We start from the raw sequence: 124,707 nt of genomic DNA, 5'->3' as shown, positions 1-124,707 counted from the left end.
CAATGAAAGCTCCATATCTAAGAGCAACAAACCACAGGTGAGAATCAGCAGAGACACAACTCCCAAGGACTTCAAAGAATAGAACTATCAAATAGAGAATAATGATAAACTAAAGGATTAAAAAATAGAATCACAAAAATAAGTAAGAAATAAGGCACAATGAAAGGACTTGATATGACGAAAAACGAAAATTCAGGAACGAAAGATCGTTGGAAACAAACCTAATTTGATGGATTTAACTGCAGGTTGAAGAAAATTAGTGAATTCTAAATTGGAGCTAAAGAAATTACCCAGAATGGAAAAAAAAAAAAAAAAAAAAAAAGAGACAGATAAAAAATACAAAAGAGAGGTTCAAATGAAAAAGTCTAACATACAAATAAATGGAGCCCCAGGATGAAAGAATGGTAGAGAGGCGAATTTTAAAGAGATAAGGGCTGAGGATTTTCCAAAAGCAATGAAAGACTGAAATCTAAAAAAAGCAGAAAGAATAATGCATGCCATCGAGCAGGAAAATAAATTTGGAAAATGAAACCACACCCAGACACACTAAGAAGCTCAAAAAGCAGCTGGAGAAAAGTGACAGATTATTTGCAGTTATGAAATTATAACAAACTTAACCAATGGAAATCAGAAAATAGTGATCTAGTATCTTGAAAGTGCAGAGAAGAGATGTCAACTTAGAGCAAAACTAATCTTTAAGAAAGAAGGCAAAATAAGGACATTTCAGATATATAAAAATTAGAGAGTTTACCAATAGTTCTGATCTCAAGAACTACTAAAAAGTACACTTCAGATAGAAGGAAAATGATCCCAAACGGGGAACCAAAAAAACAAGAAGGAATGATAAGCAAAGAAATAGTGACCATACAGGTACATCTAAACAAGCCATGTCTATATGAAATAATAATCATGTCCACTTACATGGGTGCTTTTTTAAAAGGCACACTAAAAGACTAGACAACAATGACATGTAAGGTGACTGAGTAAATGATTGAGTTAAAATGTTCTGAGACTCTTGTATCTGTTTGAGAGTGGGAGAAATTACGGACTAATTCAGATTTTGTTAACTAAGCTTGGAAAAATGCCAAAGGTAACCACTAAAAACCTTAAAATATAACATCCAAATCCTAAGGGGAGGAAAAAATGAAAACAAAAATTTCAATTCTTAAAAAAAGCAAGAAAAGAAAAATAGCGTAGAAAAAGCAGCAGATATCAAAAACAAAAAGCAGATGTTAGAAACAAATCCATCTATATCAATAATCACAATAAATACAAATGCATTAAACTCTTGAGTTAAAAGATAGAGACTGCCAGATCGGATTTTTCAATATAGTTATATGCTATCTACAAGTGGCATACCTAAAAACTAAAGATAAAGCTATAGTAAAAAATGTGTTAGGCAAAAACAAACCAAATGAAAGTTGAGGTGGCTAGATTATTATACAAAGTACACTTTATGTCAAAGAACATTATTAGGGATAGAGATAGTCACTGTATAATGATTAAGATTTAAATATTTTAGAATTGTATGTATTTAATAATGCAGCTTCAAAATACATAAAGCAAAAAAAGGGAGGAAATATAGGGAAATTTATCATTACTGGGAGACTGCAACAAACAAAAAGTTGTCTGTGTGTGGGTTTAATTTTTTTTTTTAATCTCTCAGCAAAATAGGAATAGAAGGGAATTTCCTTAATCCGACAAAGGTAATCTATTAAAACTTTACAGCAAATATTATTCTTAATGGTGAAATGTTAGCAGCAGTTCACTTACAATCAAGAACAAAAATGCTCACAATCACCACTCCTACTTAAGATTGTACCAGAGGAAGGGCTGCCTGGGTGGCTCAGTCGGTTGAGCGTCCGACTTCGGCTCAGGTCATGATCTCATGGTTCGTGGGCTCAAGTCCCATGTTGGGCTCTGTGCTGACAGCTCAGAGCCTGGAGCCTGCTTAGGATTCTGTGTCTCCCTCTCTCTCTGCCCCTCCCCCACTTGTGCTCTGTCTCTCAAAAATAAATAAAACATTAAAAAAAAAAAAAAGGATTGTGCCAGAGGTACTAGCCAATGCGAAAGAAGAAAATAGTAGGTGAAACAAATGGTGTATATAGAACAAGAGAAAAAGACACAAAACTCATTATTTACAAGTAATAATAATTTACCTGAAAGAATCTACAAATCTTTATAGGTAATAAGAGAGTTTAGCTATTCTTCTTCTTCTTCTTCTTTTTTTTTTTTTTTTTTTTTTTTTGAGAGAGAAAGAGCAAGTTGGGGGGGCGGGGGCAGGGGCAGAGGGAGAGGGAGAATGTTAAGCAGGCTCCAAGCCCAGCTTGGAGCTGACTGGGAGCAGGGAGAGGGTGGGGGAGGGCACCTTGATTTTAGACCATGGTGAGATGATTTGAGCTGAAATCAAGAGTCAGATGCTTAACCGACTGAGCCACTCAGGTGCCCTGAGAGTTTAGCTATTCTTTTTATTTAAAGATTTTTTTTTTTAATATTTTTTTTACTGATTTTGAGAGAGATGGAGGGAAGGGCAGAGAGAGGGAGAGAGAGAATCCCAAGCGGGCTCCATGCTGTCAACACAGAGCCCGACACAGGGCTCGACCCCACAAACCTCGAGATCACGACCCAAGGTGAAATCAAGAGTCAGACACTTAACCAACTGAGCCACCCAGGTACCCTGAGCTATTCTTAAATACGTTTGAATAACTAAAGGAAATCATGTCTAAATAACTATGGAGAAGCATGAGAATGATCCCTCACCAAACAGTATAGACAAAGAGACAGGAACTGACCATGGATCCTGGACTTTCCAGGGTCCAGAACTATGAGGAAATTAATTTGTTTATGCCACCCAGTCTATGGTATTTGTTATGGAAGCCTGAGGGAGGCCAGAAGGCAGAAAGATGACATATTTAAACTGCTGAAAGACAAAGAGAGTCAACCAAGAATTCTAAATCCAGCAAAACCATACTTGCCATATGAGGGACAAGGAGATTCACTTCAACATGACAGTGTGAGGAGCTCCACTGACCACTCCCTAATGAAACTGGTGAAAATTAGTTTTTAAACCAAGCATTTAAGGCGTCTGGAAATGGTCTTTAGCAAATCACAAATGACAAAACATAGAAGAAAATCTACCCCCCAAAATTGGTAAGAAAAGCAAGAGTGTGTGGTGTCTGAACCAAGACCTCTCCCTCTCTCCCTCTTCCAGCTCGGTAAGGTGAACACTCCAGAATGGTGCAGCCAAGAACCTCAGGCCACCAGCTGAAGCAGGTAAAGAGCTCTCTTCCCAGGAGAAACAGAACTTCAGGGCTTCCCATTGTATCCCCAGCTTCCTATTGCTGAGGCTAATTCCAAGCAAGTACTGTTGAGAGGTGCAGCCTCCTTTCTTCTCAGCCCCCACTCGTAGAACAGAGGCCCCTACCTTGGGTGTGGCATGCTGAGAATACTGGGCCCCCAATTACCCTTGTTCCAGCTCATGAGGTAGTGGCTCCATGCCAGGAGAGGCAAACCAAAGGGACTTCAGGCTGCTGCCACCACCCTACAGTCATCACTCAGCTCCTAGAGCTGGACTCAGAAGCTTGCCATTGTTCCCACCCATAGCTCTAGAGCCCTGGCTCAGCGATTTGTCTAAGCCAGAGAAGCAGGCTATAAAATGGGAGAGCTCCTAATCTTTTCCCAAAGGAACTGACTTCATTTTCAACAGAGCATGGAGAAGTTCAAACCTAAGGGCGCTGTCAAGAACACTGGAGGTTTTGAAAAAAGGCAACGGGGAGATTTCATGGATTTTTAAGAAAATACAGCCTAGCTGTCAGCTGGCTAGTTTACAAGAGAACCATGGAGAGAGATGGCGGGAAGGAACCCTCCTGGGGTCAGAACAAATATCAAGCACAGAGCTTAGAAGCTACTCCTAAGGAGCCACACTTTGATTGGATTAGTCTGTAGAACAATTTGTGCCCCAGGGCATTACTGGAAACAATAGAGCAATCATCTAGCAGTTAGTGGAGTTTAACAGCTAGACTGTGGTCTGGGAAAGAAGGAGAACCCTACCAACACCACTGTCATCCCAAGGGAACTGTGGGTATTTCCAAGTTGGAAATACACTGTACAGCAGGGAGGAAATAGATGTCATTAAAATAATCCACTCACTAAAAAACAAACAAGCAAATAAAAATAAAATAAAAATAAAAAGCCCTGGGTGTGTGTGTGTGTGTGTGTGTGTGTGTGTGGCGGGGGAGGGGAGGAGTTATACACTACATTATCTAAAATGTCTAAGTTTCCAACAGAAAATTAGGAGGCATGCAAGAAACAGGAAAATACAACCCATACATTGTGAAAAAATAATAATAAGGCAACAAAAACTGCCTGTGAAAATGACCAGATACCAGATTTCACAGAAAAAAACTTCCAAATACCCATTAGAAATATGTTCAAATATGAAAGAGAAATGAACATATTCACAGGTAAACAAAAACTAATATTATTAGTATATATATAATTTATATAATAAATATAATTAATATAATATAATATAATATAATATAATATAATTAGAGATAATTCATCACTAGCATATCTGCTATTACAAGACATACGAAAGGGAGTCCTTCAGGCCAAATTAATAGGACACTAGGTAATAACTCAAATCCACATGAAGAAATAAAGAACACTGGTAAAGGTAACTACAGAGATAAATACACAAACACACCTTTTTTATTTGTAACTCTCTCTTGTCACCGAGACCCCAAGACCTGGCCTGCGTACCTGCTTGTACCCACTGACCTTTGACCCACATTTTTCCTCAAGCCCTTCTTTCTAGCTTATCTCTGAATTCAGGCAAAAGACCCTACAGGTGTAACATCCCAGTGATGGGAACCAAAACTATCCCTCAAGCAATAATGACTGATTGCAAATAAAGTTTCCTTTTGTTCAACAACTCACCTGGTGTAGTTTCTGTGATTCACCAAGGAGTGAATACATATTAGTTTGTTTGCAATCTGAAAGACAACACAAAGCAATAATTACATATATGTGTTGATGGGCACACAGTGTATAATGATGTAATTTGTCAAACAGCACAAAGGAGGGAGGACAGAATAAACAGGAGCAAAGTTACTGAAATGAAGTTACTACTGAAACCAAGTTGGTTATTAACCCAAACTAAATGGTTATAAGGTAATATATCAATTAGAAGTCCCAACACAACCAATAAGAAAATAAGTTAAAATATATAGTAAAAGAAATGACAAGGGAATTGAAATTGCACACTAGAAAATGTCTATTTAACACAAGAGAAAGAAAGAATGGAGAAACCAAGGAATAAAAAAGAAGACAGAAAACAAATAGCAAGATGGCAGTCATTAATCCTACCTTATCAGTAATTACATTAAATGTAAAAAGATTTAAAATTCCAATTAAAAGGCAGAGATTGGCAGAGCGAATTTGGTTTTATATGACCCAACTATCTGTTGGCTGCAGAGGCACACAGTAGACTCAAAGTCACAAATAGGTGGAAGTAAAAGGATGGAAAAAGATACACTGGGCAAACAGTACAAAAAAACAGAACTATATCATGAAAGACTATACAATAAAAGACTACTAGACTTTAAGACAATATTTGTTACTGGAGACAACACTTCATAGTAATAAGCAACCTATCAAGAATTTATAACAGTTATAAGCATATATGCACCTAACAATAAAAATGCATGAAGTAAAAACTGTCAGAATTGAAGAGAGAAACAGACCACTCAACAATAATAGTTGGAGACTTCAAGAGCCCATTTTCAGTGATGGGTAGAAAATCTTGAAAAAAGATCAATAAAGAAATCAAAGAATTGAACAATATTATAAACCAACAAAACTTAACACACATCTATAGGACACTCCATCCAACAACAGCAGAATATACATTCTCAAGTACACATGGAACATTTTCCAGGACAGACTATGCAGTAGGCTATAAAACCAGTCTCAATACATTTTAAAAGACTGAAATACAAAGTATGTTCTCCAGCCACAGTGGAATAAAACTGGAAAACAACAGAAAAACACTTTGGGAATTCACAAATATGTGGAAATTAAGCAACATACCAGCTGGGCAAAGAACAAATAACAAGTAGAAATTAGAAAATAATTTGAGATGAATGAAAACAAAACCACAATATACCAAAGCTTATAGGATACAGCTAAAGCAGTGCTTAGAGAAAAATTATAGGTATAAATACTTATATTTAAAAAGAAGAAATAGGGGTATCTGGGTGGCTCTGCCAGTTAAGTGTCCGATTCTTGATTTTGGTTCAGGTCATGATCACACAGTAATGAGATCAAGCCCCACATCGGGCTCTACACTGCCAACAGCACGAAGCCTGCTTGGGATACTCTCTCTCCCTGTCTCTCTGCCCCTCCCCTGCTCTCTTTCTCTCTCACTCACACATTCTCCCTCAAATTAAACTTAAATAAATACACACATACATACATACGTACAAACATCTCAAATCAGTAACCTAAGAAACTAAAAAAGCAAAAGCAAAGGAAACCCATAAAAAGTAGAAGAAAGGAAAATAAGAAAAGAAAGTGGAAATAAGGAAAACAGAAAAGAGAAAAACAATAGAGAAAAACAATTCACACACACAAAAAAATCGATTCTTTAAAAAGATCAGCAAAATGGACAAACCTAGACTGAGCAAGAAAAACAGAAAGAAACCTTAAATTACTAAAATCAGAAATGAAAGTGGATACATTACTACCAACCTTCCAGAAATAAAATAGATTATAAGAGAATACTATGAGCAATTGTCTGCCAACAAATTAGATAGATTTCTAGGACAAATTCCTAGAAAGTCACAAACTACTGACACCAAGTCAAGAAGAAAATCTGAACAACCTATAACAGGTAAAAAGATTGAATTAGTGATCAAAAAAACTTCCTACAAAGAAAAGACCTAGAGAAGGAGGCTCCACCAGTAAATTCTAACTAATTTTAAAGAAAAATTAATCATAATCCTTCACAAATACTTTCAAGGCATAGAAAATATGAGACATTTCCTGTTATGGGTTGAACTGTGTTCCCCCCAAATTCACATGTTGAAGTTCTAATCCCCCGTACCTCGGAATGTGACCTCATGTGAAGATGGGGTCTTCATGTTTTCTTTTTAATATTTACTTATTTTTAAGAGAGACCAAGCGCAAGCAGGGTAGGGACAGAAAGAGAGGGAGACAGAGAATCCGAAGCAGGCTCCAGGCTCTGAGCTGTCGGCACAGAGCCCGATGCGGGCCTCAAACTCACGAACCGCAAGATCATGACCTGAGCCAAAGTTGGAAGCTCAACCAACTGAGCAACCTAGGCACCGGAGATGGGATCTTTATAGAGGAAGTAAGTTAAAGTAAGGTCATTAGGGTGGGCCCTAATCTGACTTATGTCCTTATAAAAAGGGGAAATTTGGATAGATGTACACATAGAAGGAAGATGATATGAAGGCTCACAGGAAGAAGATGGCCATCGACAAGCCAAGGAGACAGGCCTGAATAGATCCTTCCCTGGCCATCTCAGAAGGATACAATCCTGCTGCCACCTTGATTTTAGATTTCTAGACCTAGGAGAACTATGAGACTATATGAGTCAAGAACTATAAGACAATGAATTTTTATTGGTTAAGCCGCCCAGGTTGTAGTCCTTTGTTACTACAGCAGCCCATCTAATACACTAATACACTTACTTCCCAGCTCCACCTAGGTAGCCATTATCACCCTGACAATGAAACCAGACAAAGGCATCACAAGAAAACTACAGATCAATACCCTTTATAGATATAGACACTCAAAACAAATCCTTAATAAAATACTAGAAAAATGAACCCAGTAACATATTAAAAAATGTTACAAATCATGGCCAAGTAGAAAAATCAATGCCATATGCCATATTAATGGAATTAAGAACAAAAATCACATAACCATCTCAATAGATGTGTAAAAAAGCATGTGAAAAACCCAACATTTTTTCATGGTAAAGATACAGGATAAATTAAGTATAGAAGGAAACTTCTTCAGCCTGATAAAGGGCTTGTATGAAATATCCCTACCTAACATCATAGTTGATGGCGAAAGACTGGATGCCTTTTTCCTAAGATGAAGAGGAAGACAAGGATGACCTTGTCTTGTCTTACAAGTCTCACCAAATTGTACTGGAGCCCTAGCCTGGACAACTGGGTAAGAAAAGACATAAAAGGCATCCAGATTGGAAAGGAAGAAGTAAATTATCTCTATTTACAGACGACATGATCTGTATATAGAAAATTCTAAGGAATCTACTAAAAGATTAGAGCTAATAAATGAATTCAGCAAGGCTTCAGGATAGAAGATCAATACATAAAAATTAGTTGTACTTCTTATCTGAGCAATGAACAATACAAAAATGCAATTAAGTAAACAATTCCAGTAATAATATCATCAAAAATACTAGAATACTTAAGAATAAATTTAACTCAAGAAACAAGAAAAATCTCAAATTAGCAATCTAACATTGCACCTAGAGGAACTAGAAGAAGAACAAAGATAGCCCAAAGTGATCAGAACAGAAGCAAAAGAAATACATAGAGGCCAAACAAAAAATAGGAAAAAAAAAAAGTTAAAAAAAATCAGTGAAACCAGGAAACCAGGATATGGTTATTTTAAAAGATAAATAGAATTGATCAGTCCTTAGCCAGACTCATCAAGAAAAAAAGAGAAAGGACCCAAATAAATAAAATCAGAAATGAAAGAGAAGTAACAGTTAACATACAAGGGACTATAAGAAAATACTACTAAAAAATTATCTGCTGACAAATTGGACAACCTAGAAGAAATGGATATATGCCTAGAAACATACAGTCTTTCAAACTGAATTAGGAAGAAACAAAATCTGATTCATTACTGATTACTGCTAATGAAATTCAATTGATAATCAAAAGCTACCAAAAAATAAAGTCCAGGGCCATATGGATTCACAAGTGAATTCTACCAAACATTTAAAGAAGAATTAATACCTTTTCTCCTCAAACTATTCCCATAAAGAGGAAGGAAAGCTTTGAAATACATTCTATGAGACCAGCATTACCCTGATACCAAAACCAAACAAAGACACCACAAAAACAAAAAGAAAGCTACAGGCCAATATCCCTAGTGAACACAGATGCAAATGAGCCTCAACAAAATATTAGCAAGCTGCATTCAACAATACATTCATCACAATCAAGTGGGATTTATTCCAGGATGGCAAAGATGATTCAATATTTGCAGGTCAATCAATGTAATACATCATATCAACAAAATGAAGAATAAAAATCATACGATCATCCCAATAGATACAGAAAAAGCACTTGACAAAATCCAACATCCATTCCTGACAAAAACTCTAAACAAAGTGGGTTTAGAGGGACCATACATAATAAAGGCCATATATGAAAAACTCACAGCTAACATCATATTAAAAAAAATATGATATTAAAAATGGTTAAAAAAGTGAGAGGTTTTCCTCTAAGGTCAGGAACAAGACCAGAATGCCCACTCTCACCACTTTTATTCAACTAGTACTAGGAGTCCTAGCCATGGCAATCAGACAAGAAAAAGGAATTAAAAGCATCAAAATTGGTAAGGAAGAAGTGAAACTGTCACCATTTGGAGATGGCATGACACTATAAATAGAAAATCCTAAAGACTCCACAAAAAAACTACCAGAAGTAACAAACAAATTCAATAAGGTTGCAGGATACAAAATACCCAGAAATCAACAGTGTTTTAATATCCTAATAACAAGGTAGCAGAAACAGAAATTAAGAAAACAGTCCCATTTACAACTGCACCAAAAATAATAAAATACCTAGGAATCAACTTAACCGACTAAGTTAAAGACTAAAACTATAAAATACTGATGGGAAACAATTGAAGACAACACAAATGGAAAGATATTTCATGCTCACGGATTAAAAGCATTAATATTGTTAAAATGCCCGTACTACCCAAAGCAATCTACAGATTCCATGCGATCCCTATCAAAATACTAACGCATGATCTCGCAGTCTGTGGGTTCAAGCCCTGCATTGGACTCTGTGCCAATAGCTCAGAGCCTGGAGCCTGCTTCAGATTCTGTGTCTCCCTCTCTCTCTGCTCCCTCCTCCACTTGCGCTCTCAGTCTCTCTCTCTCTCTCAGGATAAAATAAACATTGAAAAAAAAAAAAAAAAAGAAGTACGAACAAGTTATGCAAGTGGCCAAAACTGCAAGATTTTTTTTTTTAATTTTTTTTTTTCAACGTTTATTTATTTTTGGGACAGAGAGAGACAGAGCATGAACGGGGGAGGGGCAGAGAGAGAGGGAGACACAGAATCGGAAACAGGCTCCAGGCTCTGAGCCATCAGCCCAGAGCCTGACGCGGGGCTCGAACTCACGGACGGCGAGATCGTGACCTGGCTGAAGTCGGTCGCTTAACCGACTGCGCCACCCAGGCGCCCCAAAACTGCAAGATTTTATAAGAAATCTATGTCGACCATTTGCACAATATTAAAGAAGAGAAGAAATAAGGGGCCTAGATACAGCAAAAGGAGTCATGAGAATATCAAAGCAATGGCCACGTGTTCTGGAAGATGTAGCAAAGTTGCTTCTGGTTTGGATAAAGGAGAAGCAACTAGGAGGTGATACTGTGACCGAGAACTTTACTTGCGAGAAGGCAAAGGCCTTGTGTGCTGACCTCGTAAATAAACTACCAGGTGCGTCAACAGAAAACGAAGAAGTCTTCAAGGCAAGCAGGGGATGGTTTGATAACTTTAAGAGAAGTGGCCTCCATAGTGTTGTGAGGCACCGAGAGGGTGCGAGTTTGGACGCTAAGGCAGCTGAGGCATTCGCTATCAAGTTCCAGAAGCTCATAGTTTCTGAATGTTACCTGCAGAAGCAAGTTTTTAACTGCAATTAGATGGGGCTTTTTTGGAAAAAGATGTCAAAGAGGACCTACATTACAGAAGAAGACAATGCAGTGCCCGGTCACAAGCCCGTGAAAGGCCATCTCACCCTCCTGTTTGTGCTAAGGCAAGCAGGGATTTCAAAGTCTAGCCCCTGCTCCTGTATCATTCCAAGAATCCATGAGCCTTCAGGAAATGCAAGGTGCAGAAGAGCCAGTTAAACGGTCTGTGGAGGTCCAACAGCAAGGCTTGGGTCACTTATATCTTGTTCGTTGAGTGGATCAATGAGGTCTTCGGCCCTGCAGTGAAGAAATACCTTTTAGAAAAGAATTTGCCATTCAAAGCCTTGCTGGTTATGGGTAATGCTCCTGTTCATCCTCCAGGCTCTTAAAGCGATTTACTGGAGGAATTTGAGTTCATTAGGGTCAAGTTCCTTCCTCCCAACACGACTCCAATCCTCTAGCCCATGGAACAGCAAGTCATTTAGAACTTTGAAAAGCTTTACACCAAAGTACTATGTCAGTGATGCTTCGAGGTGACCAAAGGAACAAACCTTACCTTCCAAGAGTTTTGGGAAAATCATTTCCACATCACAAACTGCCTCAAGATCATCGATGAAGCCTGGGATGGGGTTACCAAGAAAGAGGATCTTCAACTCTGCTTGGAGAAAACTGTGGCCTGATTGTGTTCTTGCCTTCTTAGAGGGGCTTGCCATGAACACGAGCCACCCGTTGTCAATGAAATTGTGTCTTTGGGGAAGACCATGGGACTGGAGGTGAATGAGGACGACATTCAAGAGCTGGTGGAGGAAGATAGGCAGGAGCTGGCCACCGACAAACCAATGGAGATGTCATCTGCAGAGGAGGAGGAGAAAAAGGTAGAGGAATCCCTCACTTCAAATGAGATCAGGGAGATGTGTGAAATGTGGGAAACAGCGCAAAATCTTGTAGAAAAACACCACCCGTATAAGTCTGTAGCAGTGCGAGCAATGAATCTGTTTAACGACAATGCAACGTCACATTTCTACGAAATCCTCAAGAGGAGGCCAAAGCAAGTGTCATTGGATAGGTTCCCTGGTAAGTTGTACAAAAAGAAAAAGTTGCACAAAAAAGAGAAAGATTCATAGAGAGCAGTGATTCCATTAGTGATAGTGAAAGCTGTCCTACACAATAACCCTCCTCTCTCATCTCCCTCACACCAGTCACAAAGGTTTTCAAAGGCAAGTGCAAGTTAATTTATTTTTCTTACTATTTTCTATTTTCTTTATTTCTATATTACAGTATTGTAATAATTTTATATGAATATTTTTGGGTTGTGGAACGAATCATCTGAGTTTCCATTATTTCTTATTGGGAAATTCGCTTTGATAGACAAGTGCTTGGATTACAAGCATGTTTCCAGAATGAATTATGCTTGCAAACCAAGGTTTTACTGTATTTTTATTTATTATTATTTTTAAAATAGACTCCATGCCCACTGTGGGGCTTGAACTCACAACGCTGAGATCAAGAATCACTTGGGGCGCGTGGGTGGATCAGTCGGTTAAGCCTCCGACTTCAGCTCAGGTCACCATCTCGCGGTCCGTGAGTTCAAGCCCCGTGTTGGGCTCTGGGCTGACAGCTCAGAGCCTGGAGCCTGTTTCCGATTCTGTGTCTCCCTCTCTCTCTGCCCCTCCCCTGTTCATGCTCTGTCTCTCTCTGTCTCAAAAATAAATAAAACGTAAAAAAAAAAAAAAAAAAAAAAGAGTCAGTTGCTCTATTGACTGAGCCATCCAGGCACCCCACTAGGTAAATTTTATGATACGTGAATTATATCCCAGCTAAAAGAAAGAAAATGATTCAGAAGTAAATGGGAAGAAATTTTAAGAATACCTTAACCAATTTAATTAACATTCTCCTTATATGGATTCAGAAGAGTGATTTATGATGAAACTGCTTTTCAAATAAACTGAGAAGAGAGCATTATGTCATTTTTTTAAATCTAAAGTAATTTGCCTTTTATTGCTGTACCAAAATCATGTTACATCTTACATGGCTTCTTAGAGTCGGTGGAATATGGCATGACCAACGTGGCATTGCAGGTTACTGGGGAAAAGGAGGTAATGATAATAAATGGTTCTTGGCAAATTGATTACATACGTGGAGAAAAAATCCTACCTCACACCATTTACTAAAAACAATTCCAGATAAAGACTCAAGCTTCAAAGGTAAAACATTAACACTTAAAGGAGAAAGTACAGGGGCGCCTGGGTGGCGCAGTCGGTTAAGCGTCCGACTTCAGCCAGGTCACGATCTCGCGGTCCGTGAGTTCGAGCCCCGCGTCCGGCTCTGGGCTGATGGCTCAGAGCCTGGAGCCTGTTTCCGATTCTGTGTCTCCCTCTCTCTCTGCCCCTCCCCCGTTCATGCTCTGTCTCTCTCTGTCCCAAAAATAAATAAACGTTGAAAAAAACAAATTAAAAAAAAAAAAAAAAGAATAACTCCCTTTTTTTTTTAACGTTTTATTTATTTTTGAGACAGAGCATGAATGGGGGAGGGGCAGAGAGACAGGGAGACACAGAATCGGAAGCAGGCTCCAGGCTCTGAGCCATCAGCCCAGAGCCCGACACGGGGCTCGAACTCACGGACCGCGAGATCGTGACCCTGAAGTTGGACGCTTAACCGACTGAGCCACCCAGGCGCCCCAGAATAACTCCTTTTTTAAAGTTTATTTTTTTGAGACAGAGCATGTGAGTGCGTGCGCATGCGCGCGCGCGCGCACACACACACACACACACACACACACACACACACACACGAGCAAAGTGGGGGAGGGGCAGAGAGAGGGAGAGAGAATCCCAGGCAGGCTCCCTACTGTCAGTGCAGAGCCAGATACCGGGCTCGAACTCATGAACCATGAGATCATGACCTGAGCCGAAGTCAGAGGCTTAACCGACTGAGCCGCCCAGGCACCCCAGAATAACTCTTATATTATACCTCCTTTCTATAAGTCAGGAAATCTAATATTATGTAAATATAAGTCATAGTTAAAAAATCAAATCCCATACCGTTATTCAAGCAAAAAGGAGCAGAATCACATCCCTGTGGACAATGGAAGCAGTCCAGAGACATGCACAGATGGAAACTGTAGCCTAATATTTCAAAATGGCAAGAAGGAGAGGAGATGGAAAGGGAGCCTACAGATTAAGGGAGATTAAAAAGACACTTTGAGGGGCACCTGAGCGGCTCAGGCAGTTAAGCATTGGACTTCGGCTCAGGTCATGATCTCACGGTTTGGGAGTTCAAGCCCCATGTTGGGCTCTGTGCTAACAGTTTAGAGCCTAGAGCCTGCTTTCAATTCTGTCTCTCTCTCTGCCTCTGCCCTGCTGGTGCTTTCTCTCTCAAAAATAAATAAGCATTAAAAAAAATTTTTTTTTAATAAAAGACACTTTAAAAAGAAAAAAACAGGCAAAGCTAAATTGTAGAATTTAGGAATGGTTGATAATACAGCAAGAACAGAGGTAATCAGCACAAAAATCAGGCTGGAGGAGGGAGAGCACTGTGTTTGGAAAAGGGACCATGTCAGGCTGATGAGGTCAGAGTCAGTCTCCTTGCCACAGGGGTGTTTAAATGCATCCCCTTGTTAATTCATTAACTTTCATTTTGTTTTATGCTACCTATACATGTATATGTGTGTACTCATATAATGTTATTTTAACAAAACTTTTTTTTAAAAAAGAATGTTTACAGAAGTATTATTTATCATTGCTTCAAAATGGAAACAACCCAAATTCCATTGACAGGGGAATGCATGAATAAATTGTACTATTCACATGATGGCTGAATATTCAGCAATGAAAATAAAATATGCCTTGCTCTAGTGAAACTTAGAAACAATATATAGACTGAAAAACACAAATCGCAAAAAAGGAAACAAACAAAAAGGCCATGGGATACCATTTTTAGAAACTTCAGAAACCAAGCAAAAGCTATACAATACGTTGTTTAGAGTATACAGACACATGATTTTAAAAACTCTTTTGGGGGGGGGGCGGGTGGTGCCAGGGTGGCTCAGTTAAGCGTCCGACTTTGGCTCAGGTCACGATCTTGCAGTTTGTGAGTTCGAGCCCCGCGTCAGGCTTTGTGCTGACCACTCGGAGCCTGGAGCCTGCTTCTGATTCTGGGTCTCCCTCTCTCTCTGCCCCTCCCCTGCTCACGCTGTGTCTTTCTCTCAAAACTAAATCAACATGAAAAAAAAATTTAAATAAAAATTCTTTTAGGGAAGCACGGGTGGTAAATACAAAATTTAGGAAGGAATACTCACATACAGTACTTTTTAAACTACATTCTAAAGGGAAGAGAATGAATGAGAAACCCAAAATTCAGTATGCTTTTTATTTCCAGGGAAGCAACGAGGATGAGATAACGTAGGCGCTCACAAACTTTCTTCTTAAGCTGTGTGGTGGGTTAGCAGTGCACCTCCCATTATGGTTTCATAATTTACAGATATGTTTTTTTTGTGAAGAGTTTATCATATCTGCACACGAAGAGGAAAAAAATGAAAATGTAATTCTCCCCTTTATCAGCCATTTGCTCATTCACTCAGCCACTCAACAAATAGTTGTTGTGTGCCTACCATATGCCAGGCACTGGGCGAGGTTCAAGGGCAGGGCAGTGAACAGAAAAGACACCGCTCTACCCTCTTGGGGAGCCCAACCTCCAAGGACTGGAGATGGTGCTGAGGGTGAAGTGGCTTTTCAACATCCGCAGAAGAGCCAGCAGCATCCACAGTCAGCAAATCAGGAGTGTGGGAGGAGTGGGAGATACCTTCCTGGTATCCCTTGACAGAGGTGGCTTTCAAATTAAGGCAATTAAACAGCCAACACGAAAGAGCAGAAAGGTCAGACTGGTGCTCCAAGACAGCGGCTCCCAGACACTGCCGACTTGGTTCCAAGAGGAAATTTTAACTTTCTTAAAAATGGAATATACACAGGGCGCCTGGGTGGCTCCATTGGTTGAGCATCTGGCTGTTGATCTTGGCTCAGGTCATGATCTCACAGTTGGAGAGCTCCAGCCCCGACTTGGGCTCTGTGCTGACAGTGTGGGGCCTGCCTGGGATTCTCTCCGTCTCTCCCTCTCTCTCTGCCCCTCTCTCACTTGCATGCTCTCTCTCTCAAAATAAATTTAAAAACTCAAAGAAAATAGAATACATACACACACACACACACACACACACACACACACAGATTATTCCAAGTTTATGTCTTCCCTCCATTTCTGTGTTAGGATCTCCTTTCATTTATCTATTGACAATGATGATGGACAGTTGCCAGGCTTTGTTATACTTTGGAGAAGTACCGTTTTGTTTAAAAAAATTTTTTATTAGTTTTCTTTATTTTTGAGAGGCAGAGAGAGATAGAGCATGAGGGAGGGAGGGGCAGAGAGAGGGGGAGACACAGAATCCGAAGCAGGCTCCAGGCTCTGAGCGGTCAGCACAGAGCCTGACTCGGGGCTCGAACTCATGGACCACGAGATCATGACCTGAGCCGAAGTCGGACGCCCAACCGACTGAGCCACCCAGCGCCCCACCGTTTTGTTTTAAATGTGCCTTACTTGGTAGAATGAAGACCTGGCGATTCCAAATCAATCTCCAAGATTTAAAGTATTCATTATTTAAATCTCAGAGTCACAGAACTGTTGTCCAGAGTCGTATTTGAACCCAACGCTTACTTTTCTGGAAGAGAATGTAGGGAAAGTGGGCAAGTGGGCTCACTCTGCAATAACAAGGAACCGACAGTGTCACGCGGTGGGAGAGAACTTGCCTGGGGTCAGGGGCGGCCCGGGCTGACCTCCCAGCACGGCTGTCAGGGTGGACAAGTTCAGCAGCTTCTCCTCCTGGGCTTGGCGTCTTCATCCAGCAGTAGGAGGTGAAAGCCACCACACAGGCCGTTGTGACAAGTACAGAGAGAATACGTGGATGGTAAAGGAAAGACTGCCTGTCACGAGAGCACTGCTGGCACCTAAGAGCATCCGTGCGTGTACTTACACGTGGGTGTGTATATACGGGCATCGTGCATATGCTTGCGCATATTATTACAAATACAGCTAGTCCTGCCAGGCGTCTCCATTACAGAGCCAGCCTGCAAGGAGTTTTGTCTGAAGCTCCAGCGATCCTTTGGGTGGAGTGAGCGGTGTCCAAGGTCAGGTGCTTAATTGGCTGGGCTCTTCTTTATCCTGTCGGCCAGGGAGCCAGCACCCGCACTCATTTTATGTAGCCCGCCTTCGCCATCTCTGCCATTCCAGATGGTGCCGGGGCCTTACTGCCTTTATATCAACGTTTTCTGCAAATCGACTCACTTTCTCCCTTGAATACATTAATTTTTAAAGCACTCCTGTGGAGAAGCAGCATAGCACAGAGGTGAAGAACACAGAGTCTAGGGCCAAGCTGTCAGGGTTTCGACACTGCCTCCACCACTTTGGAGCCTTATTTAACCCCTTCGTGCCTCGGTTTCCCCATCTATAAAATGAGGGCAATTGTCGTTCTTATCTCAGAGGTTTATAATTAGGTTATGCGAATCACAGCACTCTCTCTTTAGAAGCCTTTATTTTTTTTTTATTTTTTTTTAACGTTTATTTATTTTTGAGACAGAGACAGAGCATGAACGGGGGAGGGGCAGAGAGAGAGGGAGACACAGAATCGGAAGCAGGCTCCAGGCTCCGAGCCGTCAGCCCAGAGCCCGACGCGGGGCTTGAACTCATCGACCGCGAGATCGTGACCTGAGCCAGAGTCGGACGCTTAACCGCCTGAGCCACCCAGGCGCCCCTCTTTAGAAGCCTTTAAAATGAGACTTCCGGAGAGTAAGTGCCATATAAGTTGGCTACATAAGTACCTCTAGTGTCAGTGGGAAAACCAGCATCACTTGCCGTAAAGGCTTAAATAAAATTTTAAAGATAAAAACGAAATGGTGTTATTAAATTCTAGTTAGATATTTACCTGCTAAAACACTTAGTGGAGTAGCCCTGGTCTTCTTAAAAATGTAAAACAGGGCACCTGGGTGGCTCAATCCATTAAGCATCCGACCTCAGCTCAGGTCGTGATCTCAAGGTTCGTGGGTTCGAGCCTTGCATCGGGCTCTGTGCTGACAGCTGAGAGCCTGGAGCCTGCTTCGGATTCTGTGTTTCCCTCTCTCTCTGCCCCTCCCCTGCTCATGCTCTGTCTCTCTCTCTCTCTCTCTCTCTCTCTCTCTCTCTCTCTCTCAAGAATAAATAAAACGTGGGGCGCCTGGGTGGCTCAGTTGGTTAAGCGCCGACTTCAGCTCAGGTCACGATCTCGCGGTCCGTGAGTTTGAGCCCCGCGTCGGGTTCTGGGCTGATGGCTCAGAGCCCGGAGCCTGCTTCCCATTCTGTGTCTCCCTCTCTCTCTGCTCCTCCCCCGTTCATGCTCTGTCTCTCTCTCTGTCTCAAAAATAAATAAACGTTAAAAAAAATTTTTTTTAAAGAATAAAATGTTTAAAAAAATTGTTTTTAATGTAAAACACAGAGGAGGCCATGAGGCTGAGGAAATCTTCAAGACGTGCCAGCAAACTGAGGCAGAAGACCTGGAGAAGAAGACAAGAATAACTTTCTCAATGTACTACCACCTGAAACCATCCCCTGGGGCACTACGAGTAGGCTCTACCTACTCTGGAAAGTTCTGGAAAGGCCAATTGGACGTAAAAAGTTGGGAAAGTGAGAGGCATGCTGAGGAAGCACATATAAACGGAGACAGGAAGCAGGAACCCCTGTGTTGATCCATTTATCATAACCTCCCCCCCACCCCCGTCCCGAGTTGAGAACGAAATACCTTATACTGATAGGCTGGCTCCCAGGCAGAGAATCTGTTTTCACTTTGAATTGAAGTTGTTGTACAAGGCGCTGCTGGGCGGGGTGGGGGTGGGGGTGGGGGGGTGGCTACCATCACCCACCCATCCTCCTCTCCGTGACTCACCACCTCCCTTCCCAGTAGGTAGGTGATTCCAGATGATACCTCACAGGCAACTTGCCTCCTAGTTTCTTTCACGGGCAGAGCCAGCTCAATTGTCATGTATTTATTCTTTTAACCACCAGTGTCACCTGAGAGGGCAGGCAAGAGCCGGGGACCCTGCCCAACCCCCAACCCGTTCTGTGCAGCGCGGTTACCAGCACCTGCAAAGCGTCAGTCCCCGCGGGGCCCTGATGGACGGGGTGAGTACCCCCGCCACAGTGCCCCCCCACCCCAAGAGGATTAAAGGTGACGTTTAGGAAGCAGAGCTCCATCCCATCCCCAGAGGGAAGGTGCCACAGAGCCATCAACACACAGTTCTGCATAATCAGTTCAACACCAGAACAACGAAAATGGGAAGGGAAGATTAAAAAGTAATCCAAATTTCATAGCCCTGAGGGGTGTGATGGAATGGGAAATCCGGTGAAAGCATAAAGCCCAGAATCATAAAACCCTCTCATCTGAGTCTTTTAAAACCTCGAGGCAGAGGTAGGAAACAACATTCCTGCCCTTAGAAGAATTACCTTAAGTCCTTCTGAAAGAGTGCCCACTTGTGATGTTCTCAGTGGAGAAACTGCGGGGGCTGGCCACTCTAGGCGAGTGTCGGGATAACTCCCTGGGCCAGCTCACAGTGGATTGAGAAGTTGAGAGCCCCCCTCCCAACCCCGGAGCTCTCTCCACAGGGTCCCTGGAAGATGCTGGCAACCATCTCCCTCCTGGCTTCAGGCAGGGTGCCAGCGGTGGTATCCAGGAGCAGCATGGGCAAGTGGGGGGTCGGGGGTGCGCAGGGATTTCACACCTGGCCACCTGCCAGCCCTCCCGTGCCCTGCTTTCTGTAACATGTTCGGCTAACCCCTGCCCTCTCCACCAGCACGCCTGGGTGCGAGCCCAGGGTTTATACCGGTGCTTTTTCCTCCCTCCATCCTTCTTGTGCACCTCCCTCCCACTCCTTTTTCTCCCCTTTCTCTTCTCCGTGCCCCGTTTCTATTTTAGTGCTTAAAGACCGAGATTGGAGGGTTTTCCCACTCTTGGGTACAATAATTGCCAAATCTGGAAAACAGAAATTGGGCTTTGACAATGGCACTGAATCTTGGAAACTGAAACTTCGCAGAAAGTCCAGAATACAAGCTCTATGTGACTGCATGACGAAATGCCCACAGACATTGAGGAGCGCGGCTGAGACAGAGTTGGCTAGCTGGTAGAATCCAGCTTTTCCACCCTGTCACCATGATATGTCACCATGATATGACAACAGCTTCAGACATCGTGCTGATGCCTCCTCTGAGCCACACAGCCTTTTCTCCCCCCAAACACTGGGGTTCCTAGAAGCCCCCCATGATGAAGCAGCACCCAACTTCAATTTCCCCATGCCCTCTCAATCTTCATGACCAGAAGAACTCATCTCGCTAATATCTTATGGCCTTTCCAGAATTTTCCAGAATATGTACAGCCTAGCCCTAGTGCGTGTGCCAGGGGAGGATATCAGGTAAAAAGTGTACATATCCAGCTACCTACCCATCACTGAGCCATACTGCGGGCAGGCCCCTGCCCAGCACCTGACAGACATCCTGTCATTTAATCTGGATGACACCCCAGGCAATGGGTGCTGTTGGCCTAATTTTACACATGAGGAAAATGGGGCTCAAAGTAAACTGTGCAGAGTCATAAAGACCCCAGAGGCTCTGTTCTTTTTTTTTTTTTTTAACGTTTATTTATTTTTGAGAAGAGAGAGACAGAGCATGAGCGGGGGAGGAGAGAGAAAGAGGGAGACACAGAATCTGAAACAGGCTCCAGGCTCTGAGCTGAGCTCCGACGCAGGGCTCGAACTCGCGGACCACGAGATCATGACCTGAGCCGAAGTTGGACGCTTAACCGACTGAGCCACCCAGGCGCCCCACCGGAGGTTCTGTTCTTAACTACCATGTCGCTGTGCCCATAGAATTCCCAAAGAGGGGCAGTCGGTTAAGCGTCCGACTCTAGATTTCTGCTCAGGTCGTGATCTCACTGCACTGACAGTGTGGAGCCTGCTTGGGATTCTCTCTCTCCCTCTCTTTCTGCCCTCCTCCCTCAAAATAAATAAATAAACTTTAAAAAAGGAAAAGAATTCCCAAAGAGATTTCAACGAATCACTGGGTTTGTGTGATACTAATTTAGGTATATTGTCAAATTACCTCCACCCTGAAAATACCGTTCCAGGTTTCCTCCTGCTGTAGTAACAACTACATGGAAACACAGAGGTACATCAGCCTGTGTTCATTTTGTATACTATGCATCATTTTGGGTTTTTTTTTTTTTGGTAATTTAATGGCTAAAATATTTCTCATGTTTAAAACTCAAATACATGTACACAGACAAAAAATACATATACTTCAGGTATTTGCCAACAGAATCTCAGCAGTTAACAATTTTCTAAGGATCCATCCTTTAGATGGAATTTCACATGAATGAATTTAGATTTGAGTACCTATAGGTAGTATAATGTGAAAGCCTCTAAAATTTCGAGCCTACGCTCTGTGACACCGGCCGTAGAGACCTTAGGCAGATTGGTGTATGTGAGCCTCCGTCTTCCCATCTGTAAGGAGGGGATGCGACGTCTATGATCCAGGGTTGTGCGCAACATCACATAAAGGCATTCGTACACAAAAAGCCCACCGCAGCCCTCACGACACATCAGCACCTTGTCGTTTCCTTCCCAGGTTTCCTTAAATAAGGGATACACATTTGTTTGCACAGCCTTACTAAATTCTTAAAAATCAATAGTCATACCCAATTCACGTATATATACCTATATATAATAAAATTATCCGCTGTGCATAAAATCATGTGAAAAGAATGACACAGTAACTATCCACTGACATTTTATTTAACGTGATAGAGTGCCACTGTCTTAGTACAAAGTGACCTTAACCGCTTTGAAAGTCCTTATTTTTCCTGCCACAAATCATACGGTGAAGGAAGACCTTCACCAGGGTCATGTAATTCGTAAGGGCTTCTTTGGGAATATGTACAGGCATCTTTGGGGACTTTGAAGGAAAGTCTCAGTAATTGGTTTTAATGAGGCTTTTTTCCCGCACAGGACCTATCCTGTCTCCCTTTTTATGTGTCAGGCCCATAATGGCAGGGACCACATTTTCTCTTTTGTATCCCCTAGCCAAGCCAACTCAAATCAACAAAAACATTTTAAACAGATAGTGCATATCCAACACTATGTCAGGACACGGAGAGAATATAAAAGACGCAGAAAATTGTGGTCCTAGCTGTGAGGCACAGATAATCTCGTCAGGCAATTTTGGCACAGGCTGAGTTATCTGGATATTATTGCTGGTATGTGACTTCCTTAATGTAAGTTCCAGAAAGCCCAATAGCTTTTAGAAGATTATACGATGCAATAGGGAAAGTGAATCCATTCATTCGTATGCAAATAAATAGACCTATACATTTATTAAGTCCTGATATGTGCCAAGCAGGGGAGCTACAACAATAAGACTTGAGCCCCAAACTTGGGGAGAGCCCCATCTTGTGGGGAAGATCAACATATGGAAAAGCAAGGCAACAGTGTGCTATAAGTGCTGTAGAAGACTGGCCAGGACATGGTGAGGACACAAAGGAGGGCAGAATTGAGTCTACTGACTGTGAAGTGATAGGGCAGGGGGGTCAGAGAAGATCTTGGAGACGAGCGGTCCTTGACTGCCTCCCAAGATGAATGGCAGTCGGGTGGAGAGGGGGTGGAGCATTCCAGAAAGCAGTGTGAGAATCCTGAGGTAGGTGGAAGCATGCTGTGTCCAGAGAGAATAGGTGGTGGGAACAGAGGAGGGCTTTGGGAGAGAGGAAGGGGTCGCCGAATCACTAGCAAGAGAAAAGGCTGGAGATGTGCTTTGCGATTAATCCAAGAAGTCCCCAATGCCATGCTAGAGCATGCACTTTATCCTGAAGGAAATGGGGACCCATCAGGTGGTTTTTTAAATGGGGGAGGGGGTGGAGGGGAGAGGGGACCGGGGTGGCTCAGTTGGTTGAGCGTCTGACTTCGGCTCAGATCACAATCTCATGGTTGGTGGATTTGAGCCCAGCATCGGGGGTCTCACTGCTGTCAGCTCAGAGCCCACTTCGGATCCTCTGTCCCTCTCTCCCTCTCTCTACCCCTCCCCTGCTCTCTCTCTCAAAAATGAATAAACATTAAAAAAAATAAACAGGGAGGGACACAGTCAGACTTGCATTTTTCTAAAACAGAGATCACTCCAGCAGCAAGTGTGAAGGATGGACCCGATGGATGAGAGTCTGTGGGGAAGGACACCAGACAGGAGAGTGTCTCAGTGGTCAAGATGAGAAATGATGAGGGCCCAAATCAGGACAGTGTCAGTAGAAAGAGAAGCGGAGGGCGTTCTTATGCAGTGTTAATTCCAGGAATTCTGAGCTGACTCATCCTGAGGAGGTATCAGAAAATAGTGAGAAGCAAAGAAGATACCACTCATGGTAGTTACAATGAGGAATTTTTTTCCAGCACACCCAGTGAGTATAAGAAGCCTCCCTTTTACGCTTAGAGTCCCTCCTGGCTTCCTTACAAAGACAGTGTGGTAGTTGGCTCTGAGCAGGCTCTAAACGTCCCCTCCATCACTTACTAGCAGGGTAACTGAGTAAATCTATGTAAAGTGCTCTGGTGAGGCCCCACACGGACTACACACTCACTAAATACTAGCTATTAGGTACTAGCTGTGACTACATTAGCTGTTACTACACTATTACATGGTCTCCCTTTTCACGGCTTGGCTTGGCTTGCAGAGGTTGCTGAATCTGGTTGTGGGAAAGATACTCAGACGTGGCATTTTCAAATACGGCTTCTGCCACTCATAGGAGGTCTACATGAAGGGAGCAGCCACCAGCCAGAAGTCAAGCAACTAGCACACCCCAGTTCTTAACACATAGATGCCACAGGTTCCCTCTATGTACATGCCCCCCCGCCCAAGACCCACCCCTCACTGCACCCCTGTGCGCATGAGTGCACACACTTCAGAAGGTACTGGAAGGATGGCTAATCATATATTTTTTTCATAAGAGCTGAGACACACGGTCAAAAACAAGGGAAATTTCATTTTTTGTTCAGAAGAACAAAGAAGATTATGACCTTGAAGATCTGTAAAGGGGACATGATGCTTGTTCAAAGACATTAAGGATCTTTTTGATTACTTGAAGCTTTTCTTTTTTTTTTTTTTAAGTTTATGTATTTATTCTCAGAGAGAGAGTGTGTGCACATGCACATGTCACTCCCAGGCAGGAGACTGGAGGTTTATTCTCTGGGCTCTGGGACCTGGAACATTCTGGAGGAACAAGTCTCACCCAAACACAGAGCACTTGTATGGAGCTTTTAAACACCTCAAGCTTAGGAGCACTGGGGTAGCTCAGTCAGCTAAGCATGCAACTTTGGTTCAGGTCACCATCTCACAGCCTGTGAGTTCGAGCCCCGCGTCAGGCTCTGTGCTGACAACTCGAAGCCTGGAGCCTGCTTCAGATTCTGGGTCTCCCTCTCTCTGCTCCTCCCCCATTTGTGCATGTGCTCTCTCTCAAAAATAAATAAGTGTTTTAAAAAAATTAAAATAAATAAATAAATAAACACCTCAAGGTTAAATATAAGTGGACATTTAGGGAATGCCTCTACGATGGAAGAAAGAACCCAAAGCCAACAACTGGGAAAAGGAATGCAGAGAAAACAGAGACACTATGAGGAGCAGAAAAAACATTTAAATAAAATAGCAATTATTAATATCTTTAGAAGAAAAGAGAAGATATCACACCCATAAAATAAAGAAAGGATACGATAGGAAAGAAATACAGAACAAGAAGGAAATTGAAAATATGATAGCAGAAATATTTAAAAATAGAAAAATAAGGGGGTGGCAGAGTGGCTCAAGTTGGTTAAGCATCCAACTCTTGACTTCAGCTCAGGTCATGATCTCAAGGTTTATGAGTTCAAGCCCCACATTGGGCTCTGTGCTGACAGTGTGGAGGCTGCATGGGACTCTCTCTCTCTCTCTCTTTCTCTCTCTCTCTGCCCCTCCCCTGCTCTCTCTCAAAAATAAATAAATAGGGGCACCTGGGTGGCTCAGTCGGTTAAGCGTCCAACTTCAGCTCACGTCATGATCTCATGATCCATGAGTTCAAGCCCCGTGTTGGGCTTTGTGCTGACAGCTCAGAGCCTGGAGCCTGATTCAAATTCTGTGTCTCCCTCTCTCTCTCTGACCCTCCCCCGTTCATGCTCTGTCTCTATCTCAAAAATAAATAAACGTTAAAAAAACTTTAAATAAATAAACTTTTTTTTTTTTAAATAGTAAGATAAAACTGAGTAAACTTCCCAGGAAGGAAAACCAAAAGACAAAAGTTAAAAGTTTAGAGGAACAATCCTGGGAGTCTCATATCTGGCTAATGAAAATGCCAAAGAGAACAAACAAAACAGAGAAGAAAGAAATCACTAAAGAGCCTATACAAGAAAACTTCCCAAAACTCAAAGATACGAGTTTCCAAATTAAAAGTATCTCCCAAATGCCTAGTCCCCCAAATCTAAAACACACCCTTCACCAAAGAGAGAGGAGTTAGGTCAGGAAACAGTGGTAAAAGTCTTTCAGTATGATTGATTTTTTTTTGACTTGGTAAGAAGTTACACACATTTTTTAATTCTCAAAAAAGAGGGGTGGGTTCTTTTGATAATTTGGAAGTAGAGTTTCATTCTGTTCTCTATTTTTATTAAATTATCCTTTTGGCTGGTAACAGAAATTGAGTGGCTATATTATCTTTCCTTAAATATTAAACTGGGCCAACCCTAGCATGTTGTATATGAATTTGTGATAACAAACACATGTATAAAAGACATCTTTCTCTTTCTTTTTCTTTTTCTTTTTCTTTTTCTTTCTTTCTTTTCTTTTTTTTCTTTCTTTCTTTCTTTTTATTTCTTCCTTTCCTTTTCTTTCTTCCTTTCCTTTCCTTTCCTTTCCTTTCCTTTCCTTTCCTTTCCTTTCCGTCCTTAGTTTTTATTTAAATTCCAGTTAGTTAACATAGAATGTAATATTAGTTTCAGGTATACATCCTATTTCTTCCTTTTTTAAGTCTGATTCCAGGTCCCCATCTGGCTTGAAATTCAATCTCAGCCATTAATTGACCTTTCTTATCCTCTACCGCAAGGTTATGCAAAGGTCCTGGGGCGAAGGATTCTAGGATTCTCTTTTAGTCATCAGTTCACAGTGGCTTTCCCAGAGGAGACTATTGTTGCTATCCATGTGGTCCCGAGAAGCTGAGCAACCGGGCAGATCCTATGAGGAATGGAGGTCTGGAGTCTTGAGTACAGTGGGAGGGCTTGTCCAGTTGGGGGTAGCAATTTCCTCCCCAGAACACACAAAACTTCCAGTGGTAGAACTTGCCCTATGGAATCATTCCAGCCTCCTGCCTGCTCCTCCTTCCCCTCCATCTCGAGACTTACGGCAAAATCTGCCCGACCAGCTAAGGCTCCAGGAAAGACCGAAAGAATCTGCCTTCAAACTCTTCTGCTTTCAGTCTTAAAGCACCCCTGGGTGAAAACACCAAAGAGCCTGACCACCTTGGAATGACGGGAGAAAAGAATACAGAGAATTGCATACAAATTCCTATCTCAATAAATTACTCTGTCCCCTTGCTCTGGTGACTTGAGGAAGGCCAGTCAGCAGAACCTTTGCACACGGGTCTTAACATGTTTCTGTCACACATGGGAGACCTGAGACCAGGGACTGCTCATGAGGTCACGTGAGCCCCATTCTGCCAGGGGCTGTAACCATTTGGAAAAGGAAGAGCTGGGAAGGAGTTGATGAGCTCCCGCCTGGTGCGGGCCTTCCTAGGACTGTCACATGTGACCAAGCCTCTCCTCAGCATCTTGGCCTGCAAGCGTCTACCAGCTACGGCGTGTGCATTAAAGAGGTAAGTGGCACTGACAGGACTGAGGACCGCAGTTAGACCCCAAGAGAGTCCCCAGAGCTATACAGAGACCCTGCCATCTCGGGCCCTGCCCTCCGCCCTAGAGTTTTCTTCCATCGGCCAGACTCGAGCTGAATCATGAAAAGAACATGCAGAGGAAGTTCTGCACTGTGGCAGGCTGGTTCTTTATTCTGTTCACTACCTAACAGCTGGATTTCTTTAATAATCTAGAAATAAACAAGGCTTTTTGTAAACTATTCAAAGGGTTAATGGTATCGCCTCATCGCGTGTGAGCACTTCCAGCCTCCAGAAGGGACGAGATACTACCTCGTGCAAAACAACTGCCATGTCCCTGAGGCGGCAGTCACCCTGCTTCCAAAGCTCTGGGCTCTGCTGCAAACTCACCTTGTCACCTGCAGAAGGATCGTTTCCAAGCCCCTCCGCCGAGCACAATGTCTTCTCTAACATCACTGGTTTGGAAAGGGATTTGTTTAAGCATCTAAGCTCAGCTAAACAAAGGGAGTTGCACACAACGCAGTATCCTTGGAAGCTTTAACAAAGGATCTATTAAAACTTGCTTGCCAATTTTCAATCTTTAGCTTTCAAAAGTAATGCTCGACAAATAAGCAGGGGAATTTTCCAAAGCGTTAATGCGTTGTTGGTATTCACTTTAGAAATAAGTAAGATTATTGAAGTCTAACCGATTAAAGCTAGTATTGGTTTTGAAGTAATCAGGCACTGACTTTTGAAAGAAATCTGAATTTGAGGCAGTAGCCGTCCCATGATCACTTTCGAACAAGAGTACAACATTCCATACCATTTACAGGCTGAAGGCTTTGACTTTCAGCTAAAGGACTCCAAGGCTGATCTGACAGGTGGACAAACCTCCCCAGCAAAGCACAGTCACTGACAAATGCCCAGCCCTCTCGCCCTTGAGACTCCGAGGCCCAGGCAGACTCTGCTGACACCTGGTGGCTGACCGTGAGTTCAAAGCTGATTTCCCTCCACCTGACCTGCTGCCTGGATTTCTAGTCCGTGTAACGAACACCTGCTAAAACAGCAGGAAAGGTGTTTTGTGGAGGAAGAGCTGCTCTACAAGATCTAAAGATTAATAGGGGGCCTTAGCACCACTGAAGAAGTCTGGGCAGGTACCAAGAATATTCACACTGCAAAGCCTGCCTTTGCAAAATTGTTCTTCCCAAAGATATTTGTCTGAGCAACCTCTGGATCCACTTCTGCATCTGTTCATTCTACCACGCCTCCCCTGCTCCTGTTCTTTATGGCCAAAGAATACAGAAAGGAATGGCCTTATTCTTACAAAAAGGAAACTTAAATGGCTCTGCTGTTGTTAATGAACTCAACCCTAATTGGGAAAAACTCCAACCAGAAGAAAGAGGACAAGCACAGGAAACATTTGACTGGTAACATTTTGACAGGTAACATGCCGAGCGTTAGCTTCATTCAAGGGCAAGGCTCCCAAGGAAAGGGAATGTGAGGGAAGGTTTTGTGGAAAATGAAAAGTTGAGTCCTTGCCTGGGTCCCAGGAGCAGTACTGGGCAGTATTATGGGAGATGACAGGTGCAGGTGGAAGGGAGAGAATTCACAAGCAGTGGAAAATACCTGACTTGTAGGAAAAGGCCTGGCTTTACTTCCCAATGTGCTTCTCTCTTTTGAGAGAGAGAGAGAGAGAGAGAGAGCGAGCACCCACACGCTCGAGCAAGTGGGAGAGGGGCAAAGAAAGAAAATCTTAAGCAGGCTGTATGCCGAGGGCTAAGCCCTATGTGGGGCTCAATCTCACAAGCCTGAGATCATGACTTGAGCTGAAATCAAGAGTCTGATGCTTAATTGACTGAGCCACCCAGGCGCCCCACTTCCCAATGTTTGATGTGGGATAACCTTTCATTCTGTGCCTAAACCTTCCCTCTGTGCAATGAATCTTTTTTGTGCAACAGCAACGTGACAGTTGTCCCCAAAATAGAGTATGTGTGTGCCAGGCACTGAGCCAGGTCATCTGACCAAAACCTCAGAGCCCTTCTGTGAAGTCAGTGCTATCATACCCCATTTAATGGGGAAAGAAACTGAGACGCAGACAGACTGGGTGGCTGGCCCGAGGTCACACCTCCCAACTAGTGACAACATATGCATTCTTCTAACCCAGGGCCGTCTGCCTTCAAAAACCCTCCTCTTTCCTCCTTCCTCACACTCACCAAAACCAAACACTGGGGGAGAAACAGTTCCGATCCATGCCAAAGTGCACTACTGGCCATTTTGAATTTGTGTCATTTCAAAATGTCACCACAAGTTCACTTCTGGGTCACTTGTAAAACAAGCAACTTTGCTTTAAGGTAAGTGGGTGGCGGGGGGCGGGGGAGGGGGGAGATCCTGCTGTAATTTGTACAGTTGTAGGATCCACGGTTCAGTTCCAGCAGAAACCGAGTACAGCTTTCCAGGGACAGTGCAAACAGAAACAAATGACAGTCTAGGCCACCTATGTTGCCTCTTGTGAATAACCACCATGGCGCTTTTTCCAGCCCACGCGAGAACCCCGCTGCAGAAAACACCTGGCAGCAGAGGGAAGACACAGGTGCCACAGCACCCAGCTTCAGGCCAGTAAAAACCAACTAACTCTTGATGAGATGTTTCCTCTCACGTTCAATTCCTCAATTCCATCCGAGACACATATGCGCGCAGGACTGCTGACCAATTACAGCCTACGTCCGTGTATAAATGCGGATGGCCGTTCTTCAAGTGCAGAAGCTTCTCGAGTTTGTCCGATCGACACGGGTCTCCTTTGCTATGAAATGAGCTTCAAGAATCTATAAAGTTTTGCTTTCAGGCTCAAATACAATCTCAAGGTCATTCATTCATTCAAGAAATATTTATGCTGCCCCACTAAGTGCCACAGACTTCTATACACTGGGGGCATTCTAACAGCAGGAGACAGACCAGAAAAAGATTTTTTTTTTTTTTTTTTTTTTAGAGTTAGAGGGGCAGGGAGCGCTGCAGGGGGCAGGCTTTTGCTATTTTATATGGGGTGAGCGGGGAAGTCTTTAACAGCATTTATGCAGACACCTGACAGAAACGAGGGCAACTCACAAAAATAACGAGGAGAAAAGGCATTGCAGGCAAAAGGAAGAGTGAGTGCAAAGGCCCTGGGCTATGAATGTGTTTGGCATGCACCAGGAAGAGAAGCAAGGCCAAAGTGGCTATTCAGAGACAGGAGAGATGCCGGTTGAAGTCACATAAGCTTAGGGGCTGATCACATAGGACCTCACAAATCTCAGCAAGAAATTGGCTTTTTTCCTCAGCAAAGCATGACAGGATTTAGGTTCTGGAACAATCACTGACTGCTGGGGGAGGGTCACCATAGCAGGGCAAGGAGTAGGAGCAGGGGGTCCCAGTTAGAAGGCTCTTGCAGTAATTCAGGGGAGAGATGGTGATGCCTTGGACCAATCAGTAGCAGGGAAAAAGGCGAGTCGAGGCTGGAGGCTGGATATACTTCGGAGGTGGAATTGACAGGGCTGGCTGATGGACTGGATGCGGGATAGAAGAGGAAAAAGAAAAATGTCTCCAAAGTTCTGGGTCTACACAAATGGACGAGGGTTCTTTCCTTCGGTGGGGAAGACTGAGGGGCGACCAGGGGACGGGAGAGAGCTCAGAAGCTTGTTCTCTGACATGTTAAAGTCTGAGATGTCTGTTAGCTCATTCGCCACCTTAATGGAGATATAGAGTGGCCAGTTAGAGGTACGAGTGTGGGGCTCGGGGGAAGATCTGGGCTGTGGGGTAAAATGAGGAGTTGGCAGCATGTAGTTGGTGTTGAAAGCTGTGAGATGGCCGAGCTCATCACGGAGGTAGATGCAGTTAGAGAAGCCAGGGGGACTGGGCGTTCCAGTATTGGAGGAGATAAGGATGGGCGGAGGAAATGAGGTTGAGTGGCCAGTGGAGCACGAGGAAGCCACAAGAAGCAGGGGTTTGCAAAAGGAAGGTGTCCGTTGCTTTTGTGTCAAATGTCCCTGACAGGTGGACTCAAACATGGAGAAGCACATTCCTCTGGAAACAGGGGAACCACTGGTGACCCTGCCCGGCGCCGTGTCACTAGACCGAGGGGGACAGAAGCCCAACCAGAGAGAGTTCAAGAGAAGCTGAGAAGTGGAAAAAAGGAGGGTGTGCAGAACTCTGTCAAGGGTTTGTGTTAACAGGAAGATGGGAGTCACCCCAGCATGTTCACATGCCGGTGGGAATGACCCGGAGGAGGGGCGAGGACAGCACTGTGGTGGTGCTTGGGGGCGGGGGCGGGGGCGGGGGCGGGGAGGATGCCCAGATGGAGGACAGACTTGGAAAGGGGCACTGCTGCTGGCTCACCACCGTCACAAGCAGGGAGACACGGTAGTGGGAGCAGGAGCAAGCCACCCGCCGATGGCCTGTTTTCTCAGTGAAACAGGAAACAACAGGAGCAGCCCTCAAGAGGAGAGGAGGGGTCAGGGTCGAGGGTCGAGGGTCAAGGAGAATGTCCACTGGAGGACGAAGGAACCAGGGACGTGCGGGGTTGCTGGGCAGCGTTAGGAACTTACTGGAGCCCGGCACTCATGAACCAAAGCTTTGTCAGTCCACATGCTTGTATCCAGCCGTGTGCAGGCATTCCAGGCACAGAGTGGGACTAAATCCAGGGGCATGGCGGATGAGGAGCAGAGAATCTCCGGGGAGGGGAGGGGCAGTGAAAAGGTGGTAGGGGCCACGAACTCTAGGCCCGGCGAGGCTGAAGAACCGCTGAGGGGGTGGGCACTGGAGGGGGAGGGACGGAAGGGCAGGGGGCCACGGTTGGAAAATGAGAGGTGTAGATATGAAGACCGTGTTGCCTACTGGGGTGTGGCTACTGATGATGACCATGGCTAAGGTGTGACTGCGGGAGCAGGAGGCCGAGACGGAGTACGGGATCAGCACATCGCAGCCAGGCTGGTCAGTGACCTGAGAGCCCCGCGGTACTGTGAGGCTTGTCTGTACTGAACCCCGACCAGAGCGGTACTGGAGAGGTGACGGTGAGCCAGGAGCTAATATGGTGAAGGAATGGGGGGCGGGCGGCCGGGGGCCTGCAGGCGTCTGCAATGGGGGGTGGGAGGTAGGCAGTGCATAGTCTGATGGCACTGGGAGCAAAGTTGGGGGTTACAGGGAGGAGGAAGGACAAGGATTAGGAAATTAAATGAGTCTTTTTGTTTGTTTTTCGCTAAACAGAATTTAACACTGAAAGGATAGGAGAGAGCTCGTGATCTTTCTGGTTCCTACCACGAACTCCCCTCCCACAAACGCTGGCGGGGCACAGAGAGAGGTGGAGGGTGGCAATGAGTTTGATAGTGTGGGTCCAACGTGCGCGATGGGGGCTGCCCGGGCCTCCAGAACCCAAGACCCACCGCCTTGACGGTGGAGTTCAAAATATTAACCTCCAACCAATTAAGGAACTATCCTGCCAGCTTCAGTTACTCATGCTAATCTAATGAATCAGGAGAGTTCTGAGGAAAGTAAGGGAAACTGCGAGCAACCAGTAATCAGAGCCCTGCCCCCAACATGCATGCACACACAACAAAGAAAAGATGACAAGGGTCGTACCTTGAACACCGTCATCCTCACACTTCTCTTCCCGCTACAGATGCGAGTCCACAGTCTCAGACACCGCCTCCTTGCCTCCATATGCAGAGGCAGTTTTCCAAAGGGGCCCAGGCAAAGCTGCCTCTCTGGGTGTCCCAACGAGGCAGGAACATCCTCACCTCCCCTGCCTGTGTGTGGAGGAGGCAGAAAGGAAAGCAACTAAAACAGCTTTGCTGAGGGAAAGCTCCTCAAACTCACATACAGCGAGGCTTAGCTAAATGTGGGACTAAACGTGGGACTAGGGCCTGTATGTTCCTGTGGCACAAGAACAATTGAAAAGGGCACAGAACCATGTAGAAGGGGTGCCAACCAACAACAATGGGACAGCGTCTCCTGGCCGACACCTTTGCTACCATGTTTCTCCAAGGGCCCAATATTGCTAAGTATGGCATTTGAAGGCAGGAGGAACCTGTTCTGTGACTTCTCAGGTTTTAGGTCTTGGGCGAGTGTCTTCATGTCTGAGAGCATCAAGGTTCTTGGTGCCAAAATAAAGTTGATGGCTGCTGCAGTGCTCATAATAAGCATAAGACACTGTGCACTTACCTTTGTGCTAGCCCTGCGTGCCCCGTAGGCAATGTCTTGCTCGATCCCCAAAACTCTGTGAGGTGGGCATTGGCTTCTCATTCTACAGATGGGGTTCTGCTCGGAGTTCTTTCCAACTTGAGGACTTATGAGATCATACTTACGACACCTGCAGTGTCTGGAACATAGTGATGATTCCAAAGGAAAAGGATACTCCTGAACCGTGTTTAAGAGAATGAGAACATTTTAAATATCAAATGATAGCGCTTTAGAACGCATGTGTAAATAATGAGATATATGCAGAAAAAAGTATGGCATATCGGGCTACGCAAAGGAATGACCTTGGAAGAAGGGGATTTTTACTTACCTTAAAAGTTGGTGGTTTTTAACAAGCAGATGTTACCTGCTTGTTAACCAAAATTGGGGAGGCTGGGGGCTCAGTCGGTTAAGCGTCTGACTTTGGCTCAGGTCATGATCTCACAGTTTGTGGGTTTGAGCCCCGTGTCGGGCTCTGTGCTGACAGCTCAGAGCCTGGAGCCTGCTTTGGATTCTGTGCCTCCCTCTCTCTCTGCCCCTCCCTTATTCATGCTCTGTCTCTGTCTCAAAAAAATAAAAATAAAATAATAATAAACAACAACAGAATAAAACACACCAAAATGATCAGAAACACTAAAAAAACCTATATAGAAGAAATAACCCTAGATGGGATAACCAAAGTGTTACTGGAGATTACCTAACGAGTTTTTTTCCTTGCTTCTTTTAATTTTTTAAAATTAATTAATTTTTTTAAGCAGGCTTCATGCCCAGCATGGGGCCCGAACTCACAACCCTGAGATCAAGACCTGAGCTGGGATCAAGAGTCAGACGCCTAACTGACTGAGCCACCCAGACGCCCCTATTTCTTTTCATTTCTATACAGATATTAGTTATTAGTAATTCTTAACACAAAAACATTCTCCTTAAAAACATTACAGGCTTTTACGATTTTAGGACTTTCACCTCCCAATTGTGGTCCCCTCCCTAGAGGTAATCAGAGTCACCAATTTGGTGTATATTCTTTTTTGCATATGTACATATGTGTATACAATGTGTATATTCATATATATGTACATATATAGACACATTATAGGTATTATTTTGTGCCTTTAAACAAACGACATCACAGTTTGAGTCCCTCTGCAATTCCATCAAGATGTCCCGAAGACGGTCCTGTGTCAGTAAATAATATATGTGCCCCTCATTGTTTCAAATTAAGTGGTTGAGAATCCAGATACACTGTACTTTGTTTACTCTGCTATGACTTTAATTAGGTTGTTTACAGTGTTTTCCTATTCCAAATAACACTGCAGTATATTCCCTTATAAATGCCTCCTTCTGCAGGCACGAGAGGGTTTCCCTGGGACAGATTCTGGGAGGTGGAACTTCTGGGTCAATGGAATCTGCACTTTTGGTTTTTTAATAGATACCACACCTAAGGGACTGCACACGAATTTCTACTCCCACTGACAGCGTGGGTACACATCACTGCCAATATTTATTACCAAACCCTTTTTTACTTTTTGCCAACTTGACGAATGAAAATGTATCCTTTTGTTTTGAATTTCCTTGAATAACACGATGTGCTCCTTTTCACATGTTTATAAGCCATACAGGTTTCCTTTTTCATGAACTCCTTCTCCATAAAATGTGTCTGTTTTTTTGTGGCATGTGTGTCCATTTCTCATAGACTTATTATAATAACAGTTATTCACGTATCCAGGAAACCAATCCTTCACCTATGTAAAATTTTTTTTCATGCTTATTTGAAGGGGGAAGGGGGAGGGAGAGGGAGAGGGAGAGGGAGAGAGAGAGAGAGAGAGAGAGAGAGAATCTCAAGCAGGCTATCAGTGCACAGCCTGACTCGGGGCTCGATCTCACTAACCCAATGGTAAGATCATGACCTGAGCCGGAATCAAGAGTCAGATGCTGAACCGACTGAGCCACCCAGGAGCCCCATTCTTTGTCTACTTTATAAGTGCAAGTATGGGGCACCTGGGTGGCTCAGTCGGTTGAGTGTCCGACTTCAGCACTGGTCATGATCTCACGGTTTGTGGGTTCGAGTCCCGCATTGGGCTTTGTGCTGACAGCTCGGAGCCTGAAGCTGCTTCGGATTCTATGTCTTCCTGTCTCTCTCTCTCAAAAATAATACATTAAAAAAAATTTTTTAAATAACTGCAAGTAGTTTCTCCCATTCACTTCTCTTTCAACCTTTTTTTTTTTTTTTTGAGGGAGGGAGTTAGTTTTTCATAGATACACATAAAATTTAGCAAATTATAGTATTTGCATTTTGTGTTTTAAAGACTTCTCTATCCCATGGTCATATATACAATCCATTTTTTTTCCCTAATAAGCTCATCATCTTGTTTTTCATGCCTAGTTATTTAATCCATTTGAAATTTATGTGAATGGTAGCAAGTAGGACCCTAACTCACTCTTTTCACGCCTAGCCAGCTGCTAAAAATATCCTTTTCTTTTTTTAAATTTTATTTTTTTAAATTTACATCCAAATTAGTTAGCATATAATTATCCTTCTTTCCTTACAAATACATTTATTATATACTAAGTTTCCACGTACATTAGTTTTACTTGTTATTCTTTTTTTTTTTTTTTTTCGTCTATTTCTGTATCACTCCCCAGTTGTTTCAATTACTACACCTTTAAAGCATATTTGGGCACCTGGTGGGTAACCCCCCTTCCTTTTTGCTTTTTCAGTTGATCGTGGCTCTTTTCGCACATTTCCTTTTCCAAATAAAATCTCTAAGCCAGTTTGTCAAACGCCAATATAAATCCTTGGGGGTTTTGATGGAGGTTACACTAAGTTACAGGTTCGGTACAAACCTACGTCTTTACGACACCAGGGTTTCCGTCTATGAACATGTGATCCCTCTTCGCTTAGGTCTCTTATATCCTCTAGGAATGTTGTGTGCACACGTCTCAGTAGGTTGGTCATCAGGTGCTCTGGAAGTCTCTCGTTACTTCTAATGTGTCACTCGATACGCTTGGAATCCTGTTGTCTGCAAAGGGATGGTTTACCTCCTCCTCTCCAGTATCTGTGCTCCTTATCACTTTTCTTATTGTATTGGCTACAACAAGACCCGCAGAACAATTCTGGATAGTCCCGGCAGCAGTGGTCACCTTGGTCCTGCGTCTTCTCTGATAGGTCTGCCTAGAACACTTGTCCAGTAAGCGGGTTCTCTGTGGACAACTTTCGCTAAGAGAAGGGCACATCCTTTTCCTGCCTTTCACTTACACCCGGGGTTGCAGATCATCAAATGCTTGTTTGGCAGCTACTGAGAGAAGCGTAATTTCTTTCTCCTGTAATCTACAGATTTTGTGAATTACTTTGATAGGTTTTCTGTAGTTTTGAACCAATCTTCCATTCCTGGTAAAAGCCCTCTTCAGTCATAAGACATTTCTAGTTTTGATTTCCACACCTGTGTTTATAACTATATGTAACTGTCTAATCAGGAAAATACACACCAAAACAAAGGACTTTGTATGCATCTTTTTGCATTATTTGTTTAAAAAGAAAATATACAGGTAAAAAAAAAAAAAAAGGCTTCATTTTTCTTAGAAAAGAAAAACTCGGGGCGCCTGGGTGGCTCAGTCGGTTGAGCATCCGACTTCCGCTCAGGTCATGATTTCACGGTTCATGGGTTCGAGCCCCGCATCGGGCTCTGTGCTGACAGCTCAGATCCTGGAGCCTGCTTCAGAGTCTGTGTCCCCCTCTCTCTCCGCCCCACCCCTGCTTGTGCTCTGTCTCTGTCTTTCAAAAACGAATAAACAAAAAAAAAAAAAATTAAAAAAAAAAAGAAAAGAAAAACTGTGTGTAAACTGAGTGCTTGCAAAACGAGCAAATGTAATGTGCTCTAACCTGTTCTTCTCCTCACCAAATCCCCTACTTGGGTCAACGCCCTCGCCATCAAGCCAGCCACTCGCTCCGGCAAGAATCACCAAGTCCCCACTCCTCCTTCTGCTACACCCTCCACACCCAGCCCTCACCAAGCCCCAGATTCCCCCAGTCCCTCCACCCCACACCTCTAACTGGAGGCCACAGGGCTGACAGGGCAAGGTCAGGACTTCAAGATACACCCAGGTCCAATCCCACTGTACACGACTGCATCACTTTGGGTGAACTACCTTACCTCTCTGGGTCCCAATTTCTTTATCCATAAATAGATATGATACTATCAAGACTGAAGAGCTGGGGTAAAAAGTGAATGAGATAATATATGTAAAGTACCCCACAAGATGCTTGCCATGTAACGCGTGACAAAATGTCAACACTATCTCGCGAGAAAGTCTCCTCCCCTCCCCTTCCCCTGTGCCGAACTCTGGAGGTCAGGCCATCCAGACTTTTACCTGGTCCATGACAACTGTCTTTCTGCCTTCTAGATGCTGCGGCCAAAGCTCCCTTTCTAAAATACAAATCTAGTCCTATAATTTATCTGTTTAAATCTTTCCATTGGCTCCCTACTACCTACTAGGTAAAGTTCCAACTCCTTAGATAGATAAAGGATAGACAAAGCCTAGCTCAACCTCCCTTCTGGCCTTCTCTTCCTCCCCTCTGGTGCAAGGGCCTTCCACTCTAGTACATTGAAATCTGTAACTTCCTGCAGAAAATCCCGAGTTATTTAACAGCATTTTGCCTTTACACATGCTGGTCCCTCTTCCTAAAAGCTTTTCCCTTATTTTCTACTAAGTAAAAATTCCTATTCAATCTTTTAAGAAAAAGCTCAACGGATACTTCTTTTAAAATAAAAATTAACCCAGGGCACCTGGGTGGCTCAGTTGGTTAAGTGTTCAACTCTTACTTTTGGCTCAGGTCATGATTGCAGTTTGTGGGACAGAGCCCTATTTCGGGCTCCATATTCACAGCATGGAGCTTGCTTGGGATTCTCTCTCTACCCCTCCCCAGCTCTCTTCTCTCTTAAAATAAATTTAAAAAGACAAATAAATAAAAATAAAAACTAAGCCTGTACAGAATATAGAATTAACTATCCCATCATCATTGTTCCCATGGCAGCTTCCACTGTTACTATATTAAAATTACTTGCTTAAATATCTTTCCCCGCTTGCTGAGGCAAAAACTGTGTCTTATTTAAGTGTTTATTCACTCCTCAGGAGCCTGGGTCATTGGTCCATTCAGCCCTTTTTTAATGAATGAAACCATGAATAAACTTTCTCTTTTAAATAAGGCTCTACTATACTAAATCTTTCAACAAAGCCCCCAAAAAACCGTATTTTGATTATGTTGATCAGACTTTCAAAGCTGATTTTTTTTTTTTTTAAGTTGGCCTCTACCACAATGAAACCAATTTGTCCTACTAGCAATTTTGAGGGTTCTTGGAATAATTCTAGGGCCGACTAACTTCGTAGGAGTTCTCATTAGATCCATATGCTGTCCAAGAGGCCCCTTTGAAATCAGGACTCTTTAGGAACTGGTAGTAGTCATTGTAGGGAACCCAGAGTATCATATTATTTTGAAAAAAATGTACCTTCCATGACTTAGACTTGTTCTCAATGAACAATTTTCTTCCAGAAGTGCAAACATCCTGCTACCTTTTCTCTCCAAAGAAATGAGTTTGGTTCTATTATAGTTTGCTCCTGGAGTAAGGAAACACAGCTCGGGGGGTGGGAAATCAGTCGTGCTATTTGTGTGGGCTGAAATATGAAAAGAAAAGAAACACTCTTACGTCAGAAAACCTCTCACTGTGGCCAAAAAGATGCCACTGGTGGTCATGAGAGACTCATAATCTCCGCTAACCAAAGACGGTAACGGTCCACAGTGGCTCTAATGGAAACCATGGGAAGAACACAAAATGAACAGAATGACCTTAGTCTTATATTCTTTTTTATTAAAAAAATTATTTTTGAAATTTATTATTTGAGAGACAGAGAGGGTGGACACATGCAAGAGAGCACGTGTAGGGGAGGGGCAGAGAGAGAGAGAGAGAGTGGCAGGGAGAGAGAGAATCTCAAGTTGGACGCTTAACCGACTGAGCCACCCAGGCGCCCCATCTTCCAATCTTTTTAAGGAACCCAACATGCAAGCCACCCAAATAACCCCTAATTTCAGAAAAATAAGTTATGACTAGAGAACCAATCGTCCATGATGATTTTTGGATAACCATTTCTTCCACTTAAAAAAAAAAAATCGTATATTTTTTCTCATAAATAAATACATTATTTTACAACAAGAAAAAAAGAAAAAGTACAGACCTGCAGGGACAGAAAACACCACAGACTTCAGCAAAAATCGCAGAGCCTGCGATTAATTTTTTAAGTTTATTTATCAATTTCAAAAAAAAAAACTCACTAGTGGGATAAGGAGCTTAAGACAGGTATGCAAAAAGGGAGCCCCCAAAGGGTTTTCACCAGGATGAAATGGGATTAGCTTTGTAGTTCTTATAATCTTCTTCACAGAAGAATGCAATTTCAGTTTCATGAGCTGGAAAAAAAAAAAAAAAAAAAAAGACAATGGAAAAAAAAATGTTAATGTAAAACTAGATTTTTAAGCAAGTATTGAAATCCTTATTACTCTGATTCAGTGTTTCAGACGCCGAAAGTGAGAAAAATGAGCTACTTGTTTGGTTTCACATTTCATCAAATCAACAAGAAGTATCGGTTGTTGTAAGAAGTCTGAACTCGAATAATTTAAAATTAAAAAGAAAAATACCCAAGAAAACAATTAAAAACAAGAACTCGTACAAGACTCTGGTGTCCAGGAAACCATAAAATTGCTCATGTTATAGACCTCTTAACAGTCCTAGAAAATTCACGTTTATTTTTTTTTTTTTCCCCAAATTTGCTGCTCAGTTACTGAAGGCGGAGGAAGAATGCTCTTTTTTTCTCTCTCTGAAATTAGCCTGTAGGTATAATAATTTAATACTTAGAGGATCAGTAGAATACTTTACAGATCACTTTACATTCTCCCTCATGACCCATCAAAATATGTGTCTGAAGAAGTTAATTTTTTGCCTGCTTATGACTAATTCATGAGGCTTCAACAATATGCAAAGTGAAAGACACAAATTGGCTTCTACCGCAATACCTTCAAACACCTCTAATTATTCACAGGGGATATAGCACAGCTAAAGGACCCACAGAGGGGCAAAGCAGTCACATTCTTTCAACCCAGCAGGTCAAGGACTCCGTCTTCTAAAACAATAAGTCAGCAACATTATTAATTCAGACTGGAGACAAATCTGATGGAAAGCCTTCCAATTATTAAACATGCAATTCTTTAAGGTGTGCGCCAACAAGTTCCACATTCGTTTTTTAAATTAAACCAGAAGTGAATACAGTCTGCTTAGCTTTTACAGAAAGAGCAAAAGGGCCTTCAGAATCTCGACAAGAAAACAGACAAGATTATTTGTAATGAATACTGATCACTCAATTAACATATCCTCTAAAAACAGACAAGTAAAACTCTTCAAGCCAAATAAATAGGATAATAGGGAAAGATGCCAAGGATTACCACCCCCGGGTCTCTTAGTTTACCAAACTCATCTCATCGCTAGAATTTACCACAAAAGAATGAAATTAAGGAGCTTGGCACAGCACTTCAGTTAAAAAAAAAAAAAATGCTGGTCTTAAGAATATCAAATTTATTGTTTCTCAATCATGAGTTGCCCGTGCTCATTACAGAAAACACAGAGATGTGGAAAGAAGAAAATAAAGACACCCATAGTCTCAGATCCTCATTCCAGTCTCACTGCATCTTCAAGATTAAGTGAAGATGAATCTTGATGAAAATCAGATTACAATCTCGGCACAATGAGCCTGGGGGTGGGGAGGAGGTGGGCAGAGAGAAACTGAGAATCGGTGAGGAGGGGCTGTAAACAAATGCAGCCCAGGCAAACCAGAAGCTCACGTACAGCTACATTTTACAAGAAAACAGCCTTTAAAAGAATGGCTAAGAGGCCCCGCACTTGGAATCAGTAAACTGTTGACAAGGGGGCTTCAGAAAATTCAGTATTCAAAGAGAAGATGTTTTGGGGTCTGTCCTTTCTACAAAAAGCTCCCGGGGTTTCCTTTTTTGAAGTGAAGCAAGCCCAAAGGTAGACCTATATCATTTACAAGCGATGCTAATCGTTCTTCAAATGGAGAATGGGCAAAAGGCACCCTGTTCTTAATAATCACAATGCAAAGTGTTATCTAGGATGTGCTATTTACATACAGAACTTTACACAGTGCTTTGCCCACACAGCACTTTGCTCAATACACACTAACTGTAATTACGGTTTTCACTTACTGCAGCTGACATTTATCTGTACCCCTTTTGAGAAAGGGATGCATCGTATGGTTCCTCAGTACCGCAGTAACAGGTTCAGAATAAGCGGATGTAAAGAAAACACTGACGAAGCATTTTTGTTTTGACATGCAGGTTTGCTCGGGTTTAATTAACTTACAGATCAACTCATTATTTATCTAAAGTATTTATGCCTTCTCCCATAATACAGGCTCAAAATGAGATCCTCCTAAGATCAAGATTTTATTTCCAGATGAATACTTTTCCTCAAAAAAAAAAAAAAAAAAAAAAAAACCAGACTGACAAATGGATTACACTCAAAAACTTCAGGCTGGTAAAACTGACACCCTTAAAAAACTGGAAAACAAGACACAAATTCAAAGCAGGTTACTCGGAACATTAAAAAGTAAGACTTAAGATGTATTGTAAACTTTAGTAATGTGGTCCTCAAACAAAATGGAATGTTTTTTAAAATCTATAAAATTCTGTTGAAAATGTTTGAGACAACGATTTCCTGTATTGAGGATGCAAATTTACTTGTGAATTTAAAATGAAAACAAATTACAAAAGATTTTCAAGACCTCTCCATAATCACCCTTTTGCACCATCATCCCTTAAATTCTTGCTTCTCCAATCCTATTTAAAATGGCTCCAGAAGAACCCTCGGGAAGGCTACTGTGTGCCAGTCCCCCAGGGCACCTGATTTTAAATTAAATGTGCTGTAGGCGACAGGGCACTCGGGTGCAGAGCGCCTTGGCAAGTGGATCTGAAATGAATGTAAAATCTAAAACGCAATAAATACATTGCCAGTTCATCCTTTGTCTTACTATCAAATGATATCAAGTAAGAATCCTTCAAATACCACGCACCATTTTAATGCAGACTTTCAAGTTTGCTGAAATGAACATAAGCCAGGACATTCAAACTTTGAAAATGAAATGAATAATTGTATACCATGTGTCCAAACAGGTCAGACACCATGTACGTTCACCTTTAAAAGGAAAATAATATGGGGTGCCTGGGTGGCGCAGTCGGTTGAGCGTCCGACTTCAGCCAGGTCACGATCTCGCGGTCCGTGAGTTCGAGCCCCGCGTCGGGCTCTAGGCTGATGGCTCGGAGCCTGGAGCCTGTTTCCGATTCTGTGTCTCCCTCTCTCTCTGCCCCTCCCCCGTTCATGCTTTGTCTCTATCTGTCCCCCCAAAAATAAATAAACGTTGAAAAAAAATAAAAAAAAAAAAAAATTAAAAAAAATAAAAGGAAAATAATAATGACTTTATATAAAAGGATGTAAGAAAAACCAATTTTAAATGTGAAATCTCAAGGAAAATTCAAGGCAATCTGCTTAAACTCCTTAACTAGCTTATTTCAAAAAACTCACCCATCGACAAGGATTTATTGCAGTTTCAAACTCCCTAGCCTGTACTATAGTCAGCACCAATGTAGCATAAGGCACAGTAACTGTTGTCTGAGAAGAGAGACAGAGACCTGTGCGCTGACTCTGTGGGACAGATAATGATCAAGGCAGTCTGTAATGTGATAATAATTGCAGATTATGGACACACGTACACACACACACACACACACACACACACACACACACACACACACATAATACGGGAAGAGCGAGGTTTGGTTTCTGCGGCAATTTGAGACCAAAAGGACAAAGTTCTGCCCTCTCTCCTGGTCCAGGAATAAATACATCTTACCCTTGCCAGGTTCACAAAATCCCAATGTACAAATCATTCAAAACTGTGCTCACAGCTGAGTTATATTTCTAACTTTGCACCAAAGGGATCCGGCAGAAAGTTCCCAAACACAGTGGTTTTTATTTTATGTTTGCTTCAAGCGTCTGGTGTTCCTGAGGTCAGCTGGCAGAGAGGGTTTCAAGCTACAGTTTGAAGAAAACGAATAGTAAAAGAAATCTGACCTTTGACAGACTGGACACAGGCCTGTGATGTCCACAATGGTGAGGGGAAGGTAGAAAGGAAACAGTCCAGACCTCTTGCTCTGGAAGCCCAATTTCCTGGGTCTAGCACCTACTTCCCTGAGCACCAGACTATCACTGTGTTGATGTTTAAAGTACAGAACAGCCCCCTTCCCGCGCTGTCAAGGGAGGAGAGCACGTCTTCCCGAAGATATTACTACCCAGAAGAGAATGGGAAAGGGACCCAAACCTTCAGGAAACACAAATCAAACACGAGCCCGATAAAGGAATGGAAGCCAAAGAATCCCACAATATCAGCTGTACGTGTGAGGTCATCAGAAGGTGCTGGGCACAGAGTCAGGGATCTGGTCATGGGCAGGCACCAAGAGGTGACACACAGGAGGAAAACAGGCCACAAGGGAGCTTTGGAAGGATCACAGCATCTGGTTTTACGCAAGCTCTTCCCTCAAATCAGCACTTCTGGTTTGGCCCACTGTATCTTGTTTTAAAATATTTCCAGCAAAACACAACTGGTTGAAAAGAGTTACCCTGCCACCATGTCTTTCCTAAGGAAAGAAGACTCAAAAGATAATAGTGGCAGAGTGTTGCAAAAGGAAAGAGATACCCCCAAAATACTTACATGCAAATCTACCACTTAGGGTATTCAGTGCACAAAACCACAATCATTAATAACAAGGTAAAAATCTTTCAATTACAAATAACAGTTCTGAGCCAAGCTTTCTTCTTCCTTCCAAAAAGCAAATCTTTTTACTTCTGTCTTTTAGCTCTGAGTCCGCAAGCGAAAATTTGCCCTGACGTCAGGCGCAGAATATACAATTGGGATCTGCAGTGCAGATAAAAGGTCGGAGCAGGAACTGGAGAATTTCTCCGTGAGAAAAGAGATCTTCAAACAAGTTTGTTCCCCTAATTTCCCCTCCACACACACAGTCCTTCTTTCCCTTTCATGAATTCTGCAGAAAAGTCATAATGATAAATTTGTTACATTGGCACTATTCCCATGGCAACTGGCTGTGATGGCAGAGTGACAGCTCTACAGCAAGATCAAGTGGTACAAAGGGAGAGGGACGACTTCGAATTTTTCCCTTAAACCTCTTAAAAACCTAACCAGACTCAGCACTGAGGGAGGGGCAATTCCCTAGAAAAGTCGCACACTGCAAGGGTCGTTTTTACAACTCTACTCCCACTTAGAAGTTTTGGTTGGTCTCCAGGGCCCGTCGCCTCCTTCCCCAGGTGTTAAATGAAGCTTCTCCAGGGTACAGCTACACGGCTCCCGGCAACACGGAGGGACGTGTGGGACAGGAGAGCCACTCAGGCTGGGCCTAGCGTCACCCCTGAGCAGGGCTAGGGGCTTGCAAGGTTCTTGTACCACCCTGGGACTCGTGGAAAGGATCTGATTCTCCCCAAAGACCCATGGCTTTAAAACAGGAATGACAAAAAGGTGGATTTGATGCTTACCTTCACAGGTGGTTCATTTCATGAGTCTGAAAGTTTTTAATTTTTCTTAATGTTTATTTATTCACTTTTTGAGAGAGACAGAGAGAGAGAGAGAGAGGGCGTGCGCGCGTGCGAGCGAGCTTGTGCAGGGAAGGGGCAGAGAGAAAGGGAGACACAGAATCCAAAGCAGGCTCCAGGTTCCGAGCTGTCAGCACAGAGCCTGACGTGGGGCTCGAACTCACAAACTGTGAGATCATGATCTGAGCCGAAGTCGGACCCTTAACCGACTGAGCCACCCAGGTGCCCATACAGGAGTCTGAGATTAATGACAATTAAACCAACAACTCACATTTGCCAACTGCCTTCTCCAAAATGGTTTCCAAACAAGTATTTCTGAGGGTCTCTACGGACATCGTTCCAGATGCTTTCATAGATTTTTTTCATTCAACTCTTAAGACAACAGTCTGACACAGGTCTAATTGGTTCTGTTTTGTGTTACAGAGATCAGAACATTCAAAAACACTAAATGCCTTCCCAAAGGTCACAAAATAAGTGAAATGCAGAGCCCTCACTCAAACCAATTTTCAGGAGTCTATTCTTTAAAATTGGTTCCTTAATGTACAAATTAAGTATATGTGAACTGTATAAAAATTTTCCACTACAATAACAATTAGACAATATGGAGAGGAAAAAAAAATCAATTGTTTAAAGTGCCACCGCCCGAAGAACCATTTCTAAAATTTTGTTACATGATCTTTTCTCCATATACACATATACAGATGTGTAAACATATACTTTAAACAGTAATGGTATCACACAATATATTCTATTTCCATTCAATAAAGAAAGCTCTACACCAGTGATTTCACAAACAGGGAAGGTGAGAGAACCCCTGCCACCCCTCTGAAGGCACATCTCAACCTCCGGGGAGTCACAGAGTTTGAGGAAGCGTACTCCTGTTGGTCTGGTAACAGACACAAGACAAAGTTAAGGAGCGAGAAAGTCTCATTGGCCAAACTGACCTACAGGAAGTTAGAGGTAATATACATTCCCAAGAGTAGTACAAAAGAGTATCCACTTCCCAACATTCTCTTGGATACTACCACTTTTCTTCATGTCTGCTAGTCTTGAAACCACTACTTGTCAGGGAGCCTGGGCAGCTCAGTTGGTTAAGCGGCCGACTTTGGCTCGGGTCATGATTTCACGGTTCATGGGTTCGAGCCCCATGTCAGGCTGTATGCTGACAGCTTGGAGCCTGGAGCCAGCTTCAGATTCTGTGTCTCCCTCTCTCTCTGCCCCTCCCCTGCTCGTGCTCTATTTCCCAAAAATAAATATTTTTTAAAAATGTTTTTTAATGTTTAAAAGAAATAATAAATAACAAATTGGTACTTGTCCAAGGTCACCCAGCCAGTAAGTGGCAGAATGAGGTTGTAAACCCAAGCGCTCTGGCTCCAGTCTCTAATTCTTAACCACTAGATTACTATTACTACATAAAATAGCATCTATCATCATGTATCTCTCTCTCTCAGGACTAATAAGGCTGAACTATTTTTCATATGTTAGCTATTTCTTCCACCAGTAGGATTTCTTATCTTTTTCAAGCTAATTATAAGAGCTTTTATCAATTCAGGCTAATAACTTTTTTGTCATATACAAAGTATTTTTTCATAGTTTGGTGCTTCTGCTTTAACTCTGTTTACAATTTTTAGTTTTTACGTGGTCAAATATATCATTTCGCCCCGATTTATGGCTCTGCCTTCAAAGTCATGCGTGGAGAGCTCTTCTCCCCATGATTATGAAATTACTAAGCTACATTTTATTTAAAAAAAATTTTTTTTACATTGTGACATTTAATCAATCCACAACTTATTTTGGAATAAAGATAGAGATAAGGATTTAAATTTCATTTTCCTGAATGCTTTGGCAACGGGCCGGACATCATTTTCTAGCTAATTCACTCCTTCCCCACTTATTTCAGATGTCAAAACTGTATCATATTGCGAACTCTGACTTCTTTTTTAGTTTGCTTCTGATCTTTTCCATGGAGCTTTCAATCCGTACATTAATACCACAGCAATCTGTTATAATAATTACAGCTTTATGCGTTAGTAACAAGCGGGGCTAACTTCTAGGTGCTGTATGCGTCAATAACACAGGTGCCACTTGCTGTAATAATATAATAGCATTTGAAGAAATAAATGCCAAAATAAAAACTGTGTTTTCAAACAATAGCAATCTTACCTATTTATAATATGAAAAGACACTAAATCCAGCTAATAGTGGAAACAAACAGGGAAAGTCAGTCTAAGATTTTGTAACGTGTTATTCAAAATCCTACTTAAATTAGAAGACATGTCAGGAACTTACCTTAGCCACACGGATCCTTTGAAACTGAATTCCTGACATATGTCACTAAAATGACTCAAGAGAACACCTGCCAAAAAGATGGAAAGCTTCCTAACAGGGACCTCACTTAGAGTACCCCTTAACCAGTACATGTAAATAATTATGAAGGAAGTGTGATCTGTGCTGTTTCATTAGAGTCACTGACCGCAGAGGTACGTCAGAGGCATAGTGCCTTTAACTGCTCACACCTCTGAAAATCTTCACTGCTATTGCCAGATGATCTTTAGGTGTACATACACAGAATTAGAGTGACATCTAATGGTCACAAAACATGTCACATGGTATTTCTTTAAAACAGAACCACACGCAGGTTGAAGAGCTAGGTGGGGCCCCTTTTCAACCGCACACACCAGGCTCCTGCTTGAAATTCCACGGCTTGGCGGCCCTGAGTGATCCAGAAGACTATTAGAAACTGCGCTGCACGTTATACAAACAACATCTTACTTCATTATTCCACGTTACTTCTACCAGGTCCGTTTCTCTCAAACAGTCAGTTCAAATGATGCTGATAAGAGTAAGTAGGTTATTAAGTGAGTAATAACCTGTCAATCACTTAAAATAACTCTCAGCAGAATTCTGAGCATACCTGCTGAAAAGAACTATTTGCATTCTGCACATTTGGAGAGCAGATATCTCCTGCCCTCAGTCAAATGATCTGAATGTACATCATTCTCGTCCTCCTCCTCTGAATAATTATCAGGGAGCGTAAAGAGCACCCAGGGTAGCATTTACTTTGCGGTGAGTTATCCAAACATCAGCCGGGCGTCAGCAGAGAGGCTAGGGGAGCGAGTGCCCCTCCAGCACCGCAGGGCCCCTCTCGCTCACCGATTCCAGCGGCTCGCAGCGTGCTGTCTTCCTTCAGCATGAGTCTGTCGTCATCTTCCAAACTCAACACAAGCTCATTCGTCTGGAAAGAAAGAAAACCTGCATCTTACCAGTACTTATAGGTGCTTTGTGTTTGGTAAGACTTCTTGAAGACACAGGATTGTTACCCTGGGTCACGGCAATAACCGGAGTCACATGCTGTTCCCACCACCGACAGGGCAGAAGCACACACATGTGAACACCCATTATGTGTGCTCGCTCCGCAAGGGCTGGGGAGCACAGGGCTTTGGCACCACGTCCAGATTAAAATTTGGTTTCCACCAATGCCCCGCTGTGTGTTCTCAACAAACTACACAGCCTCTCCAAGACTTAGTTTCCTCCTTTGTAGAAAAGGGGAGAGGAAGGAATCTTCTCTTTTGCCCTGTGGTGAAGATGAAATGAGATGAAACCGTCAATATGTTATCCGTCACAGAGCAAGGACTCTCCACGTTAGCTGCTGCTATTCTGTTGTTGCTGTCGTCATCGTCGTCATCATCATCATCATCATCATCTCATCCTCACAGTATTCCAGGAGACCACCATCACCATCATTACCACCACCACCACCACCACCATCATCATCATCATCATCATCATCTCATCCTCACAGTATTCCAGGAGACCACTATCACCATCATCACCACCACCACTACCATTATCATCATCATCATCGCCACAACCACCACCACCATCATCGCCACCACCATCATCATCACCATCATCACCACCACCACCATCATCATCATCGCCACAACGACTACCACCACCATCATCATCATCATCACCACCACCACCACCATCATCATTGCCACAACCACTACCACCACCATCATCATCACCACCACCACCACCACCACCATCATCATCATCACCACCACCACCATCATCATTGCCACAACCACTACCACCATCATCATCACCACCACCACCACCACCATTATCATCACCACCACCACCACCATCATTATCACCACCACCATCATCATCATCATCGCCACAACCACTACCACCATCATCGCTACCATCATCATCATCACCATCATCACCACCACCACCATTGCCACAACGACTACCATCATCATCATCATCACCACCACCACCATCATCACCACCACCATCATCATCGCCACAACGACTACCACCACCATCATCATCATCACCACCACCACCACCATCATTATCATCACCACCACCACCACCATCATTATCACCACCACCATCATCATTATCATCACCACCACCATCATCATTATCATCATCGCCACAACCACTACCACCATCATCATCACTACCACCACCATCACCATCATCACCACCACCACCACCATCATCACCACCACCACCATCATTATCATCATTGCCACCACCACCACCATCATTGCCACAACTACCACCATCATTATCACCACCACCATCATCATTATCATCACCACCACCACTGCCACCACCACCATCATCACATCACAACCACCATCATGATCATCACTACTACCATTATCATCATCATCATCATCGCCGCCACCACCACCACCACCACGATCATCACCGCCACTACCATCACCATCATCATCATCTCATCCTCACAGTATTTCAAGAAACAGAGAGGTTACGAAACAGACCCAGAGTACATGGAACTGAAGCCTGAGCTCTGGCCAGCTTGACTTCAGGGAAAAACAAGCTTACCTCCATGTATCTAAAAACCTTGCCCTATCGAGTAAACACATGATCCCATGTCATATTAACTTGATCCCATGTGATATTGACTGTAACCTTTCACAATGAGGTTTCAGGTGGTAGTGGATGAATCTGTCCTCCAATGATTTTTTTTTTTTTTTTTTTTTTACAAATCCAGTTAAATATTATAACTATAGGAGAAGACTTTGAGTTGATATCTGCCCCCAAAAAGCACACAGAGATGAACACACAGTCCACTTGTCAACCATAATGCAGCTGCTTAGCAACATAGTCTATTTCTAGAATATGGTTAAGAGGGAGAGTCAACAGAAAGGCCACTCCAGCAGCCAAAATAGAAGGCCCAGAAGCCATGCTCCACAGTTCACAACTTCACCTACTAGAGAGCACAGGGCTTGATCTCCAGAGCACAGAGATTAAACGGGTGGCAGTGGGGGGGGGGGGGCGGGGAGAGGGGGAATGTTATTTAAAACAAATCATTTTAGAATAGGTAACATACTCATAATACAAAATTCTCCAAGTACATATGGATGGAGTGTAAAGTATGTCTCCTTCCAATCCTTGTCTACCAGGTGCCCAATTCTCCCACAAATTCTACTAATTCTGGTATATCCTTCCAGACACTGTCTCTGTATATGTTCATGCAGGCAGAAATGTGCATGTAAAATTTTTCAAACAAATAACAGCATATTGTACGCTATATTCTAACACTGCTTTTCTCTCTTAAAACATAGCTTAAAATCATTCCAAATCGGTATACGAGATGCCTCATAATTTAGCAAGACTGCAGGGTATTCCACTGAAGAGACATAAACACACATACACACACTCTGTCCTCACTGATGGCCATTAGACTGTTTCCATCTCTTGCCACCGTAAAGAACCCTGCAACAAATAACCTCTCACACGTGTGTCATTTTGCATACATACAAGTTTTATGGCGAAGATAGATTTTGCACAAGTTTTATATGTAAGATAAATTCCTAGAAGTAGAACCGTTGGGTCAGAGAATACACACAATTTTTTTTCTGGCAGATATTGCTAAATTATGCTTCACAGAAGTGGTACCACTTTACAGGAATGCTACCAATTGCTGAGAGTACCTGTTTCTCACAGCCCCCCTGACACGGCGTATTATCAACACCGTCTGATCTTTGGCAACCTCACAGATGAAGATTATGTGCAGTCTTAATTTGTATTTATTTTGAGTAAAGTCATAAATATTTTGTTTTTTAACGGGCTCAAAGGATAATTTTTTTAAAAAGACTTTATTTTTAAGTAATCTCTATACCCAACATGGGACTTGAACTCATAACCCCGAGATCAAGAGTTACATGCTGTTCTGAGCCAGCCAGATGCCCCTCAAATGATCATTTTTTAAACAGAATTGTAATACACACACACACACACACACACTAAGAAAATTAGGCCTTGTCTGTAATATAACTTAGAAAATTTTGCTCCAAACAAAAGAGACTCATAAATATGGAGAACAAACTGAGGGTTGCTGGAGGGGTTGTGGGAGGGGGGGATGGGCTAAATGGCTAAGGGGCATTAAGGAATCTACTGAAATCATTGCTTCACTATATACTAATTTGGATGTAAATTTTAAAAAATCAAAAATAAAAAAAAAAAGAAAAAGAAAATTTTGCTCCAGTGTTCATTCCTTCCTTGATTTTTTTCTTATCATGTTTTTTTTTTCTAGTAAAAGTGCTGAATGCCTGTTGAATAAACACATGAAGTAAAGTTAGCAATTTTTCTTAGTTTCTGGGTTTTCTACATCTTACTTAGAACGGCCTTCATTCCAAAATTCCTTCTAAAATTTCACGTTTTCTTCAAACATGTTCATCAATTTCATTTTTTCTAAGCTTTTAATTATGGAGAATCTCAAACATACACTGTATACCAAGCAGCATACTGAACCCTCCACGTACCCATCACCCGGCGTGAACAAATGATCTACCCATGTTCAATCTGTTTCATCTACATTCCTCCCTGTGGGCTCTACTGTCACACTTAAGTCATTAACCCGATGGATATTTATTTTGGCATGAAGAAAAGAATACGGATTCAATTTAGCTGTTTTCTGGACGTCTCCCCAGTTGTCCCAGAAACACTTACAGAATTCTCCATATTTTCTCTACAGCTTTGAATTTACTATACACTAAATTCCCATATATATTTGGGTCTCTTTCTGTGCTTTTAATTCTGTGCCATTCACCTAACAGTTCATGTGCCAGTTACTACGCTGTTTTATTTACTTCAGTTTAATCATATGGCTAATACATGTCAGGGCTGGCCACTCTCCTTTCTCTTCCTTTTCCTGACTGTTCTTAACTTTTTGCATATTAGTATTACAATCAGCTTCTTTAATTCATATATATACACAACTGCTGCTGTATTTTATTGGGGTGACATTAAATTCATAAGTTAACTAAGAGAAAACAGATATCTTCAAGCTGGTGCACCTTCCTATCCAAATACCCTAAGCATTTCCATTTAAGTCTTATGTTGGATCCTTTTGGTGTGTCTATTTTTTTTTTTTTTGTTAAATTGAGGTAGAATTTCACATAAATAAAATGCAAAGATCTTAAGGGGAGTTCAGTTCAATGGACCTGGACAACTGAATAACCCTCACTAGCATTTTGAAGTTTTCTTCTTAAAGATCTTGCACATTTCTTAAAAAATTTCTTGCAGGGTATGACTTCTTCCTCTCATAAACTTTTAACAAGAGTAGTTACCTGGTTTCCAAACTCACAAAATAGGAGAAATTAGAGTTTTTATTTAAAAAAAAATTTTTTTTATGTTTATTTATTTTTTAATTTATTTGAGCACAAGTAGGGGAGGGACAGAGAGAGAGGGAGACACAGAATCCAAAGCAGACTCCAGGTTCTGAGCTGTCAGCACGGAGCCCGATGTGGGGCCCAAACCCAAGAACCTCGAGATCATAACCTGAGCCGAAGATGGACGCCCAACCGACTGAGCCACCCAGGCACCCCTAGAGTTTTCATTTTAAAACTCTTTAATAGGAATTATTCTGACTTTACAAACAGCCCCATAATACACACACAGGTACATTTTCTTGATAACCATGAATCATATTACGGTAATTATTTACACTGTACTATTGATTGACTCATTCATTCAACAAAAACTGAGCTCAGGGGGCACCTGGGTGGCTCAGTAGGTTGAGCATCTGACTTCAGCTCAGATCATGATCTCGCAGTTCATGGGTTCAAGCCCTGTATTGGGCTCTGTGCTGACAGCTCAGAGCCTGGAGCCTGCTTCGGATTCTGTGTCTCCCCCCGTCTCTCTCTCTGCCCCTCCCCTGCTCGTGCTCTGTCTCTCTCTCTCTCTCTCAAAAATAAATAAACATTGGGAAAAACAAAAAACAAAAAACTGAGCTTGTGAGCTCCAAACAGTAGGCTCCTCCAAACAGGAGGCTCTCACAGGAAGGTATCCAGATAGTTTCATTGTAATAGTGGGAAGAAATTTCTGTAGATACCTGGTAATTAAGAAGTCTCTAAAAGTAGAAAATTGAGGAAATGGGGGAAATGCCTTTGTGATCAAGGTCATTAAGACAGTTGGAAGTCTCTTCCTCTGGCTGAGGAAGGAGACTAAAAACTACAGCTGGGTTGCTGGGTTGTTGGAAAACTGATGGGCTGGTCGCCGGTCCAGGGTTGCTTTACAAGCCCCACAGATGAGGAACAGAAAACGGAAAACAGAATGCAGATGGGGAAATGAGAAAAATGACTGGAAGCTGGATAAAGCACAAATGAGGGCTTTGGGGTAAAGTTTTTCTTAAGTTTTAAATCTGTATCTGTAAAAATATACTAACCCCTTTCCTTATAAAAAGCTGAAGAGGAAACGTGGAAGAATCATCCCTGGAGTGTATAGTCTGTACTTAACTAGAATGGTTATGGCTTAGATGAAAATTTATAAAGCCAGATTCCAGAAACATTCTAAAGCAACTTTATTTCTTTAAATAAAGACATTGTTCAACTGGAAAGATAAGCTCTAATTGTATAACTCTAACATACCAGGTTGGAACATGTGTTTTAAATATAAGAAACGGGCTCCTGGGTGGCTCAGTTGGTTAAGCATCAGACTCTTGGTTTCGGCTCAGGTCATGATCTCACAGTTCATGAGTTCAAGTCCCATGTTGGGTTCTGCACTGGCAGCACGGAGCCTGCCCAGGATTCTCTCTCTCCCTCTCTCTCTCTGCCCCTGCTCCACTCTCTCTCTCTCAAAATAAATAAACTTAAAAACCATTTTTAACATAAGAAAAATTCTAATAGATTTCCAACTACAAGAGGAAAATTTCCTGATTTTTTTTTAAATGTCATGATATTGAGTATTTGAATATTATGAATCAGGTCTTTGTACCTAATCATACGATCATATGGACAAGTCCAACAATGCAAAAATGCAACACTGAATGGAGAATGACATCACTGTATTTCACAACCTTTTCAAAGAGCATATTGTTTCCTTATAACTTTATTATATATATATATGTGCGTGTGTGCATATGTATGTATACATATGTATGTATACATGTGCATATGTATACATACATACATATGTATGTATGTATACACACACACACGCACATATATGTATACGTATATATTTTTCTCCCTCTACAACAAACCCAAACTTCCTATTCTCCACATTTTAGAGACAAGGTTGTAAACCCTCCTGTCCCAGAAAAAGAATGAAGTCAGCGGCCATAGTGGAGGGACATTCTAGCACTCACACAAAGTGCAGATTCCACACCGCAGCCCGGACACATGTGGCACTGAATTTTAAAGCATCTGACAAGGGGTACCATCAAATTGGTACATATAATCCGTGGTATAAAAAAGTAAAATTACTGGAAAGAACTAGTCCTACCAGCACCTTGATTTTAGCCCAGTGAAACTAATTTTGGACTTCTGGCCTCCAAAACTAGAAGAGAATAAATGTGTGTTATTTTAAGCTACAAGAAAAAACAAATGTTTTTTGAAGTTACTAATTCACAGTTGATAGCCATACCCTGATGCCATTTTCTTTGTAATGTCTGGTATACATTTATTTGAAGGCTGACTGAGTTTATGGTAGGCATCTATGACTAGAGAAGACAATGAAATTAGGTGAATTCAAAAATAAATACTTAATTCAAAAATCGATGGTGTGCCTGGGTGGTTCAGTCGGTGAAGCATCTGACTTCGGCTCAGGTCATGATCTTGTGGTCTGTGAGTTCGAGCCCCTCATCAGGCTCTGGGCTGACAGCTCAGAGCCTGGAGCCTGCTTTGGATTCTGTGTCTCCCTCTTTCTCTGTCTCTCTCCAGTTTACCCTCTGTCTGTCTCACTCTCAAAAATAAATAAACAATTTTTTTTTAAATTGTTATAAAAACACTCTTATGAATGAGGCATTGTGCTAGATATTGGAGATATGAAGAACAGATTATGGTCCTCATCCTTGACTAGTTTGTATAATAGACTAAGGTTACAGCTTTAATGAGGAGTCAATACAAAGTCATTGACATTCAAGAAAAAAGATCGCTTTAGCCTGTATGAGAAGCAAATCTTTGATTGTGGCTTTATAAATACATTACTCTAAAAAAGTAAGAAAATAGACATGTAAACACATGATAAATAAACAGCTTTCTCCGGAGCAGGTAAGATACCATTAAGACTGCAGGCCATGCCCTGTGTGCAACTTGAAGGCATGTTCCCAAGAGCCAGAGTCCTGGACCTTCTCTTACACACAGAAAGAGATAGGTCAGAAAAAGCAAATTATTTTTACCTGCTTTTGGCTCTTTTCTTCTGGTACACAATTAAGAAAATCAAAGATATTGAACTGCCAGATAATAAGTGGTTTCCTCTTTTTTTTTTTTTTTTGTAACCTAAATTTACTTTACCAAGTTTTATGCTTATGTTTATTTTATTTTAAATATTCGCTTGATATAGAACATGTATTCTTTGGGATGCCTGGGTGGCTCAGGTAAGCATCTGACTCTTGATTTTGGCTCAGGTCGTGACCTCACGGTTCATGAGTTTGAGCCCCGCTTGGGATTCTCTCTCTCTCCCTCTCTCTCTGCCCCTCCCCTGCTCATGCTGGCTCACGCGCTCACTCTTTACATAAATAAATAAATATTAAAAAAAATAACATGTATGCTTTTTTATAAATTTTTCTTTTAACGTTTATTTATTTTTGAGACAGAGACAGAGCATGAACGGGGGAGGGTCAGAGAGAGGGAGACACAGAACCCGAAACAGGCTCCAGGCTCTGAGCTGTCAGCACCCCGACGCAAGGCTCGAACTCACGGACCGTGAGATCATGACCTGAGCCGAAGTCGGGCGCCTAACCAAATGAACCACCCAGCCGCCCCCATGTATGCTTTTTTAAAAATTAACACTTTTTAACAAGATCTACTACTCACAGGGATATGACTTGGTGAGGTTTTTTTTTTTTTTTTTTTCCTTAATGGAAAAGTAAGGCTGTAGGAAGGGTACTTATGAAATAAAAAAATGCTACTATAATGGAAAATATTTTAGGAGTGCATGCGTTTATTCCCTTATTCACTGAGACAGCCGACAGCGATTACTTTCTATGTGCCAGATGCCGTACATATGAAACGTACCTTTGATTTATGTGCTTGATGAACAATCTTTAGTTTATCTGAAAGAAAGAAAGAAGTATTTTTACAAAGATTATTCTAAAACTTCATTTTAACAATTTGCAATGGAAAGATACAGCTACAGAACTGAGAAACTTACGTCCTTGCCTTACGACCAGTTCACTTAAAAATGTAGTGCAGGAGAAGAAAAAGTACCACTATAGGCCATTAAAGATCACTGTGTTTAAAGATATCTGAAAGCCGTGGCCTTTGGCACACACAACTATATGCGGTAACCTGCAGTCACCTTGGCACACCTTCCCCTTAGAACAGAAGCCAGATGGATCATGTCACTCTGTTTTGTTCCTGGGGGGACTTGCAGAATGCTACAACGAGCAAATAATGTAAAAAAATTATCGGACATTAACATAAGCAGTTCAAAACAATCTACCCGGCTCTCAGAATGCATACAAGTGGCAAGAGGTCAAAGGATCACCCTGGTAATCTGGCCAAGGCTGCTAATGCCCACAGAGTACCAGTATCTGCCTCCTGGTTTTCAAATGATGCACAGGCTCACACCGTCTAATCTGCTTTATTCAATCCTCCTTCACTCTTTAATCTGTTTACCTTGAAGTCAGGCCACACTGTGCTTTTCCAAGAAGTAATTTCTCCGCATTGGGCAAATTCTGACTCTGTAACAATGACCTCTTAATTATAAATAGGCTCAGCATTCAACAGGCTTAAAGTCACAAAGTTTCCAATTCTTCACTTGGTTTTCTTTCACCATTTAATTAGTGTACTGTGATTACATCAACTCTTAAGCTTAAACTAAAATTTATTTCTATCAATCATGCCGTTTGATTCCATAAGGAATTCCAATAGTAAAACAAAAGGATCTACTTTAAAAAAACAGGCCCTGGGGCGCCTGGGTGGCGCAGTCGGTTAAGCGTCCGACTTCAGCCAGGTCACGATCTCGCGGTCCGTGAGTTCGAGCCCCACGTCGGGCTCTGGGCTGATGGCTTGGAGCCTGGAGCCTGCTTCCGATTCTGTGTCTCCCTCTCTCTCTGCCCCTCCCCCGTTCACGCTCTGTCTCTCTCTGTCCCAAAAAAAATCAATAAACGTTGAAAAAAAAAAAAAAACAAAAAAAACAGGCCCTGATTTAACTCTGTTCTAATAACACAAAAGAATAGGGTAGCTATCCAGTTAAGAACCAGCACTCAGAGTTACCCATTATTTTAAAGTCAGCTTTCAATTATCAATTGCAATTTTTAATACAAGGTCAGCCTAATCCTAAAACTCTATGTATTGTTAAGAACTAAAACTAAATCTAATCTAAGTGAAAAATGAGTATTAGGAATGTAAATATACCACAACTGCTAAAAATAAGCTTATAAGGTACACAAGAAAATAAACAAATAGGCTTTTGGATTACCTATTATTCCAAGTTCCCTTTTCTCTTTTTCTCACTATAGACAGATACTGGTTTATTATTAGAGACAAGTTACAAAAGCCAGTAACATTTTTTTAAGTAAAAGGATCCTGCTTAGGGTTCAGTTGGTTAAGCATCTGACTTCGGCTTAGGTCATGTTCTCATGGTTTGTGGGTTTGAGCCCCAGGTCAGGCTCTGTGCTTACAGCTCGGAGCCTGGGGCCTGCTTCGGATTCTTTCTCCCACCCTCTCTCTGTCCCTCCCCCGCTTACGTGCACACATGTGTGTTCTCTATCTCTAATAAGTAAATAAATAAACATTACAATTAAAAAAAAAAAAAAGGATCCCACTTAAAGCCTGTTACAATCAATATGTAAAACTGTAGTTTGGCCTTACCAAATATTAATTATGTTCTATATTTTTTGCTAATGAGCCTTTAAATTACAAATATCTTTGTTCTAATGGGTTCTGCAAACCCATAATAAGAGGGCTACATTTTTTTTTTAGCAGAAGAAGAAATAATGTGAACAGAAATTTATAGATTTTTCCCTCCAACAGAAACGGGTAAGATGTGATAAGAAACAAGTTAGCAAAATATATTATATTAATAATAATGTCCCTTTCTTGTTAAACAATCTTTTTTCACTTGTTCTTACCTCTTTTTTTAAAAAAAAACCTGCATTGGGGCGCATGGGTGACTCAGTCGGTTGAGCGTCTGACTTTGGCTCAGGTCATGATCTTACCACCCGTGAATTTGAACCCCGCGTTGGGCTCTGTGCTGACAGCTCAGAGCCTGGAGCCTGCTTCAGATTCTATGTCTCCCTCACTCTCTGCCCCTTCCCTGCTCATGCTCTGTCTCTATCTCAAAAATAAATAAACATTAAAAAATTTTTAAAAATTAAAAATTAAAAAAAATTTTAAAACCTGCATTATTTTTTTAAATTTTCTTAATGTTTATTTATTTTTGAGAGAGAGACAGAGACAGAGCCCAAGCAGGGGAGGGACAAAGTGAGAGGGAGACACAGAATCTGAAGCAGGCTCCAAGCTCTGAGCTGTCAGCACAGAGCCCGACGTGGGGCTCGAACTCACAAGCTATGAGATCATGACCTGAGCTGAAGTTGAATGCTTAAACGACTGAGCCACCCAGGCACCCCCAAAAATATCTGCATTATTAACAGAAACAACATCTATGGGTATTGCACCCTTAATGGAAATTCCTTGAGGAACATAACCTCATAAAAATAAAAATAAAAAACTTGTTAGGTATTTGACGTGTTCACACGAGCATTGTTTAATCTCACACAGCCTCATGAAACAAACAGTATTAGAAGCTCCATGCTGCACAGCCACCAATATTTATTACACACATGCACAGTGTCTAGGTGACAAGGATTTAAAAATAAGACAGCATCCGATGTGCTTTAGAACACACAGTCTGGTCAGGATAAATCAATAATAGATGTAGATGACAATTAAATGGGAGAAGAGCCCATGAGAAATCTCAGACTCTCAAGTCGAGTGAGCCAGCCCTTTGCCCAAGGGCACAAAGACCGTAACCAACAGAGTGGAAATCTGACTCTGCACCCTTTCCACTCCCCATCACCCAATGGATTCTATTCCCACAGAGTATGTAGCAATACCGAAGGACAATGACAGGTGAGAAAGTAATGTTTGGCTGTTCTTAGTGAACACAAAGCAGCAGATTGTTACAAAGCCAAACCCAGACTGAGTTACTAAGTCCCTGGAAGTCTATCAAAACCCTAGTTCTCTAATTTCTAATTTCACAGATAAATGTACTCACTTCTTCTGCCAATTCACCTAAATAGTACACAAATCCTAGAACAAAGCAGTGTTAAAAAGGTGGAAAAATATAAAAGGCACATGATCTACCACCATGATGATTAACAGACATTCTAATGCCAGTATCTAAGACTTATTTTTCAAAATAACTTACATGGAACACAAGTTTGAGTATGTATGCATATGCATGCACATGCGCGCGCGCGCGCACACACACACACACACACACACACACACACACACACACAGAGGCATGCACGCACCACGCAAAAAAGGAAACGGCATTTGTAGGTTGATTCAAGTTTAAGGTTATATTGCAAGTGATTATACTCTGAAAGCCATGAAAGCCAGAATTGAGAAGTTTCATATTTACTTAACCATGCTTTTTTATTCCTTTCTCTTATTCAATATTTAGTATGTAAATTCTTTAAGCCCAATAAATCAAAGTACTTCCCACTCAGCGCCTTCAACTTCTGCTTGACTACCCCTTATGACCTCACAATTAGTCTCTGGATATTAAAATGCATACACACGGTGAAGATTGTGATTTCAAAGTATTTTAGGTCATAAGTTGCTCTACCAAATGGGAACAGAATTAAAAGCCACTCCAAAAAAAATGATCTAAGGTAATAAAAAATTTATACTTCAAAAAATGTCTGTACCAATTAACAGAAATATTTATTAGGTGCGTCATAATTTTCAAGTGAAGTCTCAGACTCAAAGTTTGATGAGTGTCATTCTGCTGAAGGTTAATAACCATACCATCTTTTTACCAAATAATGAAACCCAACTTCCTGCCTCATTACTACATTTTTAAACAACACTGCAACATACAAAACTGCTATGTAATATGCTCAAGTTACTGGCATTTAAATTAATGTTTAATCTCTTCTTTTAATTCCCAGTCTTTAATCATTTTTCTTTTCTGGTTACCTTACAAAGAAATTCATTTAATTTTTTTTTAATATTTATTTATTTTTGAAAGACAGAGAGAACATGAGCGGAGGAGGGGCAGAGAGAGAGGGAGACACAGAATCCGAAGCAGGCTCCAGGCTCTGAGCTGTCAGCACAGAGCCCGACGTGGGGCTCGAACTCACAAACCACGAGATCACGACCTGAGCCGAAGCCGGATGCTTAACCGACTAAGCCACCCAGGCGCCCCAAGAAATTCATTTTAGACATGGTTTTTCAAATATGCTATTTATTCCTCATAAATAGGCCACTTTCATACACAATTACAATTTAATGATATACCAGGATTCCTAGATTTCTAAATAAACTTCCATATTGGTTTTTATTTACAGATAGTAAACTAATTTTTAAAAACCAAATTCAGGGGCACCTGGGTGGCTCAGTCGGTTAAGCGTCCAACTTCGGTTCAGGTCATGATCTCACGGTCCGTGGGTTCGAGCCCCGCGTCGGGCTCTGTGCTGACAGCTCAGAGCCTGGAGCCTGCTTCAGATTCTGTGTCTCCATCTTTCTCTGACCCTCCCCTGTTCACTCTGTCTCTCTCGGTCTCAAAAATAAATAAATGTTAAAAAAAAAAAAATTTTTTAAATAAATAAATAAAAACCAAATTCAAATTGCTAGCAATGTAAAACTAATGTGAAACTATATTAATACACACTTTTAAAGAATACGAAAAATTAGTTACCGTATTTATAATTTCTGAATGGTGGTGGCAGGCTGGTCCTCAAAGGAATATCTATAAAAGAAATATTATTTTTATTATATTCAAATAGACACTCATAGTATATGCATAGTCTTTTGCTCTGTTCTCCTAGACCTCCAGACTAAGCTACTTTGAAAAGGTCAATAGAACACAAAATGAAGCTAACATGCCACCAAAATCCAAAGGTCACCTAAAATAATGGAACCACTGAGAAGATGTTGAGCCGTTATTAGCTGAACTAAGAATTCAGCAACGTTCTTAAATGCACTGGCATTTTATTCAAAACAACAGCATCTATGCACATTTGAAATATATAGCATTCATGTGTGAGGTAGTATTTTCTATACAGTCGATGTTAGTTTAGCATATGACCCCTTCAGGGTCTTTGGCCAATAGTGGAAACCAATGATCTAGAACAGTCTTATTACTCTTCCCAAAATTCAGACAACCTACAATATAACTACTCTACCTCAGCAAAGAATGCAAAAAAAAAAAAAAAACAAAAAACTAAATATTCTTTTTAAAAGAGTATTTCAAATACCAGTATTAGTTTTCATTAATAACATCTGATGCTACAATACCTACAGAGGGCAATCTGATATCAAAATTACACATGCATATACCCTTTGATCTAGCAATTCCACTTGGAGAATTGATCACAGAGATACACTTTGCACACTCTGCACACGTGTTCAATATGACACATATACCAGGATACTAACTGTAGCACTGGTTGCAATAGCAAATGCTTAGGAAAATCCAAAGAAATGTCCTCCAGTGGGGGGGCTTTGCAAATAAATTATAATATGCCCAAACAATGAGACATAGTTTTCAATTGTACAAAAAAACAAAAGAGGCCAAGAAAGCACTCTACTAATATAAGATATTCAAGATATGTTAAAGGTAAAGAAAGCATAAGGCTGACCATTATTTTTCAAGTAAGCCACATTTTGAGTAAAATGGGGGAAAAATAAGAATATATGTTTGTAACAACCCTAAAATTTGTATGGAACCACAAAAGACCCCAACTAGCCAAAGTAATGTTGAAAAAGAAAACCAAAGCGGGAGGCATCACAATCCCAGACTTTAGCCTCTACTACAAAGCTGTAATCATCAAGACAGCATGGTATTGGCACAAAAACAGACACTCAGATCAATGGAATAGAATAGAGAACCCAGAAGTTGACCCACACATGGATGGCCAACTAATCTTTGACAAAGCAGGAAAGAGTATCCAATGGAAAAAAATCTCTTTAGCAAATGGTGCTGGGAGAACTGGACAGCAACATGCAGAAGAATAAAACTGAACCACTTTCTTACACCATACACAAAAATAAACTCAAAATGGATGAAAGACCTAAATGTGAGACAGGAAACCATCAAAACCCTAGAGGAGAAAACGGGCAACAACCTCTTTAACCTCAGCCACAGCAATTTCTTGCTCAACACGTCTCCAAAGGCAAGGGAATTAAAAGCAAAAATGAACTATTGGGACCTCATCAAAATAAAAACCTTCTGCACAGCAAAGGAAACAATCAACAAAACTAAAAGGCAACTGACGTAATGGGAAAAGGTATTTGCAAATGACATATTGGATAAAGGGTTAGTATCCAAAATCTATAAAGAACTTATCAAACTCAACACTCAAAAAACAAATAATCCAGTGAAGAAATGGGCAAAATAGACACTTTTCCAAAGAAGACATCCAGATGGCCAATAGACACATGAAAAAATGCTCAACATCACTCATCATCAGGAAAATACAAATCAAAACCACAATGAAATACCACCTTACACCTATCAGAATGACTAACATGAACAACTCAGGCAACAACAGATGTTGGCAAGGATGCAGAGAAAGAGGCTCTGTTTTACACTGCTGGTGGGAATGCAAACTAGTATAGCCGCTATGAAAAATCGTATGGAAATTCCTCAAAAAGTTAAAAATAGAATTACCCTATGACTCAGCAATTGCACTAGTAGGTATTTATCCAAGGGATACAGGTATGCTGTTTCGAAGGGGCACATGCACCCCAATGTTTATAGCAGCACTATCAACAATAACCAAAGTATGGAAAGAACCCAAAGGTCCATCAATGGATGAATGGATAAAGAAGATATGGTATATATATACAACGGAGTATTACTCAGCAATCGAAAAGAATGAAATCTTGCCATTTGCAACAACATGGATGGAACTAGAGGGTATTACGCTAAGCGAAGTAAGTCAGTCAGAGAAGGACAAATATCATATGACTTCACTCGTATGAGGACTTTAAGATACAAGACAGATGAACATAAGGAAAGGGAAGCAAAAATAATATGAAAACAGGGAAGGGGACAAAACATAAGAGACTCTTAAATATGGAGAACCGAGGGTTGCTGGAGGGGCTGATGGGGTAAATGGTGAAGGGGCATCAAGGAAGACACATGTTGGGATGAGCACTGGGTGTTATACATAGGAGATGAATCACTGGAATCTACTTCTGAAAATATTATTGCACTATGTTATATGCTAACTAACTTGGATGTAAATTATAAATGAATAAATAAATAAAATTTTAATCATGAAGAAAAAAGAATTAGCGTTGGATGCTATTTTCACTGTGGTCTTCTATTTTCTACTGCAATCTTTATTTTTTTATTCTGCTTACTTTGGTTTTCATTTTTCTTTTTCTAGTCTCTTAACATAGAAGCTAAAATCATTGATTTGCGATCTCTTCTCTAATTTAGGCACTTCTAGTCCTATAAACATTCCTCTAAGTAGTGTTTTACCTGCTTCCCATAAATTTTGCAAAGTTGTGCATTCATTTTTTTTCAGTTCACAATACTGCGTCTTTTGACCTCTGCTTTTGCACGTAGGTTATTCAGAAGTATGCTAATATCTGGTTTCCAAATATTTTGGAATTTTCCAGAGATACTTGTTATTGATTTCTCACCTAATTCCACCATAGTCAAAAAAAAAAAGCCTACGTTGTACGAGTTTAATCCTTCTACATTCATCATGACTTGTTTTATGGCTTGCAATATGGTCTCTTGGTATACGTTCTGTGTACACGAGACAGGAATGTGTATTCTGTTGTCCGGTGGAGTGTTCTACAAACGTCAATGTAGCCAATTTAGTCCAATAAGTGTTGTTCGAGTTTTCTGTATCCTTACAGATTCTCTCTGTGTTCCATCAATTATTGAGGGAGCAGTGCTGAAATTTCTCACAATAATTGCAGAATCACCTATTTTTCTTTGCAGATCTGTTAGCTTTGACCTCATACATTTTTGAAGTTCTGTCGTCAGGTGCCTAAACATTTAGAATCCTTATGTCATCTTAATCGGTGTCTTACCATTATCAAATGAGAGTCTTTATCCCCAGCAATATTCTTAACTCTGGATTCTACTTTATCTGATATCAGTTTTCTTTTGATTAGTATCAGCATGGTATAACTTCTTTGTCCTTTTACCTTTAACTGATTTTTATCTTTATATTTAAAGTGCATGCCCTGGGACACCTGGGTGGCTCAGTCAGTTGAACGTCCGACTTCAGCTCAGGTCATGATCTCACGGCTTGTGGGTTTGAGCCCCGCGTCAGGCTGTGTGTTGACAGCTCAGCGCCTGGAGCCTGCTTCGGATTCTGTGTCTCTCTCTCTCTCTCTCTCTCTCTCTCTCTGCCCCTCTCCCACTCACTCTCTGTCTCTAAAAAATAAATAAAAACAGTAAAAAAAAAAAAAACAAATAAAGTGCATGCCTTATTGGTAACACATAATTTAGGACTGCCTGTTATGTCTGTCTTTTAATTAGGGAGTTCAGACCATTTACATTTAATGTGATTACTGATATGATTGGATTGAAATCTACCACTTTGCTATTTGGGTTTGGTTTTGTCCATCTGTAATTTCCTCTTCTACATTCTTTTGACAAATGGCTCTCTGACAATTTTTTATGATTCCATTTTAACCCTTTTGTTTGCCTATTATCTATAACTCAGGTAACGTGTGTGTGCCCGAACATGTGGTTGCTCTAAGATTTGCAGTAAACATCTTTAACTTACCAGTCTACCTCCAAGCGACACTGTAACACTTTATAGAGAGTGAAAGAATCTTACGCTTCCAGGGGCACCTGGGTGGTTCAGCCTGTTGAGCAACTGACTTTGGCCCAGGTCATGAAGTCACGGTTCATGAGTTCAAGCCCCGCATCTGGCTCTGTGCTGACAGCGCAGAGCCTACTTTGGATTCTGTCTCTCTCTCTCTCTGCCCCTCCCCGGCTTGTGTGCACTCTCTCTCTCTCAAAAATAAACAAACATTAAAAAAAAAAAGAGGACCACCCAGGTGGCTCAGTTGGTTAAGCATCCAACTTCCGCTCAAGTCATGATCTCACGATTCATGGGTTCGAGCCCTGCATTGGGCTCTGTGCTGACAGCTCAGAGCCTGGAGCCTGCTTCACATTCTATGTCTCACCTCTCTGTCCCTCCCGCACTCGCACTCTGTCTCTGTCTCTCTCTCTCTCAAAAATAAACACTGCAGAAATGTTTTAATAAAAAAAATTAAAATAAAAAGGATCTTATGTTTCTATTTCTCCCCTCCTAGGCCTTGTACTAGTTCTGTCATATATTTTCCATAAACGCCACAACATGGTTAGTGTTTTTCTTTATGTGATGAAACATATTTTAAGAAAATTTTTTAAATAAGGGAAAAAAAGCCTTTCATATTGACCCATGTTTACCATCTCCAATAGTCTTCATTTCTTTGTGTGCCTCCAAATTTCCATCTGGTATCATTTTCCTTCTGTTGGAAGAAGGCCCTTTAACATTTCCCGTAGTTGATGTTTCCTGGTGATGGTCTCTTTCAGCTTCTGTACGTCTAAAAAGTCTTTCTTATGCCTCCATTTCTGAAAGATGGGAATAGAATCCTAGATTGACTTTCTGTCTTTCAATACTTTAAAGATGTCGCTCCGCATCTTCTGACATGCACTCATTCTGATGAGAAGTCTGTGTCTTTCCTCTTTGTTCCTCCTTATATAATGTGTTCTTTTTTTTGGCGGGGGGGGGGGGGGGGGGGCTGTTTTTAAACTTTCTCTTTATCACCAGCTATAAGCGATTTCATTATATATGCTTTGGTATAGCTTTCTTCATTCTTCTTTTGCTTGGGATTTGTTGAACTGCTTGAATATGTGGGTTTATAGTTTTCATCACATTTGTAAAATTTTCGACCATCATTTCTTCCAATACATCTTCTGTCCCCCTGTCCCAGCTCCCCTCTTCATGGTCTCCAATTACACGTATATCTAGCTAATGGCAGCTGCCCCACCCCTCCCTACCGCTCTATTTATTTTTCTTTCGGGTTTTTTTCTATGCTTTATTTTAGACTGTTTTTGTTGCTTTGTTTTCAGTTTTTTTTTTTTTTTCAACGTTTATTTTTGGGACAGAGAGAGACAGAGTATGAACGGGGGAGGGGCAGAGAGAGAGGGAGACACAGAATCGGAAACAGGCTCCAGGCTCTGAGCCATCAGCCCAGAGCCTGACGCGGGGCTCGAACTCACGGACCGCGAGATCGTGACCTGGCTGAAGTCGGACGCTTAACCGACTGCGCCACCCAGGCGCCCCACTTTGTTTTCAGTTTAAGAATCTTTTCTTCTGCATCTGATCTACATGTTAATCCTATTCGGTGAATATCCATCTTAGACATTGTAGTTTTCATCTCTAGTTCAATTTGGGATTTTTTTCTTTTCATATCTTCCATTGCTAACATGTTCAACTGTCCGTCTACCTTCCTGAACATTTGCAGTATAGTTATAATAATTTTCAACTGTCCTTGTCTACTAATTCTGTCATCTGCAGCATTTCTGGGCTGGTTTTACTGGATTGATTTCTCTCCTAATTATGGGTCATATTTTCTCACTTCTTTGCATGCCTGGTAAGTTCTGATTTGATTCAGGTCATTGTGAATTTTATCTTGTTGAGTGCTGGATATTTGTGTGTTTCTATGAACATCCTGAGCTTTGTTAAACTACTTGGAAACTTAGATCCTTTCGAGTCTTGCTTTCGAGCTTTGTCAGGTGAGAGCAGAGCGGAATTTACTCTAGGGCTCATTTTGCCTTACAATTTCAGCAATACCCCTTTAGGTACTCCGCCTGATAACCTGTGAATTACAAGCTCTTCCATTCTGGCTGGTGTGGAGAAAATAAAAAAAAAACAAAAAAAAAACTATTCTCAGGCCTGTTTGAGCTCTGAGCATGCTGCCTTCTGCTTCCTTCAGATTGTTCTTCACCTTGACTTCCGGTAGTTTCCTTATACCCTTGTGCTGACTGTATTCAACTGAAGACACATGCTCTGCAAATCTTCAGAGCATTCCCTTTGCACAGCCCTCTCCGTTCCAGGTCTCTGTCCTATGAAGTCTCCAGGCTCCCCTCCAGTGTGCCAGCTGTTGAGCTGAACTCATGGAACTCACCAAGTTCTACCTGCTCTGTAGCCTACAGACTCCCTCCAGGTGGTAAGGTGGCACAATCACAGCGGTCACCTTGTTTGCTTCCCCTATCCCAGGGACTACTGTCTTATGCTGCCTGATGTCCGGTATCTGAAAACCACTGTTGCATAAATTTTGCACAGTTTGGTTTTTTGTTTTTGTTTTTTTTTTTAGTTGTTCCAGGCAAGAGTGAGTTCAGTTCCTGTTGCTCACCTTAGCTGAAAGGAAAAGTCTGGGGCCTACCTATTACATTCTGAAAAGGATGTCCAACTTTACACAGAGTTTTTTCTTTTATCTTTCCTCACCTTTGAACTTAACTTTGAGACCTAATGAACTTTTACAGGAGAATCTGGGATTACAGAATGAATTCTGCAAAAATTAATTTAATATTTCATTATTGGAAAGTTGATGAGAAGGTAACCACTAACTTTCCTCATTCACTTAGGTCTCCATGAAAGGCATCCATAGAAAAATTAATAAGCAAAATAAGGCAACTTAATAAATATACTGCTGGCAGTTAGGATGCCCCCCAAAGAAGTCTGACGTGTTAAAACATACATTTCAATATAAAAATCAATAAAGTCTCAAAAATTATTAAAATATCAACAGGCAATAAAATAATTCTTTACCTCATAGTAAAGGCTATAAAAATAGAAGGAGTACAGTTTGTAACTTATTTTTAGACTTTTGGGAAAGCACAAACACCTAAGGGAAAGAAGTGACCAGTTCAAGGACTAATCAGTATAAGCAAGAACAGCAAACACCCACCATTAATCAGAATAATGTCCAATATTATAACTTAACAAGGGGTCCTGTCTATATAATAGTAAGATTCCAAGGTTCAGTTCTATCGAGATGCTATTCATTTTAATTATGAAATACTCTAAACATAAAAAGTGTGGAGAATGGAAAATTCCTTTAACCCACCAACCAAATTTAACATACTGTCATGACTGCTTCAGATCCTTTTCTATTTTTTATGAAATAAAACAATATAGATACAGCTGAAACCTGTCTTTCCCTAGTCCCCTTATCTCTCCTTTCCTAGAAGTAAGCACTAACTGCCCCTAACTTATCATATCCCCTATGTTGTTATACTCTCATTCTATAAGTCACAGCCACAGAATACAGAGTGTTATTTTGTGTTTTAAGTTTATAGAGTTCAGAATTTAAACTAAAGAATCTAGGGGCACCTGGGTGGCTCAGTCAGTTAAGATCCGACTTCAGCTCAGGTCATGATCTCGCAGTTCGTGGATTCGAGCTCCATGTGGGGCTCTGTGCTGACAGCTCAGAGCCTGGAGCCTGCTTCAGATTCTGTGTCTCCCTCTCTCTCTGCCCCTCCCCTGCACGTGCTCTGTCTCTCTCTCAAAAAATGAATAAACATTTAAAAAAATTAAACTGAAGGATCTACAGTATATTTTTTAGTACAAACTAGAAAGCATCACCTCAACATAGTGTTGAAGGACGAGTCTCTTTGTGACAAGGTGATAATGTGCTGTGACTATGCTACTACAAAATTACCCTGTTCCTTTCTAAAAAAAAAAAGGGGGGGGGGGACCAGGGGACTGCTTCTTTACAGCAGCATGTGAAATAATAAATGTAGAAAGAATCACACAGTAAGAAAAATCCTGATTTCTAGCAATATCAGCGATTCAGATAAGGATCTCTGGTAAATACTAAGACTGCTGGAAACAAGATATGTATATGGTCTCAATGTTTATCACTCCATACGCTACTTATTAATTAGAAAGATACTTTTACAACAGAGAAATCCAGCAGCCAGTGCCTTAACCAAATGACTGAAATTTGTATGACCAGTAACAGGACAAAGCAACATCAAGCGCTCTCGGATATGATGCAAACAAGAATGAGTCACCTCCATCGGAGGTCAGCAAACTATTTATGTAAAGGCCAGCTTGTCAACATTTTAGCTTTTGTGAGCCACACGGTCTCTGTCACAGCCATGGCTGTGTTCCAATAAACTTCGTTTACAGAATCAGGTGGCAGCAGGTGGCAGGTCAGACTTAGCTTGTCGTAGCTTGTCCACCTGCAACCTAGGCGGTAATCCTGCCAAAAATGTTTAACCTGAATCTGATCATGAGAAAACAATCAAATAAATCTAGATTAAAAAAATCAATATAGTGACAGATAAAAGGTGGGGGAGGCTGCTCCAGATCAAAAGGAATTAAGAAGACATGGTGTGCCAAGAAAAGACACAATGGAACCTGAGATACATGCTTCTAAATGAAAGAAACCAGTCCGCCAAGACTATATATTGTGTAAGTCTAAGTACATGATATCCTGGAAAAAGCAAAACTAGAGGCATTAAAGGAATCAGTGGTTGCCTGCGGCTTGTGGGGGAGGATGAGCAGGCAAACTGTGGGGGATTTTTACGGTGGTGAAACTATTCTGTATAACAGTGTCACGGTGGCTACACAACATTAGTCATCTGTTGAAGCCCACAGAACTTTAGGGCACAAAGAGTGAGCTTGAATGTGTGCAAAGTGAAAAACCACCATTTAGGAGGGCAGAAAAACATTGCAGATAGTGACCAAAGAATCCAGCTGCATTGCAACTGTATGAAGCAACCTTCCTGAAGGCAGTGAAAGAAAGGCTGCTGATCTAATTAACCGTGGCAATGAAGAGATTCTTGTAAGACTAAGGCAAAAGGAGCTGCACAAAAGCACTGTGCTCTAGTTAATATCAAGTTGCTTCCCAGAGGGTATAGATGAAAAACTCTGATACTGCTAGACATGTAAACTGGAATTAAAGAATTAAGTAAGTGGATGGCAGAGGATGGGAGCCAGAGTTCTCATTCTTGGAGTGGAAACACAAATCCGCCAGGAGAGGAAGGTAGAAGGAGACATGTTGGGATGGACTGGAAAACATCAGGAAGGACTCATGTTTACCACATAGATACAGATGGTGACATGAAAACACTTGGGGATGTGTGTATGCGCACAGGTTGCCCTTTCAGCGGAGAGAGCTTTATTTTTGTTTGTTTTTAATATTTATATATTTTTGGGAGAGACAGACTGTGAGTGAGGGAGAAGCAGAGAGACAGGGAGACACAGAATCCGAGGCAGGCTCCAGGCTCTAAGCTGTCAGCACAGAGCCCGACGTGGGGCTTAAATTCACAAACCATGAGATCATGACCTGAACCGAAAGTCGGACGTTCAACCCACTGAGCCAACCAGGTGCCCCCCAGCTGAGAGAGCTTTAAAGAACAATACCCCAGGACTAATGACCACACCCAGATCTGCGTTCAGGAACCAGGGATCCTTTGAGAAATGGCTGATTCTGGGACAGGGACAGGAAATCTACACAATGAGCCTGAAGCATCTTATAGCACCAGAAAGTAAGAAAGTACTCAAAACACACATACACACAGAGATGGTATACGAGGGATGAAGGAGTTCTGAACTGCAAGTCTGGACAAACCCTCCACAGCTTTTTTCTGTTTTGTGGGTGAAATGATTTTACATTTAGAAGGTCTCACATGTTACAAAATATTTAAATGCTTCCAAATCAAAGATTAACTAAAAGGTCTTATATTAGCTAGATAGCTGGTTTGGACACTATTCTGAATCTAGAAAGTCATCTATATAAGGTAGTACATACAGTACCTCTGTGATCGGAATATCTGAATAACATCCATCCCCCATATGTTAATAACAGATTTTATTTTATTTTATTTTATTTATATACTCATACATAAATATAATCTTCTGTATTTATATACTTATTTATAAATAAATGAGCTTATATTTACTGCATTTATATAACTTTAGGTTTTAATAGCATGATGTTGTGGAACAGTGATTGTCAATGGAGAATGAATCCAATTTAACCAAAGTTCCTTGGCTGAGGGAGAAATACAGACAGACAAGGCAGGAGACTAGATGAAGGATGGCAAAAAAGTGAAGAACAGTTAGAAAGGCAAGAAGTCATCTAAAATAACCCCAAAAGATCACGGCATGCCTGGGTGGCTCAGTCGGTTAAGCATCCGACTTCGGCTCAGGTCATGATCTCATGGCTAGTGAGTTCGAGCCCTGCATCAGGCTCTGTGCTGATGGCTCAGAGCCTGGAGCTTCGGATTCTGTGTCTCCCTCTCTTTTTGCCCCTCTCCGACTCTCACTCTCTCTCTCTAAAACATGAATAAACATTTAAAAAAATGTTTTAAATAACCCCAAGAGATCATTCATCACAATGACCACTTTTGGCTGTGTGCAAAATTCACTGTGCCACGGTGGCAAACCTCTCTGCTTGCTGTCCGTGTTCAAAACGCGAGCGCAAGGTGAACTCCATGCAAAGACTCACTGACAGTGGGTCCATTTAGCTCAGAGATCCCACCTCAGCAAGTGAGGCAGGAGAACAGAAAGGAGGCAACTTAGCGCGGTGTTTAAGAGCACACGCTGTACAGTTAAACTGCCTGTGTCGAATTGCAGCTTTGGCTTTTATTAGCCACGTCACCGCAGGCAAGTTTGTTAACCTCTCTGTCCCTCAGCTGGTTCACGTGTAAGATGAGGACATAACCGATCCCACTTTAGAAGGATTCTGTGAGGATGAAATGAGATCACCTAGTTAGTTTAAGCTCCGAGCACAGGACCACATACAAAGTCGGTTATCATTATTACTTGAAAAATTTCCCAGAAATAAACTCTTTGGTCTTCGTCACATACAACACTGTAAAAGGTAGACAGGTGGCCCAACGACCTTTCAGAGAGGTTCCACAGTGCTTCCAATCGGATAGGCTTGGGCACAGAGCCCACACCCCAAAAGTTCACCTTTTAGAGTCCCACCCGCACGTGTCCTACCCACACAACTAAAACAAGCAGTGGCCATGTTGTTACTAACACGGGTAAAAGATGTGGGAAGGCACGGCCGAGCACCGAGCTGTGATCGGTACTGCTGCTCTACCGGAGAAGGCGTCCTAGGGTACCTAGAAGGAGAAGAGTACAGTGACCCCGGGGGGACTATGTCTCTTCCTGCCACTGCAGCAGGCTGAAGATCACACCTCATTCTCAAGGACTTCAGGAAGAACCTATCCTGCACCGTACCAAGAACATCAGAGCGCTTACAAGGTCAACACTAAGAAACGCTGTCAGCCATAACACACAGACAGGTTTTAAAGTAAGCAATGTAGGGGTTTGTTTTTACTTCAAAACCCAAATATGCTTTTTGGTGTTATCTTTTCCAAAAGCAGGACATTCTGCAACTGGCAATATCTTAGTGCCAACTCTCAACTCCCCAAGAATTAAGAACACAGCAACAACAACAACACATACTCTATACGTCAGCCTGTAGTTACTTTCACGAACAATTATGTTCTCATGAAATCTTTCACAGTCACTACAAAGCCAACTGACTGGTCTGTCTTCTGTATATGTTGCCCACCTTGACCTATACAGGTAATACTGAGTAGTAAAACTACCAAAATTAGAGGTCGGGGGAAATGTGAGGGAGAAGAGTTGAGAAGATTTACAAAGTCAATCAGGAAGTACAATGTCAAGAATTCACCACATTTTGGATTTGGAGCATGTGCTCTAGGCTCAGACCCAGACTGATGGAAGAAGGCCCCCTGAGTGGAGACCGCTGATCCCGAAGAGGCTGGTCTGCCAGATGCCTGGCCTTGCCCAGAGTCTGACCACATCTGGCATGTTCCGGGACAGGGCCAGCTGGGACTCCATCCCAGGCTGCGGGGGGAGGGGGAGGATATGGAAAAATGAATCAACCTGCACTGCAGTCCTGACTGGTGTCCTCATCTGTGTGAGACAACATGTGTGTTCAGAGCAGTGAGGGATAAATAAAATACTGATGATGGTGGGGAAAAAAAAAAAAAAGGAATTTACCACCTTTTAGAAACTTAGCTATATACATTTCCACTGCATATATATAAACCAAGATACTGGTTTTGCAATATCATTCTCCAGTAACGGAATCAGAGCTCCTCAGAGAGATAGCTGCTTCCAGGGCTGAAGCAGGGAAAGAACAGGACAAGTCTGGGACACCTTGTACCAAAAAAGTTAAGAAGTGCTCAGAGAATGATGGGGACGTGTTAGAAGGGCCTGGGGCCCGATGGAAGGGGCTGTCACCAGCCAAAATGGGGATACCTGGAGCATCAAAATAAATAATGGGGGCGCCTGGGTGGCTCAGTTGGTTGGGCGTCCGACTTCGGCTCAAGTCACGATCTCACGGTTTGTGAGTTCGAGCCCCGTGTCGGGCTCTGTGCTGACAGCTCGGAGCCTGGAGCCTGCTTCAGATTCTGTATCTCCCCCCGTCTCTGTCCCTCCCCTGCTCATGCTCTGTCTGTCTCTCAGTAATGAATAAGTGTTAAAAAAAAATAAAAATAAAAAATAAATTTTTAAAAATTTAAAAAAACCAACAAAATAAATAATGAGAGTAAAGAATTATAATCCTCTGACTAAAGTAAGAATCTGCGAGTCCACAGTGATATGATTAATGATTAAATAAATAAATGGGATGGCGGAGGTGGGGGCTGTTCCTTAGTGGAGAAAAACAACTACCATATGTAAGAGGAAGGACAGAATAGGAAAAATCACCATTTGCCAATTATCATCATAATCACTGATCCCGGCAAGAATCATCAAAGAATGCTAAACTGGTGGATCAAAGTTCGAGAAGTAACAGGATATTCACATGGCTTCAGAATATATCCCTACAAACTACTTTTCGATTACGATTAAAATTTGCAGTGGAGAAACCTGACAGACTCCACTCCAACCAACTGATCAGAGTTACCATTGCCAGTACTGGTGTTGACGGATGGTGGAGCCTCCTGGTGTGATGCACACAGAAGCCTGCATCACATCCGGGACTGCTCTGCCAAACATATCACCTGGTGACTGTGAGAAGACACCAGAAAAATCCAACCCAGATGCACTCTATAAAACAACTGGCCCGTGCTATTCAAAGCTGCCAACATGGGACGCCTGGGTGGCTCAGTCGGTTAAGCGTCCGACTTCGGCTCAGGTCATGTTCTCACGGTTCGTGAGTTCGAGCCCCGTGTCGGGCTCTGTGCTGACACCTCGGAGCCTGGAACCTGCTTCGGATTCTGTGCCTCCCTCGCTCTGTGCCCCTCCCCTGCTCATACTCTGTCTTTCTCTAAAAAATAAATAAACATTAAAAAAAAAAAAAAAAAGCTGCCAACGTGATGAAGACCGCAGACTAAAGGAATCACAATGTCAGGGGAGCCTGGGGGGCTCAGTCGGCTAAGCGTCCGACTTCGGCTCAGGTCATGATCTCATGGTTCGTGGGTTCAAGCCCCACGTCGGGCTCTGTGCTGATAGCTCAGAGCCTGGAGCCTGCTTCACATTCTGTCTGGGTCTCCCTCTCTCTCTGCTCCTTCCCTGCTTACACTCTGTCTCTCTCTCTCTCAAAAAGAAAAATAAACATTAAAAAAAAAAAGTCAGATTAAAGGAATTGAATGTAGCATGTGCCCTTGAATTTTCTTTTGCTGTATTCCAGTGTTAAGTTCCTGATTTTGATCATTGTACTGTAATTATGTACGAGAATTTCTTGCTTTTAGGAAATATACACTTAAATATTTAGAGATAAAGGAGAATCATGTCAGCAATATACTTCTAAATGGTTCAGAAAGAAAAAAATGAAGGGGTAAGTTCAGTAAGAGAGAAAAGGGAGAAAAGGAGACAAAGGTGGGGGGGAGGGGAGGCTAAGGTTAAAAAAAAATGTAACAAACCACTAACATTTCAGGAACCTCCGTGAGAGCATCTAGGAATTCTCTGTCCTATTTTTGAAACTTCTCTGTGTCTGAAATTATGTCAAAGTAAAAAAAAAAAAAAATTAAGTTGGATATAAAGTGATACATTTGTCAAAACTCAGGGAACTGTATGTAATCTGTCCATTACATCATATATAAATTACATTTCGATTAAAATAATAAAAGCTTATTCTAGATGCTTTATCAAATGTTGATGATTGGAACACTTCAGTAATTAAAAACAGGGGTTAGAAACCCATCGAGGTCCTACAAAAAGCCTTCACTGACTTCATGCCTATCGAACGTCAAGCTCAAAATGAAAAACGAACACCAGTTGGTCTGGCTGTCATTTCTGTGATCACACTGACCCACAGCACTCATGATTTTCCGGCTATAAAGACGGAGGCCTGCCACTTTCCGAGCATGCTCCCCATGAGGCCCTCTGTGTGCTCAGCCAGGTAACGCCATGAGCTACGCCGCATTCCCTTGTTAATCAATCTCCAAATCCATAAGCCCACCACAAGCAAACCGAGATCTTAAGTTTTTTTAATTAAAAAAACGGGGGGGGGGGGGGGAGGAAGTAGCACCTGGGTGGCTTGCTCGGTTAAGCATCCAACTCCTGGTTTCAGCTCAGGTCATGATTTCATGGTTTGTGAGTTCGAGCCCCACGTCAGGCTCTGCGCTTACAGTACATACACAGCCTGCTTGGGATTCTCTCTCTTTCTGTCTCCCTCTGTCTCTGCCCCTTCCCTGCAGAGGCTCTCTCTCCCTCTCTCAATTTAAATAAATACACTTTAAAAAAAAAAAAAAAAAGGCGGGAGGGGGAGGAAGAAGCCAAACATGAGGGTAATGATTCCTGAGGAGGGCACACACAATGCCCAAAGAGCCTTGGGAAGATATTCTGGCTGATGCCAAAGCCCAGACCAGGAGCTGGCCTAGCACCTGGGTGAGAATCTAAATTAATATCTTTCAAAGTAGTTTTAAAAGATTACCATCAATATAGTAGTCAACTATTTTTCTCAAAATATTGATAAAATGAAATGATTAAGACATCTCATACCTTGCTTTAGAAATACTATAAATTCCTTTGTAGTTTGGTCCAAATTAACTCCATGATACACTATAGGTTTGAAATTGCGATGCTCAAAAGAACGAATGAGGCGTACTGTAATGGTCACTTCTCTGGAAGCCATGCGGAGAAATTCCTGTGGCGAGGGACATGAGAACAGTCTGAATAACATCCATTCACAATTACCCAACAAGCGTGCATTTCCACCATCAGCTCCAGGGCGCCCGGCCATCGTTCCCACGCTGCATGGTTACTGACGGAGTCCCCAAACCCAGGCCAGATCCCAGGCACCCAAAAGGGTCCCAAGGTTACCCCCATCTGTCCACTGTGACCCTGGACAGCTCTGTCACAGTCACTGATGTCCTGACTGGCACAAAACGAACAGGGCCCAGAGGAACACAAGTGACACAGATGTGTGGGTGCGTGTATGGGAAGAAGTGGGGTTTCCAAATGGACGCATGGCATAGACATGACTGAATGGGATTTGCTGTGCCAGGCGTCCCCTCGCTTGGTCCTGAGACAGAGTCAGCTAACAACACGTCACAGTTTAATCTCACAACTGCTGCCAGATTTCAGTGCTGATTTCATTTTCTGCTGTGGTGTTTTCCCTCTTTCACACTATTGTTTAAGCACGTTCGCCTCATTCTAAAACTACATGCTCGTGCTATGTGCCAGCTGTTAATGTCATCTCTCCTAACTCTATCATCAAACCATGGGGTATTACACTGATTTTTAAAGATGAGGAAACAGACTTGGAGAGACTGCACAAATTGCCCAAGGCCATAAAGCAGGTAAATAATGGAGCCACATTTAATTCCAAACTGATGCCTGAATCGTGGCTCCCTTGTTTACCTGTTCCAAAGTCCATGCTCTCATACACTATCAGAAAATCACACCAAATTATTTCCTCCTCAAAAATCTGCAAAGTTGCTTATGATCTAATGAGAGAATTATGGTCTATTTCTATCCAGTAATAAGTACTCCATGCTTTCAACTCTGCATACAATTTGCAGCCGTAATATACAATTACATTTGGGGAAAAAACAACTGTAATACTACACATTAGACATCTAACCTCCCTAGTAATCAGAGAAATTCAAAATAATGAGATCACTTACTGAACTAACAGACTAAAAAATCTGATAATATCTAGTGTCGGCAAGGGTGTAGAGCAATGAGAATTTAATCAGGAAGGTGGGCATCCCAAACAGGTACACTTTTGGAGACAATCTGGCAATATTTAGTAAAACTGAAGATATATGCTCCTTTCAATCCAGCAATTTCATTCATAGGTACCTGAGGGAACCTCCCAAATATGTGCAAAAGAACATTGTTTATTAATTCCAAAAACTGGAAACAAAATGTCCATCAACAGAAGAGGTAAGTAAACTATGGCATTCGGTGAAACAGTATAGGCACTAAAAATAAATGGACTATACACACCAACATAAATGAATCTCAAAAATATTATGGCAAACGAGGGGCAGCTGGGTGGCTCAGTCGGTTAAGTGTCCAACTCCAGCTCAGGTCATGATCTCACAGTTCGTGGGTTCAAGCCCCGCACAGGGCTCTGTGCTGACAGTGCAGAGCCTGCTTAGGATTCTTTCTCCTTCTCTCCCCATCCGATCCCCACTTGTGCTCTCTCTCTCAAAATAAATAAGTAAACTTTTAAAAATACATATTATGGCAAACAAAAAGAAAGCAAGTTGCTGAAGAGTCAGAGCACATTACCATTTATGCAAAGTTCAAAAACATAGCTTGTTTCCTCAAAAAATTAAAAGTAGACCTACCCTATGACCCAGCAGTAGCACTGCTAGGAATTTACCCAAGGGATACAGGAGTGCTGATGCATAGGGGCACTTGTACCCCAGTGTTTACAGCAGCACTCTCAACAATAGCCAAATTATGGAAAGAGCCTAAATGTCCATCAACTGATGAATGGATAAAGAAATTATGGTTTATATACACAATGGAGTACTACGTGGCAATGGGAAAGAATGAAATATGGCCCTTTGTAGCAACATGGATGGAACTGGAGAGTGTGATGCTAAGTGAAATAAGCCATACAGAGAAAGACAGATGCCATATGTTTTCACTCTTACGTGGATCCTGAGAAACTTAACAGAAACCCATGGGGGAGGGGAAGGAAAAAAAAAAAAAAAAGAGGTTAGAGTGGGAGAGAGCCAAAGCATAAGAGACTCTTAAAAACTGAGAACAGGGGTGCCTGGGTGGCTCAGTTGGTTAAGCATCCGACTTCAGCTCCGGTCACGATCTCGCGGTCCGTGAGTTCGAGCCCCGCGTCAGGCTCTGGGCTGATGGCTCAGAGCCTGGAGCCTGCTTCCGATTCTGTGTCTCCCTCTCTCTCTGCCCCTCCCCCATTCATGCTCTGTCTCTCTCTGTCCCAAAAATAAATAAACGCTAAAAAAAAAAAATTTTTTAAAAACTGAGAACAAACTGAGGGTTGATGGGGGTGGGAGGGAGGGGAGGGTGGGTGATGGGTATTGAGGAGGGCACTTGTTGGGATGAGCACTGGGTGTTGTATGGAAACCAATTTGACAATAAATTTCATATATTGAAAAAAAAAATTACTTAAATAAAAAAAATTAAAAAAAAAAAAACATAGCTTGTATTACGTTTAAAAAAGAGATAATTGTTATTTCTGAGCCAAAGGAAGGAGTATGCAATATGAAAGAAGTACACAGACCACTTATATTGGTAGAAGTTTATACCTTAGGCAAGGTGTTCGGTATATGGGTCGTACATTATTCTTTACACCTTTTAATGTGTTTGGACTCCTTCATAATATACACCACAAGCTACACTAATTTGGCCTAGAAAGTCTTTCTGCATCATATAATGCTGATACAATATTTTACTAAGGTTGAGGGAATATATAGACCATTATATATGAAAAGTTAAGGTTCAAGCTGCTTTAATACATAATTTATAACTAATATTGTTTATATTTAAATGAATGGTTCTTAATGAACTGAAAATTATTTTCTCCCCCTAAAATAAAGTTAAGGATTCACCTTATCGTCTTGCATAGTGGTTAATGGCCTTAAATTAACAAATCTTTTGGGGCACCTGGGTGACTCAGTCAGTTAAACGCCCCACTTCAGCTCGGGTCATGGTCTCACGGTTCGTGAGTTCGAGCCCCGTGTAGGGCTCTGTGCTGACAGCTCAGAGCCTGGAGCCTGCTTCGGATTCTGTGTCTCCCTCTCTCTCTGCCCCTCCCCCACTCAAGCTCACTCTTTCTCAAAAATAAACATAAAAAATTTAACAAATCTTTTGATAATTCCAATATTAGCTGACATTATTTCTTCTTAAACTGGATTACAATGCCCCCACCCAAATTCTGATTCAAGAATTCTACCAAGTAATAGCACTTCAGCAGACATCCATAAAATTACAATTTAAAATATACTGAAGTGCTTAATAAAGCAAACTCCTTAAAAAAAAAGGGATATTACAAAAGAGCCCTGTATTTTTTTTGTTTGTTTATTTTTGAGAGAGACAGAGAGATAGAGACAGAGAGTGAGTGGGGGAGGGGCAGGGAGAGAGGGAAACAAAGAATTCGAAGCAGGCTCCAGGCTCTGAGCTGTCAGCACAGAGCCTGATGCGGGGCCTGAGCCCATGAACCGTGAGATCAAGACCTGAGCCGAAGGTGGATGCTCAATCAACTGAGTAAAATACATCTAAAATTTCTGTATTTTAGAAGCAGTGTTAGCAGGTTTGTTAAAAGCATGACTACTTCTTCCTCCTGTCATCAAGCTCCCACAACAAAGAAGCCCTCCAAACGACACCCACACACATGCAAGCCACACATGCCAGGAAGCCCCACAGAGTAGTCCAAGTGCCCGAAGAGTTTAGAGACAGACAGAACTAACTAAAAACCACCTCTACCTCTCTACTGTGACACAAAGTTGGATCCCACACAGTAGAATCTCAATGAATAGTGGTAGCTGCTTTTAGCAATAGTCAACTTGGGATAAAATAGGGTTGGACATAAAGGCAGCTCATTTAGACAGCAGCAGAAGATCCTAGATTCCCAGGTGCCATAAATGAATCGTGTAAATGGTCTAAGGAGGCTGGGCAGGCAGGCACATGCATGCCTTATGAAACTGTTTTATAATTACAGGTTTGTTTCTTTCCCTTAATACAAAGCTTCCCAAAAGTCATACTTAAATAGCTGAAATTGCAAGTCTGCATTCATATCTAATTTGGTCCACAATGCATTGCCATCTTCACGGGAAATTTGTTGTTATTTGTATCAGTAACTAAAGAATAACAGCTACTGTCAGAAACCAGCCATTTCCGGATTTAAGGACTGCGGGAATTACAGCTTGTTGGTTTAGGAATGCAACTATAGTGAAGAGCCAGTTTAGAAAGCTAATATTACAGATTATAAAACGTGACATTTTCCCAGAGGTTCAACCTACTTAAAAAAAAAAAAAATGAATCTCGTCAAATTTAAAAGACATTCCACTGAAGGGACAGAGAAACCAAAACAATACACTTGGGAATAAATTAATAAAAAATACTCAAGGACAGACAAAAGATCTGAATAAATGAAATGACCATGTTCTTAACTATGAAGGCTGAAAGCTGTAAAAGAATCAATTCTCCCCTAAATTATTCTATAAACTGAATAAAATCTCAAAGTATAAAAGGTGCTCTAGGAACGTGTCACAGATATTTCTAAAATCTATCGGAAAGAATAAATTTGTGAGCTTGGTCATCAAAGTCATAAAAAATGAAAAAAAAGCACCAATTATTGAAACACATTATAAAGCAACAGGCATATAATAGTAATACATGAATTAGCTGGTATGATTCATATTCTTACAAAAGTCAAGAGTAAAAATGTTAAGGGACAACTTAAGTAATTTAATTAACTTAAGCAATTTAAGCTGTGATAATGAAGCAGGAAAACCTGGCAAATGAGTGGCACACGACAGAAAACTCAGAAACAGACTCTAGGTTAGAGAATTTGGTACAAGACACAAGTGGTATTTTACATTACTGGGGAAAAGATAGTTTATTTAACAAATGGCATTAGGAGAATGGTCAGACATTTGGAGAAAAGTAAGGCTACATTCTTACCTCATTCCTTATAGAAAAATAAATCATATAAGGAACAAATATTTACATTTAACTGTAAAATCATAGACAGGCACAAGAAAAATGGGCACATATTTTTATAATCTTAAAAGGTAAGAAAGCCCTTCCTAACTGAATAAAAATCAGCAACCATCCAGAAAAAGGCTGATAGGTATAACAACAGAAATATGTCAGAGAAGACCAATATCTTGCTGGAAACATGGGTAAAGGTACTTGGTTATCTTTACAAAGCCTATAATAATGTGAAAAGTTGGTCAACTTTACTAGTAACTGACAAATCGCAAATAGAAACAGTAAGATAACAATTTTGCCATCAGATTGGTAAAATGTTTAAAAATTTTAAAAAGTGGCCAAACCAGTGTTGGCAAGGATGTGGAGAAATACTTTTATACACTATGGCTAACAACATAAAATGGGCACAGCCTTTCTGGAGAGGAGTGAGGTAATCAAAATTTTTAGTTTACCTGCCCTCTGACACGGCAATTTCTCTTCTAATCTACCCCGAGAAAATTATCACATCAAATATTTTATAAATCCATGAGTTCATAATGATACTTTTAAAAGGCCAGTCACTCTGGGAGTTAACATGGCACTTGTTTTTCTGAAAATTGGTTTACCAAGGTGGGATGGGGCATAGAAATGAGAAAAATAATCAAATTTTATGCTTTTCTTATACAGACTGCATTTCATGGTTATCAAACAGCTGATGAAGAAAAGTTATTTTTTCTAGAAGAATTATAGCTAAAAAGGAAAGAATGATAGGATTTTAAATTTTTTTTATATTTATTTTTTTTTGAGAGACAGAGTGAGAGTGGGGGAGGGGCAGAGAGAAAGACACAGAATCCGAAGCAGGCTCCAGGCTCTGAGCTGTCAGCACTAAGCCCAGTGCGGGGCTCAAACCCATGAACCACAAGATCATGACCTGAGCCTAAGATGAAAGGTCAACTGACTGAGCCACCCAGGCGTCTGAAGAATGACAGAATTTTAAAATCATGATTTACATAGCTATCAGAATGGCTAAAATAAAACATAGTGATAATGCCAAATGTTGGTAAGGGTGCAGAGAAACTAGATCTCATTCACTGCTGGTAGGAATGCAACTCTGGAAAAGAATGGGTCAGTTTCTTACAAAACTAAGCACGCTCTTATCATCCGTCCTGTCAACCGCACTCTTGGGCATTTATGCCAGAAAAATGAAAACTTAATGCTCACACAGAAACCTGAATATGAATGCTCGTAGCATATTCATTTGTAATACCCAAAACCTGGAAACAACTCGAACATCCTTCAACGCGTAAATTGCTACACCAACTGTGGTATATCCATATCATGAAATACTACTCAGTAATAAAAAGGAATAGACTATAAATACATGCAACAATCTTAATGGATCTCAGGGAAATAAAGCTGAATGAAAAATGCCAACCACAAAAGGTATCATTCCATTTATATGTCATTCCATTTATATGGAATTCATTTATATGTCATTCCACTTATATGTCATTTATATGTCAGAATTCCATTTATATGTCATTCTTATAATGACAAGATTACAGAAATGGAGAACAGATTAGTGTTGTCAGGAAAGGAGGAGAGAAGGGAGCAGGTGTAGCTATAAGAGGGTAGCATAAGAAAGCCTTATGATAAAAATGCTCTGATTCTTGACTGCGGTGTTATCCACATTTATCAATACGTGTGATAAAATTGCATAGAACTAAATACATGTGCATGTAAAACTAGTGAAATCTGTATACCATCCATGGGATTGTATCAATTCCCTGGTTATGATGCTGGACTATATACTCAAGCAAGGTATTACCACTGGGAGAAACTGCGTGAAGGGCATAAAGGAGCTCTCTGTATCATTTCCAACAGCTGCATGAGAATCTACAATTATCCCAAAATTATTAGTTGCTAAAAATCATCATTTTGAAAATTCTATGAAATAATAAATGTAAGGAAAGATCATAAAGGGATGCCAAAATGACGAGGCACAAGACTGATGGGAAACTTTAGAACAGATACATCGGGGGGCTGATGGCACCTGAACTTACTAACAATCAACCCTCATGAATGATGCTAGTTTCCAGATCTGACTTCCCATTTATGGGCTATCACAACAGGTAGAAGAACGCGTCCAATGACACCAGAAGGAGGCTATCAGTCAAGTTCAGACTGGAACATTCTACTCAATAAATGACTTGGTTTCTTCAACAAATAACATGAGAAATAAAGAAGGGGTAGAAAATTATAAATTAAAAGTGACTTAAAGAGATATATCAACCAAAGCAACATTTAGATGGGTTGTGATTTGCATAATATTAGATCTTATTAGGAATTAATGTCAGTTCTGTTTACTTGATATTACGTTTGAGTCCTTAAATTTTTTTTAATGTTTATTTTTAATGTTTGTTTATTTTTGAGAGACGGAGCATGAGCAGGGGAGGGGCAGAGGGACAGAGGGAGATACAGAATCTGAAGTAGGCTCCAGGCTCTGAGCTGTCAGCACAGAGCCCGACACGGGGCTCAAACTCACAAACTGTGAGATCATGACCCGAGCCGCAATTGGACACTTAACCGACTGAGCCACCCAGGCGCCCCCTCTGAGTCTTCATCTTAAAAGAGTAAGGTATATGGGGCGCCTGGGTGGCTCATTTGGTTGAGTGTCCGACTTCGGCTTGGGTCATGATCTCACGGCTCGTGAGTTCAAGCCCCGCGTCGGGCTCTGTGCTGACAGCTCAGAGCCTGAAGCCTGCTTCCGATTCTGTGTCTCCCTCTCTCTCTGCCCCTAACCCACTTGCATTCTGTCTCTCTCTCTCAAAAATAAATAAACATTAAAAAAAAAATTTAAAAAAAAAGTGTAAGGTATATATAGGCAAAATGGTAAGAATGATTTCCTTTCAAATACCCTGACAGAGGAAAAGTAAGTATGAGAGTGTAGATTTGGGGGAAAGAAGAACAAGAAGAACAAGAAGAACAAGAACAAGAACAAGAACAAGAACAAGAACAAGAACAAGAACAAGAACAAGAATGGTAGGGGCACCTGGGTGACGCAGTCGGTTAAGCATCCAACTCATGATCTTGGCTCAGGTCATGAGCTCACAATCTGTGAGTTTGAGCCCCACATCAGGCTCTGTGCTGATGACAAGGAGACTGCTTGGGATTCTGTCTCTCTCCTTCTCTCTGCCCCTCTCCAGCTTGTGCTGTCTCTGTCTCTCTCCTCTCTGTCTCTCTCCCTCTCTTAAAATAAGTAAACTTAATTTTGGGTGGGGGGCGGAAATGAATGGTAGAACTAGAACATTGTCAACTGCTCAAGCTGGGTATATACGGGGCCTCGTCATACTATCCTATTTTTTTATGTTTAAAATTTCTCACAAGAAAAATATTTTAAGAAAAGGTAAGTACATATAGATGTACATTCAACGAAGCTGTTTTTCTCTAGAGTGCTTCCAACAGTTAACAAAAATTAGAATCCATCTAGAGGCCCACTGGTGAAGAACTGGTTAAGTAAATTGTGTCACACAGTTGCCGTAAGATAAAATCCCCTGCAGCCACTAAGGGCGATATGGTTCCAGAAACACTAACTTTGAAAGCTGCCTATGGCATATTAGTGAATAAAAATAAACACAAGCGAGAAAACGGCAGGTACGTAGTATCTCCATAAGCACGGCGAGACGTCCAGATGCTGACAGTGGCTTTACCAAAATGCTGACAGTGGCTATCTCTGAATGGTAGACATACCAGAGACTGCTACCTGTTTTATATATTCTTAATATTGCTGGATGTTTTAATAACAATTATGTGTTTTTAAGTTTAGCTGTTTCCCTGTATGCTTACTTTCATGTGGTATGCACCAAGAAAAAGGTATTTTTAAAATGAAGCCATTTCCGTTTCTTTTAAGAAGAGATAACTGGACAAAAGCAAACAACCCAGGACTTATCAATACTGTCAAGGATAGACAAGGCTAGAGACTCAGTTAGGCAACCAATAATGCATTAAGGGTTACCAAATAAATCTGAAGCACACGCAGCGCAGGCACCAGAAGTAGGTCACACGCCCAGGACGAGTCTAACCTTGTCCAAGATGGCACAAAGGCCCTGGGTACCCAGCCCTTCCCTCCTCTCTGATGTTACCTGTCACCACCACAGTCCACCTTCCATGTATCACTCCAGCATCAGTGACAGCCCATAGTTTCCCACACATACCACGCTGTTTCTAAGCCTCTGCCATACCTTTCCACCCACCCGGCTTTCCCCCCAAACTCCCTCTGCCCCTTGCCTCTCTGCCTCACCGTGCAAGCAAGCATCCTGCAAAATTCAGTCCAGACCACCTGCTCCGGGACATCTCTGCTGCCAGCTCCGCCTCTGCCCCAGGCTGAGCCAACAGCCCCTCTGCTCGCCCACAGCACTGGGTCATGCCGCAGGGAAGACAACTGTTAAAGCGGGTTAGCGTACAAGCCCCTTGAGGGAAAGAAGGTTCCATGGCTTATTTTTGTAGACCCAGCAATATGTGTGGCCTGAGGCACATCAGAGCCCCCCAACGATGTCAGGAGAAGTAATGTGCAGCTGAAGGGCTGAGGAAATGAGGAAAATCTGAAGCCTTTCCTATGGACACCCTGCCAAATCAGTCCTGCGCAGTCACGGTACCTAGGGTCTATGAGCTTTTCCACAGCCCGTGAAAGTGTTTGAGACCTTAAAAAAAACAAAAACAAAAACAAACAAAAAACTTTATTATTCCAGAATATGAAAACGTTTTAAAAAATCAAAATTAACATTTAATCAAATACCTACAACATATAACCTTTCAACAGCAACTCAGCTCTGTTCATAATTATATTCAGGTTTTATGTAGCATATGGGTACATTTTATATGATGTAAGGTGGGGATTTGAAATGTTATAGTGCCGAGGGGTGAGGGGCATGAGAGAAGAAAGAAAGGAAGGAAGGAAGGAAGGAACAAAGGAAGGAAGGCAGGAAGGCAGGCAGGCAGACAGACAGACAGACAAGACAAAAGAAACATAACAGTGCCTGGGGCTTAGGAAGGTCATTAAACCTCCCTGCCTAAAAAAAACCTGTTCTGGTACTTCCCCAGCTGGTTTGGGATCATGAAGTAAAAGCCGTATCCAAAGCAAACTAAATTCTTGAAAGCACTGGGTGTTGAAACCAATTTGACAATAAATTTCATATTTAAAAAAAAAAATTTAAATAAATGCCCATCAACTGACAAATAAATAAATAAATTCTTGAAAGCAAAGATGCAAACACAAAATGTGTGTAGGAACCCCCTCACCTGGAGCTCCCAGGTCCCTAACAGGTAACCAGCGCATCATTCGGAGCCAAGAATGGATGCAGCCCAGCAGCCTCCCTCCTGGACCAGAATTCCTGGGTCCTTATAGGATAGGTTGGAGCTGTTTTTTCCAACCCAGGCTCCAGAAGCACAACCAGCAAAGGTGGAAATTCAGCAGGGAATGGTCAGGGAAAGCCAAGCCAAGCTGCATGCCAGCTTCCCTGAAGGCCCAGCTGTTCTCCTTCCAAGCCGGCTCCCCTCCTCGTGGCAAAATTCCGAGCTGAAGCACTATAAACCAGTTGGCACAGGCTCCTGAGGTGAAAAAATAAACACGGTACATAAAAGCTCAGAGCCTAGCATTAGGACAAGCACAAAACATGCATATTCACAGAATACTCCATTGTTAACTTTAAGTTATCTCTATCAGCTCTAACTAACTACAGCCGATTCTGGTTATTTGCAGTAGACAAGGTCTAGAAAGTGAATCAGTGAATATTGAACCACTGCCCCTAAGGACATACAGGGTTAGGTTCTCATGAGTCTCTGGGGTGTCCGGTCACAACATTTTCATCTAGCAACCAAAATATAACCTTGTTTTATGTGTGTTGATGTTTAAAGATGCCTCGTTTATATGGTTGATTTATTATCAACATTCAGCTCACAGCCGACGGCACTGTAACTCGGGTCTGGGAAGAAAAAGTTGATCTCACACGTATTTTTCTTCTTCAGGCATATCACAGCCTCCGTGCACTCAGAAACACCAGACTGCACTTCAGCACTACACGTAGCCATTTTGGAGAGTGGGTTCACCAACAAAAAGCACAACGATGTGAAAAGTATGGCACTAAACAGAACGTGAACCAGCCACTTGTTTACAACCTGAGAGCTGAAACAAGAAGGTCCCCCTGTTCGACCTCGGCCGGGAGCGTGAACACTGGTGAACTCCTATTTTTTCACTGTTCTGCGCATGTTATTTCCACCAAAAAACTACTCTGAGTATTGCTTTCAGGGTTACAAATAAATTGTAGTGAGTTGGCGAATTCATAAATAAAGAATACACAAATAATGAAGACTTTCTTACCAAAAAAAAAAAAAAAAAGTACATGTGCCTTTAAAAGCATTTGAAGAAGGCATGCTCTTGACCTTTTTGTAAAAGAATGGAATCCAGAACAAGTTAACTATTAGAAGCTTTAAGAGTATGAAAGTAGTCAACATTGAAGCAGTCAACGAGGGGAAGATTCTATAACCACCAGACAGTAGAGGGCACTGGGTGACCTTCCTTCCTGCAACCAGCAAGTTTCCGAGAAGTGGTGTATTACGTCTTGAATTTTAACAGATTCCTAGGGTGCATCATTTTGAAAAACTAAACATCTTTGTAAAGTTATATCTACTTCCTAAATGTAAGTATTATAGAACCAAAGCTGCCATATATCAAGTTTGCTTTAAAGCTTGTAAATAATCCTATGCATTGCTAAATGTCATCCAAATGTGTCATTTCACTAAAGTCGGGGGGTGGGGGTGCCTAAGACCAGAAGGAGGGGGGAAAAATACCTTCATTATTTTTATTACTCTTAAAAGTACTGAGCACCTAGCATCCTGCTAAGATGGCGAATGATAAATGTTCACCTTTTAAACAGAACTTAACCTTGGCAAATTAATACCTTTATATAATATCTCAGTGTAACTAAAGTTCATAAGAATTATTTATGAAGTTCATAAATTAAATCACATCACATTGAAGACTATGACTAAAAGTGAAAGGCTCATTCCACTTTAATCTCTTCTGGCCTACTTCAAAAGCATATTTTGTTTTTTTAACCTCTAGAGGGAGAACCAACTTTTATTGTAAAAATAGATCTCAGTAACAATGAAATAGTAAAAGCTGGTCATTACAATAAAAAGAGAAAAACTGAACAGGAATTTGCTTTAAATTTTCTCGAAAGCATAATTTTTTAAAATATGAACTTAAGTATACATTTATAGACTAAGACCACATGAGGATTAAATAAACATTTGAAAACCCCTTGGCCTTTTTCTTCTAAGTATTTAGTGGTATAAATGAAATCAAAGCACTATTAGAAAACTCAGTTTATTCACCTTTCATGGACATAAGACATTTGAGAAACATATTTTCAATGTATTAACTTATAAATGATTTTGAAGTTTTTAACCTCAACCATTTATTTAATGTTTGTTTATTTTTGAGAGAGAGAGAGAGAGAGGGCAAGTAGACGAGAGGAGGGGAGACAGAGAATCTGAAGCAGGCTCCAGGCTCTGAGCCGTCAACACAGAGCCCGACGCGGGGCTCAAACTCACGAACCATGAGATCATGACCTGAGTCGAAGTTGGATTCCCAACCAACTGAGCCACCCAGGGACACCAACCTCAACTATTTGTTAGGTAGGTTAAAAAAACAGTCTTCTTCTTTAGGGGTTTACATAACACCTTAAGTACAAAATAAATATCAGCTAAATCTGATGACTACAAAAAAGCTTCTCAGTGTTGTAACTACTCTGTTACATAATGCCATTAGCACCTGCCCTTTCCTGAGGCAGAGTCATAAGCAATTCTAATAAATAAAATGTTGAATGTCGTGAGTATATCACCCCCTGAAAAATCAACACCTGTAATTCCACAGACCTGCCTTTGTGACCCTCGAGTTGGGGTAAATACACAAAATCACAATTTGGGTTCTCTGTTCAAGACAAGGAAGACTCTCTAAGAACTACTATCCTGGACAGTTGAGTTTCCCAAAGGGTTAGACACTTAACTGTTTGGAAAGAATATTCCACACACTTTCCTTCTTAAACAAGGTATATTGAATATAAATTCTACTTTTTTTTGATTCACAGCCCTCGGTGAGAATGTTAACCGTTGTGCAATGCGTTGGGAGGTAATTCTCCAGGGATCTCTCGCACTTTTGCACATCTTATGAGGAAACGGCTGCTTTCATTCTGGACTATCTACACACAGATGTGTGTCTGGTAAACAGCCTAGAAACACAGACATCCTCTCCCTCCAGAGGAGAGGGCAGAGTTGTTTACTGTCCAGTAGAACAAAAGGAGAGTCCCCTTCCAGGCTAAGGTTAGGCAGGTTTGTTTGTACCACTTAAAAAAAAAAAAATCTGTATTACCTCAACTCAGGGTTCTACAGCCGCAGACTCATGGGGCAAGAGGAGGAAATACACAAACATGAGACTCATGCTATTGGCTGTGCTGTACTACAGTCCTCTGTCCGTGACCCAGGAGTCTCATGCTCTCTGCCAGCACCTAGATTGAGATTTCCTAAACTCAGGGCTCTACAGCCATGACTCAAACCCACTGAGTGGGCAGCATCTTTCTGGACCACTCTGCATTGCCCCCATGGGATAAATGGGCCAAGAGGCGCTGACACAAACACGCAATTCATGCTGCTAACTGCGCCGTGTAGAGACAGTCCTTTGTCTCTGACCCCAGATTACCATGTCTTCTGCCGGCGTCCAGCAAACCGGGCTGACTGTCGGCTTTCAACTAGGATAAAATTTCAGGTTCTTCACAGTTCTTGGCAGTTGCTGCTGACGATGGACGCTAGCAGAGACATGGCTTTCTGGAACAGAAAAGACAAAGGTCTCATGGGCTTTGGGGATATAAGAAGATCCCCTGGGGTCTGGCAGCAAATGCTCTTGTCCAAGAGGGGGGTGTTGGGAGTAAGGGCTGATTAACCTTTAGAGGATGAGCAGCAAAGGGTAGGACTGACACAAGCTGTCCAGTGGTGCTTTGGCTGTGGCTCACCGTCCTTGGCAATGCTGCACGCCACCTCTCAGATGAGAGGCAATGTAGCTGTAGCTGTTGGAACAGCAAAGGAGTCCCCAGAGCCTAAACAAATGATGTCCGCAATGAGGATCTAGAGCTTTGGGTGACTGAAACGTTCATTAAGTTGGACGATGAACAGCCACCAGGCCACTCGGAACTAAAAGTGTGCCTTGCTTCCTGGCAGAGAGCCCCTCTACTGCTCTGCACCCCCAGTCCTTCCCCTCACCCTCTACCCTGAGATCTGCTTTAAGAAGGACAATTCCCCGAAAAACAAATAATCCAGTGAAGAGATGGGCAAAAGACATGAAGAGACGCTTCTCCAAAGAAGACATCCAGACGGCCAACCGACACATGAAAAAATGCTCAACATCACTCATCATCAGGGAAATACACATCAAAACCACAATGAGATACCACCTGACACCTGTCAGAATGGCTGACATTAACAACTCAGGCAATAACAGATGTTGGCAAGGAGGCAGAGAAAGAGGACCTCTTTCGCATTGCTGGTGGGAATGCAAGCTGGTGCAGCCACTCTGGAAAACGGTATGGAGGTTCCTCAAAAAATTAAAATAGAACTACCCAACGACCCAGCAACTGCACTACTAGGGAATTTATCCAAGGGATACAGGTATGCTGTTTCGCAGGGGCACATGCACCCCAATGTTTCTAGCAGCACTTTCAACAATAGCCAAAGTATGGAAAGAGCCCAAATGTCCATTGATGGATCAATGGATAAATAAGATGTGGTATATATATACAATGGAGTATTACTTGGCAATCAAAAAGAATGAAATCTTGCCATTTGCAACGATGTGGATGGAACTAGAGGGTATTATGCTAAGCGAAATTAGAGAAAGACAAATATCATATGACCTCAATATGAGGACTTTAAGACACAGAACAGATGAACATAAGGGAAGGGAATCAAAAATAATATAAAAACAGGGAGGGGGACAAAACAGAAGAGACTCTTAAGTATGGAGAACAAACAGAAGGTTACTGGAGGAGTTGTGGGAGGCGGGATGGGCTAAATGGATAAGGGGCACTAAGGAATCTATTCCTGAAATCATTGTTGCCCTATATGCTAACTCATTTGGATGGAAATTTAAAAAATAAAATTAAAAAAAAAATTTTTATTAAAAAAAAAAAAAGGAGGAGGAGGACAATTATGGGTAGGCTGAGGCCTCCCTGTCCTTAAGAGAGACTAGAAAGCCTTATGCACCTAAGTATGCTGGGAGACTTCTCGGAAGGGAAGGACTCCAACTTTTATGGCTCTGTGGATACAGGTACTAAGTCACCACCCTACCTGGCCCTGTGTAAGGAGGTACTCAGATTCAGCCAATGGGGTTTGGATAAGATTCGCAGTGGGGGAGAGAGACTAATGTGACCTAGTGGATAGGGCCCTTCAGGCCAATCCAAAGTACTATTGTTTTTTCACGTGAATGTATAAATGGTAGGTTACACTTACTTCTACTTCCCTGTCCGTAGTGCCAGGGGGGATTCTCCCCCATCAGGAGGAGCTACAGGCAGAGAAACGCCACCACAAGCTCCCCTGCATCCCCTCCCCAGGAAGAACTGAAAATGGACATGACCCCTCTGCTCAGTGGGCAGAACTCAAGGCCATTGCCATAGCTCTGGTTGATGTTCCCATGGATGAATCTGATGTTTGTACTGACCCGTGTGCTGTCGACAAAGGCCCAGTGGTTTGATCTGCCACTTGGAAAACTGTCCACTGGGCTGTGAACCGTGGCAACAATTCTCAGCTGCTGACCGAACCAGCGGGGCAACTCATCCAGATGCCCACAAATCTGGTGGAGCCGCACTCCAGCTACTGATGGCACCTATACCACCGGGGCTGCCCGCACGGCTGCCTTGGTCCATCCTCGCAGGCGGGCACAACAAAAAGAACTCCACCTCTGATACACGGCCACCGCCGCGTGCCAGACTTGTGACTCCAGCCAGAGGCTGACGCGCTGGTCCGGTGGCGAGGGAGGCCACACCACACAGACTGTTGCCCCCACCGGCTTCTGGCAGACTGCTTACACTTGACCTTTGACCTCCTCTCAGGAAGCCACACTCCCAATGACATTTTTTTTTTTTCAGGTTATAGTCTTAATGTCCCAAATCACCTGAAACCACTGTGATCTTTGAAAAGAATCTGTGCCATGTGTTTGGTTTTCCACACTATTTGCAGTCTGACAATGGTGCATCTTTCATCACAAATGCTAAGGAACGAAGGGCTAACGGTCAAGGTATTCCATAGACTGTCTACTCCTCCCTATCATCCATAGCCATCTGGTATCGTCTGAAAAAAGGCTCCTGAGAAATCAACTCAAAACGATTTCTCACCTTACCTGCCTAATCTCCTCCTGGAGCACATAACGTACAAAGTACAATGGTCTGCCCCTGAATGTGGCCGTCCCCGGAAAAGGATCAGCCTCTCTCCGGAGCTTCCTGGTTAATGATCAGAACAAACAATATTGCAAGGGGGGGTGAGGGGGTTGATACAGACCAGTGTGAAATCCTGGGATTCCATACTGGCCATTCCTTTGTAAGGTGCTTCTTTCTTTCCTCTGCAGAAACCCCCTTGCCAGCCTAATTGGTACATCCTCCATGTGACAAGTCGCCAAAAGGGGCTTAGGGGATTTGAATTCTGGTTCAGCTGCCTGGATTCCCTTGTTGAATTGACCAAGTCCCAGATCACAAGAATAATGACCCACTCAAATGCACCGCAGTCCAAAGTAGGGGACATAATGCATCTCTGTGAGTTTTATAAAAATTCCCTTCAGGGGAAGTGCCTGGCTGGCTCAGTCAGTGGAGCGTGCGACTCTTGATCTCAGGGTGTGAGTTTGAGCCCCACATTGGGCATAGGGATTACTTAAAAATAGAATATTTAAAAAGAAAAAAATTCTCTTCAGGGAGCAGGAGTTGATTAGAAGAAAGGTGAAAGTGATAGATGCTGGAATGAAACACGCAGATTTCTGTACAGGTGGAGGGAGAGAGATAACCTCAGCATCTAGGGAGAGAACGACTTACACCCCAGGAAACGCAGGCAGGGAGCTCTTTAGAGATCTTTTGTCTTTCACAACTGCCTGTCCCTGCAATAGTCCTCATGAGGCAAAACACCCTGCTGAGTTTCCCCCAAACTACTGTAAGCACCTCCAATCTCCTGACACCTGAATCTGCTGACCCCTAAAAGATGGTTCTGACCACCATACGATCACTGTTACCAACAAGTCTATCTGAGGCATACGTCCCAGCTCCGATGCCTCCCATGCAAAATACTTGTCAACATTTCCAGGTGTCTCCTCCGCCTGTTCCCACAGACAAATGCCACTCAGCTGGTAGCACAGACAGGACAGACAGGACTGACTGCCCTCAGGCAGCCCCACCAAAGGCAAGTTCCACATGCAATGATGTGTGCTCAAGTGAAAACCCTCCAGTACACCAGCTGGCCGAAGGTTACACTGGAGGCCTTGACAACCTGTGCCCTCTGAGCCACAAGGCTCCCAGGGTAAACTGTGAAGAAATTTCTTTCCAAGGACACCATGTGCACCACCAGGCCTGTGATTTGTGTGTGTGTAAGTATTAAGTTGCCTCCTTCTCAAAAGCGCTGTTATTTGCATCTTAGACCCGTGGGTGTCTCAAGAAAACACCACAAGCAAGCTCTCGGGTAACCAACACAGGTGATCACTCCAAAACTAATCTAGTTACTCAGTGGGAGCTTCCAGAAGATTAAATGGCTCATTGCTTTAGGTGTGTCCTATGGATAGTCTTCCCTACACCAGTCTTCCAGTTAGAAAAGGTGGTATGAAATCTGTCCCCAGGTGTGTTCTTTCCATGTATTAGTTCTTTTATTTATTGAGGTATAAATGACATACAATGAGTTACGTATATAATAATTACATAATAATTAATATTTACTATTAATAAATATTAATTGATAATCATTTAATTTTAATAAAATTGTTTAATTTTAATAATTAATATTACAAAATTGTTTAAATTTTGACTTTCTGTATGCACCTGTAAAAGCATTACAACATTCAAGATCACGAAAATATCCATTCCCTGCCTCCCGACCAAAGTTTACTCATGCCCCTATATAATCACTGGTCCTCTCCCGAGGTAACCACTAATCTGCCGTCATGATAGATTAATTTGCATTTTCTAGAATTTTAAATAAATGGACTCAAATGGATTATACTTTCTTGTCTAGCTTCTTTCACTTGGCTTATTTTGAGAAATCTGTCCCCAGTTGTAGCTAAAGTGATTAGTAACACCACCTTGCACTGCAACACATTCAGGTCAGGATCAACTCACCGGCCAGACTTGTTATGAATGACAGAATCATTCTAGACTACAAACCAACATGTCTTATGAATATAAACATAAACATCCTTAAATTATTAGCAAATGGAATTCAGCAATATATACAAGGAATTACATGCCATGACTGAGTGGGGTTTCTTCCAAGGAAACAAAGCTAGTTCAATATTTCAAAAGTAATCAGTGTAATCTACCACAGCAGAAGGCTAAAGAAGAAAAATCACATAATCATATCAGAGCTAAGGAGGGGTTAGGGCTGAAGGGAAGCAGTTGTGGCTATGACAGAATAATATGAGGGCTCCCTAATGATGGAAATGTCCTGTATCTTAAGTATTTCAATTGTGGTATTACTGTTTTGCAAGATGTTACCATTGGGAGAAAACAGGTAAAGGGTACAAGGGATCTCTACATTATTTAACGACTGCGTGTGAACCTACGATTACCTCAAAATAAAAATTAGGGATTTTTTTTTTAGTGCATTATCTCAAAATAAAAATAAAGTATTTGTTTTTTGTTTTTTTTAATTTTTTTTTTCAACGTTTATTTATTTTTGGGACAGAGAGAGACAGAGCATGAACGGGGGAGGGGCAGAGAGAGAGGGAGACACAGAATCGGAAACAGGCTCCAGGCTCTGAGCCATCAGCCCAGAGCCCGACGCGGGGCTCGAACTCGCGGACCGCGAAATCGTGACCTGGCTGAAGTCGGACGCTCAACCGACTGCGCCACCCAGGCGCCCCAAGTATTTGTTTTTTTAAAATGGCATTGTTTCGGGGAGCCTATGTGGCTCAGTCGGTTATGCTTCCGACTCTAGATTTCGGTTCAGGCCATGATCTCCCAGTTTGTGGGAACCAGCTCCACATCGGGCTCTGCCCTGACAGTGCAGAGCCTGCTTGGGATTCTCTCTCTCCCTGTCTCTCTCTCTGCAAGTGCGTGCATGGATGTTCTCTCTCTCTCAAAATAAATAATTTTTTTTTAATCTCCAAAAAATCGGCATTGTCTCCAAAGGAATTATCAGTCAAAACACCTGTCATCGTATTTTAGTATTCCTAATTCCTATCCCTAGTCATAAATATAATACTTCTTTTTTTTTAATGTTTATTTATATTTGAGAAAGAGAGAGACAGCGTGTGAGCAGGGCAGGGGCAGAGAGAGACGGAGGCAGACTCTGATGCAGCCTCCAGGCTCTGAGAGGTCAGCACAGAGCCCAATGCAGGGCTTGAACTCACGAGCCGTGAGATCATGATCTGAGCCGAAGTCGGACGCTTAACCAACTGAGCCACCCGGGCGCCCCAGTCATAAGTATTTCTAGACAGGATACAGGCAATATCTCAGCAGTGTTTATTTACATTTAAATAAGTCTTAAGAAAGTCTTCCCTACTCCTAGACAATGTAGAACACTTCCTACCACAGCCCCCTGATCACAAGCCCTGGTCTCCTAGTCTCAACTCAGCCCAAAATACCACCCCACCATGTTAGCTGGACAGACACAGGACAAAGAGCGAATCATACACATACAGGTCTCACACACACTCTTCTCTCACATCCAGCTTGCTACAATTCCTCTGAATATGAACACTCACAGGAACAAGAGAGAATGGCAAAGGGGAGGGACTGGCTAACACCTCCAGCTGCCTGGCCACCAAAAACGAGTTATGCCATCAGAAGAGTAAGAGAGACACAGGAAGAGAAAAGAATGGGGGGAAAAAACAGAGGGAACAGAGAGAAAAGCCACGCTGCATTCTTACCCCCCCATCTCAGCACTTACCTCCTTCCTCCACCTTCACAAAACAAACGCCCCCTACTCTGCCCACCTCCTACCCCAGAAGCATTTCCCAAGTGCTTCCTTCCCTTTAAAACACACTAATCTCCTCCCAGCTTTGCTTGAGCCGTGCCTCAGGAATCACATACCAAGAAATGAAAATAAATACTGAATGGAGATAATCCATCATTTGTGAGCACTCTAGCCTTTGCCTTCTAGCAAAGCTTTCCTGTAACTGTAGTCCATTTTTTTAAATAACTAGGTTCCTTTTAGAAATTACAGGTTTAGTTTACATCAAGACACCTAATATAAAACTACGACTCACACCCACTGGGCAAGCACTGCTTTCAACCTCTGTTAAGGCATCTTGCCCGGCTGCCTCTACGCTGAGACCCAGCAAGGGTAACCTGTGAGTACTCAAGACTGGCACCCCAAGGATGTGACGGCAGGCTGCGGCAATGACAAGAGCCTCTCCACTAAGTGGGAAGGCCGATTAGGCTGACTAGTTGTCTCACCAGGTTCCCCATCTTCTCTTAATATTTCAGGTGTTCTGTTTCCAGCTGGCTGTGATACAAAGAGGTTACATAGTCCTTTTACCAGAATTAATCTCCTTTAGCATAGCCTAGAGTTGCACATTCAGTTCTAATAGTTTCCAAGTTCACAGCTAATCAGAATGACTACATTTCCTAAAGAGCAAATGACTCTGTTCATTCACCTGCCATTTTGTTCAGGTGTCTAAGAAGTGCTAGGCACTTGGAGATACAGAACTGACCAATACAGGGTAATCCTTATTCTCCTTGGCTTATGTAGAGGAGGGAGATCAGACAGAAGAATACATAAATAAAAATGACTATGGGGGTGCCTGCGTGGCTCAGTCGGTTAAGCGTCCGACTTCAGCTCAGGTCATGATCTCACAGTTTGCGCATTCGAGCTCCGCACCGGGCTCTGTGCTGACAGCTCAGAGCCCGGAGCCTGCTTCGAATTCTGTCTCCCTCTCTCTCTGCCCCTCCCCCACCTGTGCTCTGGCTCTCTCTGGCTCTCAAAAATAAATAAATGTAAAAAAAATTTTTAATTTAAAAAATTTTTAAAAGTGACTGTAAATAAAATAATTACAAAGTATGCTAGTTGCTAGCAAGGATATAAACAAAGCCGAGGAACTTGCACTTTCTGGGGAATATGCAAAGCAATTTCCCTTCCAATGCTACCCAAATTTAGAATTAAAAATTCATATGATTTAGGGGAGCCTGGGTGGCTCAGTTGGTTGAGCATCCGACCTCAGCTCAGGTCATGATCTCAAAGGTTCACAAGTTCAAGCTCCACATCAGGCTCGCTGCTGTCAGTGCGCAGAGCCTGCTTCAGATCCTCTATCCCCTCTCTTTGCCCCTCTCCAACTCCTGCTTGCTCACTCTCTCTAAAAAATACATAAAACATTTAAAAAATTCATATAATTTATTGACCCCCAAACATACTCTAAAATTTACTTTAAAAAACTAAATCGCAGATGCCGGCTTGCTATTATCTCTTTAGGTTAAAAGCTAAATGTCATTCCAACTGCATAGACTAGAAGCAGTAAGTGGAGGCCTTAAGACACCATTTCCTTAGGTAAAAATTACCCAAAATGAGTCCCTGAGGGAAGGAAGCAGGAAGCAGGCTGGAGGGGATGCCTTCACCTGTTTCAAAACCTGGCCTAGCGGGGGCTCCACAACAAGAAAAACCACTTAGCACCCTGCTCCCTGGGATCCGCAATCCTCACTAGTTCCATAGTTCAACTGCATTAAGCAACTTTTGTGGATTCACCTGGGCACAAAACCATCATGTGAAAAAGTGCTTTGTTTTAGGAATGTGGAGCATATTCCAAACAAGCAGCCAACAAATCAACTCCACTTAAATTGGAGATTGCCCCCACAACTATATGGTCAACTGATCTTTGACAAAGCAGAGAAGAATACCCAATGGAAAAAGGACAGTCTCTTCAGCAAACGGTGTTGGAAAAACCAGACAGCAACATGCAGAAGAATGAAACTGGACCACTTTCTTACACCATACACAAAAATAAATTCAAAATGGATGACAGACCTAAATGTGAGACAGGAAAGCATCAAAATTCTAGAGGGGAACACAGGCAGCAACCTTTTTGACCTTGGCCATAGCAACTTCTCACTCGACACGTCACCCGAGGCAAGGGAAACAAAGCAAAATGAACTATTGGTGCTTCATCAAAATAAAAAGCTTCTCTTCTGCACAGCAAAAGAAATAATCAACAAAACTCAAAGGCAGCCTACACAATGGGAGGAGATTTGCAAATGACATATCGGATAAAGGGTTAGTATCCAAAATCGATAAAGAACTTACCAACCTGAGCACCCAAAAAACAAAGAATCCAAGTAAGAAATGAGCAGAAGAGCAACATTTTTCCAAAGAAGACATCCAGATGGCAAACAGACACATGAAAAGATGTCAACAGGGGCGCCTGGGTGGCGCAGTCGGTTAAGCGTCCGACTTCAGCCAGGTCACGATCTCGCGGTCCGTGAGTTTGAGCCCCACGTCAGGCTCTGGGCTGATGGCTCAGAGCCTGGAGCCTGTTTCCGATTCTGTGTCTCCCTCTCTCTCTGCCCCTCCCCCGTTCATGCTGTGTCTCTCTCTGTCCCAAAAATAAATAAAAAAACGTTGAAAAAAAATTAAAAAAAAAAAAAAAGATGTCAACATCATTCATCATCAGGGAAATACAAATCATCAGCACAATGAGGTACCACCTCACATCTGTCAGAATGGCTAAAATTAAGTAACACAGGGGCGCCTGGGTGGCTCAGTCGGTTAAGCATCCGACTTCGGCTCAGGTCATGAACTCACGGTTCATGGGTTCAAGCCCCGCATCGGGCTCTGTGCTGACAGCTCGGAGCCTAGAGCCTAGAGCCTGCTTCGGATTCTGTATCTCCCTCTCTCTCTCTGCCCCTCCCCTGCTCATGCTGTCTCTGTCTCTCGAAAATAAATAAATGCAAAAAAAAAAAAATTTTTTTTTTAAATTAAGTAACACAAGAAACAACAGGTGTTGACAACGATGAGCAGAAACGGGAACCCTCTCGCACTGCTGGTGGGAATGCAAATCGGTGCAGCCACTCTGGAAAACAGTATGGAGGTTCCTCAAAAAGTTAAAAATAGAACTACCCTATGGCCCAGCAATTGCACTACTAGGTTATTTACCCAAAGTATACAAAAATACAGATTCAAAGAGGTACATGCACCCTGATGTTTATAGCAGCATTATCAATAATACCCAAACTATGGAAAGCGCCCAAATGTCCATCAACTGATGAATGGGCAAAGACGATGTGGTATATATACACAATGGAATACTACTCAGCCATCAAAAAGAAGGAAATCTTGCCATTTGGAAGAACATGGATGGAGCTAGAGTGTATTATGCTAAGAGAAGTGAGAAAAAGACAAACACCATATGATTTCACTCACACGTGCAATTTAAGAAACAAATGAACATACGGGGTGGGGGGAAGAGAGGGAAACAAACCACAAGAGATCTCTAAACGATAAAGAACAAAGGTGATGGAGGCAGGTGGGTGGGGGATGGGCTAGATGGGTATTAAGGAGAACACCTGTTATGATGAGCACTAGGTGTTGTATATTAGGTGATGAACCACTGAATTCTACTCTTAACACCAATAATGCACTGTATGTTAACTAACCAGAATTTAAATAAAAATTTGAAGGAAAAAATGAGAAATTTTTGAAAATTAAAAAAACAAACAAACAAACAAACAAACAAACAAACAAACTGGAGGGGCACCCGGGTGGTTCAGTGGGTTGAACGTCTGACTTCAGCTCAGGTCGTGATCTCGCGATTCGGGAGTTCAAGCCCCGCATCAGGTTCTCTACTGTCAGCACAGAGCCCACTTCAGATCCTCTGTCCCCCTCTCTCTACCCCTTCCCCGCTTACGCTCTAGCAAAAATAAAATAAAAATAAAAGATAAAATAAACTGGAGACTACCATGTTAAAACACTAGCCCTGCTTTCTACAGTGTCCAGTCAAAACTCAATCACATCAACCAATCTCTGAGGCATATGAAGTTACACGCTCAGAGCTACCTAATCTTTTCAAATGTGCCAAACATAATAACCTAATGTTAAAACCTAGTGACTTTAAGATACATTTGACTAGAAATCTGACCCACACAGGCAATAATCTGAATTCCCATTAGTGCATCTGTAAGCACTACCTGATGAAATAAAAATGAATCCAGGCTTCATCTGTGCCTCAGAAGGGGATTTTAAAAAAATAAAAATAAAAACAAAAACAGAAACAGCTCTGAATTGTCACTTTGGGAAAAAAACTGTACTTCTTAAGATTCAAATGTAATCTCCCCCAGTGTAACTCCAAACTTTTTGCCAATTTGTTTGGCTTTGCTTTCTCTACCAAAATTACACAGAGACTAAAATAAAGCCTCCAGATTTGTTCTCTGCTACTGGCCTCCACTTCTTCCCAAACATTTTATAAAGGCTGGCCCACCACTAGTTAGGAAATTACCTCCGAAAGCTTCCACCCCACCTTTTTTTCTAAACTCCTATGGCCATAAATTGGTGGGGGGGGGGGGGGGGGGTGTGGATTTGTAGTCTAGTCCCCTTGACACAAATTAGGAATTGAAGAGGAATCATCTCCTTTCTTTTTTTCAAGTTTATTTTTATTTATTTTGAGAGAGAGAAAGAGAATCCCAAGCAGGCTCCCCACTGTCAGCGCCAAGCCAGACATGGGGCTCAATCTCACAACGGTGAGAACATGATCTGGGCCAAAATCTAGAGTCAGATACTTCACCGAATGAGCCACCCAGGAGCCCCATCTTTTTTTAAATGATCTCCAGAGAATTTTCCATCAATTCCCTCCCTTCAGCCAGCTTTGAAACCACTACCAGAAAATTCTTATCATCCTCAAACTCTGCCATCCACCTGTGCCGCTCCTTTCTGTTCCCATGGAGAATATCACCCTAACTTTGTAAAGACTTGACCTCTCAGTCTCATCCTCTGCTTAAAAGCCTGACTTCCCATCTCAAAATAAAAGTCAAAACCCATATAGTACCTATAAAGGCCACGCTCTCCATCACCTAGCCAGCCTGCCACCTCTTTCAACTCTCCAGTCTCCTCTTCTCTTTCCTTCCACTCCCTGGTCACACCTTTACACTTATTTTCTGCCTGGAAATTCTGTTGAGGGGCTTTCTCAAATGTTACCTTCCCTTGCCCTCCACCTCCCATGTAAAACTAGACTTCCAACCCCCTATCCCCCTAACAAACTTTCTACTTATTTTGTTAACTATCATCCCCAATGTTCCAGGAATGCAGGAATTTATCTGTTTCCTTCACTGCTGTATCATCAAGGTCTAAAAGAGCGCCAAGTTAGGTAGCAGAGAGTTCAGTAAACATTTGTCAATGAAGAGTCATTCACTTGACAGGCACTCGCTGGGTACCTGGTCCGGGCCGGGTTTGTTAAGGCAAATAAGACACTAGCAAAGCTTTTAATGCACCCGATGGAGAAATGCAACACAAAACTGTGCATTGCAGGACCGCAAACTTAAAGCCACGGGCAGGTCACAGACACGCCCAAAGCTCAGAGGAAGAGGCCTCGGCTTCGCCTTTCTGGGGCCGGTCCAACTTCCCACGGTGCAGTTCTCCACGGACCGATCCCGGAGGGTCTCCTCTAGACCCCCGAGAGGAGCGGAGCGCACTCGCCCTCCCCAGGCCTGAGAGGTTGCTAGTCCAGAGCCGCAACTTCCGGGCTCTTCACTCCAGATACACGATTTAATAAAACAAATTTAAAAGCCTCTGCTCTTCAGCCACCGCCCCTTCCTCTCTGCCCCGCGGTGCATTCCCCCACGGCGGCCCGGAGCTGAACCCTTCTCGGACCTGCCTGCACTGACCCACAAGCACGCCCGACTTCCGCGGCCCAGACCTGTTCCCGGCGTCCCGTTCGGCTCCTCTCTGCGCCTGTGCGAGCAAACCCACGTGGGTTCGGGAGAGGTTGGCCGCGCGGCGGAGGCTGAACACGCCCCCCGCGTGAGGCTGGCTTCTGATTGGCTGCCTGTCGCTGGCCTGGCCTGGTTGGAGCCGCCTGCGGCTGCGCCTCTAAAGGCGCTGCCAGTCGAGTCTCGTGCTACTGCTTCTTGCTTTGGCCGCCTCCGCTCACTCTCTGGAATCCTTGCAACCCCGCCGGCATGTCTCAGGTATAGCGCGTGCCTAGCCTGGCTGCCAAGGTGCGGCGGGGCTAGAAACTGGGGGGGGGGGGGGGGGGGGGGGGGGGGGGGGGGGGAGGGGGGTGGTTCGAGAGGGGTACTATCCCGTAAGCAGAACTCCGCAGAGTCTTTCCCGTCCCGGCCCCGCTGTGCCTCCTGGACCCGTGCCCAGCTCTGACTCTTTGCACAGAGCTTTGTGAGCGGAACTTTCCAGGTTTGGACTTAGCTACCCACCGGTAACTGCTGGGAAGTTGCCCGTGGGGTGGACTCCGCGGTGAGGCAGGAACAGGAGTTGGAGAAGAGGGTCCTAGGGAGAAAGGTGGCAGGTAGAGGGTTGCATGGATTGAAGGAGCAAGGGGACCGAGTTCCCCATCCGGAAGGTCAGGGCAAGAGTAGGGAAGCCATGCAGAATGGGAAAGCAAGGAAGTGGTTAACAGTTTAGAGGTCAGGGGACTCAGGGGCCGAGTGTCCAACGTACGAGAAGGGGAGAGGTGACCCAGAGGCCTTTCCCTCCTTGGAATGTAGCCTCTTTTCTGAGACCGAGCTGTGTGGAATGACCTCTGACTCATCACCTCTCTCCAATTGGAACACCAGGAGAGAGGTCGGCGCTGGACGCCTGGTCCCAGGGGGGGAGGGGTCCAATGGCCTCTGGCCAGCTGCACTCAAAACTGTACCCATCTCAGCTGTTTCAAACACGCTGTGCTAGTCCTATCCACAAGTCGAGGCTTTACTGGGACCCCGGCCTGGCCCAGGAGTGGTCAGGCAGTTGGCCACACTGCTTTTTCAATGAAGTGAATACCTACTGCAGGCACTCCTACCTTTCCTCCTTCACCGCTGTGTTTCTAGCACCTGATAAATAGTGAGAGCATCCAGTACATAGTTGTCCATCGAATGAGTGAACCAATGTGCTTCCCTTCCTTGTTTTGCTGAATCTTTCTGGCTTCCCTCTTGGGGAGATGAGAAGATACACTGCTTTTCCTCAGGGGCATCTCAGGAGTGCTGCCTTTCCAACTTGTCTCTCCCCATTACTGAGCTCTATTTAGGCCTTTCCTCTCCCCCACGTTTAGGCTGAGTTTGACAAAGCTGCTGAGGATGTTAAGCACCTCAAGACCAAGCCAGCAGATGATGAAATGTTGTTCATCTACGGCCACTACAAACAAGCAACTGTGGGTGACATAAACACAGGTATGCTGAGATGAGCTTGGGAAGGCCCCGCGTCAAAGCAGGCTCAGCAGCCTTGATGGGTGCTGGAGCTCTTCTAATCTGTGGGAACTGCACTCTCAAAACCACCCGAAGCCCTACTCTTCACGTGGGACATGGTACTAGTTCATGGGGCTCCCCCCGCTCCTCATGAAGATCACGTTCCTGAATGGGACTCACAGACCCTGCACTGTTCTCAGTGGCTCAGGTCGCAGAATTCAAACCCGAGTTTGGGGAGGACTTTACGGGGTATCACCAGCATTTTCCATCTACTTGGGAAGAAGCAAAGACCCCAGCTTGGAAGAGACTTGGTCTCAACTCAGTAGTAGCTTTGTTGAACCACGCTGCTTCAGTACATGCCTCCCCAGACAGGATGGAAGTCAGAGCACTTGGCAGCCTGATATCGGGAGCAGAGAAGCAGCTGGCTTCCTGTGGCAGGTCAGAAGCCGTTTTGCTGACCACAGCCCTGATGACCATTTCTCACCTATCAAAAAATCTTGGTACAGATTTTGAGGCCATAGTCTAGACTACCATAGTCTGAAGACAGCCTTTCCCCCCTTGGACGGTTTTTATTCCGCCCCTAAGTCCCTGAAACCCAGCTGTATACTGAGGCAACAGCACGATTCACTCTATGCAAAGGCTCAGAGGCGGTGGCCATGGCAGCCCAGAAGGAGGTCACCCCCTTGTCTGTTCAGGAGGGTGGCATGGCCCCCAGTTCCACTGCAGTTGGGGTGGAGGGTGGAGCAAGTCGGTGGCTGCCAGCCATCTGGAAGCAGGAGATGGTGCCCAGAGCTAAGGATCATGAGCAGCACCAAATCAAAGTTCACAGGAAGGGCTTAGCTGAGAGAGGTCTAGGGGCAAAGATGAGTTTTATGCTAGGTTTATAAATTCTCTATCCTCCCAGGGAGAGGGGGGAGAGATGAAGTGGGGGTGGCCGGAGGGGCTGAGATGCTTTTCTGCCAGACAGGATTTTCACAGACACTGGCCTCTGCCCTTCTTTTGCAGGAGCACACATAGACTGGCTTGAGTAACTCTCACTTCCTGACTGCAGAGGCTTCGGCTCCTTCTAGGGCGGCACCGTCCAGATACAGTCACCACTAGCCACGTGTGGCCATCTAAATTTAAATTAGTGGGGCGCCTGGGTGGCGCAGTCGGTTAAGCATCCGACTTTAGCCAGGTCACGATCTCGCGGTCCGTGAGTTCGAGCCCCGCGTCGGGCTCTGGGCTGATGGCTCAGAGCCTGGAGCCTGTTTCCGATTCTGTGTCTCCCTCTCTCTCTGCCCCTCCCCCGTTCATGCTCTGTCTCTCTCTGTCCCAAAATAAATAAACGTTGAAAAAAAAATTAAAAAAAATAAAATAAAATAAATAAATTTAAATTAGAAAGAGTTAAAAAAAAAAAAAAAAATCCAAAGCTCAGTCCTCAGTCGCACAAGTCACCTATCAGGTGCCACAAGAGGCAGATGGCCCTGAGTTAGTGCAAATGTATGTCTCCATCTGCACAAAAAGGGCTGTTGGAGTGCGTTTGCTCTCCTAGATGATGACTCTGCAGGTGCACCTCCTGGTACCCCTGGGAATACCTCCCTGAAAGCACCTGCGGAGACTTGATGTTTCTCAGACACAGTGGTCCCGGCAGTGGGCACTGCCACTGCTCCTTTTGCCTTTGCTCTCGGCATGGCAGTAAAATAGGTCAGCGGGGAGGTGGTGAGGGTGTTTCCCAGGTGCAGCTGATGACAGGCCTGGGAGCATAAAATCATGGTATAACTTTAAGGATGCTTTGCCTTCGGGGGGAACAACTGCCCACAAATCATCAAGAATTAGACTAACAATTTGGTAGAAAAATGGGGCAAGGGTATGAACAGACTGTTCACAGGAAGGGACTCCCAGAAAACTGATAGCAATAATAGCATGAAGGAGAAGAACCGGGTGGCTGAGAACAAGGGTAGGAGGGAAACTTTATAGTAGCCCTCTTTATAGCATTCAGATTTTAAGCCATATAAATGGATGTAGTACTTGTTTTAAAAAAAAAGAATGTTTTTAAGTATGCCTTTTAAAAGAAATCTTGGAGGGGCGCCTGGACGGCTCAGTCAGTTGGGCGTCCGACTTTGGCTAAGGTCATGATGTCACAGTTCGTGAGTTCGAGCCCCACGTCGGGCTCTGTGCTGACAGCTCAGAGCCTGGAGCCTGCTTCACATTCTGTGTCTCCCTCTCTCTCTGCCCCTTCCCTGCTCATGCTGTGTCTCTCTCTGTCTCAAAAATAAATAAACATCAAAAAAATTTTTTTTTAAATAAAAAGAAAAAAGAAATCTTGGAGTTGTTTAACTTTTAAAACAAAGACCATCTAGTAATGAAAAGTTTTCTTACTGTTTTCTTTAGATCATAAGTTTGGGTTTCTGTACATCTGGGTTTCTAAAGGCAGAACCCGCTATGCTAGACCCATTTAACTCCATAACAGAGCCTGGAAGGAACAGATGAAGTGAAAGACGGCTTTCAGGGCAAGAACATCGATAATGTTCTCCGTTAGAACTTGAAGCAGATCCGGGGCACCTGTGTGGCTCAGCCGGTTGAGGCTCGGACTTTGGTTCAGGTCATGATCTCACGGTTCATGAGTTCAAGCCCCGCATCAGGTTGCCATCTGCTCTCAGCTCAGAGCCTGCTTTAGATCCTCTGCCCCTGCCCCTCTCTGCCCCTCCCCCACGCATGCACACGCACTCTTTCAAAAATCAATAACACATTTTTTTTAAAAAAAGGCTTGAAGCGGATCTAATGTGCTTTCTTCCCTTGTTTCAGAACGGCCTGGACTGTTGGATCTCAAAGGCAAGGCCAAGTGGGATGCCTGGAATCAGCTGAAAGGTGATTGTTCTCATCAGTTTCCCCGGTTTGTGAAGCCCAGTAATGAAACACTCTTCATTATGAAGTGTTAGGGGTGAGGAGAGAAAACAAAGTGGATGAGGCCCATGCTAGAAACCGGCCTAACCTAGCCAGAATGGAAAAAAACTGGGCCACCTACTTTTTCTAATACCATGTATGCCTCCTCCAAGAGCACCATCTCTGCGCAATGGCATCATTGGGAGAGGAAGGGCTGGGGACCAGGTTACTGAGAAAAGGCTGGGAGGTAATTAGTTGGCCTGGGTTTTCCGTATATTCCCGCACCTTCCTCTCCCCGACAAGGCCGGGTAGTGACCCCCTACCCAAGCAGCCTTCCCCAGCTCCCCTCCAGCCAGAAAGGCACATAAAAGAAAGGAATGAGCTAATGCATGGCAGGCTGCTGGCACCTCGTAGGCCCCTGAATGGAGCTATTATATGCTAAGCAACGGCAGCCAAGAAGGAGCCCGGCTCCGACTTAATCACGTGCCACCTGCAGCAGCAGGACCCACAAGTTGGCAGTGAAGTGCCTGCCAGCTTTTGTGTTCTTGCTAGCTCATTTCTGAATAAGCCCTCTGTCTTCCTGCAAATGGAAAACCCTTGAATTCAAAAAGGGCCAGAATACAATAAATACACTCCTAGGATTTGCAAGGAACTGGGACAGGAATGCCCGTCTGACTGCCCGTTGTCACTGGGCATTTCTGTCCCAGTGTCCGTGTACTCTCCAATGCTCCAGAAAGCACTCAGATTCCCGGCGTATCTCCCCTTCGCCGCAGAACCCAGGAAACTGGGTGTTACTGCTGAGGGGTAGGTCAGTGCCCTTTGGACCGCAGCACGAAGGCAAAACTTTGCCTCCTTCCACTCCATGAGCCAGCTGCTTTCACTCAGAGTTCACGAAACTTTACTCACAGCTTCCCTCTGGGGAGAAGAGGGCATCTGGCTTTGCTTTTTCATGGCCACATCTGGCAGATAAGAGCCCGGCAGAGGGCTACTTGATAGGCCAAAGCCAACCATGAGAGGAAGCAGGACGACTAAAGTCACTACAGCTCCCCGTGTTAGGCTTTCCTGCCTGTCCGGAGTGCCCAGCCTCTCTCCCCAGGCTCAGGTTGACCGCTCATTCCAGCAGTGGGGGACTCACATGGCCGGCAGGCCAATGACAAGCCTCAGGACAGCTGTATACACGTTATGGGTTCAGGGCTCTGTGGAGCATTCACCGTGGGCCAGGCGCCTTAAGTATTTCAGGCCAAGCCTGTGAGGTGCAGGTAGTGGAATCCCCACTTTACAAGGGAAACTGAGCCTCAGAGCATTAAAACTGGGGGCTGTCTAGGGCTCCAGTCTGCTGCTTTCCTACCGTGCTGCCTCTCTGACCAATAACCCTGTTGACTCCTTCCAGGGACTTCCAAGGAAGATGCCATGAAAGCTTACATCAACAAAGTAGAAGAGCTAAAGAAAAAATACGGAATATAAGGAACTGGATGTGGCTGCCGGCAATGCATTTCATCTAAACTGATAACAATGCCTTGTTTTTCTAATGCTGTGGATGACGAGAAATGATGACAATAGCCCATTAACCTAGATCCTGAAGACTCTACAGGATACGGCCCTAACAGAGTAGGGGCTGAAATGGTTACTGACGTGCTCTGAGTAGTTTTTATCTGTAGATCAATTAAAAGTGCATTTGTTACTTTAAGTCTTTGGTAATCTGAGTTCTTGAAATCGCTTCCTCCGTTCTAATGGCTCTTCCTCACTTCCTTTTTCTAAAGATTTTGTCTGGAAGCGTTGGAGCTCACCCTCCACTCTGCTAGGGTGCGAGGTAGGGGACCCACCTAGTCTAAGCCTGAAGTGCACACACCTCTGATGGGGAGGAAAAGAATTAGAGAAATCGCTTTTTCTAACTCCTTGTTCCTCCCCATTCCAGCCACATCAGTTGCATGCGCTGGCTGAGACTTCAGGCCGCAGGGACTGCCAGTCCTGTGCTGGGGACATTGCTGGCCTCAAGCTCTGAGGAAAGCAGGGTTGACAAATATTTAAGGTTCGTCTGAGGTCCATCCAGTCCGTGGTTCCAGAGCAAATGAACAAGGCCAGAGGCCCCTGTCAGGAATGAACTATACCTGCCACGGGGCATCCACAGAGCCCCAGGCTCACGGGCAGCTGGGCGGGCATAACCGAGTCGGGTGGTGTGGGTGCTTAGCAGGGAAAAAAGGAGATCAGGACCCCGGAGGCCAGGGGTTAAGGTTACAGAGAAGAAAGGCTGGAGCTCGACCCTGGTGGGTGTAGGTTGCTGAAAAGAAAAAAAGACAGCTGGCAGGCCCTCCTCACCAGATGTTCTACTCCACTCATTTCCACGGTCTTGCAAGGAAGGTTGGGGTTTTCCCATCATGCAGCTGTGGCTGCGGAGGCTGAAATCAAGGAGAAGCTCCTTGAGGCCAAGCAGCTCTCCGTTCCCTCCAAAGCCTGTGCCCTGGTCTTAGACATGGTTCAGCCAGAAGAACAGGAGTTACAGTGACTTGCCCAAGGTCACTCCGCTGGTGACTAATCTGAGAGCCAGCATTCACGTGCACGTCTCCCTGGCTCAGGTGCCCGTACCACACAAGGTGGCCCCCCAGGCGTGACCCGTGCTGGAACGGCAAGGAGGGCAACTGTCTGATATGGCTGGAGTACGGCACACCTTCGATGGAAAATGGGACTAGAGAGTGAGAAGTCTTGATAATGAAGTTGAAAAGTACAAAATCTGACCATCATCAAATGTGATAGGCGGCTGCTGGGAAGGAGATGTGGTCAGAGGCGTTCCGTGAATCTGACTACATCAGTGGGTTTTGAGAACGGTGACCGTCCGGTTCTAGCCCAGCCTGCGCATGGAAAACTAGGCCCAGAAGCTCAGGGGTAGGCAGGAACCTGCTCCCCATGGGGTCAAAGTCCCAAAGCCTAGCCGTGCAACTGGAGCGAAGTGACTTCCTGAGTAGCGATGCCATTTATGTGGAAGTCTCCCCTGGGCGCTAATGTGACTGAGGGCATGTGGGGCAGGAGGCCCACAGATCTGCCCTCCTCCCACCTGGTTGCCCTGCACCAGCCTGGTGGTGCCAGCCACCAAGGCTGCAGAACTCCCAGGCTTCCATGATCCCTGAGGGACGCAGTAGGGAGCTATAGCCACACACCTATTATTATCTGGATTATCTGCTTTGATCAGTTTTTGGCTGCTTCTGGTGTAAACCAAAAGAAAAGCCACCCTGAATGGAGCCCAGGGCGTGGTTCTTGTCCACACAGACCTGGCTCCGGGCTCAGGCCCAGCACGCCTACCGCGAGGGTGGGGGTCCGCGTGAGATGAAATTGTGTGAGAAACTCCTGCCATAGAGTGGGTCCCCGGTGTGTGGCACTTCATCCGGAAGTTTTGTCCCGCCAGCTTGAAAACCACTCTTGTCCCCGGGAACGTCCCTCGCAATCAACGTCTGTTAGAGTCAAGGACCTAGCCCAGAAGCACACAACTGGCACGGCCTCCAGTCACTGGCTGTCAGTTGTGAGAACCTGCAGGGCCAGCCTCCCACTCGGGTTGGTGAATTTAATCCCGCTTTGAAGTGGGCACCACACCTCAATGCTCTGTAATCGGGACTACTGGACCCATTATTGAGATGAGGGAATTAAGGCCCAGGTGACGTGAATGGATCCAAACCCAGGAGTCTCTGTCCAGGAAGGCCCTGCTTGTCCCCTTCTGTCACATTGTCTCTCGTGGCCACTGGCTGCCACTCAGACGTGCATCTCCACTGTCGCTCAGAGGACAAGGGTGACACTTGCCTCACTGGGCTAGCAGAAGGTGCTAGGAAACGCCCCACCTGTGCCAGTCTTCCTGCGGAGCGGCTCAGGGAGGCAGGTCACATCTCCCAGGATGGAGCAGGGCCCCAGTGAAACATACTTTTTTAAGCATCTCAGGTGATTCTGAGGCTCTGCGAGGTTTGGGGAGCCCTGAAGCACCCCCATCCCCACCCAGCCCCCACCCCCCCCCCCACACACACACACTATAGAGTAGTGGTACTGATTTCTACCAAAGTAGCAAGTTGTGGTGTTCTGAGAACACATCACCAGTGGGCTCAGGGGTCATGCCTGCTCCAATGGCTTCTGCAGAAGTCCATATACAGCCCAGGGAGGATTCACAGGGTGTCATTTGGGAACAAACGAGGAGGGCAGAGGAGCAGGGCAGGGCACCCAGTCTTCCCCTCTCCTCGGTGAGGCATCCACAGCTCCCCTGAGGTACTTCGTACCTCCAACCTGCCTCCGGCGACAGACTCACCCGTGAATCCCACTGCCATCTCTCAGGTGCCAGATCATGAATCTTCTTGGAGCCACATTTTCTTCATCTAGAAAATGGGCTGATAGAAGGGGTAAAGAACCTCACAATGCCTGGCAGACACAACTTCCTAGCAGCCCGGAGGCCTTTCCTAATGCACATCCTCACCCCTGATACTTCCTTCCCCATTATCCGGACAGGTCCCGGCCTAGAGCCACAGAAGGCTGTTCCCCGCCTTGGCCAGGCTCCATTAAGTGGGAAGTTACTGCAAATGCAAGTAAGTGTAGGTTGTCTCAGGATGTTCTCCCTACACAAGAGTGATTCCAAAAGCCAAAAGCCTGGGAACCAGTGTCGAAGATCGATAAGGGACTTGCTCTGCCACTATATGCCTCAGTTTCTTCATCAATAAAATGAGGCTGAGCAGAAGGGCATTGTCCGGGATAAATAGGAAGGAAAGCCGTAGGAGGGGAAAGAGAAGGCACCGGAAATGACTGCCTTGATGTGAGTCAGGCTGGGAAGTTGTGAGGGGGTGGTTTAAGTAGCCAGATGATTAAAGGTGTTTAAAATTAAATTACAGGTGTTTGGAGTTGAGGACAGGGCAGGAAGAATAACCAGCAGAGGCAGGCTTTAGCAGAGCTCTGCCTTTGGGGCCTGGGTCAAGGCAAGACAACGCCTCTGCCCTTGGTAGCTCCCAAGGAAGAGATCAGAATGTTTCCTCTCTTAGTTATTTATTTGTGTGATTCTGCATGACTTCTCTTTTGAAAGAACGTGGGGTAGCTAAGAACAGACCAGAAAATAAGCAAAGCTCCCTCAGGAGTCTAGAGTTTCAAGACAGCTTAGGTGCCATCTTTGCCTCGAAAGATCTGTAAACCACAAACTGCAGGGCAACAGAGGTGCCCTGGGATGCCCTCTCTGCCTTCATCCAGAGAATCCGCCCCCTGCTTTGCAACACCACCCCCACCACTGCCCCGCCTTGGATACAACTCAACCCTTGGAAGACCAGGAATTGGTCAACTGACAGCTTTTCCTTTTCTTTTCTTTTCTTTTCTTTTCTTTTCTTTTCTTTTTTTTTTTTTTTTGGAAATTTCTTTATAGTTTTTTTTTTGAGAGAGAGAGCAAGCATGAGGGAGGGAGGGGAAGAGAGAGAGAGGGAGAGAGAGAATCCCAAGGAGGCTCTGCACTGTCAGTGTGGAGCCCAATGTGGGGCTCAAACTCACGAACAACGAGATCATGACCTGAGCTGAAATCAAGAGTCGAACACTTAACCTACTGAGCCACCCAGGTGCCCCAACCGATAGCTTTTTCTGAATGTTTTATGATTTGGGATGAGTATCCTTGCTAAGTAATGAATGAACATAGCTCTAGACTACGGATATTTTCCTTTTGTATGTAGCTGTAAAGTCCGATAAAGTCTTTCCAGGGAAATTGGTGAGAAAGCAAGCATGTGGCACGGCACTGTGGGGAGGGGTAATCTCTGGGGCCCTTGATCCTGGCTGCTGGCCCCAGGCTGTCACCACCACTTGGATCTGCCAGCCACAGTGGGGCATGCAGCTGAGTACTGGGAGAGCTCCAGGCCTTTGAGAGTCTCCCTCCCCCCGCGCCCCAGCATCCCACTTCGACAAAGACATCCTTGCCCTTGGGGGAAAAAGAGGTTTTTTTTTAAATTCTGGCATCCGGAATTATGGGAGAATAAATCTCTATTGTTTTAAGCTACCTAGTTTATGTGATTTGTTGCAGGAACCCCAGGAAACTAATGTGCCTGCCCACTCTGTGTGGCTGCCTGTGGGCTGGTTCCCTCCACTGGCAGCCCTCTAGAAGTAAGACCCTGAAGGTCTTTGTCAAGTGCAAATGTGACACCATTACCTGGAGGACTCTCTTACGAACACTCGATTGGGTTCATCTGTGTTAGAGATCCAGGGCCTTAAAGCATGGGGGTTAGCAGTTTTATCATAAACAAGTAGAGCTTCAGTTGCTGCCCAGATGACCACACTGAGAATTCACCCACCATCCCCAGAGCATTGCCACTGAGTAGGAGAGGTGCCGAAAGAAAAGGAGGACTGCAAAGTGGGAGGGGTTTTGGAGAGGTGATTACCCCACCCTTAACAAGGTTTTGCCTCAGTGTGGCCCTGCCAGTACATCAGGTAATATGTTGGGGAGGAAAGAGCCTGGGCTTTGCAGACAGATTTGAATTTGAATCGCGGTGTGACCACTTTTGTTCTTTGAGCAAGTTTCTTATCTTCTCCGAGCCTGAGATAGTTTGTGTATAAAATAGGATGATCTTGGGGCACCTGGGTGGTTCAGTCGATTAAGCCTCTGACTTTGGCTCAGGTCATGGTCTCAGGGTTCACGAGTTTGAACCCCATGTCAGGTTCTGTGCTGACAGCTCAGAGCCTGGAACCTGCTTCAGATTCTGTGTCTCCCTCTCTCTCTGCCCCACCCCTGCTCACTCTCTGTCTCTCAAAGATAAATAAATGTTGGAAAAAAATGTAAATTGCCTCATCTCTACGAGCGAGGATTGAATAAATGCCTAATACACAAAAGAAAAATTAATACATGATAGCTATTATTGGTCAACAGAAGAGTTTTGAATAAATAAAGAACCAATTCATCTTTTTTTAGGGTTTGAGGATTTGAGAGGTTCTGACTGAAGTAGCCTACTCTTCCCAGTCTTAAATTGTGTATCTTTTGTGTTCATGTGTAGTTGGACCAGCATCCCTTCTTTTGAGGAAATATCTCTGCTCCACTATTCCTGAGGAATTAGCTCAATAGAACCCTAGAATATAGCACAGACTTTTTCCTAAGGATCCCAGCACGAAAATTCTAGGCAAGAATGATTTCTTGGGCTACCTGATCATGAGTGGACCAATCCCATAGCCAGGAGCATGAAGCACCTTGATTGGCCAGGTCTCAATGGAGAGTTCCCCCATCCTTGGGAACCTCTAGCTGTAGAGATTCCCAATCATAAGCTTGAGCTTCCAGCAGCGTGTTAGAAATTATTTACCATAGCAAAAACTAAAGTTAATATTCAAAGAGAAGCAGGGGCAAAAGAGAGGTAGAAGGAAACACAAAGCTCTGCAATATCATCTGGGTTCTGTATTCAGCTGGCAAGATGGCAGATTTACCCCTGAGCTTTTCAGAAATGTGAGCCATACATTCCCTTTTCATACTGATATAGCTGGCTTCTTGTTACTTTCAACACAAAAGGTGTAAAATAGTATCCTTAACTCTTTTTCCTGAGTTGACCTGCCTGGTGGATGTATTAGTCAACTTTTTGTCATTGTAATGCTCTGTAACAAAGAGTTCTCAAAACTCTGTCTTATAAAAATAAGCAAATACTTCTCACTCATAGGTCTGCTATTCAGCTATGACCCTGATGGGCTTCCCTGAGATCAGCTGAGCCTGAATCAGGTTGAGGTTTGGGTTTGGGTATGGTCCATGTATCTCCTTATTCTTGAACTAGCAGGTATCTGGGAGTGTGTTCTTCTCCTAGAAGATTGCAGAAAGTTCGAGAGGCTGAACCAAGGTATGCAAGCACATTCAAAGATTCTGCCTGGGTCATAGCTGCTCACATTTCATTAATCAAAACAAGTCTCATGGCCAAGTCCAAAGGCAGCAGCGCAGGAATGTTCACTCTGCTTACTCCAATGGGAGTCACTACAGAGTTTCCTGGCAAAGAACATGGATATGTAATTCTGTTATAGGGAGGAAGAAAAAAAAGTGGGAACAGTAAGCTGAAAAAGAGAATAGGTTTGAAATCTGGGAAGTTGTAGGTCACAAATGTACTCCACCACTAATGTACTTGACCAAAGGACATTCTCCTGGGTCCACAAAGGTCATCCTCTCCAACCAAGTACCTAATTTTAGAAGAATACACAGGGAGTGATGAGAGAGAAAAAGGATATACAAGCAGACATGATAGAGGGAGCTCCAGCAGCCATAGAGGACCATGAGGAAATCTCGAGAATGGAAACAGAGAAGGATCCCGATTCCCGATGATTGATGATTCTGAAGAAGTATTGGATCATCCTTGGGCTGCTCACCTGAAGACTTCCTTCTGTCAAAGAATAATCCCTTGTGTATTTACGTCACCTTTTTTTCAGGGTACTATTACTCACAGCCAAATACAATTCCTAAGTGATACAGGTACCGTGAATAGTCAGGACTATGTCCACATAAAGTAAGTATGGTAATATTACAGTGTATGGGAGCCAGGATTCTGGATCAGAAACTAATGCATTTATTATCTGGGGGTCTCAAAACTTTGATGTTCCAGGAGTAGTAAAAGAATAGAGACACCTGACTGGCTCAGTCGGTAGAGCATGCAACTTCTGATCTCAGGGTCATGAGTTCAAGCACCATGTTGGATGTGGAGCCCACTTAAAAACATATATATTATATATGAAATATATATACTAAATTATAACTATATATGTATATGTATACATATATGTATATAAAGAATAGAATACGAATCTAGGGGATTCTTTTGAGTAAAAATGATCTTTCAAATTTGGGTTGTAAGAACATATTCCAGTATGTGATATATTAGTCTCTGCACATCTCTATATGTTTTATGTATTTTTTTTAAATAGTGGGAGGAAAAGAAATTGCTTTAGTAGTCCCTCAGGTCAAGTGCACCTAATGAAAAATCCCTCCAAGCCTCCCCCAGTGGTGAGGCAAATGGTTTGCTTTACACTATCGTGGCCAAGTGGATGATGGCTCCCAACCCTTCGTATCCTTCATGTATAGAATTACAGGGGTGCCTGGGTGGCTCTGTCAGCTAAGCATCTGACTTTGGCTCAGGTCATGATCTCACAGTTCATGAGTTCGAGCCCCACGTCGGGCTCTGAGCTGACAGCTCAGAGCCTGGAGCCTGCTTCGGACTCTGTGTCTGCCTTCTCCCGCTCATGCTCTGTCTCTCAAAAATAAGTAAACATTTTAAAAAATTAAAAAAAAAAAAAGAAGAGAATTACATACCCGTGCAACTTTGCTGCCTCACCTTGAAGACCCTCCCACTAAAATGGCCAGAATTTTCATCTCCACTCCATTGACACGAGGTGTGGTCATGAGACTCGCTTTGGCCAATGAAATGTGATCAGACACAAGGCAAGCAAGAGCTCTAAATGGGCCTACTTGGCTTGGTTTGCCCTCATATGCTTTGCCATCTGCCATGAGAAGAATATTCCTGAGGAGCCGCTGTCCCAGGGGGATGAGAGACAGATAGATCACACCTAACTTAACCCACAGCCTAAAGTTAAGCCCGGTTGGTCGCAGAGAAGCCCGACTGAGCCACCATCAGCTGAAGACCTGTGAGCTACTACCCACTGATGATAAATGTCGTGTCGTCAGATTGGGGGGGGGGTGTTGGTTATGCAGCATTATTGTAGCAGATGTTTTCAGAGGACATTTGGTGTTTGGGCCCAGCCAGCATCCCTTCCCTCTCTCATTTGAGCGACTGCCGAAAGTGGTTCGTCCCAGAAGTGGACATATCTGAGTCCATTCAAGATAGCAGGAAGGGGGAGGAAAGGACAAAAGGACACCCACTCTCCTCTAACCATCTACAGTAGGCAGAATAATGAGACCCCAAGGATGTCCATGTTCTGATCCCCAGAACCTATGAATATGTTAGGTTACATGGCAAAGAGCAGTTAAGGTTGCAAATGGAAGTAAGAGTGCTAATTAGCTGACCTTAAAATAGAGAGAGGATCCCAGGTTATCCAGCTGGGCCCAATAGGTCCTTAAATGTGGAAGAAACAGAGAGAACAATCAATATCACAGTGACATAGTATCGCTGGCTTTAAAGATGGAAGGGGTCATGAGCCAAGGCATGCAGCAGCTTCTAGAAACTGAAAAAGACAAAGAATGAGAGACTCCCCTACAGCCCCCGGAAGACATACAGACCCCCTGACACCTTGACTTTAGCCTAGTGAGATCCGTGTCAGATTCCTGACCTCCAGAACTGTAAGACAATAAATTTGTGTTGCTTTAAGCTACTAAATTTGTAATACATTATTAAGCAACAGGAGATCAGGCAGGATTATAGGAAACAAATACAGGATCTGTCCCTAAAGAACCACATACGTCTCTGCCTATATCTCACTGACCAGAATTTAGCCACGTAGCTTTGCCTAGCTATAAGACAGGCTGGGCACCTGGCCAACCCAAAGAGAACTAGGTGTCATTAAAAGGAGAAAGGGAGAATGTACAGGTGGCAACCTTGGTCACAGAATTCCACTCCATGGACCACAGTGATTACCGGGGGTGGACATGACTTAACAGATTAGCTCTGACCTCAGACTTCATTTGGACACTGAAAGAAAACACTTTTCTTTTTCTTTTTCTTTTTTAACGTTTTTTTATTGAGAGACAGAGAGACACAGAGCATGAGCAGGGAAGGGGCAGAGAGTGGGGGAAACACAGAATCCGAAGCAGGTTCCAGGCTCTGAGCCATCAGCACAGAGCCCGATGCGGGGCTTGAATTCACAGACCGCAAGATCATGACCTGAGCCGAAGTCGGATGCTCAACCGACTGAGCCACCCAGGTGCCCCAGAAAACACTTTTCTGTTAGTGTGTAACAAGTCACCCCCAAAATTAGTGGCTACAAATAACAACAATATGTCATTCTCACGACAACAATATGTCATTCTCATTCTCCTCGTTCTGGACTTGACTGGGCTCCACGGGATGGCTGTTGTTCAGAATGGCTCACCTGGTTTTCCATGGTGGGCATGGAGTCCTCTGAGAGCCTCCTCATTCAGGCTCGCACCCAGTGCCTGACGCTGGCTGTCAGCCAGCAACCCTACCCAGCAATCTCCACGTGGAGTTGGCTTCCTCATAGCATGAGTTCCCAAAGTGAGTGTCCCAAGAGACGCTGGCAGAATCTCTACAACCTCGCCTCCAGAGTCACACGGCATCCCCTCTGCCATCATCATAAGCTCACCCAATTTCGAGGAGAGAGAACACAAGCCCCATTTCTTAATGGAAGAAGCGTCAAAGTCCCATCGTTGGAAGACACGGTTGCAGCCATTAGCAGGAGTAGAACCTGCCAGAGATTCATGACCTTAACACATGAGGCCTCCATCAAGCTGTCCTTCCTAGATAACTGAACCATTACATCCCCTTTTTGCTTGAGCTAGTTTAATGTGGGTTTCTGTCACTTCCTGGCTACAACAACATAATGCACAGCTCACAAGCTGCTCTAAGGATTAGACGACTGACAATGCTTGCAAACTTCACATCACGAAGCAAACTCTAGGGACTCTCTAAGTGAAAGTTACTTCCCTTCCCTTCCAGTGACCCTTCACTTCCTCTGCGGATGGTAGGAATTTGCAGCTAATGCCACCCATGTGGCAAGACAGCAATGGCAGCAACCTTTGCCACTATGGACAGTTCCTTGCTTGCAATTATACTCTTGGGAATTTTGTAACGCATTTGCTCCAGCCCAATGCAGACAAAGTTCTGCTCGTCAGTGGTAATCTTTGTTCCTTCTACCCACTGACTTAACATTTCCATCAAAATGAGCCTAAATGGAGACCGGCACTGTCTTCATATTATAAGCAAAATATTCTGCAAATGATTTTAAGAGTTTTTAAACAAACCTTTCAAGGTACAGTCTCCTTAAATGCATCATATTATGAATCCCCGGTAGACCTTTCTTTCATGTCCCAGTTTCAGACTGCTGCCTTTAAAATTCCTTTTCTGGGGTGCCTGGATGGCTCAGTAGGTTAAACATACGACTTCAGTTTGGGTCATGATCTCACAGTTTGTTGGTTCGAGTCCTGCATCGGGCTCTGTGCTGACAGCTCAGAGCCTGGAGCCTGCTTTGGATTCTGTGTCTCCCTCTCTCTCTGCCCCTCCCCCACTTGCCCTCTGTCTCTCAAAAATAAACATTTTAAAAATAATAATAAAATAAAATAAAATTCCATTTCTAATTTGAAAACAGTGTGCATGTATTACAGATAACTTGGAAAATACCAGAAACTATAAAAAGGAGAACAAATAATCTCTCATAATCTTTTAACATATCATGAGGATCACATCATGTATAAAGTTCTATAACCTCATTTCTCTCCTGTAGGAGAATATCATGAAAGTGGCTACAATTAACAACTCAGGAAGCAACAGATGCTGTCGAGGATGTGGAGAAACGGGAACCCTCTTGCACTATTGGTGGGAACGCAAACTGGTGCAGCCGCTCTGAAAAACAGTGTGGAGGTTCCTCAAAAAATTAAAATTAGGGGCACCTGAGTGGCTCAGTCGGTTAAGCCTCTGACTTTGGCTCAGGGTATGATCTCGCGATTCGTGGGTTCGAGCCCCGTATTGGGCTCTGTGCTGACAGCTTGCTCAGAGCCTGGAACCTGCTTCAGATTCTGTGTCTCCCTCTCCCTCTGCCCCTCCCCTGCTTGCACTCTGTCTCTTTCTCACTCTCAAAAATAAATAAACATTAAAAAAAAAATTAAAACCAGAACCCTACCCTATGACCCAGCAATAGCACTACTAGGAATTTATCCAAGGGATAGAGAAGTGCTGATTCATAGGGGCACATGTACCCCAATGTTTATAGCAACACTTTCAACAATAGCCCAATTATGGAAAGAGCCTAAATGTCCATCAACTGATGAATGGATAAAGAAGATGCGGTTAATATATACAATGGAATACTACTTGGCAATGAGAAAGAATGAAATCCTGCCATTTGCAGCAACATGGATGGAACTGGAAGGTATTATGCTGAGTGAAATAAGTCAGAGAAAGACAAGATATTATATGCTTTCTCTCATATGTGGATCTTGAGAAACTTAACAGAAGACCATGGTGGGGGGGGGGAGGGGAAAAATAGTTACAAATAGGGAGGGAGGGAGGCAATCCATAAGAGACTCTTAAATACAGAGAATAAACTGAGGGTTGATGGGGGTGGTGGGGGAGAGGGGAAAATGGGTGACGGGCATTGAGGAGGGCACCTGTTGGGATGAGCACTGGATGTTGTGCATAAGCAATGAACCACGGGAATCTACCCCCAAAACCAAGAGCACACTTTGCACACTGTATGTTAGCCAATTGGACAATAAATTATATTTAAAAAAAAAGAGTATGTCATGAAAAATGTCTGCATAGTATTTCTAACAATTGTTGAACTGTCATTTAATTAGTACCCTGATAGGTAATATCCCATTTTTGCTATTATTATAACTTATAAAATATCTTCACATTTAGATCTTTAAAAAATTTTTGACTTTTCACTTATATATAGGTACATCCTTGGATATAACTTGTTGATTCAGAATATAGAATCTTTTTATACATACATAAATTATGTTCATAAGAAGCTCTTTTTTTTCAATATATGAAATTTATTGTCAAATTGGTTTCCATACAACGCCCAGTGCTCATCCCAAAAGGTGCCCTCCTTAATACCCATCACCCACCCTCCCCTCCCTCCCACCCCCCATCAACCCTCAGTTTGTTCTCAGTTTTTACGAGTCTCTTATGTTTTGGCTCTCTCCCACTCTAACCTCTTTTTTTTTTCCTTCCCCTCCCCCATGGGTTTCTGTTAAGTTTCTCAGGATCCACATAAGAGTGAAAACATATGGTACCTGTCTTTCTCTGTATGGCTTATTTCACTTAGCATCACACTCTCGAGTTCCATCCACGTTGCTACAAAGGGCCATATTTCGTTCTTTCTTATTGCCATGTAGTACTCCATTGTGTATATAAACCACAATTTCTTTATCCATTCATCAGTTGATGGACATTTAGGCTCTTTCCATAATTTGGCTATTGTTGAGAGTGCTGCTATAAACATTGGGGTACAAGTGCCCCCATGCATCAGTACTCCTGTATCCCTTGGGTACATAAGAAGCTCTTACTGGTGTGGCACCTGGGTGGCTCAGTCAATTAAGCCTCTAACTCTTGAGTTTGGGTCCAGTCATGGGTCCGGTTTGTGGGATCAAGACCAGTTGGGCTCTGCAGTAACAGCATGGAGCCTGCTTGGGATTCTCTCTCTCCCTCTCTCTCTGCCCCTCCCTGGCTTGCATGCATGCTGTCTCTCTCATTCTCTCACAAAAGAAATAAGTAAATAAACTAAAAAAAAAAAAAAAAAAAGCTCTTAATGCTAATGTATAAAAGGGCCCTTCATCATTACATCCTTGCCAGCCTTGAGTATTAACATTTTATTTTTTTCCCCAAAGTTTTTATTTATTTAAGTAATCTCTACACCCAACATGGGGTTCGAACTCATGACCCCCCAAGATCAAGAGTTGCATGCCCTTCTGACTGAGCCAGCCAGGTGCCCAGAGTATTATCGTCTTTAAAATTATAATTTGGAGGGTAAAAAATGGTTTCTTGCAATTGGAGGCTCTGTCTCAGTCCCAGCTCTGCTCTCCAAAGTCTAATTCTGCCGGAGGGAGCAGAAGGCCGAGGGTTTTCCATGAACCAAGGTGGTGTGCCTGAAAGGGTTAATTAACCAGGGAGGCCCTGCCACTCACAGCGGGTGTTCTTTGGGCATCACTGCCGTGATAGAGTCACCCTTCTGAATGGAGCCATCAAGACTCAAACGCTCACACAGGAATCTGAGCTCCTGCATGGACAGAGGGGAACGTGTCAGGGGCTCTTAGGCAGGAAACCCTTTTCCAGTGCAGATGGGACCCACGGACGGAGGGAAGGTCTGCAGTAGCCGGTGACAGGGAGCAAGAAAAGCTGGCCTCCTTTCAACTTCAAGCGACTTTGAGGGTGTTCAACTTACTATTTATTTCTCTCCATTTTGTTAGGGAACCTTTCCAACGCACAGAAAAGTTGAAAGACTTTCACAGTGAACACCCATGTCTCTACTACCTAGACTTTTATTTTTTTTTTCAATCTTTTTTTTCCAACGTTTATTTATTTATTTTTTTGGGACAGAGAGAGGCAGAGCATGAACGGGGGAGGGGCAGAGAGAGAGGGAGACACAGAATCGGAAACAGGCTCCAGGCTCTGAGCCATCAGCCCAGAGCCCGACGCGGGGCTCGAACTCACGGACCGCGAGATCGTGACCTGGCTGAAGTCGGACGCTTAACCGACTGCGCCACCCAGGCGCCCCTCTACTACCTAGACTTTTAGCACAGCATTTTACTCCAGTTGCTTTATCATCTAGCAATTCATCCTCTCCTTTATCCAGCAACCTGAATTCTTCTATTTTTTTTTTTTTAAGTAGGCTTCATAGCCAACATGAGCCCAATGCCGGACTTGAACTCATCACCCTGAGATCGAGGCCTGAGCTGAGCTAAGATCCGCCCAGGCACCTCTTACCTGAATTCTTTTCCATGCATTTCAGAGTAAGTCACAGATGTTAGTATGCTTCCCCCTAAATACTTAAACAGGTATGTACTTGAGTACTTGAGTACTTGAACATTTGTTTACAATTTTATTGTGTCTTTGGGGTAAAATTTATCTCCAATAAAATGCAAGCATCTTAAATATACCACTGGATAGCTTTTAACAAATGCATTTACTTGTACAACCCAGATCCCTATCAAAATATAGAGCACTACTATAATCCAGAAGGTTCCATCATGCCCCTTCCCAGGCGATATCTTTCACCATGCTCCCGGAGGCAAACGCTGCTCTCATTTTTTCTATCCTAGATTAGTTTTACCTGTTCTACAAGTTCATATAGGTGAATTCATACATTTGTACTGTTTATGGGAGGTTTTTTTTCACCTCATCTAAGGACACTTTGTCATGTAGGAAAAAAACTAGCGGGGCGCCTGGGTGGCTCGGTCGGTTAAGCGTCCGACTTCAGCCAGGTCACGATCTCGTGGTCCGTGAGTTCGAGCCCCCGCGTCAGGCTCTGGGCTGATGGCTCAGAGCCTGGAGCCTGCTTCCGATTCTGTGTCTCCCTCTCTCTCTGCCCCTCCCCTGTTCATGCTCTGTCTCTCTCTGTCTCAAAAATAAATAAACGTTAAAAAAAAAATTAAAAAAAAAAAAACTAGCAAGCTATAGGGCTTACTGGGAATCTAGTTTTCACGTGTAACCAGGGAAAAAAACGTTTTCCTTTAAATAGAATTTAAAACAACAGTGGAAAACGCCATTGAGAGAGTCCAAAGGCAAGTCACAGAGAGGGAAAAAAAGGCTTGCAAAATGTCTATCCTACAAAATACTCATATCCAGAATATGTAAAGAACTCCCACAAATCAATAATAAAAAGACAGATAATACAAAGGAAAAAAAGAGCAAAGCACTTGAACTTCTCAAAAGAGGCTATGCAAATGGCCAGTAAACACATGACAAGGTGCTCAACCTTGCTAGTCATCAGGGCAATTTGAAACCACAATATGACACAAGTATGCAGCCACCAGAATAGCAAAAAGGAAAAAGACAAATAAATGTCAAGAGTTGGCAAGGATGTAAAGTCAGAACTCTCATACACTGTTGATATTCCAGTAGCACAAATATTTCAGCTCAAATATCTTACACATTGGTTGATAGTATCTACTAACGTGAAACATGTCTATACCATAGGGCCCAGTAAGTCATTTCCAGGGTATTCGAAATGAAATGCATCACCAAAACACTTGCACAAAAATGTCCATAACAACACCATTCACAATAGCCCCACACTGAAAATAACCAACAGGTCCATCAACACGAGAACAGATAAGTAATACGGAGTAATATACAGTAATGAATGGACAAACTACTCACACAACAATTCAGATAAATCTCATAAATATTGCAGTAAGTGGGGTAAAAGACAAAACATAACATAGATGTATGTTACATCCTTACTAAAAAAATAGCAAATCAAATCCAGCAATATATAAAAAGAATAAAACGAGATTTATGATAGGAACACAACGTTGGCCCAACATTCAGAAACGAATCACTGCAATTCGCCATGTTGAAAGACTCAAAAAACAAAATGTGATCACCTCAAGACACAGAAAAAGCATTTAACAGATGGCATCCCCCATCTATAATACAAACTCTGAAGAAACTAAGACCAGAAAGAATTTTCTCCAACTTGATGAAAGGCATAGATAATAAAACTCGAGCTAACATCATACTCAAAGGAAAAAGACTGAAAGCCTTCCCTCTGAGAACAGGGACAGGGTAGAGAAGTTCACTCTTACCACTTCTATTCAACAGTCACTGGGGCTTCTAGCAAGGCCACATGATAAGGAAAAAGAAATAAAAGGCATTTAGATTGGAAAGAAAGAAGTAAAACAATCTTTATTTACAGGTGATAGATACGATTATATCCAAAGAAAAACCTAAGGAATCTATCAAAATCTACAAGAAGTAGTAATTGAGTTTAGCAACATCATAGGATACAAGATCGATGTTAAAAAATCAGTTCTGGGATGCCTGGGTGGCTCAGTCAGTTAAGTGTCCAACTTTAGCTCAAGTTATGATCTCACGGTGCGTTCAAGCCCCGCATTGGGCTCTGC

At 43.0% G+C, this 124,707-nt stretch overlaps 2 protein-coding genes and 3 long non-coding RNA genes across 15 annotated transcripts; 1 reads left to right on the top strand and 4 right to left on the bottom strand.

Annotated features, from left to right (window-relative positions):
* Positions 1-10,521: 10,521 nt before the first annotated feature.
* Positions 10,522-11,989, bottom strand: LOC123596733. The gene is made up of 3 exons (XR_006711835.1): positions 11,488-11,989; positions 11,039-11,228; positions 10,522-10,913 (listed from the first exon to the last, which is right to left on the bottom strand). It is a non-coding gene; the product is annotated as an uncharacterized LOC123596733 (long non-coding RNA).
* Positions 11,990-15,289: 3,300 nt separating this feature from the next.
* On the bottom strand, positions 15,290-15,599 carry LOC123596732. Its single transcript, XR_006711834.1, has 2 exons — positions 15,541-15,599; positions 15,290-15,441 (listed from the first exon to the last, which is right to left on the bottom strand). It is a non-coding gene; the product is annotated as an uncharacterized LOC123596732 (long non-coding RNA).
* A 14,807-nt stretch (positions 15,600-30,406) lies between these two features.
* Positions 30,407-33,540, bottom strand: LOC123598813. The gene is made up of 2 exons (XR_006712803.1): positions 33,037-33,540; positions 30,407-32,621 (listed from the first exon to the last, which is right to left on the bottom strand). It is a non-coding gene; the product is annotated as an uncharacterized LOC123598813 (long non-coding RNA).
* Positions 33,541-36,800: 3,260 nt separating this feature from the next.
* Positions 36,801-111,420, bottom strand: CC1H2orf76 (chromosome C1 C2orf76 homolog). 11 transcript variants are annotated; one of them, XM_045479540.1, is made up of 8 exons: positions 102,616-102,699; positions 90,277-90,411; positions 86,934-87,138; positions 76,408-76,552; positions 61,137-61,187; positions 56,279-56,316; positions 47,919-48,000; positions 39,326-39,505 (listed from the first exon to the last, which is right to left on the bottom strand). In XM_045479540.1, exons 4-8 carry the CDS (start codon positions 76,538-76,540, stop codon positions 39,429-39,431), a joined length of 381 nt encoding a protein of 126 aa, XP_045335496.1. In that variant the 5' UTR covers positions 76,541-76,552; positions 86,934-87,138; positions 90,277-90,411; positions 102,616-102,699; the 3' UTR covers positions 39,326-39,428. The 11 variants fall into 11 exon arrangements, 10 of the variants coding, with proteins under 10 accessions (XP_045335496.1, XP_045335492.1, XP_045335491.1 ...); XM_045479536.1 differs by lacking the exon at positions 86,934-87,138 and having other exon boundaries at positions 90,287-90,411; positions 102,662-102,730; XM_045479535.1 differs by lacking the exon at positions 86,934-87,138 and having other exon boundaries at positions 90,287-90,411.
* DBI (diazepam binding inhibitor, acyl-CoA binding protein) lies at positions 102,808-108,693 on the top strand. Its single transcript, XM_045479546.1, has 4 exons — positions 102,808-102,932; positions 104,009-104,126; positions 106,929-106,991; positions 108,397-108,693. Exons 1-4 carry the CDS (start codon positions 102,924-102,926, stop codon positions 108,468-108,470), a joined length of 264 nt encoding a protein of 87 aa, XP_045335502.1. The 5' UTR covers positions 102,808-102,923; the 3' UTR covers positions 108,471-108,693.
* Positions 111,421-124,707: the final 13,287 nt, after the last annotated feature.

The sequence above is a fragment of the Leopardus geoffroyi genome, chromosome C1 (assembly GCF_018350155.1).
Source record: "Leopardus geoffroyi isolate Oge1 chromosome C1, O.geoffroyi_Oge1_pat1.0, whole genome shotgun sequence".
NCBI classification, from domain to species: domain Eukaryota; kingdom Metazoa; phylum Chordata; class Mammalia; order Carnivora; family Felidae; genus Leopardus; species Leopardus geoffroyi.
This window is presented reverse-complemented; position numbering and strand designations above follow the sequence as displayed.

Excerpts from the sequence above, each read along its gene's own strand:
- CC1H2orf76 (XM_045479536.1), bottom strand. Across the intron at positions 61,188-76,407 it reads TATAGTATTTCTAAAGCAAG|ATATTCCTTTGAGGACCAGC; the intron begins GTATGAGATGTC and ends TTTCTTTTATAG. Across the intron at positions 56,317-61,136 it reads ATTCAGAAATTATAAATACG|ATAAACTAAAGATTGTTCAT; the intron begins GTAACTAATTTT and ends TCTTTCTTTCAG.
- DBI (XM_045479546.1), top strand. Across the intron at positions 104,127-106,928 it reads TGTGGGTGACATAAACACAG|AACGGCCTGGACTGTTGGAT; the intron begins GTATGCTGAGAT and ends CCCTTGTTTCAG. Across the intron at positions 106,992-108,396 it reads TGCCTGGAATCAGCTGAAAG|GGACTTCCAAGGAAGATGCC; the intron begins GTGATTGTTCTC and ends GACTCCTTCCAG.